The sequence below is a fragment of the Mustela erminea genome, chromosome 4, assembly GCF_009829155.1.
Source record: "Mustela erminea isolate mMusErm1 chromosome 4, mMusErm1.Pri, whole genome shotgun sequence".
Classification (NCBI taxonomy): Eukaryota; Metazoa; Chordata; class Mammalia; order Carnivora; family Mustelidae; genus Mustela; species Mustela erminea.
Window position 1 is genome coordinate 140288778 of NC_045617.1, and position 143625 is coordinate 140432402.

A 143625-nucleotide genomic window follows, 5' to 3' on the forward strand; every position below is an offset into this window, starting at 1 on the left:
CTCCTTGCTTGGCGGGGAGCCTACTTCTCTCTCTGCCTCTGCCTGCCTCTCTGCCTTCTTGTGTGCTAGCTCTCTCTCTCTCTCTCTCTCAAATAAATAAATAAACTCTTTTAGAAAGAAAGAAAGAAAGAAAGAAAGAAAGAAAGAAAGAAAGAAAGAAAGATTTACATGAAGAGAGTAAACGCAGACCAATTGCTCATCTTTCCCCCTCACCTAAAAACAATTCCTGAAGCTCAAAATAGGAAAACTCAGGACAAACAGAAAAGAAATTAAACTTTCTCCAGTAGCTGAGAATCTGAGAGCTAGGGCACTTTGGAGAACCTTGCAATTTGCTCCAGCTTAAAATCAGGGTTTCTGAATGAGAAATTCTTAACCTCTTTGCATCTTCTCTGAAAAACCAGACTGTGGTCACTGATTGCCTACCCCACCATCCCTGAAGGTTATAGTGTGGTGGGAGGTCTCTGAGAAAGTCTCTAGCCAGTTATGAGCAGGGCTCCAAGGGTCTGTGGGGGGGATCCTGCATGCCTTCCCACAGCTGTCCAACAGGGAGGACTCTACAGCATCTCCTATTCAAGATGGTTCTGACCAGGGGGACCCCCATGGAGCACTTCCAGATGGAGTGTCTTTCTTTCTTGACTTCTTTACAATTCTTGCTCCTGTGGACTATATGCGTGACTTACTACATGACTTCTACAGTATGTGAACTTGGGCAAGTTATTGTGCTCTTTGAGCCTCGATTTCTACACCTGTAAATGGGGAATTATATCCTGTGATGTTGTGAGAACTACCTGAATAGCACAGCAAAATATCCAGTCAGGTGCCTGGCAAAGATGTTCAAGAGATGCGATCTCACTTCTCCTTCCCGGAATCCCTCATTGGCTGGTCAGCCAGAAATTATTGGCCACCACTGGGAGTCAGGAAAGAAAGCTAACAGCAAGATCCCCAGGGCCTACCTTGGTAGCTGTGCTGGAGCCGCCTGCTTCTTTTAAGAAACAGGTCTTCGGAAGAAGCCATGAAAACATCCTGAGAGCAGCAGTTGGAAAGCAAACCCAGGAGACATCTCATCGAGTTAGTTCCTTCTGCGTCCTCTTCTTCTTTTCTGATCCTAATGTGCTGAATAACTCTTCCCAAGTCTTCTCCAGAGTGCCTTGCCCCCAGAGGAGATATGGATGAGCCTATTAGATCACCTCTGAAGGGCACCTGTGATTGCCATCCAGGGGTGACCATCCTTCCCAAGACAGGAACAAATGCATAGCACTTGAATGGTGGGAGACCTTGGCTTAGCTTACGTTTGCATAGGAAATACTACAAATATGGTAACAGCTTCATTCAAGAGAGAATGCAGGATAAACTTTGCTTTTAAAAGATTTAGCTGGGGTGGGGGAGGGTGCCTGGGTGGTTCAGTTGATTATGTGTCTGCCTTCCACTGATGTCACGATCCCCGGGTCCTGGGATCCAGCCCCCCTGACGGGCTCCCTGCTCAACAGGGAGATTGCTTCTCCCTCTCCCTCTGCCCCTCCCCACTGCTCCTGCTCTCTCTAGTTCTCGAATAAACAAATAAAATTTTTAAAAAATAACTTTTAAAAAAGATTTAGCTGGGTTAACTGAAGACAAAACTCAATAGGTTACTGAAAGAATGGTTTGAGCAACTTCTTTAACCTTGGAAGTTACAAATACAATAGTAACTTTTTCTCACCATTTCCTCAGCATGTTATCTCTGCGATATTGTCTTAGCTCTGTGATTGTATGACAAAGCTACTGGTTTCCTGTACTATAAGACCGTGGTTAGACTCTCCACCTTCTACAGTGAAGACATAAAGATGGGTCAGAAATGGACACTACTGTGAAGAAGTTTTAAGGCAAATGGTTTTAAAATATTGGGATTCTGTCAGGCATTTTGGAGACATTTCTAATGGGTAAGATATTGGACCAGTAATTGTCTTCTTTAGCTTGCTAGAAGTCTATAAGCCATAGGAATTTCAGTCTTTCTGCATATAAAATGAAAACAAAGTAGAGAGTTATTGACTGGTGGTTCTCAGGGTAAAACTGATGTGATACTACTGAGAAATAAAAAAGCATCTTTGCTGTTATTTCATAACAGAAGTGTGTGTTTCTTGGGCAGGAACATCTTCTTTAGCACCTGTCCTAGATGAGGAAATTCTCTCTCCTGTTTCCTAGAAAAGAAAAAAAAAAAAATCACTGAACCTGGTCCCGAGTCCACAGGTTGGCAAGTCTTTGAGTAAAAATACTGGAAGAATAATAATAAAAATAAATAGATAAAATAATAACAATAAAAATAACAAATAAAAATAATAAAAGTATTGGAAGAAAAATCAACGTAAAAGAAATATGGAAATTACAAAATGTTTTCTATAGTGTGGAGTCCTTCTGTACCGTAGATTTGTGTTTCATTAATGCATTGACAAGACAGGGAAAATATTTATGGAATAGCATTTCTTTTGCAATGAAAATGACAATTTGCAAGAGCAACAGAAAAAAACAAAATCACATTTTAGTTGGAAAAAAATATATATCCAAAGCTACAATTACCCTGTGCTCTGTCATGCTCAGAAATTTCAGATGAGGTAAGAGTAACTCTAGTCACGTCCCGTTCTGGAGTCCTGATAAGAAGGAGAAAATGGATTAGGCTGTCGAGTAGAGGAGATGAAGGGGGCTCACGAGAAACCGAAGTCTGGTGAGCTAGGAGCCGTCTTGAGCAACCTCTGCCCACCTTTCTGTGTTCCATGCTCATGTCTCAATTACCTGCCCATGGATCATAAGGAAATAAACAAGGACACCTGCTGTAAATTTATGCTTAGCTATCAGAGGCCATAAAGGGTGGCATAAGGGTTAATTCTGTCCTCTTCAATCTTTGACATCTTCCCTAACAGATTTTTTAAAAATGCCCAAATGAGATGGCCTTAAAATAGGGGTGATAGAGAATCTGGTCTCCCATGGTCTCACTGAAACTTAAAGGTAACCTCAATGCCCTAGGCCTGCTTGTCTGAAATTTGCAAGGATGAATGTCCTGGGAACAAGCTTCTAAAATAGGGTTAAATGGGGGAGCTCAGGTGGTGTAGTTGGCTGAGCCTTGGACTCTTGGTTTTGGCTCAGGCCATGATCTCAGGGTGGTGGAATCGAGCCCTGCACTCGATCGGGCTCCATGGTCAATGTGGAGTCTGCTTGAAATTCTCTCTCCCTCTTCCTCTACCCCTCCCCCTCACTTTCTCACTCTCTCACTCTCTCTCAAATAAATAAATCTCCCCCAAAATACAATAAAATAAAAATGGAGTACATTCAAGGGGGTGATGATGTGCTTGGGAAATATAAGCATCTGAAGGCACAGTATAAACTTCATGGTGTTTGTCTTGCCAATTTACTCAAACATTTGACTGACAGAATATTTTAATTTTAATACAAACATAGAGGAGAGAGAGAGAGAGTGTCTGATAAAACTCTTGCAACAATTTTGAAGATAAAAGAAGAAACTTCAAAAATTTCTTAGGCTTGTCTATACCTGTTTCAAGCTCTGACCTCAGACCCTAAGATGTGTTCTTTCATTTTTCTTTGCTATTAGATCATTTGGTAGAAATATTTAAAACTCATTTCCCGAAAGCATATAATTTCCTTTTCCCCACCCCACCAGTCCTCTGTTATACCTTCCAACACTTGGCCCACTGCAATATTAATAAGTGGAGAGTTGTTGCTGAGTTGCCTTGAGAGCCACAGGTGAAATTGAGTTTTCTAAGGTGTATGGAGGTGGGGAGGGGAGGCGGGGAAAGAAGGTGAAATAATGGAAAGAAGTGTGCCCTCTTAGCAGTGAGAATCAAAACTGACCTCCTCACATCATTACAGTGAATAAAATTATACCTCCACTTCTCTGGGAAGAACTTTTGAGGTAGAGGATGGCATTTTCCAATTCTAGGGAAATAAATTAGCTCCTCGAGTTTGAAACTTCATAGAAATCACTGCAGCGAGTAGAGAAGATGGAAGGGTACAATGAGGAGACTTTTATTCCCTTGATTTATCTATTCTTTGTTTTGGTTCCTAACTGGGTCATTGTATTGGCAGGGGGCCTTCAGCTTCTTTTCACTGTTCCCAGTCATTTTCATTGAAGGGGAAACCTTCCTCTTTAATGAAGGCTCCCAACAACCTGTTATCTTGAAGAAATCTTAGAAATGGGTCATCCTTAGAAAGAATCTGAAGGAAGGGTGGGTGGGAGGAGGGAAGGACTTCGTGAAAGGAGGTCAGATCACACTAGCAGTGTGTAAGGAGATGAGTGGTCTCAGCGTCTTTCTTTGCTCCCTAGCGCCACTCTCATCACAGGAGTCCCAGGAGATGTCATGTGGAGAGCTGCAAGGCCACCATTTGTTTAATCCATTTATACCAGAAAGATTTATTGGGCGCCTATACATGTTGGCACACATGCTGGAGATAAACAGATGAATGGATAATTTTTTCAAAAAAGCTCTTTATCTAGACGGTAACCAACAGATAAATAGATCATTACAAGGGAATAAAAAGGTGGTGAAAGAGGCAGACTCATGGTTACTGTGGGAGCTCCAGGTCTGGTCACCCAACTGAGCTGGTAGTGATCATGGTGAATGTTTAAGATGGCGGCTTCCAGGAAGTGATGAAGGCTAAGAATGATCTGGCTCCTGTTTACTACTTTGGCTCACTTAATTCCATTCTTTCCCTATTTGCTGCACTGTGGCTGTACTGGCTTCTCTTCTTGTTCTTCGAACATACTATGTTCTTTCTCAGCTCAGAGCCTTTACTTGTGCTGTTCCCTCTGCCAGGAGGGTTCCTGCTCTCAGCTTGGCCATTTCTTCCCCTTCTTTATTCACACCCAGCAACAGATCCTTTGACAGGCATTTCCTGGGCACTGTAGCTAAAGCATTCTGCATTTGCTCAAATGGGTTAGGCTATGGTCACAAATAAATTCCAATGTGTAGACAAAGAATTTTGTCACTTCTGCAATAGTCCTATGTGGGCATTCCTAGTTGCCAAGTGGTTTTCTTGATCCAAGGATTCAAACAAAGATCCATCTTGCGGCCATGCTGTCTCCTTGGATCCCACTGTTGTTTACATTCAGCTGGCAGAATGGAGGGGACAGAGCTGGATCTTAAAAACTTTTACCCTAGGGATGCCTGGGTGGCTCAGTTAAGCAGCTGCCTTTGGCTCAGGTCATGATCTCGGCCTCTTGGCATCGAGTCCCTCATCGGGCTCCTTGCTCAGCGGGGAGCCTGCTTCTCCCTCTGCATCTGCCTGCCTGTGCTCGCTTTCTCGCTCTCGCCTTCTCTGACAAATAAATAAATAAAATCTTTAAAAACAGAACAAAACAAACAACAACAACAAAAAATCTTTGACCCCAAAATGACACATAGCAGTTCCACTCATATTCCATTGATTGGCTAGAATGGCCATACCTGGATGCAAAAAGAGGCTGGGAAAGGTAGTCTGGTTTTGTGCCTAAAAAGAAGAGGAAAAAGACAAGCGAAGACCTGCTAGTGTATCCGTATGAATGGTACCACATGCCCCCATTAGTCTACCTCACATCATCCCCCCATTCCCTTTGTGGCACTTACTACAGACCTGTCATCATCTTGTTTATTGATTTCCTCTCTTTTGACATTGGTTCCCTCTATAAGAATGTGTTTTGGGAAGGTAGGGATCTTATCTTCTTAGTTTAATGTTGTATCACCACTCTTAACAGAGATGTCATGCCCAGTAGACATGAGTGAAAAACTTTTAGCTGAATTAACAATGGGCCAAGACTGGACAGATAAGTAGGAGAGGAAAGTTGGGGAGCTTTGTGTGTGTTTGGGCAGGGGAGGAGGAAAGAAGGGTCTTCCAGAGAGAAGGGTTAGTTTTAGCAAAATCATGGAGTCGAGAAATAGCACGATGTGTGCAGAAAATTACCTGCATTGGATAATCATACCTGAGTTAAGGAGTGGTTGTTGATGGTGCTAGAGACGTAGGGAGGAGCCCATCTTCCGCTCTCCTTTTTCAAGGACCTTTACTACTTGACTTCAGTTCTATAATTTCCATATGTCACAAGCCTCAAGAGGTTCCACTTTTCTGTAATAAGCTCCAGAGTTTGCCTTCTGTTATTGATTTCTTCTTTTCATTCCACTGTGGTCAGAATAGATACTTTGTGCTTTTTGTCAGTCTTTTAAGATGTATTAAGACTAGTTTAATGGCCTCAGATATGGTCTATACTGCAGAATGTTCCCCAGGTGCTTGAGAAAAGTGTGTATTCTGCTTGGGACAGAGTGTTCTATAAATGTCTATTAACTAGAGTTGGTTTATACTGTTATTGATGTCTGTTTTCCCTTTATTGACCTTCTACTTGGTTTTTCTATCCATTATTGAAAGTGGGGTATGGAAGTTTTTAATTATTACTGTAGAATTGTCTATTTCTCCCTTCAAGTCAATCAATGTTGGCTTCATGTATTTGTAGGCTCTCTTGTGATGTACTGATGTGTTTATAATTGTTGTATCTTCTTGATGGATTAAATTTTTTACCAATATATAGTATCTTTTTTGGCTCTTGTAACAGTTTTTCTCAAAAACTTAAAACCTATTTTGTCTGATATTAGTATAGCCATCCCAGGTCTCTTTTGGTTATTATTTTCATGGACTTTTTCTATCCCTCATTTTCAATCTATTCATTTTTTTTAAAAGATTTATTTATTTATTTTAGAGACAGGGAGAGAGAGAGAGAGAGAGAAGGAGAATGCATGAGTTGGGGGAGGGGCAAAAGGAGAGAATCTCCAAGCAGATTCCCTGCTGAGTACAGAGCCCAACTCAGGGCTCAATCTCATGAGCCTGCAATCATGACCTAAGCCAAAACCAGGAGTCAGAACCTAACGGACTGAGCCACCGGCACACCTATTTGTATCTTTGAATTTAAATTGTGTTTCCTATAGATTGTATATAGTTATATCTTGTATTTTCATCCAGACAATCTTTGCCTTGGGATTACCTTTAATTCATTCACATTGAATATTACTATCATCTTCCCTTTTATTCTTTATTTACTATGTTTCTTATATCTCTGTCACTTTTTGTTCCTCTGTTTATCCTTTCCCACTTTCTCTTGTATTAGGTGATTGTCTTCTAATGTACAATTTAATTCCTGTAATGATTTTTTTCACTAAAGTTTTTAAGTTATTTCCTTATGATTGCCCTAGGATAACTTAACTATATGCATCTTAACTTATCACAATCAGTTTCAGATTTATACTAAATTCCAATAAGGTATACAAATCTTACTCCTATATAGCTCTTTCCCCTTCCTCACTTTTGTGGTATTATTTTTATACATATTATATATATCAATGTTATGAACCCCCAAAATATATTATTATAATGACTACTTTTTATAATTTTATATCTTTTTTAATTAAAGATTTTTACTTTATTTGACAGAGAGAGAGAGAGCACACAAACAGGGGGAGCAGCACACAGAGGGAGAAGAAGGCTCTCTGCTGAGCAGGGAACCTCACAAGGGACTCAATCCCAGGATCCTGGGATTATGACCTGAGCTGAAGGCAGATGCCTAACCAATGGAGCCACCCAGGCGCCCCTAATTTTATATCTTTTGAAAAGAAACTAAAGGAAGGCAAATTACATAGTTATAGCTTTTAAAAATATTAGCCTTCTTATTTATTACTTCTGATTCTCTTCATTTGTTCTTGTGAATTCAAATTACCATCTGGACTCACTTCCTTAGTTCAACACAGCTTTGTTTCCACCCACTTCCTTTGTGCTTTTATTGGCAAAGATATTACGTTTCTATGTGTTATAAGACCAACACTACATTATATACGTATTATGTATAAACCAAAAAATTGCTTTTAAAATCAGTACAGAGAATAAAGAAGACATTTGCAGACATTGGAAAGAAGACTGTCTTTTATATTTACATAATGATATTTACTGGTGTTCTTTATTTGTGTGGATTCAAATTACCATCTGGGGTTACTTTCTTTCAGCCTGAAGAATTTGTTTTAATTTTTTTTTTTTTTTAGTATTAACAAAATACTTAATTTCCCTTCATAGTTTTGTCTTCTGGCAAAAATTTCTGTTTTTGTTTATCCGGGAATTTCTTTTATTTCACATTCATTTTTGAAAGATAGCTTTGCTAGATATTGGATTCTTGGTTGACAATTTTTTTCTCTGAGCACTCTGCATATGTTATTTCATTAACTTTTAACCTCTATTGTTTCTGATGAGAGGTTAATTATAAATCTTGTTGAGTTTCCCTTGCAAGTGACAAGACATTTTTCTCTTGCTGCTTTCAAAATTTTGTCCTTGGTCTTTGGTTTTCAGTGTTATTACTGTAATATAATGTGTTTGTGAATCTCTTTCTGTTTGACCTACTTGGAGTTCATTGAATTTCCTATATGTTAATGTTTTCCAATAAATTTGGGAAGCTTGGGATCCTTATTTTTCCAGACATTCTTTCTTTTCCTTTCTTTTCCTTCTATCTTTCTCTAGTACTATTACATGTATGTTGATGCACTTCATGATGTCCCATGTTTCTGAGAGGTTCTGTTTCTTTTTCATTTTTTCCTCTCTGTTCTTTGAATTGCACACTCTACTGATCTATCTTCAAGTTAGCTAATTCTTTCTTCTGCCAGTTCAAATCTACTGTTGAGTCCCTCTAGTGACATTTTCACATCAGTCAATTGTACATTTCAACTTCCATCATTTTTGTTTGGTTCCTTTTTGTAATTTCTGTCTTTTTACTTATATTCTCTATTTGATGTGACATTGTCCTCAGACCTTCCTTTCCTTCTTTAACTTTGGTTTCTTTTAGTTCTTTGAACACATTTATAATGGCTACTTTGAGGCCTTTGTTAAATCCAACATCTGATTGCTCTATCTGGCAGTTTCTGTTGCCTGGCCGTTTTCCCAATGCATAGTTTATACTTTCCTATTTCTCTGCAGGTCTCATAATCTTTTGTTAGAAACGGGACATTTTAGATAATATATTATCAACAACTCTGGATATTGCACTTTTCATCCCCTGGGCTTTTTATTTCTTGTCTATTTGTTTAATAACTGCTGGATTATTTTGGTGAAGTCTGTTTTCCTCTCTCTCCACAAAGTTAAGTCTCTGATGTTGTTCTTCACAGGATGTAGCTTTGGGTAAGCCTACAGTTACTTTGAAATGACAGCGGTTTTGTCAGAGTGGTGAGGCTTTCTGTAACTATCTCTTTGCCTAACCGTGCCCAGGTTTTAAATTCCACAAATTTACAAGATTCTTTCCCAGGTTCTCAGCCGACTAACTGGTCTGGAGTTAACTATATCTAAGGAAACTACCAGTCTCCTCTCAACTACTTTTATCACCAATCCATTGTATTCGAGAGTGTCCGTAGGCTTAAATTTCTACACACTCTGGTGCAAATGAGGTCAGCTCCTTTAGGAAGTGATTTGGAGTTCTTTGCTTTGTGGTCTGCTTCTCCATCTGCTTAAAGCCTCTGAGGCTGGAAATGGGAAGAATGGTGTGCTTCTTTTTGAGTAAGACCTCACTTATTTTTGGAGTTGAGTTCTTGGCACAGGGGGTTGGGGATAGAAGCCTTAGGTCTTTTCAGCTTGTTTTTCTTGGCATAGATCTATCACCTTATGAGTTGTTACAAGAGTAATCAGGAATGCAGTATACTCACTAACACTGTACCCAAGGTGGAGCCTCTGACCCCAAAGTGTAGGCTGGCTGGAAGAGAGCACCCCCACCCCACCACCTCTTGGCTACTTTCACCTCTTAGCCTCAACCACAGGTAGCTGGGGACAGGATAAAAGATGCTGGCATCACCCTCTGACTGGAAGCTGGGAGAGAAGGATCCTTGTGTTCTTGATTGCACCTGTCTACAGCATGGTTTTCATCTCACAGAGCTGGGCAGAAGGAAAGAGGCTCAGATATCAAACTGTCTCTTTTTTTACTGAGTTTAGTAGATTTTCCTGTATAAATGTTTCTTGGTTTGTTGTACACCCTGAGAACCCCTTCCAGAGACGTTAAATGGTTCTTTTGTTTTTGTTTTGTGGTTTAAAATAACTTCGACCAGTTTCATTGGGGAGCAGGTTCGTGGAGCTCTGTGTGCTCTCGTGCCAAAAATGGATCCCCACATTATTTTTTTGTGTGACCCTAGTCTTGAATTTGGCATATAGTATGTGCTTACACTGTATATTGAACAAATGGGTGGGTGGACAGATGGATAAGTGGATGAGTAATGGTAAACAGGAAATATGATGGTTAATTTTATATTTCAACCTGACTGAGCCATGGGGCACCCAGATATTTGGTCAAACATTATTCTTTGTGTGTCTGTGAGTGTGTCTCTGGATGAGATTAACATTTGAGTCAGTCAACTGAGTAAAGCAGATTGCTCCAGCCATTGGGGGTGGGTCTCATCCAATCAGTTGAAGTCCTGAATTGAACAAAATAATGAACTCTCTCTCCAGTAAGAGGGAATTCTTCTTGTCTATTTGTCTTTGAACTGGGACATTGTTCTATCCTTCATTCAAACTTGAACTAAAACTTTGGATCTTCCTGGGTCTTAAGCCTACTGGTCTTTAGACTAGAACTACACCTTTAGCAATCCTGGTCTTCAGGCCTTTAGACTCAAACTGTTAATGGTGGTTGGCTTTTCTGGATCTCCAGCTTGCTGATTTCAAATCTTAGGACTAATAGTCCTTCATAACTGCATGAGTCAATTTTTTCTAATAAACTTATCTATTATCTATCTGTCTATCTATCTATCTCCTATTGATCTGTATCTCTGGAGAACCCTGACTAATTCAGGAAGGAAAGCGCCAAGAACTAACATTTTTGACACATTTGGATATGCCAAGATTAACATTCTTGGCATTTATGGGATTTCATGACACAGTCTTTTCTGGTTATCATAGTACTAAAAGTAGTATCTTCACTGTATACATTATTTCCTTTGGATCATTAAGTTAGGATATTTAATTATATTTCCCTTTAAAAAAAAAGATCCCCTTTCAAATCAATTGTTCCTTGATTACCCAAATGAAATCAGTGATAATCATATCCATATCCACTACTGCTTATTTCAAAGGTTACCTTAAAGGCATGTACAACTTAAAATATAAATAGTGTAGACAAGTATCTGTGGGAAACACATACTAAGTTCTGTTTTTCAACCTGACTTCTTGAGAGTTAAACTGGATTTGCTTTAAAAATAAGCTTCCCCAAAGCTTTTGAGAAATCACAATAAAATGGCAGTTGAGAGAGTGGCATTTTTATATTATGTGCCTCAGTAAATGAAAGTCTCAGCTGAATAATTTCTAATCTGCATTAGCATGCGCCTCTCTCTCTCTCTTTTGTATTACATTCACACAGATCCTATTATCTGATCCTACAGAGATCTTGTTTAGAGTACACAAAACTTCCCTGGAGGGTTTTCCATTTAAAGCAAAAGAACCAGATCAACAGAACTCTAGTGCAATGCCCCAGAAAGATGCAAAGCCTACAATTGATTTCCATTGTGGGGAATTGTATGGCATTTTCCTGCTCACCAGCCTCAGTTCAAACTCGGCACTAAGGCTAAGCCAAGAACTGAGAACTGGCTTCTGAGAACATCAGGGAAACAACAGCCTTTGCTCAACCGTCTATTTTTTGCCCAGTTTTAGCACTGAGGGGCTTAGGAAGAGAACTGACAACATTTTCAATGTGAAGCTTATTCAATGTTTCTGTGTTGCTACAATTAAGCATTTCAGAAGCATATGTGGTGCCTTTCGGTTCAGGCCCAGTCGTCCGCTCTGACAGGTCACAGACAAAAACCAGGATAATGAAAATCTATCTTGATCACAGGATCCAGACACACCAGTCTGGTGTAGATCAGAAAAGAAAACAACCACCCAAATGCTGATTTAATTTCCTCTTCCTCAAATATTGAGTTCGTATTGAAACTGAGCATACCAAGTGTGAATTTTGCTAAGAATAGCCCTCTTCATGTTATATGAAATCTGCAGAAATTTCTCCAGGTAATTGTGAAGTCCTAACACATTCTGGCCTGTGTTCATTTCTTTTTCTATGCATTCAGATCCCAGCTTGTACATTATCCTTGCTATCTAAATAAAATGAAGGGGATAGTTGATGAGATTAGCTAGGTAATGTAGCTACTTAAAGAAAAAAATGACTTTCAAAGATACAGAAAATGGAGGGGGGAGTGATGTAAATTATTCCAAGCCCACAATCTGAATTTAACGTGACCATCTCCTTGTTCTCTGTTTTCTTTTTGTGTTGTTACCATTAAAATTATCATTCAACTAGTTTTCGTAGTTTCATTCAAGATAGAGTGAGCCCAAGTGATTTTCTCTGGAGCTACGGTTTGAAAGAATCTTGGCTTCTGAAAACATGGTGGTATAATCATTTCTTCCCATTGCCCCGATTTGGCAACTTTCCTGAGATAGAACCTTGGAGAAAACTAATAATTGCATGCCCATTTTCAATTTCTGGCCAGCTTTTCTGCCCTGAAGGCTGAACATCAAATGGTCATGTGCAAAATGAAACATTTGAAGCACCCTGTGGTGGGCCAAATAGCAGTCCCCAAAGCTGTCCATTCTCTAAACTGGGGAACCTGGGAATATGTGACCTTCCATGGCAAGAAGGACTTTGCAGATATGATTCAGTTAAAGATTTTGAAATGAGATTATCTTGGATTATCCCAGTAGGTCTACTGCAATCCCAGGGTCTTTATAAGAGGTGGTATGGGGGGTTAGAGTCAGAGGAGATAAAATGATGAAAGATGAGGTAGACATGAAGTGTGGCTGTGAATCAAAGGATTCTAGCAGGCTCTAAAAGCTGGAATAGTCAAGGAAATAGATCCTTCCCTAGAGCCTCCAGAAAGAACATGCCCTACTGAGCCATTTTAGGCTTCAGACCTCCAGATAATTTGTAATGATTTGTTCCAGTGGCAGTAGGGAAGTAGTACCCACTTCTTCCCCATGTTGGCCTGAGAGAAAGAATAGGCCTAATAAATCATTACTCCTTGCTATTTTCCCCTTGATTCTTCAGAGCGCAGCTCTTAAACTGGGTTAGAAGTGGCAATCAGCCTCCTAAAATTGTTTTCACAAATTGTGTCACATGTATGTGTCTGGGAAAGGCATCTATGGATTTCATCAGATTTAGCAAAGCGATATGTGAGCTCAAAATTTCAAATGTTACTCTCGATTGGGCATTCTGAACTTCGCCTTGTAACCCCCAGCAGTCTGTGGGGGGAGTAAAAGAAAACCTGAGACTGAGAACTTGAGAACTTTTTAAATATCTTTCGGTCGTCATTGGTCCTTCCTCCACTTCAGGGGATGAGGCTGAGATGGGGATGGCACTCTTGTGTGTCCTTCATGTGTTGCTCCTCTTTCAGACACACGCCAAACTCTAACCCTCAGAAGGAAAACCCAGATGATATCACTGAACATGGGGCTGGGTGATTCTGCAGTGCTGCTCAGTGACCTGCTCAGCGCCCTGCTCAGCAAGGTGGCAATGGTTGTGATGGTGGTGTGGACAGGGGTATCAATAGGAACATAGCCTAACTCAATGATTCTGTGTGCCCTTTTGATTATGTCTTGGATGTCACATGGAATCTAAGGACATCTCTGTGATGTGTAGCCCTTTTCCATGCCTGTAAGGATGTGGGCAGGGAGCAGAAGAAAATGTTTTTCCTCTCCAGCCTTCAAATAATGTATTACTAATACAGTCTCAGGCACCAAGTGGGAGAAACAAATCATGCTGAAATAGAGACAAAGCGTTATCTGAAAAGGATTCTATTTACTGTCCTTGTAAAGCAGAGCAGCGATGAAGTTTCCATTCTTCCTTGGGTAGCAGTTACTTTGTTACTTTGGCTATACTGAGTGTAACTATTTTATCATTATTCACTGGCTCTGCTCACTGTATATCCGCTACACCTTTAAGTAGTGACACGTGGGGAAATTGCTGCCTTGTTTGTGTTAGACAGCCATTTGCCCCGAAAATACGCACTGTTATTCCAAATTTAATAAGTGCCCACTGGGTACTGGGCTGTGTCCAACATACTGACGGTCCCTGCCCACACACGTGCATGTGCCAAAGCCAGTTGGCAATCGGTGCTGTGATAGGCTTCTCTGACCATTGTGGATGGCATTCTTCTGAAACAAAGAGTGTCAACAGCAACTCAGCTGTAGATTTCTTCCAAGAAAGCTGTAAAAGGGACTGAATGCATTTTGTTTGCTTAGCATCAGATTATGAAAGAACCCATAACAATGACTTGACAGTACATGTGAAAACATTACAGTTGCCAAGGACTTTTACACTGTCTTGTGTCTTGACTCTTGCCATTTTTTTAGAGGTACCCATGGCGGATGTTATTATCTTCCCAAGGATCTGGATCTCCCAGAGGTTCAGGGACTCCTCCAAGGACAATATGTCAGCAAATGCAGAGCCAGGACCCAAACCTGCTCAGCTCTTCTGACTCTAATCTCACCAATTCCCCACTCTCATCCCAGGTATCACCAAGTCTGGTCCCTGAAGGAGCTTCAGAGTAGAAATGACAAGATCTTGTATTTTAATCCTGCTGCCTTTCCTGCAATGGAAGAGCCCAGGGAAGAGTCACTTATATCCTCTCTTTCATCAGTAAAAAGTTGATTCCACACACTCTTTATGTGTACATCAGTAACTGTTGAAGTTTTGGGACACATAAGGCAACTAGATAAATACTCAGTTAAATAGAATTAAAATTCTCTTTGGCTGTGCATATCCTGGAAAATGGCAACATTTTGAAAAATAGAGTTTTGCTGGTAGGCATTAATTTGATTTCAACATTTAGAATCACCTTTAGTTATACAGTGTGTGTGTGTGTGTGTGTGTGTGTGTGTGTAAAAATCACTGAGTTCCCTAGAGCTGCACAGAACATGAATAAACATATGGACTGTTCTCTTACACCTACCCCACAAGTCTGAGTATTGAGGATTTATATAGTTAGAGACTATGTGGTGTAAATATGTATAAATTTATATTGTGTTAATTTATGGCATGCAGTACAGAAGGCTGTTTGCAAGTTGCAGTGTACTTCTTCCCACGTTTTTGCTGAAATATTCATCTCTGGGTCCCTTCCCCATGTTTTCCTTTGTCTCCCCACAGATGTTTAGGCAGCTTGTTTTCAGGGGAGCGAATATGTCTTGGAAGTATGCTTCCTGAATGCAACTCAGGTGAGGAATATACTAGCTCCATCAGGTTTTGGCTGAAGGATGCTCACTTTCCCTTCAGTCCTGCTCACTCCTGTTCTGAAGGCCACTACTCCAAGGGAGCCACACTCTAGATGAATCCTTTTCCCTGGCCTGATGTCCTTCAATGTCCAAAGAGCCCAAAGGAACTGAGTAGTGTAAAGTTGCTCCTGCCGGTGATGGTAAGAAAAGAGGCTACGAGGCAAATGGATCCGAGAGACGAACTTTATTGCAAGCACCCTCAGGCGAGGTTCCACGACTCACAGAAAGAGAGAGAGAGAAAGGGGGATAGTGAGTCGGGGAAGTCGCCCTGGGAGGGATTTGGCACGGTCCTTTTATCGGGTTGAGGTAGGGCATAGCCTTGCGCCCATTGGGTATGTGGTGATTGGAGAGTATGGGGCGGTGATGGCCAGTTTCCAATTTGGAAGCTCCTGGGTGGAGAGTTTCAGTCTCCTGACGGTGACGTGGAGGCCGCAGTGGATAGTCCGCCATTTTGGAGAGGGTTGGCGGGATAGTCCGCCATTTTGGAGAGGGTTGGCGGGATAGTCCGCCATTTTGGAGCCCCAGTTTCTCCTCCGGCCCATCAAGTAGCATTTCATTATGTGTAAAAGGAAAAAGGGAAACAAAAAAGCCATATAGGCAAAACCCCCCAACCATCCCTATGCTTTGTGGCTCTTTGCCAAAGAAGCTGAATTTCTATCAGAAGGGCTCCAGGAGAGCCCACCTCTAGCAATCCGTGGAAAGAATGGTCGAAGATGAATGAAGCTCATAGAGTGCTCACAAACCACATCTTACTTGACCTGCTCCTTCACTAGCTTAACCTGTTAGAAAGTATGCATATGGACTTACTGGAGTTAATCAATAGTTTCTTTCCTGGTTCACCCACGGAGAGGTGTGCTAATGGGTAGGGGATGATTAAGAAGGATGCAGTGGGTAGGAAGAGAGAGAAAAACAAAGCCCCAAACTGAGTGGACACTCCCTCAGTGATCAAAACCTGGCTGTAAATGGAAGGAGGTTTGAATCATCCCTGGGTGCTGGAAGGCAAGGCAGTTCCTTGAGCAGATAATATCTGTTTCTTCAAGTTTAGGAAATATTAGTATTTTTAGGTTGTTGAGCTGCTTTTCCTCTGCCCCTAGAATGACACTGCTTACAGAATTTGAGATGGACCTCTTGAGGGAATAATGGGATTATCTACCCCAGGGATTACAGGAAGATTTGTTGATCAAAAGAATTTCTCTGCAGGTGTCTCTCAAGCATTTAGAATTCTCTAGTCCTCAAAATGACCCATTAATGGCAAACCAACATTTGCATAATCCTTTACCATTTAGAAACCTTTCTTTCTTTCTTTCTCTCTTTCTTTCCCTCTCTCTCTCTCTCCCCCCTCCTCTTTCTTTCTTCTTCTCTAGCCCCCCTTCCTTCCTCTCTTCTTTCCTCCCTCCCTCCCTCCCTCCCTTCCTTCCTTCCTTTCCTTCTTCCTAACATATATTACCTCACTCCTCCCAACAATCTGGTAAGGTTCAAACTTTTTAACAGGGAAAGAAAGGAAATCGAGGGAGTTAAAATAAGCTTCTAAGGCCGTGCACTTGGAAAATATCAGTGCCTAGAAATCAAATGCTGGTCATTTTTGCCAAGTTAAGTACACTGAGTTGCTGCACTCTCCCATTCCGATTTGGGTGAAAAAAAGATCTATGTCTAAAATGTTTATTTAAATCTAAGTTTTGCCAGCTCATCTGGTGTTTCTGTCACATTTCCTCAATGTTCTGAATTTCTTCAGACTTGATTATTCCACATCAGGCACACCGAGTGAGAACTTAGGTACACATGGCTAGCTTGGAAAGAAGATTCATATCTCAGACTAATAGAAAGTAAAAACAATAAGAAGGTGTTTGGGTGGATTTGGGTCTTAGAGTTGTTTAAATGCCAGGGTAGAGTTTGAACTTTAGGTAATGAGAAGCCATATAAAAATTTTGAGAAATAATGAATAGCCACTAAGACCTGATGATTCACAAAGCTCTTCACATACAGTGTCTCAGTAAATGCACCTAACAACCCTTCAGTGAAGGCACAACGTTATTATCCCACTGTTACATCTCAGAAAGGTGAGACTCAGAGAAGAGTTGATGCTACTAGATTGGGTAACCCGTCATTGATGAAATTGGTTCTCTAAGCTAAATAGTAAAGGGGACTTTTCGCAGTTTGTTCAAGGAGTAGCTTATAGAATACAGAATATGCTAAAAGGAGGGAAACATTTAGAAGGCTTTGCAGAGACTCAAGCAATAACCATGTAGGCAAAGGGGTGGTCTCCAGATCTAAAAGCAGGTTCTACTCACCCATGTGTCTTTCTCTTCAACTGACAGATATAGGAGTAATTGACTTCATTTACCAAACAGTCTGAGCAACGTAAAATCATGCTACTCATCTGAGCTGAAAAATATTCTCTATTTTTCCAGAAAAGTCTCTGAGCACCATGTGTGAGGGAACACGACAGAATAGAAACTGATTATGCAAAATGTGCGAGAGTGAAACGCAGGGCTTGGTGACATGTGGCAGCTTCGCTGGGAAGGCAGAGCCGTGGAGCATGGTGCTGTCTCAAACCCACTGTTGTGTGTCAGAAGCTGAACGGCAGGAAAGGGTTAAAATACGAGTTTGTGGGAGCTTGGCTCATAGCCCTCTGAGGCTTTCACATGCTGCACATACATGCAGGAAGATATCCCGAGAGACTACACTCAGCTGCCACATTCACATAGAGATAAAGGGGAAACGTTATTAATTGTGTTTTTTCTTGTTTGTTTGATGCTACATTCCCCGGTCTTTATTCTGGCTTTTCTAGATCTAAAGATACGAATATTCCATTAGAATCCCTCCACTCAATGTAAAAATTGCAAAAGCTCTTTAGAGAATTGCATTAGTTTATGTTCTCCAGAAAAATAGAACCAATAGTCTGTCTGTCTGTCTATCTATCTATCTATCTTCTATCATTTACCTATTTACTTATCTATCTTTGGATTTATTATAAGGAATTGCCTCATGCAGTCATAGAGACAGAGTCCCAAGATCTACAGTCAGCAAGCTGGAGACCCAGGAGAGACAATGACATAAGTTCTAGTCCAAAAGCTGGCAGGCTCATGACCCAAGAGGTGCCAATGTTTCTATCTGAGTCTGTCCCAGCAGAAGGCAGTTCATCAGTCCCTCTTACTCAGTCTTTTTGTTCTTATTCAGGTCTCCAACTGACTGAATGAGGTTCACCCACATTGGAGAGGGCAATCTGGTTTACTCCATATATTGATTCAAATGTTAGTTTCATCCAGAAACATCCTCACAGAAACACTTGGAATAATGCTTGTCTAAGCAGCTTGGGTACTCTGTGGCCTAGTCAAGTTGACACATAAAATCAACCATCATAAGAATGAAAACCATTAAAAGTCTGAGCATATAAGGAGTGGGTACCTGCACGTATAAAAGTTTTTTACGAACTTGAGAATTTCAGAGCAAAGAATCAAAATGGTGTTCTAAAGATAAGCCTCAGTTAGCCCCTGAAGTTGTCCTGCTCTGGGAGCTATCCAGGGTACTGGGTTTTCCCCTCTGCTTCTCCCTGACCTGGAGGCCAGAGTCTTATGCTTTGTACCTTATATCAAGCCTCTACTTCGGACATGGCTTTAGCTCTAATTCCAGCTTTCCCCCTCATCTATGTTTTGCTGGACTTCACTGATCCCAGTAGCAACTATTTGCAAGCATCTAGCCTTTTGATAACCAATGTACACAATGCTACCTTCACTGTGGTTTTAACAACTGACAGCCTGTTCTTAGGATAGTTTGATTTTTTTTTTAAAGATTTTATTTATTTGAGAGAGTGAGATCATAAACAGGCAGAGAGGCAGGCAGAGAGAGTGGGAGAAGCAGGCTCCCGACCAAGCAGAGAGCCCCATGCGGGGCTCGATCCCAGGACCCCGGGACCATGACCCGAGCTGAAGGCAGAGGCTTTAACCCACTGAGCCACCCAGATGCCCCTGGTTTGATGGTTTTTTAACAAAAGTGGACACACACCTACACCATCATCATCATCAGACTATGTAGCCATGAGGTTCATACTTCGAGATGTCTTCTTGCATAAACACATGTGAACTAATGTACAATATGTCAGATCTTGCCTTATGGTGATCTAACAAATAGACGGAGTTGTATCTACATATTTTTTAAAGATTTGTTTATTTATTTTGGAGAGAGAGAGGGCATGAGCAGAGTAGGGGCAAAGGGAAAGAGAGAGAGAGAGAGAGAGAGAATATTGAGCAGACTCCCCACTGAGTGCAGAGCTTGACAGGGAGCTCATGCTCATGACTCTGAGATCAGAGCAGAAGCAAGAGTGGGACGTTTAACCAACGGAGCCACTGAGGTGTAGGTGCACCTTCTTCAGATTTCATATATACAGATATGAACTTGTAGCATCAGTACACCAAAAAAATGTGTCTGATTTGAAGATTTGAAGAAATATAAATTGAACTCATTAGCTTGATGGCTAATGTCTATCCTGGCTATAGAGAACTGTAAAATGAGAAAATAATAGTAGCTTTTAGGACTGTCTTGTGATTTGACCTTAGGAATCTTATTCCCTGTGTCTTAATCTTGTTGGAAATAAGCAGTTGAGAGTCCAGGGATGTGTCTCAAATTGAAGGAGCTCTCAATGGCCCAGTTTGAGAAAATCTAAATATAAAAATAATAGTATATACTGAAATGTAAACCATAGAAAAATAAGAAATCATACATTCATACTGATAATAATAGATAAATAATTTGGAGATAAGAGAGGGTCCTTGCTTAAAGTTGAATGCCGGAGATCAACTAGTAAAATTTCAAAAGTCATTATGCAAGCATCCATGTAAAAATGGAATCAGGCAAGAAGCATTACTAATGATAAATTTCACAAGAAAATTTGAAAAGCAGGATATTTCTGTGGTCTTAAAGTTGTGTGTGTGTGTGTGTGTGTGTGTGAGAGAGAGAGAGAGAGAGAGAGAGAGAGAGGAAGATCCAGATATGTACATTAGAGATCCTCTCAATTTTTTGGTTGAAAAAGTTTGAGAAAGAGCCATTGGAGAGAACGCTGAAAAATTCCCAATATCACATAAAACTGGGAGTAGGTCACTTTCCACCAGTTAGAAGGGAGAAACCTTGTAATAAATGGGCATTGGGTACAGAGTTCAGAGAGTGCTGTTCCTGGGTGTGGAGCTAAATTAGCCCTAGACTAACAACCTCTCTGTCCTTGCTCTTGCAAAGGTTAAAAGCAAGCCTTAAATGGATCAAACTGATCTGAAACTATGTAACTGTATGCCAGAACAAAGTTCCACACTAAGTGAATACAGCATAATCCAGCATCCAATAATGTAAAATTCACAATATCCAGTATCCAGTGAAAAGGTGAACAAGCATTCAAAGTAGTGGGGAAATATGACTTGTAACAAAAAATTAATCAATAGAATCAACCCAGAAATAATAAAGGTGATGGAATTAGCAGATAAGAACACCAAAGCTGCTATTATAAATCTTATAAATATGGTTAAGGATATTAAGGAAAACATGCATATGATGAGGTGAGAAAGGAAAGACCAAAAAAAAAAAAGGTGGGGGGGGGGGGCGGGCGCCTGGGTGGCTCAGCGGGTTAAAGCTTCTGCCTTCAGCTCAGGTCATGATCCCAGGGTCCTGGGATCGAGCCCTGCATCTGGCTCTCTACTTGGCGGGGAGCCTGCTTCCCCCTCTCTCTCTGCCTACTTGTGATCTCTGTCTGTCAAATAAATAAATAAATAAAATCTTTAAAAAAAAAAAAAAGAAAGAAAGAAAAGAAAAGAACAAAATAAATATTTTAGAAATGAAAAACACTATACCTGAAATTAAAACTATGGTGAATAGGATTAACAGCAGATTGGATATTGCAGTGAACTTGGAAACACAGCAATAGAAACTCTTAAAATAAAAGAAAAATTTTTTGAAGCCTAGAAAAAGTGAAAAGAAAATTAGTGCCCTGTGAGAAATAGTGAGACATTTGATAAACACACAAGTAGAATCCCAAAAGAAAGGAAAGAATAGGAAAATACTTGGAAGAAATATTTCCTAAATATTTCTTAAACTTGATGAAAAGTACAAACTTACAGATCCAAGCAGCCTACTGAACCCAAACAGGAAGAAAACTATACAAGAACATTGTAAACAAATTGCTTAAAACCTGTAACAAAAAGAAAACCTTGAAAGCAGCAGGGGTGGGAGGGATGGAAGACCTATTATGTATAGAAAAACAAAATCAGAATGACGTACCAGACTTTCTGTCAGAAATGATGCAAGCAAGGCAACAGTGGAGCAACATCTTTAAAGTACTGAGAAAACCTGTCAATCCAGAATTCTATACTCAGAAAAATAACTTTAAAAAATAAAACCAAAATAAAGACTTTTCAGACAAATAAAAGCTGAGAGACTGTTTTCCCAATAGAACTGCACCACAAGAATTTTAAAGAACACTCTTTAGCTAGAGGACATTAATTAGATGGAAATTTAGATCTATCTACAAAAATGAAGGAATGCAGAGTGAAAGAAATGAAAAATGTATAGGTAATTATAAAAGAAATGTCTTATTCTTTTAAAGTGTCTTTAAGAGATGATTGCTTTTTGGGGGGGTGTGCCTGGATGGCTCAGTGGGTTAAGCCTTGCCTTTGGCTCAGGTCATGATCTCAGGGTCTGGGGATCGAGCCCCGCATCAGGCTCTCTCTGCCTGCTTCCCCCACCCCCACCCCCACCTCCTGCTCTGCCTACTTGTGATCTCTCTCTCTCTGTCAAATAAATAAATAAAATCTTAAATAAAAATAGTTGAAGAAAAAAAAAGAGATGATTGTTTTTTTAAAAAAAAGATTTTATTTATTTATTTATTTATTTGAGAGAGAAAGAGAATGTGCACACATGAGAGTGTAAACAGGAGAGGAGCAGAGGGATTGGGAGAAACAAACTCCCTCTTGAGCAAGGAGTCTGACTCAGGGCTTGATTACAGGACCCTAGGATCATAACCTGGGCCAAAGGTAGAGACTTAACAAGCTGTGTCACCCAGGCACTCTAAGAGATGATTTACTTTTATTTTTTATTTATTTTTTTTTAAAAGATTTTATTTTATTTGACAGAGAGAGAGAGAAATCACAAGTAGGCAGAGAGGCAGGCAGAGAGAGAGAGGGGAGGAAGCAGGCTCCCTGCAGAGCAGAGAGCCCAATGCGGGGCTCGATCCCAGGACCCTGGGATCATGACCTGAGCAGAAGGCAGAGGCTTTAACTCACTGAGCCACCCAGGTGCCCTCAGATGATTTACTTTTAAAGCAAAAGTAATAGAAATACATTTTGGGGTCTATAACATATATCAAAGTCAAATGTTTGACAACAGAGATATAAAAGACAAGAGAGTAGAAGTAGAAGTATACTATTATGAGGCTCTTACATTATACATGAAGTGATAGAATGCCACTTGAAGATGGACTATGGTAGGTTAAAGATGTATATTATAAACCTTGGGGCAAACACTGAAAAATAAAACAAAGGAGGTTAGCACTAGTGGTGATGAAATGGAATCCCCAAAAATATGCAAGTAATCCAAAATAAGGCGGGAAAAGATAAAAGGTAACTGAGAATATATAAAACAAAGACAAAATAACTAAAAAGGTGATAGATTTAATCCCAATAAAATAAAATATATCAAATGCAAATATATCAAATCAAGTGTGTGTAATTACACACTCTAATTAACAAGCAGAGATTGTCAGACTGGATCACAAAAGAAGATCTGCCTATATGTTATGTATAAAATACAATTTTTTATATAAAAACGCATATAGGTTAAGAGTGAAAGCATAGGACGTACAGATCATGCAAATACCAATTAAAGAAAGCTACACTGAAGAGTTATATTAATATCCAGAGTAGACTTTGCAACAAGAAATATTATGAAGAGTGAAGATAAATATTTCATAATGGCAAATGTATAATTTCATGGAGGAAGATGTAAGAATCCTAAATATGTATGCACTTCATAACACAGAAAAATACACAAAGTGAAAACTGATGGAACTGAAAGAGGAAATAAGCAAGTTCACAATTATAGTTGGGGCTTCCAATATCTCTCTATCAATAACTGATAAAACAAGTAAGCAGAAAATCTGTTAGAGTTTAAAAAACTTGAACAATCTTATTAACCATCTTGACCTAACTGACATTTGTAGAACATGCCATCTTACACCAACAGAATCAACCTTCAAGTGCACAGGGAACATTCATGAATATACACCGTAGCTTGCACTATCACACAACTCTTATTAAACCTTAAAAGGATTGGAATCATACAAAATATGTTCTTTGACTACAAAATAGGTTTTTGGAACTCACTGAAATAAAATTTAACTTTTATATACTGACATATTTTCTAATATAACCAGAAGTGCTCATTTAGTTGTCAAAAGAATCAGAAACACAATTCAAACCAACTGAAGCAAAAACGGAATGAATTGGCTTATGCTGCTGAAAAGAAGTTTGGGGTGGCTCACAAAGCTGAAGAGAAATCTCTAGGACAGGAACATAGGGATTAACATTTAAGACTCCATGCCATAGGTCTTTGTCCCTTTCCTCTGCTTATATATACTAGGCTCTGCTTCAAGCCATTCTAAGGACAGTCTCAACCATTGTGGTGGGAAGATACCCCAGATTGGTATTGTCTCTTTTAGCAATTTCAATATCTGTGTATCAGTCCCAGTGAGGACTTGGATTAGCTAAGCTTTGTTCACATGCCTACCCTTGTAGTGGATAGGCAGGCTCTGAGAAGAAGAGAATGAGGGAGGAAATCTTCTTGGGAAGTTAGAAACCAATAACTACCATTGTCTACTGCAAGAGAAATGTCTGAAAAAGAAACTGTAGTTGATCTGAATGTATCCTTCCTTCCTTCCTTCCTTCCTTCCTTCCTTCCTTCCTTCCTTCCTTCCTTCCTTCCTTCCTTCCTTCCTTTATGTCTCAATTTGCAAAGCTTGGATGCTCTGAGGCCAAAAAATTCCTATTGGTCAACCAAAAGTTATGAAAGATAGTAATCCTCTCTTCTCCAAGCATGAGCAACTGCCAACAAATCTGGATCAAGAAGAGGACTTTTTCATTAAAGAGATAAAGATATAAAGAGGCCTAGTAACCTCTATGTGCTCTACAAAAGTGCTCAAGGGGAGAACTTTATTTATTCTAGAAGGTTGATATACCTGGTGAAGAGGTCATGTCTCTAAACCCACTTGTCTGTAAAAAAAGGAATGATCTCTATTAGAACTACTTCTCTTCCTGACTCAGCGTTTTTGGAATTGAAGATAAAGACCTACTCTTATCTTCCTGCATAAGCCACCCCTCCAACCTGTTTTTGAAAGAGCCATTTGGTGAGGGGGCTTCCCCTCCTTCCTCCATAAAATGCCAGGAAAAATAGGGTGCATTCTTTCATACCTTTGTTGAGCTCATTGTGAAATGACATTCAAGGAACTATTTACTACCTGTGTTAGTTTCCTATTGCTGCTACCAAAAAATTACCACAGATTTAGTTGCATAAAACAACACAAATTTAATCTCTTCTATTCCTCAAGATCAGAAGTCTGAAATGGGGGACACCTGGGTGGCTCAGTTGGTTGGACGACTGCCTTCTGCTCATGTCATGATCCGGAGTCTCGGGATCGAGTCCTGCATTGGGCTCCCAGCTCCACGGGGAGTCTGCTTCCCCTTCTGACCTTCTTCTTGCTCGTGCTCTCTCTCACTGTCTCTCTCTCAAATAAAAAATAAAAAATAAAAAAAGTAGTCTGAAACGGGTCTTAAGTCCTATCTCTTTCTTATACTTTGATTTTTTTGTCTTATAAGGCCTTTGGTAATTCTATCAGGCTCACCCAGGTAATCCAGAATAATCTCCTAGTCTAAAGATCCTTAATTTAATCACATCTGCAAAGGCCTTTTTGCCATACAAAGTAGCATTTACAGGTTTGAGGATTAAGATGGATACAACCTTGGGAACCATTTCTTTGTTCGCCACACTAGCAATGCATACATGGTCATGAAAAACATTCTTGGCTTTTTAGTCTCTGGTCTTCAAGTACACTTTTCAGAGAATCCATGATTTCACTTTATCTAGTTTTCCACACCATCCAAAGAAAGCTCACAGGATTTGGTATTTGGCTTGCAACTGGCACTGTGCTTGACTTTGTCTTTTTCTGTACCACCCCTGGAACGTTCTTAATGTTTGGGCATAGAATGGATCCTGTTTCTGGAGTGTGGTAATAAATCCGGTGGATGTGCTTTACTTTACAATTATACTCCATTATTGTCATTAGGGAGATAATGCTCTGCAACCAAGTAGAAAAAAATTTTAGGGACTAATTGACTACAAGGAATTAAACTCATTCATGATAGCTCCAACTCAAAAAGATATCTTTTGGAAAGACATTTTTGGGAGCTGCTAACCTGAGAGAACCAGGAACTGATGTTTGGACTTAGTGTTTCTCCCAGTCTTTCTGTTTCTCTATGCCACCCCAGATCAACTTTCTTATTTTTTTTAAAGATTTTATTTATTTATTTTTGAGAGAGAGAGAGAAAGAGAGAGAGAGAGAGAGAGAGCAAACACATAAGAAGGGGGAGGGGCAGAGGGAGAGGAAGAGGAGCAAGCAGACTCCCTGCTGAGTAGGGAGCCCAATCCCAGGGCTGGATCCCAGGACCCTGGGATCATGGTCTGAGCCAAAGTTCGGTGCTCAAATGACTGAGCCACCCAGGCAACCCCCACCAGATTGACTTTCTGAGCAGCTATAATACAGGCTGAACCAGAGATGGCCAATACCAGTTTTTTCTCACCAGGGAGTTTAACACAGACCAACTAAGTATCTTTGAATCCCAAACCTCAGTTTCTGGGAGATGGTACCTGATTAGCTTGGCTTGACTTGGTGTCTAACCCTGTTCTAGTCAACTGTGACCAAGCATGAAAGGAATAAGACATGGGATCCATTGCTCTCAGTGGGGTTTGTATGGTGAGACCATTAGAATGAAGGGGTGGATTGTTCTCCAAGAAGGAAGCATGGGTGCAGGGAGGAAATGACTTCTAAATTCAATATATGTCTTCCATATCTTGGGAGGTGAGACATCTGGACTTCCCACTCAAAGGAGAGATAACAATAACAATACCAGGCCTTGTGGTGTAGACCAAAAGAACAACGTGCTGAGGATATCTCTCACATTCCCAGTTTCAGATTTAGCTCCTGCCTCTTCCCTCAGTCTATGTGAATTCTGTTGGGGGTCAAATTCTCTGGGCCCACTGCTTCCTGTGGCAGAGTCAGCTTGTGGACCACAGACAAACCTGTGTTCTTTTCTCTCAGTGGGTGTTGTGATTGGGAAGTAGCTGCTCAGCTGGGGCCCAAGTTTTCCAGCTTCTTTGGGTTGAGCTGGAGCCACATGGCCGAGCACTCCATAATGGAACATGAACAAGCTCTCACTGGACATGCTCCATGCTCTTCTCCCATTGGCTTTTGGTCTCCAAGGACTCAGTCCCTACTACATGGAAGAGCTTTGATATGGAAAGAGCCTGGGTCCCTGCATCACTTCTGGAGGAAATCTGCCCACTATCAGGAGCCCTTCATTGGATTGTTCAACGAGTATCAAGTCACTCCTATTGCGGTAAGCCACTGATGCTTTATAACTAACTACTGGCTACTAATACATCAAAGTTCTTCTAATTCAACAAGGAATAGCTTCAGAGAATTGCTAGAGTTCCTTGTGTCTCCACCTAAGACCAAGCAAACATCCATTTCTGCTGAACTCTACAGGCCAAAGGAGTGGCAAGTGACGGAGTATAAATTGTTCCATTTACTGAGGGTTAATTACTGACACTTGTACCCAGGAAAAACATACAAAAATCAGGAAAGAAGTTACCTGCATCTCTCTCTTCAAAAAATGGAGGATATATGTATATATATATATATATATATATATATATATATATATATATATATTTCACACACACACACACAGCAGGAGGAAACCTGCATGGCAAGGAGTAACGAAGACCACTGTGAAAATTTGTTCCGGAATTTAAAATTCTTAGGTTTGGATGTGATGGCGATCTGGTTGCAACATCTGTCACCCTATAGATCGCCAGTGTTGATTTGGCTGATCTGGCTGGCTAGGCGGGTGTCCCCTTCCTCCCTCACTGCTCCATGTGCGTCCCTCCTGAAGCTGCGTGCAAGGTCAAAGAGGATGACCTTCCCTGATAGAGGAGAGGACCCTTCTTCAGTCAAGGGTATAGGAACAGCTGTGCTCCCCAGCTAGGACCTCCAAACAAGCTCTCAAAGTCCATTTGTAGGGGAACGTGGGAGAGTCGAGACTCCAGACACATCCAAATAAGGCGCTGCACGTGGCAGTCTGCCTTTCAAAAATAAATAAATAAATAAAATTCTTAGGTTTACCACTGAGTCACCAAATCACTATATAAAATATCAGCAAAGTGAGAGAGGAACAGAACCAAACAAAAGAAAATTCAGACTTCTCTATGATTACAGAAACTGTTAATTCTCCTGTATCGACATGCACGTTTGAAGAGTAGAAGGGATGTATTGTGATTTGTATGCTTGTAGGTGAGGATTTGAAAACGTCAGACTTTTATTTACATTGGTAAAAGGCAGTCTGCAAGCCACAGGAAGGGAAAGAACAGCTTGCCTTGGAATTTTGGGCAATTTCACAGGTTGCTAATCAATTTCAAAGGATTGCAACATGCAATAGATAAGAAGTAGTCTGGAAAGAAGTGAGGGGCAGGACCATTTACAGGAAGGAGAGAGGAGCCCTTGCTGCCACAGGAGAAATACTGGTTAGTTTCAGTGTTCACAATTTATAAATGAGTTAAATTTCAAGGTGCATTACTATTTATTCATTATTTCCCTTTAATGAATGCGTAGAGTGACTTGTTTTCTAGAACAGTTATAGATAAAATGATAAGGTAAAGGTGTTGCTGTGAGAACAGGTATACTACTCTGGATATATAAACAAACAATTGTGAGACAAGAGAAATCTCATAACAAAAGTATGAAAGTCAGTGTTTGGAACAAAGAACATGTTTCTTTAATAAATAAAATTATTAAAAATGCCTGAAGGATAAAAACCAATGGACCCAAACCTGTTTGATCCATCATGTACCCAAAACACAGTGAAAAGGGATTATTTTATCTATATCTTACTGTCTTTCAACTTACGGTGGTATTTTCACAAAAGATTCAGACAAAGTAGGCAATCCGAAGCATGAGTAACCTGTTATCATTCTATATTTAAATAAAACAAAATCTTTACACATCAGTTGCTTCTCCAACACTCCCATATTGGAGAACTCCCTTGTAATAAATGAGCTCTACAAATTCTTCATTTTCTAGGTGATGCCCAGCCTTCACTTGAATGAGGGAGATTGGCCATTGCTGAGCAAACCTAGTTCCGTGAGTGGGAGTGTTTGGAGGCCGGCAGTTTTGGAAGTGGGTGTTAAGGTACCTCTGAGCTCAGGCATGTGAACTCCAGTGTCATCCCAGCTGGTATAGTAAACAAGAAGATGGTTCTGGGAAACTGCTTCAGGCAGCCTTCTGGTAGGAGACAGATGGCAGCCTCAACTGGGATTTTGAGAAACTTTATAGCAGGGACTATTTACAGAGGTGTGAGCAGGGCTGAAGGAACCAACAAGCAATGTTGAGGCACTCAGAGGCTGACAGTAGTGGGAAGCTGTTACATCTCTGGGTCTGAAAGGGAGTATTAGTTAGTGTTCTCCAAAGGGAAAGAACCAGTAAGATACGTACATATGTATGGATGGATGCACGTATATGTTTATATATACATATACATATATATATATATATATAATATATTCTTTAGTTCATTAACTAATTAGGAATTAGTTCATGCAGTTACAGAGGCCAAGAAGTCCCCAGAAGTGCAGGTGGGCTACTCAAAGACCCAGAAGAGCCCATGGGTTTGAGCTACAGCCTGAAATCGAAGGCTCCAGAAGCAGGAGAGCTGACGGTATGGTTCCAGTTCTTGTCTGAGTCCAACAGCAGGAGAAGGCTGATGTCCCAGCTCAAAGATAGTCAGGTAGAGAGAAAGAATTCTTTTTTACTCAGCCTTTTAGTTTACTCAGGCCTTCAACAGATTAGATGAGACCTACCCTCACTGGGGTGAACAATCTCCTTTACACAGTCCACTGAGTCAAATGCTAATCTCATCCGTAAACAGCCTCACAGACACACTCAGAAATAACATTAACCAAATGTTTGGGCACCCCATGGCCCGGTCAACTTGGCATATGAAATTAACCATCATGGGGGCAAAAGTGAAGAGCGTTCCTGGTGTGAGGTGGAGTAGCAGGTCTTGAGAAGGGATCCATAATCAAGAGAGGTCCAGCTGTTATCAGAACAGCTCCCAGGCAGAGAGGTGAATAAACACTCTGATCTTTCTCTCTGTGCCCCTCATCTCCTGCCACTGCCTCCCAATGGCCCAAAGGAACCAAAAGCCAGTGGATCATGGAGTCTGACTGATGTAGTCAGTGGTGTGGAGAGAGGTCAGCTGCAGACAAAAGAGAATGGCTTGGAGAAAGGGCAAGTGGAGACTACCACACTCAGCAACTTTACAGCTGTTTTTAAAAGGCAGGTTTCTCTGGGCACCCAGGTGGCTCACTTGTTAAGTGTCTGCCTTTGGCTTGGGTCATGATTCCAGGGTCCTGGGATGGAACCCCACATTGGGCTCCCTGCTCGGCAGGAAACCTGTTTCTCCCTTTCTCACTCCCCCTGCCTGTGTTCCCTCTCTCACTGTGTCTTTCTCTGTCAAATAAATAAATAAAATCTTAAAAAAAAATTAATTAACTTGAAAAAAAGTATAGGTTTCTCCCTCACCCCCATTTGAAAGTAGAACGCTCCTTTGAAACCTTTTGTAAGCCAAAATGGCACAACTTGAAAAGGCAATTACCATTCATTTGTATGTAAACACTTTTGAGCTTTTCCAGACCCCCCAAATAATGTCTCTTATCCTTTCCTGATACCTTAGGACACATCTTGCTAATAGATGCACAAAAATAAATAGACGTAAAGCATAAATGTTCCCAGACATGGTTCACAGCTATGGAGGCTCAATGCTAAGAGGCTGAGGGTGGTGGGAGAAGGAGCCTGGGTGGGGAGGGGGTGGGGGGATCAATTCTTGCAGCTCAGGGTACCTGCTGCCTCTATCATGGCTCCCTGCAAAACCTGCTGAATGCTATTTTCACTTTTTGCCTTTTTTCCTATAAACGAAATGGTCTCAAGATATCTTTTGGTTAGTGAAAGCAGATACCAGTGTAGGCCCTTCCTAAAAGCAAAGTGGTGTAATGCAAGCTTTCAAAAACTGGAGAGTACTTGTACCTAGTAAGGAAAACACTGAAAATAAGACCATTACTCATGGCCAGGGATGGCTCAGGGTTATTCGGTCTCAACATTCAACAACTTGAAGCATTCAACAAGCAGGAGACTTATTTTGTAATTCACATGCAATATTTGAGGCATACCAATTTCATATGGCTGCATTTATTATTAGAAATTCTGTAATTCTGTGGGGCGCCTGGGTGGCTCAGTGGATTAAGCCTCTGCCTTCGGTTCGGGTCATGATCTCAGTGTCCAGGGATCGAGCCCCGCATCGGGCTCTCTGCTCAGCAGGAAGCCTGCTTCCCCCTCTGTCTCTGCCTGCCTCTCTGCCTACTTGTGATCTCTCTCTGTCAAATAAAATAAATAAAATCTTTAAAAAAATAAAAAAGAAATTCTGTAATTCTGAGAATGCATTTCCATATATATATCTTACTTCTTCTTTGAGGCTTTAAGCTATTGTAGGGAAAACATTGCCTTAGAGTTTTATTTCCCCAACAGTGCCTTGAACATGGCAGGTGTTCCATAAATATATGCCGAAGTACTATTCAACTTTTTTCTTTGAACCTTTTTTATATGAAATATTAAAAAAAAACAAGAAAGGTCTCCTAAGTGTCATATAGTATCAGCCAAGGAGATTTTTAGCACAGTAGGTAGTGAGAAGAGAACTAAATTGCTTAGTCTAAGACTTCTTAGAGTTCATTTATCCAACAAATATTTATGGAGCACTCATGCTGTGCCAGATACTGTGTTAGGCTCTTGAGATACAAAATGACATTTCCAATGAAGAAATCTACTAAGCACATGAACCATTTGGTTTCTTATGGAATGTAACTAGCCAATGGACACTATTCAAAAGAAAACCAGAGATGCAAAATGGTGTCACTTGGGCCAAGTCACCAAACTGAGGCTTCAAACCTAACCTAACTGCACCTTCAACCTCCCCCAGAAATGTATTCTTAACTGGTCAGTCAAGAATTTTCTGGTCAGTACTAATAATATGATCAGTCATATGGGCCTTCTTCATTCCCCAAAGGAAGAGGAGGTGATCCACCTACAACCCTTTGGTCCCCAAATGAAGGTGACCTCACCTGAAATAATCCCTTCTTTCTGTTTATGACTTCCTGCCTTTAAAAACATTTCCCTTTTGGGAGCACTTTGGATTGCCTCCCTACTTGTAAGATGTGATTCTGCCTGATTCATGAATCATTTTATAAAGCCAATTAGATCTTCAAATTGAATTTAAAAAAAAAAAAACACTACACAGAGGATTGGACAGCCTTATAGAGGTCTGAATTGGTTAAGCCAATGAAATGGGTTGTTATGACCTATTTATTTCAGGCATGCAAGAACACCATTCATTTTGCTGTCCACTGCCCTACTGTGGATTTATTCCTCAACAGAACTTTGTTTGCTATAACAGACATGGTGCTAAAGATCATGACCAAACCATTTAATAAATTTATGTGCTGTATCAATCACTTATAGCTACTCCCAAAACTTGGACCTGGGGATGATGTGCCCTTGAAATTGAAGAGTCCAGGGAGGAATAATAGTCGCAGAACAGTTAGGCTTTCTTTAGCATTGTCAAATGCCAGCATAGCCCTTGGGGAAGCATCATTTATATCTGCAGACAAAACAATGTTCCCATCCACCAGTTTCAGCTGGCTTTTGCTTCTGGACTCTAGGGCATGAAAAGTTGTTATTTAAGGAGCCAAGAATATTCAATGGGGAAAGGATAGTCTCTTTAAAAACGGTGTTGGGAAAACAGGATAGCAGATGCAGAAAAATGAAATTAGACTCTTATCTTACATCATTCATGAAAATTAACCTGAAATGTATTGAAGACTCTGATATTGTGGCTTATAATGAAGAAATTGATCTTTACCTTTTTTTTTTTTTTTTAGCACAGAACTCCAGAACCCTTGGAAATCCCTAAGTTATGAGAGACATAAAAAGGTGTCTACTGTTACGTAAATGGTGACTTTTGGAAAACCCCTTAGCTCGCCTAAGGATATGGACTGATTGCCAAAGGGCCCAACCATGTGGTTAGAGGGTTGGAATTTTCAGTCCCACACTGAGATCTGGGATGGGGTACTGGGGCCATAGACTGAGTTCAGGCTTGAATGGCTGATGATTTAATCAACCATGCTCTATAACAAATCCTCCATGAAAACCTAAAGAGAGAAGATTCAGAGAACTTCCAGGTTGGTGAACCTGTGGAGGGGCTCAAAAAGTGGCATGCCTGGAGACAGCATGGAAGCTCTGAGCCATATCTTGCCCTAAGCATTTCTTCCATATGGCTGTTCCTGAGTTATATCTTTTTATAATAAACCAGTACTCAAATAAGTAACATATTTCTTCGAGTTCTGGGAGCTGCTCTAGCAAATTAATTTAACCCAAGGAGTGGTTTGCTGGAGCCTGATCTATAGCCAGGGGGACAGAAGCTCAGGGAACTACCTGGATTTGGGATTGGTACCTGAAGTGTGTGGCAGGGGGAGGGACAGTGTTGGAGGGCTGAGCCTGTAACCTGTGAGATATCTCCAGGTACTCTGGGTAAATAGTGTCTGAATTAAATTGTAGGACACCCAGCTGGTGTCAGAGATTGGCTTGGTGGTGTGGAACATGAACAGGCAGGTGCGCACACGCACACACACATACACAGAGGAAAAATTACATCAAACTAAAAAGCGTGTGCACAGCAAAAGAAACAATCAATAAAATGAAAAGGTAGCCTTTGGAATGGGAGAAAATGGCTGCAAATCATATCTCCGATAGGGGGTTGATACCCAAAATATAAAAAGAACTCATACAACTTAATAGCAAAAAACCTCAGATAATCTGATTTTAAAAATGGGCCAAAGACCTGAATAGACATTTTTTCCAAAGAAGACATTCAAATGTTCAACAAACATATGAAAAGGTACTCAACATCGTTCATCATCAGAGAAATGCAAATCCAAACCACAGTGAACTATCACCTCACACCTGTTAGAAGGGCTATCATCAAGACGACAAGAGAAGACAAGTGCTGGCAAGGATGTGGATAAAAGGGAATCCTTATGCACTACCAATAAGAAGATAGGAATGTATACTGGTCCAGCCACAGTAGAAAGCACTATGGAGGTTGCTCAAATAGTTAAAAATAGAACTACCATATAATCCAGCAATCCTACTTCTGTGTATATATCCAAAGGAAATGAAAACATGATATTGAAGAGATATCTGCATTTCCATGCTCAATGGAGCACTACTCACAATAGCCAAGATAAGGAAACAACCTAAGTATCCATCATGGGTGATTGCATCAAGAAGTTATGTACATTATTATAATATATACAATGTATGTTATATATTATATATAGTATATATTACATATTCATATACTATACATATATATTACATACATATATATATATTTTAATATTATTTAGCCACAAGAAAGAAGGAAATCTTGCCATTTGTGACAACATGGATGGAATGTGATGTCATTATGCTAAATGAAATAAGTCTGAGAAAGGCAAATAGTGTATAACTTATTATGGCATCTAAGAAGCTGAACTCATAGGACTAGAGAGCAGAATGGTGGTGATCAGGGGCTGGGGAAGGGTGGGGGAAATGGGGATATGCTGGCCAGTGAATATTAACTTCCAGTTTTAAGATGAATAAGTTCTGGGGGTCTAACGTAAAGCATGGTGATTATAGTTAATAATACTGTATTATGTACTTGAAAATTGTTGAGAGAGTAAATCTTAAATGTTCTCACCACAAGAGAAGTGGTAATTATGTGACAGGATGGGGGTGTTAGCCACTCTATGGTGGTAACCATTTTGTAATATTATAAGTGTATTGAATCAACACACTGTACACCTTAAACTTATATAATGTTATATGTCAATCTCAATAAAGCTGGGAGTAGGGTGAAGAAAAGCTACTGTTTATTTGAGTGGGTTCGCTCAAAGCAATACAGCCTTGACTTCTAACTTCCTTCTCTAGAACCCTGTCTTCTTTCATAATTCTGGGCAAGTGGATTGGATTCCCCTGCTGTTTGTGTCAAACAGCAATTCTTTTATGTTGCTCTATTATAAATGCTACTCAGACATTTTGAGTCAAAACTGTGAAATATCCCTTCTTGCCTTCCCATTATCCATTCTATTACTAGATTTAAGACTTGTGAATAATCCCATATGTGACCTTGGTTAGAGGATTCTTTTTTTAACCAGGAAAAAAACCAATTGAGTGATCTCTTCATGTAGGGTGTGCCAGTAGTTGAATATCCTACATACTTTTAAAGAGTTTTATTATTTGATCTCAAAGTATTCTGTAACAGGATGGGATAGATTTTCTTCAGAATTTAACTCTATACTCATTATATCTATCATGGGCTGTGAGACATATATTAGAATTACTGAACTAATGTCAATCAGAGTTTTACCTTGAGTATTATCCATCTGAAAGGAAAATTTGCCAGGTTTCTCAATGTGATCACTAGTAATATATTTTAATTAACTTGCTGATGTGCTCATTAGTTGCAGTTCTGATTTAGAAATGAGAATAATAGTGATGACATTTCTTCCTTCCCTACTTCAGATTTGTTGAATCAAATTAAAGTAGCTTTTATTTTATAAATACTTGTGCACATCTTTATAGATGATAAGATCCTCGAATTGAGATATATTTTTATTTTTGTTTTTTCCCCCACAACCAGCCCCAAATATAGTAACTTATAATAAGAGATACTCCATAAATGTTAGTGGAATTGAATCAACATGAGTTTTTGAAAACTGTTAACATGGAATAAAAAGAAATTAAATATAAGGCTTAGAAGGTAAATTTGAGGAAATCTCTCAGAAAGTATAATAAGGGGATACTGATATGGAAAATAGAAAAGTAAATTAGGGGATTTTAATAGATTAATAAAAGTTCTATAATCAAAAAAAATAGAGAAATGAAAGGAAGATATCAAATAAATTACAAAAGAAAAATTTCAAGAACTGAAAAATGTATTACAGATTTAAAGTTTCCATTGAAGGCTGAAACAAATGAAGAAAAAACTCATCAATTCATATAATAGTGAAATTTTAGAACCTGGAAAAAGAAGTAAGCTCAAAGACTGCTAGAGGAAAGAGAAGATCAAGACCAGTGATTAGTAATCATTTGGAGCTAGATTTTTGAACTGCAAAATCAGTAGCTATCATATAACAAAATGGTACTTTGAAAATTCTGAGGGAAAAGTCAGTTCAACCTAGAATTACACACAAAAAGCTATTATTAATCAAGGATCAGAAGGAAATAGAATGTGTTGTGGCACACAAGATCTCAAAAGTCCACTTTACATATATCCTGTCTCATGAAGTGACAGGAGGATGTGTTCTATCCAAGCAAGAGAGTAAACCAATAAAGAGGAAGACAGTAATAGATCCAAGCAATGGGAGATGAAAACAGGATCAAAAGGACATCCTAGTGCTGTGATGAAAAAAGATCCAGGATGAAAGCTATGTCTGAGGCTCAGGGGTCAAGTTCACATTATATCAGGTGGTTAGAGAATTCCACAAGAGATATTGATGAGAAAAAACAAAATAGTTACAATTCCTTATGGCTCGCCCATGCTAAGATAGTTTATTTTATATCTATGTAGGAATGCTAAGAGGAAAAAGTCATGATATTATAGAAAACCACATGAAAACACTAAGGCAATTATAAACTCTAGAAAAACAAAAATTTGTATGAGACAGTAAATATATCACATTCTCTATCTCAATTTGAATAATTTAAACATAATAATGATTACTGTAAACATGAAGAAAAAGAAAGTATGTATGTGTACATGTATAAGAGAGAAAGTATAAAAGAGTTAAATTTTCATCTCCATAAAAGAAAGACAAGAATTAGTTAAATGTAAAAATCATAAAATAGTAGTGTAAGCCTATTGTTTAAAAAATATTATGGTACATATAAAAAGAAACAGAAGAGTTGAAAGTAATTATCTCCACAAGGAAGCAGAACTCACAGGTAGGAAATAGTGGAGCTGAGGAAAAAAAGAAAATTAAGTTAAAAATTACATCATGATTTCCCCCAAATTCATGCCAATGCATACATACATATACATATATACATGTATATACATATATGTATGTATATACACACATATACATATATACATGTATATACATATATGTATGTATATACACTATATATAGTTGTATATAACTATGAAATATATATAACTAACTATATATTTAGTTTGAAAGAACTGATAAATTATAATACTTGATAACAGAAATAATTGAAAGTAATATCTACACATTGGATTATGTGTGCACACACATATATATATGCTCACCTAGATATGTACTGTTTAATGTTAGTCACGTGTGCTCTTGAGCACTAGAAATGAACTGGTCCAAACTGAGATGTGCTATAAATATAAAATATACACTGGATTTTGAAGGCCTGGTTTAAGAAAAAAAGATGTAAAATATCTCAATACTAGTATTTTCCACTTTAAAAATTTTTGATAAGAATATTTAACATGAGATCTACCCTTTGAAAAATTTTTAAGTATACAACCCTATATTGTTCCCTAAGGCATGATATTGTGTGGCAGATTTCCAGAAGTTTCTCACCTTGCAGAATTGAAACTTTATCTCTGTTGAACAAAATCCCCTTTCCCCTTCCCCTAACTCCTTGCAACCAACATTCTACTCTCTGCTTCTGTAAGTTTGAGTGTTTTAGGTACCTCATATAAGCGGAATCATGCAGTATTTGTCCTGTCACTGGCCCATTTCATTTAGCATAATGTTCTTCAGTTTCATTCATTTTGTCACACATGGTAGGGTTTCCTTCTTTTTTTAAATTTTATTTTATTTTATTATTTTTTTAAGGGTTTCTTTCTTTTTAAAGGCTAAAGAATATCTCCTTGTATGTATATGCAAACTTTCTTTCTTCATTTATTTATTGATATACATTTGGATTGTTTTCCTATTTTGGCTATTGTGAAGAATGCTGCAATGAAGATCATTAGTTCTATTCTTTTATTTTTTGCAAAAACATTATACTATTTCCCATAGTGGCTATACTATTTTACATTCCCACTAACGTGTACAAGGGTGAAAATTTTATTTTACAAACACAAATAAATGAAGGATGACTGGGTGACTCAGTTGTTAAACATCTGCCTTCAGCCCAGGTCATGATCCCAGGGTCCTGGAATTGAGTCCCACATCCAGCTCCTTGCTCATTGGGGATCCCACTTCTCCCTCTGCCTACCACTCCCCCTGCTTGTGTTCTCTCTCTCTGTCTCTCTCTCACAAACAAATAAATAAAATCTTTTAAAAAACCACGCACACACATGCACACACAGGGGTGCCTGGGTGACTGAGTGGGTTAAAGCCTCTGCCTTCAGCTCGTGTCCTGATCCCAGGGTGCTGGGATTGAGCCCCACATTGGGCTCTCTGCTCAGCAGGGAGCCTACTTCCTCCTCTCTCTCTCTACCTGCTTCTCTGCCTACTTGTGATCTCTATCTGTCAAATAAATAAATAAAATCTTAATAAAAAGAAAAGAAAAAGAAAAAACCACAAATAAATGGAAAGATATTCTATGTTCACTAATTGGAAGACTTATTATCTTTAAAATATCTATACTACCCACAGCAATTTATAGAAGCAATATTATCCCCATCAAAATCTCTATGGTATTTTTTATAAAAAATATAAAGGACCACCTTGAAATTCATATGGAAACAAAGAAGATCTTAAATATTCAAAGCTATCTTAAGAAAGAAGAACAAAGTTAGAGGTATCACACTCCTTTATTTCAAAATATATTACAAAGCTACAGTAATTAAACCAGCACGGCACCAGCATTAAGACAGACATATGGACCAATGGAAGAGAAGTCTAAAAGTAAACTCAAACAGAACTAAGCCTCAACCAGGGTATCAAGAACATCCAATGAGGAAAGGATAGTCTCTAACAAATGATGGACTAAAGGCTTAAACATAAGACTGGAAACTGTAAAACTCTTAGAAGAAAACAAAGATGGAAATCTTTGACATTAGTCTTGGCAATGTTTTTTTAGATATGCCATCAAACCATAAGCAACAAAAGCAAAAATAGACAAATGGAACCACAGCATACCAAAAAGCATTTGCATAAGAAAGGAAACCAACAAAATGAAGACAGCATTTCCAATGATTTTCCCATTTCTCAAAACCTCTATCTGCTAATGGGTCAATATCACTTCTCTATTTTTATATTGATTTAGTGGTAATATTTGTGATATATTGGGTTATGGAAAATAAATAATCCAATCTGTTTTACTTGCTACTTTTGCTTATTGTTAAATGTGGCTACCAGAAAATTTTAAATCATACATGTGGTACCCTTTCCACCATCTTGGAGCCTGTGGGGTCTCCCTGGGGACAGAACTAAAACAACAAATGTGTGTGGAAGGCTGTGGTCCAAGGCCATGTTTGCTGGCTATAAGCAAGGGTCTCCAGAACCAGAGGGAGCACACAGCCCTTCTTAAAATTGAAGGTGTTTATGCTCGAGATGACACTGAATTCTTTCTAGGCAAGAGATGCACTTACATGTACAACGCAGAGGACAACATAGTGTCTCCTGGTGGCAAACGGAACAAAATAGTGATGTGGGGAAAGTAACTCACACTCATGGAAACAGTGGCAAGGCTTGTGCTGAATTCCAAAGGAATCTTTCTGCCAAAGCCTTTGGCTGCAGAATCTGTGAGATGCTGTGCCCCTCAAGGACTTAAACTGCCTGTGAAGTAAATAAATAAAGGTGTGTATTTTCAATAAATAAATAAATAAATACAATTACATGCATGGCTTGTGTTATATATTTTTTCTTTGTTCCTTCAGCATAGAGACCATATTTTATCCATTTATAGATACTTAGAATGGTGCCTAGCATATTTGGGGTGATAAAAAAATTTGCCTAATAAAGTAATGAACATCACAATGATTTTTAGGATTGTGACTGTTCACGAGCCTCACTGCATGTAACAGAAAAATCTTGAAATAAGAGTGGTTTGAAAAATTCAGATGTTTATTTTTCACAAAAAAAAGAGGTTCAGAGCTAGGCTCCTGAGAACCATACCAAGACTCCACACATTTGAGAGGGACAGGGGCTCCTCCAGCTTTCTGCAAATCTTGCGTTTTCAAAGATGCTCGATCAGATACAGAGTTGTAAATGATGCCGAAGTAGACTACACGTAAATCTGTGTTTACCTCTGTTATAATCCATTTTAGTGCAAGAGCTTCTATGGGGGTGGGTAGATCACAGAAAGCATCCAGGTACATTGTTTTTGAAATATTTACACTTAACAGGGAAATGTTTTAACTTAGGTATCTAGAGGAATGTGTAGTTAGCATGTCTTCTAGTCTCTCCTTCAAATATCAGATGTTTCCAGCAAGCTATTGCCAAGGGCTGGATCAGAAGCAGGACTGAAATCTCCTAGGAGTGCTTGTAGAGCCTCTGTTTTGTGCTGTTGATTAAAGAGAGAGCCATATGCTTTAGGTAACAGGTGTGCAGGTGGCAAAGACGACATTCTGTTATGCAAATTTAGTATCCTAACTGGTATGCTAGCCCAGAAAAGGGGCTACCAGATTTGTGCACAACAGCTGATAACAGGGTGTCTGTGCAAAGGCAGCATTTACTCAAAAAAAGAGCCTTGAGTCAAGGCAAGCACTTGAACAAGAATTTGGTTGCAAATCCTTGCCCAAGGAACGGATGAGTAAGGTTTGGACTGGTAAAAGGCAGGTGGGACCATCTGGTCGTTTCCACCATAAAATACCCTATGCAGAGTCTGGGTAGGAGAATGAGTTTTAGAAGGATGGACCCTGAAGAGTTACCCCCAAGATATATTTCAAGATTCTGAATAAGTCAGACTGAGGCTAAGGATTTTGTTCTGTTTGAACATTGGATACAGTTCTAATATCTTCGGTGATTATAGTTTTTGTTTCTTTAATGTTCAGGTAGCCTGATAACAATTTTCACTCACAGTATAACCTGAATGTGTGGTATAAGTGCAACTCTTTTTATTTGTTTCTCTTTGTTTGTTTGTTTTTTTCTTTCCCCCAAGTCTTTCCCGGTTGTGTCATTCTACATCAAGCTTCTGGTTGGAAAGGATCCTCTCTCCACTTAGATGAACTGTATGGACTAGGTTCTTCAAGCTTGGCTGGTGCCACACTAAAGGATAAGAATTTGAGAAATCTTCTTTCAAGATAATGGTTTAGGTTGCTTGGCTTATGCTGTGTAACCCCTTGAGATGTCAGAAACTGAATGTTCCCACAGTATTTCTCTTTGAATCCCACTTGTAATATATTCTCTTCTTTCTTTAGGGAGATGGATTCCCAGAGAAGCCAGATGAAGGTCATTTATTTGTTAAGACAAATGAGGAAATTGCATTGAACTTTTAAAAAGCACATCCACCCTTTCAGCTAATCCCTACCTCCTTGATTCTAGAAGTTCATAGTTGGCATGATCTGGGATGCTTAGATCATAAGTCTTCTGAGAGCAGAGATCCTGGTTGTTGTTTCCCACTGTACACCAAGCTCCTCAGACACTACTTTGAGGACTCTGTAATCAACCAGTAAATATTTTTTGAATGAATGAATAAACCATGAAGAAGTTGGAATCTATACCCAGATGGAACAGATTAACCCAAAGATGACTCACATTCATCTAAGTCCAAGAAAATTCATTCCCTGTAATGCTAAAAAGAAAGTAGATGTGGACCATTGAACAGATGAATCATAGACCAATGAGTCTCCAATTTGGGGCAGATGCAGAACATTCCAGATTAATTGTGTGGATTGCAATTTGAAAATATTCTGAATGCACTATGACTGAAGAGAACATTAGGGGAATTAACTTGGCAAAAACTGGAGGCCATCCAAAAAATGGTATAAAACTTGACAAATGGAGAGTCAAGATGGTGGAGGAGTAGCAGACTGAGAAGACATCAGGTCGCAGGAGTTCAGCTAGATAGTTATCAAACCATTCCAAACACATACAAACCCAATAGGAGATCAAAGAGAAGAAGAGCAACAATTCTAGAAACAGAAAATCGACTACTTTCTGAAAGGTAGGACGTGCAGAGAAGTGAATCCAAAGCTACAGGGAGACAGACTGCAGTGGGAGGGACTGGCTCCCGGCAAGTGGTGGAGCAATGGAGCACAAAATCCGAACTTTTAGAAGTCTGCCCCACTGAGGGATGGCAATCCAGAGGCTAAGCGGGGGTGGAGCTCTAGCGGGGACAGTGTGGTCTCAGGTACCACAGGGTCACAGAAGGATCAGAGGTGTCTGAGTGTGGCAGAGTTGCCAGGTATCAGAGCGGGGAAGCCAGCAGCAGAGATGGAGCTGAGGAGTGAGCTCTCAGCTTGGGGTTCCCTTAAACTATGATCTGTGACACAATTGGGTCACTGCTCTTTGAGCAGGAGCCCCACAAGTGGCAGATCTCAGGAGACTTATATTCCTCCTCTAGAAGAAGCAGCTCTGGAACATGTGGCAGGAATCTGCTGGGTTTGGTGACTTCAAGCGGGCCGTGGGCCAGAGATAGAAATGCTGGGTGAGCTCCAAGCGTGGCGGGAGACCAGGGAGACAGGAGGGACTGATAGATTTTCTCTGAGGGCACATGAGGAGCAGGGCCCAAGCTCTCGGCTCCTCTGGGTGGGAGACTGGGCAACCGCCATCTTCATTCCTGTCCTCCAGAGCTCTATGGAATGCGTTCAGTGAACAAAACCTCCAGATAGCGAACACGAGCAGATGGCTTAGCCCAGCCCCTAGCAAGGGTGGTGCAATTCTGCCTCCCGCAGAGACATTTGAGAATCACTACAACAGGCCCCTCCCCAGAAGATCAGCAAGAACATCCAGCCAAGACCAAGCTTACTGATCAAGGAGAGCAGTGGAATTCCAGAGAAGGGGAAAGCAAAGCAGGGAATTCTTGGCTTTCTCTCCATGATTCTTTAGTCTTGCAAAGTTAATTAAATTTTTTAAATTTTACTTTTTTCTTATTCTAATTTTTTTAAACTTTGAGGAAAAATTTAAAAACTTTTAAAGTTTTTAAAAGTTTTAAAACTTTTAATGTTTTTTAACTAGTTTATCATAACAATACCTTTCTAAAAAAATATTTTTGAGCCTTCATTATTATAGTCATATTATATCCTTCATTGTACCTAACTTCATTTTTGTAGCTAACATAAATTATATCTAACTTTATTTTTTGTATATATATATATATAGGTTATACATATAACCTATATGTATATTTTTGGGATATAATTCTTCTAACAGATCAAAATATACCCTAAATCTAGCACAGGGCTTTGTTCTAGTCTCTAGCCTCAGCAAATTCTCTCCACTTTCTTTTTCTTTCTTTTCCAACCAACTTACCTTATCAATTCCTTTTTTAGAACTTTTTAAAAATATTTTTATCTTTATAGTCATATTCTATCCATTCATCATGTTTACCATTATTTTTGTATATATATAATTTTTCTTTCTTTAAAATTTTGGGAGGTAGTTTCTTCTAAGAGACCAAAATACACCCAAAATCAAGTATCAAGTGGGTGGCTCTGTTCTATTCACCAGTCTAATATATATATATATATATATATACATATATATATATATATATACACACACACACATATATATAAATTTTTTAAGTATATATATACATATGTATACTTAAAAATTTAAAAAAAATTTTTTTTTACTCCCTTTCTTCTCCTCCCAATTTGGGGGTCTCTTCTGATTTGGTAAACATACATTTTTCTGGGGTCTTTGGCACCTTTTTAGTATTTTATTCTCTTGTTCATATATTCTTATCTGGATAAAATGACAGGGCAGTAAAAAGTCACCACAAAAAAAAAAGAACAAGAGGCAGTACCAAAGGCTAGGGACCTAATCAATATGGACGTTGGGAATATGTCAGATCTAGAGTTCAGAATGATGATTCTCAAGGTGCTAGCTAGGCTCAAAAAAGACAAAGAAGGTTTTAGAGAAACCCTGTCTGGAGAAATAAAATCCCTTTTCTGGAGAAATAAAAGAACTAAAATCTAACCAAGCTGAAATCAAAAAAGGTTTTAATGAGGTGCAGTAAAAAATGGAGGCTCTTACTGCTGGGATAAATGAGGCAGAAGAGAGAATTAGTGATATAGAAGACCAAATGATGAAGAATAAAGAAGCTGAGCAAAAGAGACAAGAGAGACAAACAACTGCTGGACTACGAAGGGAGATTTCAAGAGATAAGTGATACCATAAGATGAAACAATATTAGAATAATTGGGATTTCAGAAGAAGAAAGAGAGAGGAGGGCAGAAGGTATATTGGAGAGAATTATAGTAGAGAATTTCTTTAATATGGCAAAGGGAACAAGCATCAAAATCCAGGAGACACAGAGAACCCCCCTTGAAATCAATAAAAATGGGTCCACACCCCATCATCTAATAGTAAAACTTACAAGTCTTACCAACAAAGAAAATCCTGAAAGCAGCTCCAGAGAAGTCTGCAACATACAATGGTAAAAATATTAGTTTGGCAGCAGAGTTATCCACAGAGACCTGGCAGGCCAGAAAGAACTGGCATGATATATTCAGAGCACTAGTTGAGAAAAACATGCAGCCAAGAATACTATATCCAGCTAGGCTATCATTGAAAATAGAAGGAGAGATAAAAAGCTTCCAGGACAAACAAAATCTAAAAGAATTTGCAAACACCAAATCAGCCCTACAGGAAATATTGAAAGTGGTCCTCTAAGCAAAGAGAGAGCTTAAAAGTAGTAGAGCAGAAAGAGACAGAGACAATATACAGTAATAGTCACCTTACAGGCAATATGATGGCACTAAATTCATATCTCTCAATAGTTACCTTGAATGTAAATGGGCTCAATGCCCCAATCAAAAGACACAGGCTATCAGAATGGATAAAAAACCAAAACCTATCAATATGCTATGTACAAGAAACTCATTTTAAACACCCAAACACCTCCAAATTTAAAGTGAGGGGGTGAAAAACAATTTACCATGCTAAATGGGCATCAAAAGAAAGCTGGGGTGGCAATCCTTATATCAGATAAATTAGATTTTAAGCCAAAGACTATAATAATATATGAGGAAGGACACTATGTCATACTCAAAGGGCCTTTCCAACAAGAAGATCTAACAATTTTAAATACTTATGCCCCTAACATGGGAGCAGCCAACTATATAAACGAATTAATAACAAAATCAAAGAAACACATTGACAATAATACAATAACAGTAGGGGACTTTAACACCCCCCTCACTGAAATGGACCAATCATCCAAGCAAAAGATCAACGAGGAAATAAAAGCCTTAAGTGACACATTGGACCAGATGGACATCACAGATCTATTCAGAACATTCCATCCCAAAGCAACAGAATAGCGTTGGTGGTATAGTGGTGAGCATAGCTGCCTTCCAAAGCAACAGAATACATATTCTTCTGTGGTGTACATGGAACATTCTCCAGAATATATCACATCCTGGGTTACAAATCATGTCTCAACCAGTACCAAAGATTGGGATCATTTTCTGCATATTTTCAGACCACAATGCTCTGAAGCTAGCGCTCAATCACAAGAGTAAAGTTGGAAAGAACCCAAATAAATGGAGACTAAAGAGCATCCTACTAAAGGATGAATGGTTCAATCAGGAAATTAAAAAAGAATTGAAAAAATTTATGGAAACAAAAGATAATGAAAACACAACTGTTCAAAATCTGTGGGACACAGCAAAGACAGTCCTGAGAAGAAAGTATATAATGATACAAGTCTTTCTCAAGAAACAGGAAAGGTCTCAAATACACAACCTCACCCTATACCTAAAGGAGCTGGAGAAAGAACAGCAAATAAAGCCTAAACCCAGCAAGAGAAGAGAAATAATAAAGATCAGAGCAGAAATTAATTAAATAGAAACAAAAAGAACAGTAGAGCAAATCAAGGAAACTAGGAGCTGGTTTTTGTTTTATTTTGTTTTGTTTTTTAGGAGCTCGTTCTTTGAAAGGATAAGATAGATAAACCCCTAGCCACACTTATCAAAAAGAAAAGAGAAAGGACCCAAATAAATAAAATGATGAATGAAAGAGGAGAAATCATAACCAACACCAAAGAAATACAAACAATTATATGCAACTATATGCCAGTAAATTTGACAATCTGGAAGAAATGGATGCATTCCTAGAGATGTATAAACTACCAAAACTGAACCAGGAAAAAACAGAAAACCTGAACAGACCCATTACCAGTAAGAAGATTGAAGCATTCATCCAAAATCTCCCAACAAACAAGAGCCCAGGGCCAGATGGCTTCCCAGGGGGAATTCTACCAAACATTTAAGGAAAAATTAATACCTATTCTCCTGAAACTGTTCCAAAAAATAGAAATGGAAGGAAACTTCCAAACTCATTTTATGAGACCAGCATTACCTTGGTTCCCAAACCAGACAAAGACCCCATCAAAAAAGAGAATTACCAACTAATATCCTTGATGAACACAGATGCGAAAATTCTCACCAAAATACTAGCCCTTAGGATTCAACAGTACATTAAAAGGATTATTCACCACGGCTAAGTGGAATTTATTCTAGGGCTGCAAGTTTGGTTCAACATCTGCAAATCAATCAATGTGATACAATACATTAATAAAAGAAAGAATAAGAACTATATGATACTCTCAATAGATGCTGAAAAAGCATTTGACAAAGTACAACATCCTTTCCTGATCAAAACTCTTAAAAGTGTCAGGATAGAGGGTACATAGCTCAATATCATCAAAGCCATCTATGAAAACCCACAGTGAATATCATTCTCAATGGAGAAAAACTGAGGGATTTTCTGCTAAGGTCAGGAACATGGCAGGATGTCCATTATCACCACTGCTATTCAACATAGTACTAGAAGTCCTAGCCTCAGCAATCAGACAACAAGAATAAATTAAAGGCATCCAAATCAGCAAAGAAGAAGTCAAACTCTAACTCTTTGCAGATGATATGATACTATATGTGGAAAACCAGAAACTCCACTCCAAATCTGCTAGAACTTGTACAGGAATTCAGTAAATGTTCAGGATATAAAATCAATGCTCAGAAATAAGTTGCATTTCTATACACCAACAACAAGACAGAAGAAAGAGAAATTAAGGAGTCGATCCCATTTACAATTGCACCTAAAACCATAAGATACCTGGGAATAAACCTAACCAAAGAGGCAAAGAATCTGAACTCAGAAACCTATAAAGTATTCATGAAAGAAATTGAGGAAATGGGAAAATGTTCCATGCTCATGGATTGGAAGAACAAACATTGTGAAAATGTCTATGCTACCTAAAGCAATCTACACATTTAATGCAATCCCTATCAAAATACCATCGATGTTTTTCAAGGAAATGGAACAAATAATCCTAAAATTTATATGGAGCCAGAAAAGACCCCAAATAGCCAGAGGAATGTTGAAAAAGAAAACCAAAGTTGGCGGGATCACAATTCCAGACTTCAAGCTCTATTACAAAGCTGCCATCATCAAGACAGTATGGTACTGGCACAAAAACAGACACATAGATCAATAGAAAGGAATAGAGAAATGGACCCAGAAATGGACCCTCAACTCTATGGTCAACTAATCCTCGACAAAACAGAAAAGAAAGTCCAATGGAAAAAAGACAGTCTCTTCAACAAATGGTGTTGGGAAAGTTGGACAGCCATATGCAGAAAAATGAAACTGGATCATTTCCTTACACCACACACAAAAATAGACTCAAAATGGATGAAAGACCTCAATATGAGAGAGGAATCCATCAAAATCCTTGAAGAGAACACAGGCAGCAACCTCTTTGACCTCAGCCACAGCAACTTCTTCCTAGAAACATTGCCAAAGACAAGGGAAGCAAGGGCAAAAATCAACTACTGGGACTTCATCAAGATCAAAAGCTTTTGCACAGCAAAGGAAACAGTCAACAAAACCAAAAGACAACTGACAGAATGGGAGAAGATATTCACAAATGGTGTATCAGATAGATAAAGGGCTAGTATCCAAAATCTATAAAGAACTTATCAAACCCAACACCCAAAGAACAAACAGTCCAATCAAGAAATGGGCAGAGGACACGAACAGACATTTCTGCAAAGAAGACATCCAGGTGGCAAAAGACACATGAAAAAGTGCTCCACATCACTTGGCATCAGGGAAATACAAATCAAAACCACAATGAGATACCACTTCACACCAGTCAGAACGGCTATAATTAACAAGTCAGAAAATGACAGATATTAGTGAGGATGCGGAGAAAGGGGAACCCTCCTACACTGTTGGTGGGAATGCAAGCTGGTGCAACCACTCTGGAAAACAGCATGGAGGTTCCTCAAAAAGTCGAAAATAGAGCTACCCTATGACCCAGCAATTGCACTGCAGGGTATTTACCATAAAGCTACAAAGGTAGTGATCCAAAGGGGCACATGTACCCAAATGTTCATAGCAGGAATGTCCACAATAGCCAAGCTATGGAAAGAACCTAGATGTCCATCAACAGATGAATGGATAAAGAAGATGGGAGATATACACACACACACACACACACACACACACACACACACACACACAAGGGAATACTATGCGGCCATCAAAAGAAATGAAATCTTGCCATTTGCAATGACATAGATGGAATTAGAGGGTATTACGCTGAGTGAAATAAGTCAATCAGAGAAAGACAATTATCATATGATCTCCCTGATATGAGGCATTTGAGAGGCACAGTGGGAAGTATGAGGGATAGGGAAGGAAAAAATGAAACAAGATGGGATTCGGAGGGAGACAAACTGTAAGAGTATCTTAATGTCACAAAACAAACTGAGGGCTGCCAGGGGGAGGATGGTAGGGAGAGGGTGGGGTTGGGTTATGGGCATTGGGGAGGGTATGCGCTCTGGTGAGTGCTGTGAAATGTGTAAGCCTAATGATTCACAGACCTGTACCCCTGGGGCAAATAATACATTATATGTTAATTAAAAAAAAAAACTTGACACACACACACTCACACACACACACACACACGGTTACACACAATCTGAATTATATCAGCGGATTGTCTCAAAGTCAATATCCTAGTTGTGCTGTTACACTATAATTTTATAAAATGTTACCATTGGAGGAAACTGAGCCAATTGTACGAAGACTCTATCATCTCTCAGAATTGCATGTAAACCTATAATTATTTCAGTATAATTCCAATAAAAGCAAAAAATAATAGTACTAAAAAGAGAGAAGAGACCATTGTGAGATGGTCTGCCAAGGATACGGCCATGGACACCAAAAATTGGGGGCCACTAAATTAACATGGGGACACAGCAAGTCTGACTATATTTGTGGGAGTTTTCTCAGCTTTAGATGATGGAGCAGATGCTTAAAATGCATATTTTCTCTAGAGTTAAAATTAGTAGCCATAAAATTTTAAGAGATCATGAGTTTCAAGTCCAGGGATTTAAGGTCAAGAGAAAGAATTCATGAAGGCAAGGAAGTCTGATGCTCCTAGTACCCTTTTAGCAGGGGTAACATCAGAGGGGGCCACTCTTCCTATTTCCTTATTGTTGGCCCTGATAGTTCAACTTAATAGTCACTCTGACGTTTATGTAATCCAGTTTTGGAAAAGGATGTTTTTCTTTTTAACCTTGCCAGTTTTTACCTTTTCCTTCTTAAAAGTCTTTGTTAGGAGTACCTGGGTGGCCCAGTCAGCTGAGTGTCTGACTCTTGGTTTTGGCTCAGGTTATAATTTCAGGGTTGTGAGATCAAACCCTGCCTCTGGCTCTGCACTCAGTGGGAAGTCTGCCTCAGATTCTCTCTCTCTCTCTCTCTCTCTCACTCAGAAATCAAATAAATAAATAAATAAATACGTCTTTATTGAACTGAAATATAGGATTATCCAAAGAGGGCAGTCAAGAAGGGTTTATCTATAGTTTATTTGTCATTTTTGACTAGGTGAACTGAGGTAGATACCTTGAGACCATGCTTCAAATCTTTTAACTCCTGTAATATTATTAGCTTTCTAATTTCATAGTCTCACATACGTAGTTTTGTGTATGATCAGATTCATCCAACTTTAGTGTTGTTTTCTTGTAATTAGTGTTAGATATGACAAGATAGGAAATTCCTTCAATTTGATCCCATAACAAAATCAACATTTTCATTTGTCTGTTGTCTTTTAAAGCTGTCCATATATGTATTCAATTTTTATATATTTGTAGCAATATTATAACCCCAATTTTAAGTTATTTATTTTTACTTAGCATTATACCCCCTGATTCTCCATTTGTGTTCTATGGATTCATTCAATTAACATTTTTAACTATTAATAAGCACCTGCCATTGTGGTTAGGGTAAGTTTAAGGGGGAATGTTCTTTTAATCCAATTTAATGTCTTTTAATCCAATTTAAAATACTTATTTTGAAAATAGAGGGGGGAAATGAAAATAGAGAAAAGCAAAGATGTAAAGATTACTTAATAGTCAGTGATAATCCCTCTTGACTAGAAATATAAGTGAAGTCTAACCCATGTTCACCAAATTTGCCATCAGTGAGTCATGATGCAATTCATTTAGCCCTTGTGAATTCATGCAGACATGTCTGGTGAAATGATCAAGAGGGATGAATCTTCACTCTTCTTGTTTTCTGTAGATGAAATTTTAAAGAACCATTGCCAAACCTGTCATTCAATCTCCCAACAAGTGTTCAGTCAGCTAGTGTATGCTGAAAACTGTCAAAGGGATTCCACACATTAAAGGAATCTGTGTGCCCATTAGGGGCAAGGATTGATATATAATGATAGGCCAGGCTGATCCCATCAGGAAGCTGGACTAAGATGTGGAGTCCATTCTCGCTATCTGAATAAAATGAATTCTGTTCACCTAGATAACCTTCTAATGACAGTAAAAATCAATCCAGCCAGAGGCTTTGCTTCCACTAGACTTCCTTGGCCTTGAAGCTTGAGAATGCAAGGCAGAAATGAAGATTCACATGAGGAAGGATATTCTGAAACATAGTGCATTCTGTAAACGGGTGACATTAAAGTCTAAAAGAAACATTATAAAGTCTATTATATGTTTGCTTTTCTATTTTGCCTCATTTAAGAACAAGATGATTCGTCATCTGAAGGCACTTTCTTAGACCCTGTCACTGTCAGGAAAAAAAAAAAAGACAGTATTTCTCTTTGAGGACTTAACCTTAAATGGCTCTCTAGTTGCTGACCTATAGTTGGCTAAGCCTAGCTTCTCAGAGCCAGACAAAGCAGTAAAGGGAAGAACGTGGACCTATCAGTCTATCTGCAGAAGGAAGGTCTTGCAAAGAAATCATACAGATGCAGGGCAAGAGAGTGTTCTGTGACTGCTGAGAAAAAGATTGGCTGAGGGTTTGGGTTAAGCTTCCCAGGGAGAGAGGAACAGAACAATTTGCCTGAGAGTTTGTACTGATGAAAATGTTATCACACAGGATTCTACCTCATGAGGAGAATATTGGTTAAAACCTTGACACTTTTATTCGGTTTGCTTTCAGTGTGATAGCCTCTTGCTCATCCCCAGGAGGGCCTGTAGAAGACCCTGACCTTTCTTACCTGGACTCCTTGACTCAATTTCCTCTCTTGAGAGGTGAGATTAGTGTTATTTGGATGTGCACAGCATCTGAGTCCTTGAAGGGCTGCACAATTCTGGGCTGGTTCTGGTTGTGAAAGAAAGGAATAGGTCTTTTATAGAGAGGAGTGTCAGGACACCTTAGCTGTTTTATCTTAGAGATACCCCAGGGATGGACTGCATCTTCAGTTCTTTCTTGTTCCTTTTTATGTTGATAAAAGAGGATAGAGAAATTGGTATACAGGACTTTTGAAGTCTAGGTTTTGCAAGAAGAGATTCCATTTACCCAGGTTTTTGTTTGAAAGACTGGAAGTTGTTAAGAGGATTCGAATACCATTATCAACTGTGTTCTTGTCTCTCTGAGGCTGAGGACCATAGATTTGTTTCTAAAATAAAATCTGATGGAATGCTATTATTGATAGGTGCTTTCTGGAAGTGAATGCACATATACTTCTTTCTCAGTCCATGACATGGGCTTACTGAGAGGCGTGGATGATGCTACAAAATATATAGAGAAAATTTTGAGTTTCAGTGTACACTTTCTGGTAAGGTAAAGGCCGATAGTCCTAGGTTATAGACTATTTTCCCAAGGGCTCATCTGAGCGACAGCTGCAGCTGGTCTCTTGTTCTCCTAGCAGAATATTTTGGCCTGTAATTTTTCTTGCCAAGAGCTATGATTTTAGATGTGGAGGTATCAGCCTTCCTCAGGAGACCATCTCTGTGATCCGGGCATCTTTTAGATCTGTTACAGATGACCTGACTCCCTGTAGCCACTACAATAACAAAACAAGCCCCATATTCACTAAAACAGCTAACAGTTCAAAAGAAATGTCCCCGTCACTAATGTGAGCAAGTTCCATTTGATTTAAAACCAACCAACCAACCAACCAACCAACCAACCAACCAACTAATCAACCAATCAACCATCTATTAATACTGTGAAGGACAGGTTGAAGCCATAAACTCAAGTCTTTGGTTGAGATTTCCAGTGGAGGTCTCCAAGGAGCCTGGTGATTCAGTTAGCTGATGGGAGCTGATTTAAAGCTACAATGTAATAAACCTGCAAGGGAAAAGCAATTTACAGCATGGAGTGAGATCTGGGCATGGGCAGATGATTCAGCTAATTTCTCTGTTGGGTCAGCTGCATTGAAAATTTGGACCAAGAAAACAGGTATTTTTTTTCTTCTCACTGAGATCCTCATCCCCCTTTCCCCTCTACTCCATAGGACCATGAAGTTGTTTGACTTGCTTTATAGGCTAAAGGTTAAAAAGTGAGGGTTTATTGATCTTACTTCCAACAAAACATCTTTCATTTTCATTAAATAATGAGCCTAAAATCTGGTATGTTGCAAGTAATACACTTGTACTTTGCATCTTTACAATGTGTTAAACATGCAGTTAAGATGAAGCTAATTTCTCAAGCTCTTTTAGAGACTGCATGAATTATTTGAATCAAACTACAACACAAATTCAGACATCAAAGAAAAAAAATCCTCAGAAAAATACATAGTCTGGATTCTCAAATATTCATGAAGCTGAAACTTTTTTCATATTCTTTCTCCTTATAAGAGTATCAGGTTATCAGTAGAAATAATTTTAAGATTTAGGAAAAGATAAAGAGGAAGGTAAAACTTAACTTGAATCCACTTATAATAATAACATAAAAAAATACCTAGGAATAAATTCAACAAAAGAAGTGTAAGTTTATATACTGAAGACTAAAAGGCATTGTTGAAAGAAATTAAAGGAAATCTAACTAAATGGAAAAAAATCCCATGTTCATGGATCAGAAGACTTAGTATTATTAAGGTGATACTACTCCCCAAACTGATCTACAAATTCATTGTGACCTGTATTAGAATCCTAGCTGCCTTTTGTTGGGCAGAAAGAAATAAACCGAACCCAGAATTCAGATGGAAATTTAAGAAATCCAAACTAGCCAAAAGAGTCTTGAGAAAGAAAAACAAAGTTTAAAGAATCATACTTCCCAATTTCAAAATTTAATACTAAGCTACAATAATCAAGATGGTAAGGTACTTGTGTGAGTCTAGACATACAGATCAATGGAATAGCATTGAGAGTACAGAATTAAACTCTTATATTTGTGAATTTGTGATCAACTGATTTTTAATGGTGGTGCCAAGATCCCCCTTAATAGGGGAAAAACAGTCTTTTCAACAAATGGTGATTGGACAACTGGATATCCATGAAAAAGAAGGAAATTTAACTCTTTGCTCAAACAGTATACAAATATTAACACAAAATGGATTGTAGACCTAAATATAGCAACTAAACTATAAAACTCCTTGAAGAAAACATAGGCATACATTTTATGACCTTAGATTAGTCAATGAACTCTTAGATACAACATCTAAAGCACAAGCAACAAAATAAAATATAATGGAACTTAATCAAAATTTAAAACTTTTGTGCTTCAAACAACACTATCAAGAAAATGAAATGGGAGAAAATATTTGAAAACATGTATCTGAAAGGGATTTTATATAGACTATATAAAGAACTTCTATAACTCATTAATAAAAAGACAAATAACCTAATTGAAAAAAGGTCAAAAGATCTGAATAGACATTTCTCCTAAAAGGACATATATGCCTTCTTAGGATATATGGTGGGTTCAGTTCTGGACCACTGAAATAAAGCAAGAATTACCAAAATGTGACAGAGAAACATGAAATGAGCAAATGATCCAGGAAAAAATGGCACTGACAGGCTTGCTTACTGCAAGATGGCCACAAACCTTCAACTTGTAAAAAATGTGGTATCTGTAAAGTGCAATAAAGCAAAGCCTGTACAAATGGCTAGTAAACACATGAAAAGATGCTCAACATCCTTAGTCATCTGGGAAACATATATCAAAACCATAATGCAATACCATTTCACATCCCCTAGGATGGCCAATATAAAAATGACAGATAAGTAACAGATGTTGGGGAGGTTGTGGAGATATTGGAACCCTCATACACTGCTGGTGGGACTTTTAAATGATGCAGCCACTTTGGAAAGCAGTTTGGTAGTTCCTTAAACTGTTAAACATAGAGTTATTTTGTAGTTCAGCAATTCTACTCCTGGGTATAGACCCACGAAAATTGAAAATACATGTCCATGTAAACGTGCACACAAATGTTCACAGAAGAATTATTTTAATAGCCAAAATGTAGAAATAATAAAAAAAGTGTCTACCAACTAATGAATGGATAAATAACAATGTGAGATATTCAGGCAGTGGAATGCTATTCTACAACAAGAAGAATAGAAGTATTACTACATGGTGCAATATAGATGAACTTGAAATGAAAGAAGCTAGTCACAAAAGTCTATACATTGTCTGATTCTATTTCTATGTTATTTCCAGAAAAGGCAAATCCACAAGTCAGAAAGTAGATTAGTGATTGCCAGGGTCTGGGTATAGGGGACAATGGGAGAGTGGCTGTAATGTGTACAGAGTTTCCTTTTGGGATAATGGAATGTCTTAATACTAGGTTTTGTTGATAGTATATAACTCAGTGGGTATGCAAAAAAAATCAAATTTTATACTTAAAAAGATGAACTTTACAGTACGTAAATTATATCTCAATAAAGTTTAAAAAATGAGTTAGTCATCACTTTTAAATCAAGGTGGCACTTGTGAGAAAACAAAACAAAACAAACAAACAAAGAAAACATAAGTCAATCTGAGACCAATAGAGCTAACCACTATTAACATGGGGAGGATACATATGTACCTTTGTCATACACACATGCACACGCACACAAACACACTCACATTATTTTCACAAATTTTTGACCACGCAGTTTGCTTCTTTCAAGTAACAGCATAGCCTTTGCTCCAGGAACACCATATAGTTTTCTTTTTTTTTTTTTTTTAAAGATTTTATTTATTTATTTGACAGAGAAAGATCACAAGTAGGCCGAGAGGCAGGCAGAGAGAGAGAGAGGATGAAGCAGACTCCCTGCTGAGCAGAGAGCCCGATGCGGGACTCGATCCCAGGACTCTGAGATCATGACCTGAGCCGAAGGCAGCGGCTTAACCCACTGAGCCACCCAGGCGCCCACCATATAGTTTTCTAAAGCAGGGTTTTCCCAAAAGGTAGGAAGAGTAACACTGGGGTTACTCAGGCTGATTTTAGCTAAGACTCAGTTGAACATTTTGTTATTTTAATACTTCCCTGTTTAGGTTACTGGGTGCTGAAAAATATAATCAACGCATCAAACGCATGTCATAGATACCCTCATTTAATATAAGGATGGGTGGGAATATGTGCTTTAAAACTTGAGTCAATTTAAAGAAATGTATTAAGTATAGAATAGTAGAGCCAAACATTGGGGGAAAAGTAGTACTGAAATAGCCAGTTTGAAAAAAACTCTTCCAAAATATTATTTTTCACTGCATCTTAGTATTGTGCTGCACGGATCTAACATCACTCAATCTCTATTGATAGGCCACTGGGTTACTTGCAACTAGGAGTTATTATTCTGGTGAATCTCTCCATGGCCCAGTTGGTGCCCTGTTTGCCATGGCTGGCCAGTGGTGGGTCACTGAGGAGGAAGAAGCCAATGAAGGAGTTTCTAGTGATTCCCGAAAGCAGACTCCTTTGGTAAAGGTGTAGGTGTAGGTTCAGAATGTAAATTTACCCAATGGATGCACTGAGGATATCTGAAAGCTACATATTCTCATGGTAAGGAAGGAGAAAAGAAGGCTGGCCAACAGTCATCATGAATTAAACCACTCCCCTTCCCCTTTGTGCCCCTCACCCCCACACCCTGTCCTCTCCAGGATTTATAACCTAATGGGTCCTGAACCAGTGATCAGGACAACTTGGGGCTGTTCCCACAAGAGACCCTCTCTTTTCCTTTCATTGCAATCTTTTTCCTTCCACACCCTCCCCAAGCAAATGGGCTCAGAACAGCAAGCCCATTTTGTAAAACCAGCTCTTAGAAGGACAAAATGCCTGATCTGTGTTTAAAAGGCAACACCATGTATTTAGAAATAACCTGCTTTCAGGAAATTCAGAACAATCTTCTTAAAGTTATGCTGGAGCTAGCCAATTTCTCTTTTAGGGTCACTTGTTTGTATTAATAGAAATCCATCTGCATAAAGTGACAGTCTACGTTCCTGTTCCCCCGCCTGTCACCAGATGGAGACTTGGTCAATGTGGGATGCTGTCTTTCACACAGATGCCAGCATATATAAAAAGACAAGTTATTGGTGGAAATTATAATAGATGGAGATTAGGACCATTCTAAAACAGACTTGGATCCCTGCTTTTGACACAGGAAATGTTGTTTACACCATTTCAGTAGGATTGCCTAAAATATACCAGTTCCACGCTAAAGATAATTGCTTACACTACTTACTAACAGATAATGCATTCTTCTGAGTAAGTTTAAAAAAAAAAATTAAAAAAAAAAGAAACTCTTCCAGCTAGCATTTATTTATTTATTTATCTTTTTTTTTTACTCACCTTTGCTTGACGATGGAGTTTTGTTTCTCTTTCTTTCTTTCTTTTTTAATTAGTAAAAATAACAGAAGGAAGCAGGAGATGGCATGCCCTTCTTGGAGGCAGATGACTGGAAAGGGCAATTCTTTCCCTCTTGCTCTCTGTACCCAACCCCAGGCTACTTACTGACTCTGCTAAGTCCAACAGCTACTGATACCCATGGGCAGCTGGATGCAAATGGGGCCCGAAGCTCTGGTAGAGTCCTGGCAGAGGAGCGAAGGAAATGGTGTGCAGATTTCATCACAATGGCCTCACCAAGAATCTGGGAAAATGAATCTAGCCCACGTGCTGAGGACCAGAAAGCAGCTGATCCTGGGAAGAGTGACACCTTCTCCCACCCCATTTTGTACCATGCTAGGAGCCTCCCACCTTTTGTTTCCTGGAGGATCCTGCTCTACAAACAGACCCATGATTCCCAGGTACAGCCTCCCTGGCTTCTGGAGGTTCTCAGTCCATTTTTCAGACTTCCCTGCTCTGCCCCATCACAGCCCACCTGTCCAGAGTTCTCATGATCCATCCAGAATCTTGACAGCCCTCTGTTTCCTCAACTCCAGAGTTTTTGTTGGAGGATCCAGAATTGGCCAGGGTTACCTTTGACCATAGAAACAATTACAGCAGATTAGCTTTGTAACCGGAACTCCAGAGGAGACAGCAGCCTCAGACCTCTGAATCTGCCCTACGTCATCACGCATGACCTGCTCTATCATCCTCAATGTTTGGTTTTCGTCTTTGTGGTTACGAGATGGCTTTTTTCCAGCCATGGACGTCATATCTGTTCCCAGGCAGGTTGAGAGATGAATGGCTAAAGGCACAAGTCAGCTGAGTCTGTCCTTCTTATTTTATCAAGAAAAGAATAATTTCAGCAAGTGTCTCCCAGAAGACTCTTTGCTTTCAACCTACTGTCCAATACTGAGTAACAGTGCCACCTCTGTCTTAAGACAGTTTGAGGAAATGAATTTTTTTCAAAGATTTTATTTATTTACTTGATAGAGAGAGAGAAAAAAAAAAAAAACAAGCAGGTGGAGGGGCAGAAGGAGAAGCAGACTCCCTACTGAGCCAGGAGCCGGGAGAAGCAGGCTCTCAGGACTCGATCCCAGGGCCCTGGGTTTATTACCCGAGCCGAAGGCAGATGCTTAACCAACCGAGCCATGCTGGGCATCCTGGAAAGTGAATGTTTTGACCTGAGTACTTTGTAGCCCCTGACAACATTTGGGCTCTATTATGAGGAAGACAAATAGAATAGATATTGAGTTATACGACAACCAGCCAGCCACCTCCACCACAAACCAAGTCCAAGGGAAACACTGGACAACTTGAATAATGATGCTTCCATGTGCTTGACTTCCTGTGTTACTTCTACCTGGAAGTTCCTATACCCACCTCTGATGAGAACTTTCTTGACATTGCTGGTGACTGGAATCCTTAATCCCTCTAGACACAACGTTGGCCTGTTGGTTAAAGCCCTCAGCAGTCAAACCCCTTGCTAGTTCCTATTAAGTTCCCCCCATTAAGTTTAATCCCTTTAAGTTCTGTGACATTTGCTTCCTGTTCTTTTCCAACCATTTCACACCGGTCTCAAGCAAGCTCACATCTTGTGGCCAGGACTACAGGAGTTCATGACAATAGAGTCTCACACATGGTGGGAAGCCATGAGGATTGGAGGAATCCAGGAGAGTTTAATTTGTAGAAGGAGGCATAGAAATACTGGGAGCTAAGATATTGGAATGATAAGAGTTTTCCATTTTTCCTGAACCTTCCATCCCATATCCAGAGGCAATCTTTTGGTTTGTTTCTGGAATGTCCTGCAGAAAATTTCTGTTTACAAACATATATGGCAGAATTGTCCTAAATGTGATGTGGCTGGGTGTATACTAAACACCTGTTCTGTGACCTGCTATTTTTCAATGAACGGTATATCTTGGATATTTTTCCATGCCAGTTCATAAAGCTCTGCCTAAATCTACTTGGCATTAGATGAAGTACCAAAATTTCTTAAACTATTCTCATACTGAAGGACATTTACTTGCTTCCAGTTGTTACCCATAATGCTGCAGTGAACAGTTTTCCACAATGGACTTTAATCACCTCTGTGAGTATGTGTGTTGGACAATTTCCTACAAGCTTAACAGAAATTCACATTTATTGAAAAGAATGAAATTGGGATTGTCCCAGAAAATCTTGGTTGCATAGGCACAATAATTAAAACTATTTTCTGCTCACAAACAGCTCTGTAGATCTAAGTGAGAACTGATTTTCCCATTCACTACAAGCTACAATCGAAAGCCCAGGAAAATTCCTCTCTCTTTTGGTTTCTCCTTAGGGAACATTTCAATGATATTCCTTCCCCAGAAAAATCCACAAGTTAATAAAAAAAAAATAAGATTTCTTAGTATTATACTTTTGTAAAGTGCAGAGCATTAGTGGGCATGGAGATTTTAATAATTCAAAAGGGAAAACAAAACAAAACACTTAGCCTGAAAATAGTCAGAAGACAACCAAAAGTGGTATGGGCTTTCTTTCTCTGTTTACTATACTGAAGGATGCCATTTTACTAGAAAATTTGGGCAGGAAGGTATCATTTTAATAGTAAAAGAGAACTGCACATATCATGCATATAGTTACAAATTTGTATAACTTTTTAAATTAACAGGAGAGTTTGAAGATATTTTATTCGTGCTATAGGTCAGTCTGTGACTCTGGTCTCCTATGCATTAACCCCTGAATTAGGGGTAACTCTGTGTCAAGATTTCACTGGACGAACACACTGACTTTTCTTTCCATTCCTCATTTTGTAAGAATGGGTTCTTGTGTGTGTGCATAAGCAGATTTAAAAGAACACTACAAGGGTAGTAGTAATGGAATCGGCCATGTTAACTACCATGAGAGTAACACCTTACTCTGCGTTAAAGTCGAGAAATATTAAGGTCTAAGGTAGTAAAATGAGATATAAAGTTGCAGATTGGTTGGCTGACTGACTGATTTTAGGTCAAGACAGGGAGAGGACGGGCAGATTTTGAAAAAATATATATATTCTTACTTATTTGAAAGAAGCAGTGAACAAAATTTTCTGTCCATCTCAAAAGGACTTTCATGATATCTCCAAGCATTTGTCGAAAGCAGAAGTGCAGCATTTCATAGACTCTTTCTTAAAGCTTTAAATTTCTCTGTCATGCTCGGAGGCCTACAGAATGATCACCGTTTCTTTCACCTATCCTGATGTTATGTAAAAGTAAATCCTTTACCTTGTTTGTCTTTGTTCACAGTGCCTTTTTATAAAGATGAATGATGACCTTGTGACTTCTGAACACCAGTGATAGGTTATTTCAGGACTTTTTTTCCTCAATAGAGCAGACTCTTTTTTTTTTTTTTAATCTTTTATCTATTTTGGAGTTAAGCATTGGCAGTATTACCCTGGCCCTCTTACTTTGGGAATCGCACACACACACACACACACACACACACACACAGCATCTTAAAGGGATTATCTCTTTAGTTCTTTTTCTTTTTTTTTTTTCTTTTACACCTAAAACTCTTTCTACTTCTCCAGCTTTTTGTTTCTATCTGCCTCTGAAATCTGTTTAATTTGGTGGTGAGCTGATACGCATTCCATTTCCAGGTCCGGGATTACTGGTATTTTCAATGAACCTTCACAAGTAGGGACACTGAGGTACCAAAGACGGTAAGGGGTTCTGCAGCGTCCTCTACCGACCACCCTCCCACTTTAAGTGATGGGGTTATAAATGGTAACTAGAATAACTGGCTAGAGAGACAGGAGTGATGGCTGAATTCAGTCTTAGTCGCTTGGGAAGGGCTAGGCAAACATTGGGTTAACGTTCACAATAGATTCTCAATCTGGTGGGAGGGGGCAGGAGACGACCAGCCCCTCCAATGATGTCATCAACCATCACGGTTCAAGCAACCAATCTCTGGTCTTCTATTATCTCAGTAAATCTGTATCTCCCAGCCCTGAATTAGAGGAAGCATGAATTCAGAGGGAACACTGGAAAGATCTAGATCCTAGTCTGGTTCAATGATTGTGAGTGTTGAAGCAGACGCTTCACCTTTTAGTTTTCTACTTCCTAAAATAAAGATTTGGTCTTTCGCACTTAAGTTCTTTTCCAGCCTTGCGTACATTCTGTGAGTCTTACAAAAGTGGCCAAATGCCAAATGCCAAATAAATGCCAAAGAATTATGAGAGATAATTCTAAGAAATAGCAGTGTTCTTTCGGTCTTCCACATTTTAAAATATCATTTGTTAATTAGAGTAAATAATTATTTTATCAAGTGATTTTTTAAAAATAGAAATGATTCATGCTACTCTTAATGACTGGTAGTTTTTTAATTAGCTTAGGGAGAAAAAAGTTATCCACTAACTTCGTTCACGAAAAGTACTGAACAACGAGTATCTTTCAGTTACCACGATAGACCGTGCTGGTAACACAAAGCTGAGTGACTCCCAGCCTCTAGGCTCAGGTAATACACAGTGTACATGCTAGCTCTAATATGGCTAGTTCGAACACAAAGTATAAAATAAGTATGATGATGGGGCGCCTGGGTGGCTCAGTGAGTTGGGGCTTCTGCCTTCGGTTCAGGTCATGATCCCAGGATCCTGGGATCGAGCCCCGCGTCGGGCTCTCTGCTCCGCAGGGAGCCTGCTTCCTCCTCTCTCTCTGCCTGCCTCTCTGCCTAGGATCTCTGTCTATCAAGTAAATAAATAAAATCTTTTTAAAAAATTAAAAAAATAAAATAAGTATGATGAATCAGAACACAAATTCGGGAGAGGGGGCTATCGCTCTCAGTAGGAAGATCTGGAAAGACTTTATGGAGAGGTTCAGGTCCTAGTACATAGGAAGTATTCAGGGAATTTTTGTTATAGAATGAATGAAGCTGCATGTGAATAGGCCGTTGAGAATGAGTAGATATTAGACACATTGAGATAAGCAACTAAGGGACTGAGGCAGAGGGAATCGTATAGACAAGGGTGAGGCATTTTGGACACGTATAGAAGACAGCTAATGTCTAGACAGATCTGACATCCCTGTGAGCCCTTTCTTGTAGCTCCTGCTCCTAGGTTGTTGAAGAGTTCTTGGATTCTGTGTACACACACACATGCATGTGTGTAGACACACATGCATGTGTGTGTGTGCGCGTGTGTGTGTGTGATCTGACATTCAGGTTGCCAGGCAAATGATTGTCAAGCAGGCATTTTCTTGTCTGACTCTCACCACCACACGAATCTCCAGATTTCTGTCCCATTTCCTGGACCTGAACCCACAGTTAGTAATCAGCCTGCATTACAGCCTCTCTTAGATATAGCCTTGTCTCATTCTTGGTGTTTCAGCACTTTGAAGACATTGATCCACTATTTTCTGGCCTCTCTGGATTCTGAGATGTTCACAGTCTTTTGAATCATTGTTCTCCCGCATGTCATGTATCATTTTTCCCTAGCAGTTTTCAAGATTTTCTTTTTCATCTTTGTCTTTCGGTAGTTTGATAGTGTCTTTCAGTAGTTTGATAGTGATTTGTCAGGTGTGGTTTACTTTGAGTTAATCATGTTTAGGGTATACTGAGCTGTTCTAATCTATAACTTTATGTCTTTCTCCAATTTGGGAAGTTTTCAGCTCGAGTTTCTTTTTCATCTCTTTCTGGAATTCCCATGACATATATATTCCCATGACCTTTTGATATGGTGCTACAGGTCTATTTTCATTTTATTTTTTCCCTCCCTGTTCTTTTTTTTTTTTTTTAAGATTTTATTTATTTTTCAGAGACAGAGGGAGAGAGTGCGAGCGAGCACAGGCAGACAGAGAGGCAGGCAGAGGCAGAGGGAGAAGCAGGCTCCCTGCCGAGCAAGGAGCCCGATGTGGGACTCGATCCCAGGACCCTGGGATCATGACCTGAGCCGAAGGCAGCTGCTTAACCAACTGAGCCACCCAGGCGTCCCATCCCTCCCTGTTCTTTAGATTGGATCATTCTTATTGCTTTATCTTCCAGCTCACAGACTCTTTCTTTTTGATATGATAATCTCCATTCTGCTGTTGAATTTACCCAATGAATCTTTAAATTTTGAGATCTTTTATTTTTCAGTTGTAGTTTCTGATTAATTCCTTTTTATAGTTTCTATTTTTCTGTTGAGGACTTGTTTCTTTCTGTTCACTGTAAGTATTTTTACCTTTATTTTATGGATCATAGTTATAATAGCTGCTTTGAAAGTCTCTACTTGAGAATGTTAACATCTGGGTCATCTCAGTGTTGACATATATTGCCTGTCTTTTCCCTTGAGAATTGGTCGCATTTTCTTAGCTTAATGTATTTTTAAGCAATTTTGGATTTTATCCTGGCCTTCATGAATATTGGTATGTAGATCCTTATTATAATTCTCTGGAAAGTGTTACCTTTTTTTTTTTATTTGTTTGTTTGATTCATCAGACAATCAACTTAGTTATGTTCCAGCTGAAAGTTCTGTTTTGCCTTCTGTGGGTGGTGCTTCTAATCTCAGTTCATCTTTTAAAGCTCTTGTTATGCTACTTTGAGTGTGTTCTGTATGTGCACTACTCAGAGCTTCATGAGAACTGGGCTTCACTTTGGGTGTGTTCAGCTCTCAAAGCCTTGCTGTGTTATTTTAGGTCTGACTGAGCACACCCTTGTGTGGGGTTATCAATAGAATGGTGGGACCCCTTTGGTAACTCTTCCCTCTCCATACTCTGGTCCACAAGGCCCCCTTCTTTCAGCTCTCAGTCCAGAAAATTGAAAATACTATCTCAGTTTTAGCAGGCTTCAGTGCTGACCCCTTCCCCAGTTCTGTGCTTGGGGCTGCCCTCAAGGCAAAGCTATGAGAAAAGAGAAAAAGAGAGAGAGAGAGATTGATCTGATAAATTCATTCCTTTGAAGGTCACTTCTCCAAGCTTCAGTTTCCATCTCCAATCTGCCTGCTTTGGCTTAATTTTTCTCTTCAGATAGTGGCTTCTTTATATTTTGTCCAGAGTTTTTAGAAGCATCTGTAGGAGAGGTAAACCGCGGTTCCCTGCTATGCCAGAGATGGAGCCTATTCATGTGGAAAAGTACATCTTCAAGGAGCTTGAAGAGAACAAAGATGAGATCCGGATGGGACAGGGTAGGCAGCAGGCTGGAGAGAAGGATGTTTTAGAAAGACAGGGCTTGCTTGAAGGCCACGAGCAGAGACCCAGAGGAGAGGTAAAATTATCGGGATGACCTGACTCTGTCTAAGATGAAACGATGCTAAAAGGTCTCTGAAAGTTGGGGACGTGCAGGCAGATGAGGGGGGGAGGAGTTAGAACTCAGAGACGTGGCCTGTAAGGAAATGGATTTCCCAGGTATCTTTTTGTTTTCCTTTTCCATGGCTATGACCTCCAGAATCAAGCACAGAGCTGGGAGGGAGGTTTGGGATGTGGGCAGTTACAACTAAGACAATATTCCCATCTTTCTGAACTGAATAGCTAGGGGGTTCCAGGTCAAGGGGGCCAGAGTGCAGAAAGGAGTGAGCTGAGGAAAGGGATTCCATAGTTGTGTTGAAGAGCCCACACCAGTGCCTGCCTGGGTCAGACCTCAGAGTCCAGAGAGAGGGGATGGGTTCAGGACATACAGGGTGAGTGTGGCTTGGCAGGGAGGAAGGATCCTTCCTTCTCTGAGATGGAGGAAGAAAGGCAAGGATGGGAGATGATCCCCAGAACTTTGGGGGTGAATAAAAAGGAATGAGTTGAGATGAGTTGGCTGACATCTTACGTTCTACGGAGATCACCTGCCAGGAGCAAGGGGTCTGGGTGAATTCAAACCCCATGATGTCTCCAGGAGTTTGAATCCGGTTGCTGGTGCTAGTATTGTTTCATGTCTGACTAAGGCGGGTCGTCTTTCTCACGCCCTCTAAATCACCACTGTTCCCATGGGAGCTAAACGTTGGGGCAGAACTCATGGGGAGGGAATGGATCTAAACTTAGGTAACATGTGCATCGCATACTCTCTCCATTTCTAGAGTTGAAAATGGCCCTGGAAAAAAGAAATCATACAATTATAATATGTGGACCGCAGAAGAGAGAAGAAAAGTTAGCAATGTTCTGGGAATCATGCCCAGCTCTTTTATGATTCTGAGTAGTAAAGTTACAGCATGCCACATGTGAGCTTGGCAGTGCGTTCCCTGAAGCAACACTCCATGAAGACCTCTCGCTCATCTATTTCATTTTCCACCATTATTAAGGAAGAGTGACAGAGCCGCATGGTGGGTTGGAGTGAGTTCTGCTGTGATTGTCCATTATCTCCCTTGTCATCGTTTTTGTGTACTCAGATTCCTCCCTTCTGTAGGCTGAACTCTGACTCCCAGCACCTCGTTCTTTGTGAACCAAAATGCCAAGTCACTTCAGATCAAGTTTCCTCTGCCTTTCTCTCCCAGATACTAAACTCTGCCTCTCCCATTTGCAGTGGGGGGAAAGTCATTTAGAGATTTGACGTCGATTCAATTTCTATTAACCATGGTACAATATCAACATTTTCCTTCAGCCAAAGGTACAAATGACACACTTTTTCCATGCATGGTTTGTGCATGGGTATGTGCCCTAAGACTGTTTTTATTAAAACAAAGCAAGACCTGCTTCCTGTGAGAATCAGTGTTTTATTGTTAAATGATGAGGTTTTTGTGTTTCTATGTCAGAAACCTCCCCTACCCCTGGCTGGGGTAGAATACTGACAGAGGAGTCACCAGAGTGTGTCAAGGTTCAGTTTCCATCATTTAACAGTTAAACTAGCCTCGGATGAAGTTGAGGACAGAGGAGGGAGAAGAACACTTCAAAGGATTAAAAAAAAGAAGAAGAAAGAAAAGAAAAGAAAAAGAAAGAAAACCCAACAACATGAAATAGACCATTAACCACAAACCACCATGTTGATCAGTTTAAAATTAATAATGTGCTGTGTGATGGTCTCCTGACTTTGGTGGGGATTTAATATATGTTTCAATCACCCAGGTAATCCTGACTTTTTAAAAGTGAATTCCAATGTCAAACTAAATAGGACACTGTTCTCATTAATGAGCTTTTGTCTCATAAGTCAGAACCCCACGGATGGGCTTATGAGCTCTAGAAAGAAACTAAGCTGTAGGCACCTAGATATTTCAGGCTCAAAAAATATATATATATTTTAAACCCTCTAGTCCAATTTCTTTACTTTATAACCAGTAATTGAAACAAGAGAGAAGTTAAGCAACTTAAAGGTCACAGAGCTGGTTACAGACACAGCCCACACTCAGACACATGTGTCCACTCCCTAGGGCTTTCCGTTGTACCGAGAAGATTTTGCGCCTCTTGCTGACTTGCTTTGTCTCTTTCAACTCAGCACTTGAAGGTGGTGGAGTGGGGGGCAGAAAGGAAGAGTTTCCAGAGAGAAAGTCCCTGAAAAGGACTCAGTTTCTCAGAAGGGGATGCTTAAATAGGTTCATACTCATTTATTCCAAGATTTTCATTCACTCAGGGGTAAGCTAGTGACTGTCACTGCTACAAGGATTCCAGGGATTCGGAAAGTTCTAAACCTTCCAGCGTTGAACAGTGACACCTGACCAGGATCTTCCTTGGGCTCAAAAGCCCAAATTGTTACTGGTGTTTCCTGCCTGTGCATCCCCTCCCGCATTGAGCCGAAACGTAACCCATCTGATGACAACACACGCGTCGCAAACAGAATTAAGATTTTGTAGGTGTCCCGAGATTTGGTTAGCATGAAAATCTCCCCTTGAAAACAATTTCCCACGGAAGGCCTTATGAAGAATGCTGGTTATCTCCGGGCAACTTGGAAAATGTGGGTTTTATTTACGTTCTCAGTGGGCACCCTCTGCAGTCTGATGAAGACAAAAACAGGTAAAAATAGTGCTTCAGGTTTATTTAGGAGTAACATTCCCCAGTGTTGTAAAATCCGAATGGGCAGTCAGACATTTTCCAAGGTGGGGCTAGGGAACCACACTGTTGAGATGACCCTAGAAATTCAGTCTGGGGGCTAAGCAGCAGGGACTTGAACTAGTCTGCCCCGAAACAGAACTACCAGCCAGGCTGCAGAAAATATTTTCTGGTGTGCTCTGAGCATGGGGCCTCATCTCAACCAGACACAGGCCACCAAGCCAGTGATCTGGGGAAAGAAGTCACTTGGGTTATGCTAAACAAGGCTTGGCTTCAAGCCTAGAACACAACTTTTATCTCCACTGAGATGCCCTTCCTCCATCCAGAAGACCATGGTGGCAGATTTCTTTTTTTTTTAATTTAATTTATTTATTTGACAGACAGAGAGCACAAGTAGGCAGAGAGGCAGGCAGAGAGAGAGGAGGAAGCAGGCTCCCTGCTGAGCAGAGAGCCCGATGCGGGGCTCGATCCCAGGACCCTGGGATCATGACCTGAGCCGAAGGCAGAGGCTTTAACCCACGGAGCCACCCAGGCGCCGCCACGGTGGCCGATTTTAAACTTCTTTTTTAACCAGTGACTCACAGCAGCTTGTGGAAAGAACAGGTTTAAAATCTGGAGTCCCAAAGCCCAGCCTCAGTGGGAACAAAACCGTAGCAGGCTGTAGGGCATTAGGAAGACCACTTTTAACCTTCTTATGCCTAAGGGTTTGTGCTTCCAAAATAAGCACTATGGTCATTTTCCAGTTTAAAATTCTGTGTTCATTACCCCATCAAGGCTGCACATGGTAACCATGATAACTTTCTCCACATGGACCTGAACACCATTTCTATTTGGCAATGCCGGCATTGTCTTGTTACGAAAGGTGTCGTCCACAGACCATAGCCAATGGAAGTTTGCAAGAAATGCAGATCTCAGGTCCTGTCCCAGATCCACTGAATCAGAATCTGCATTTTAACAAGATCCCCAGGTGACTGGTTTTAGAAGCTCTTGGACAGTCAGAAAACCAGTAGAGAAACTGAAAATTTTCATCAGTCTTGTTACTTTCGGGAGTCGGGGTCAGGGGGTGTCTAGAGGTAAAAACAAATAGCAAAATCTGTTTATTGTGTGTTACCTATGTACATACAACAAATCAGTCATGGTATGTGAGTATTTTATGCCTAAAGGTATATACATATAATCCACTTTTGCATGAAGAGGCATCCTTCTGGTAAGGAGCTAGCTGAGATTAACTCTGTGGTCAGTTTCCTCTACTGTTGTCTAACTAGTACTGAGAACATCCTCTCTGCCGCACTGTCCCAGGAACTGGTTACACAGTGATATGCAAAACAACCACACTCTCTGCCCTCCTGAAATTTAAGAGCCCAGTGAGGAGTCCTCACAATAACTAGAAAATCGTAGAGACCGTATCTTCTACATGCCTACGTCTTCTGAAGGCTCTAAAACTAGAGCAATACTATAAATATTCAATAAACTTCGCTCATATACCCATGGTCATAGCAGAATGTCTGGAAATCACCTGAACAATATTTTGCAATTGTTCAAGCTGTTTGGACAAAACCCATCAGGAAGCTGAGAAGAATGTGGTTTACCTTTTAATTTATTCCATTTCTTCTCATATTATCAAACTTGGAACAGTTGTCAGGTTTTGTTTGTAACTTATAACTTTCCAAGTGCCGTATAACCATGTTTCTCATTACGCGTAAGTAATATTTGGTTAAATATTGCCTAAGCTTGTCTCCATGACAGGGGGAAAAGAGATTTCAGCAGAAAATAAAGCAATATGTTTGGTTGGAACTTGTTATACTTTTTTCTTTTTTTCCATATTGGTTTCTACCTTTGTTTTGAAATGTTTTTGTCTGAGGGGAGATTTCCAGACCACAGCCTTTGGTTGAATGACAGTGACTCAGGTCCCCACCCTGTCTTATCTTTAATACTTTCTTTGCAAATTAAACAATAGGAAGATGAAAAGATATTTTGGCTCCATGAGTACAGAATGATTTGGAAACACCAGCCTAAGGAAAAATTTGCCGGAAAATAAAAGCAGAGGAAAAATCACAGAGCTAGAAGGGACCTTAGATAAAATCTAATCATGTGGGAGGGAGGGTGGGGTGAGTGGGGGCAACCCCCACCCCCTCATTTTGCCCGTGAGGAAAAAGAAGTTGAGAAGGGAGAAATGACTTGCCTCAGGTCAATCATATTTTAGGGAAACAAACTGAAATGCTTTCAGAGGGATGCCTCTGGTTTCTAGAAAATGTTCTCTAGTGAAAGTACTATATGGATTTTCATTTTTATAACTGAGGTATATAAAGCCAACTGTGAGGTAGGTGATATTTGCCTGCAATATTTCAAACGTCTTTCTTCCTTTATCGCTCATTTTAATGTTACTCTGTTGCCTTTTCTCTAACTTCCCCTTGCTAATTTTTTCTGTTTTGCCTATATATTCTGTCAATGACTGATAGAGACATTGAAGTCTCCAACAATGACTATGGGTAGGTCTGTTTCTCCTTTCAATTCTTCCAGTGTTTGCTTTATGTATTTTGAAAATTGTTGTAAGGTGCATACAAATTTAGGATTATTACATCTTCTTGGTGAATTGATCTTTTTATCACTATGTAATGTCTCTTTTTATCCCCAGCAATTTTCCTTTTTAGGAAGCTTACTTTGCCTGACAATTAATATAGCTACTGAGACTTCTTCTGATTCAGGCTTTTGTGACTTATCTTTTCTCTCATCCTTTTATGTTTAACCTATCTTTATCATTATATTTAAAGTGCGTTTCTTGTAGACAGCATATACATGGGCAATATATAATTGATGTGCTTAGACTATTTATATTTAAGGCAACTATCACTGTGTTTGGACTTAGGACTACAATTTTCTCTTTGTTTTGTTTTATATCTTTGTTTTTATTCCCCATCCCTGTCTTCTTTGGGGTTATTTGATTTTTTTTTTTTTTACTTTTATTTATTTAATTTTTTTTAGTATTCTCTTTTAATTTTTCTGTTGTGCATTTGGCTATAATTCTTTGAATAGTTTTGTTTTTAGGGTTTTTTTTTAAGTAGTTTCTCTAGAGATTACAATAACTGTACTTAACTTTTTACAGTCTGCTTGGGGTCAATATTTTCCACTTCAAGTGGAATGCAGAATACTTACCGCTATATAGATTCTTTTGCCTTCTTCCATTAATGTTTTAGGCATCTTATGTATTACATCTCTATATTTCTAAAAACCAACCAGGCACTGTTATAATTTTTTCATCTTACATGTTTTAAAGAACTAAAGAGTAGTCTACTATATTTACCTACACATATAACATTTTTTTGTGGCTTTTCCTTTATTCTTGACATTACAAATTTCCATCTGATATCATTTCCCTTCTGTCTGAACTTCCTTTTAGAAAGTGTTTGTGTTTTGATATTGGTAGGTCTGTTGCTTAAGTATTCTTAGGTTTTCGGGGTACCTGGGTGGCTCGGTGGGTTAAGGCCTCTGCCTTCGGCTCAGGTCATGATCCCAGGGTCCTGGGATCGAGTCCCGCATCGGGCTCTCTGCTCAGCAGGGAGCCTGCTTCCTCCTCTCTCTCTGCCTGCCTCTCTGTCTACCTGTGATTTCTGTCTGTCAAATAAATAAATAAAAATCTTTGAAAAAAAAAAAAAGAATTCTTAGGTTTTCTTCTTCTGAGAATATCTTTAATTTCTCTTCATTGTTTAAAATTATTTTTGCCGAATACGGAATTCTGGATTCATAGTCCTTTCTAAAGCACTTCTGCTTTCATGATTTGTTATGAAAGATTCGTAGTTATTGAAACACTGTTCCTTATAAGAAAGAAATGCGTCATTTTTGCTTTGACTGCTCTAATACTTTTTCTTTGTCTTGAGTTTTTAGCAGTTTGATTATAATGTGTCTTGGCACGGATTTCTCTGCAGGGTTCCCTCCTCCCCCACCCCCCATTTGGAGTCACCTGTGCTTCGTGAATCTGTAGGTTTATGTCTTTCACAAAATTCAGATTTTCAGCAATTTTCTTTTTAAGTAATTTTTTTTTTTTGCATTTCATTTTCTCCTCTCCACCTAGGCCTCCAATAACATGAATATTAGATATTTTGATATTGTCATGTAGGTCCATAAGGCTCTGTTTATGTTTATTTTTCAGTGTTTTGTTCACTCAGTTGTTGAGATTTGATCATTTGTATTGACAGATCTTCAATTTGCTGACTCTTTGTCTTTTCCATTCTGCTCTTGACCTCATCTACTGAGTTTTAATTTTGGTTATTCTATTTTTTATTTAGTTCTTCTTCATAGCTTTAATTTCTTCTTTTAAGAAAGATTTTATTTATTTGAGAGATAGAGCATGAATGGGGGGTGGGGCAGAGGGAGAGGGAGAAGCAGATTATCTGCTGAGTGGAGAGCCCAACTTGGGGCTCAGTCCCAGGGTCCTGAGATCATGACCTGAGCTGAAGACAGACACTTAACCAACTGATCCACCCAGGCACCTGGAAGCTTCCTTCCTTTGATAAGAGATCTACATTCCATCTTTCCAGCCAATTCAAGAGGGTTTGCTCTTCTTGGAGCATATGTATAATAGTTGCTTTAAAGTCTTTGTCAAAAAACTCCAACATCTCTATCACCTCAGTGTTGACATTTGTTGATTGCCTTTTTCCATTCAAGTTGAAATATAACTGCTTCTTCTTTGGGTTTTATGCTGAGTTATTTGTGGTCTTATCTTGGGTATTTTAAATTATTTTATGAGACTCTGTGTCTCACTTAACTCTATGGAGACTTTTGAAGTATTTGTTTTATCAGCCAAACAACCTAGTTGGATTCAGGTCACAAGTTCCAGACAGCCTCCTATAGTTTTGCTGTCTGTCCCATTTCCAAAGTCTTGCATTGCTTTTTGGCTCAGTCCTACATTTGCACCATCCAGTGGTCATTCTGGCACCTGAACAGCAATTTATCCCACAGTTCAGCTCTCAAAGCCTATGAGATGCTGGTTAGCATCAAATCTATATTTGCATAGCTAATGGGACCAGAAGTGCATAAACACTTTCATAGGGTCACTTTCTCAAGCTTCGCATTCTCTGCTATCTCCATGATGCATTCCAGTTCTTTGAGGCGCCCCTCTTTGGTCTTCTGGCAGAGAACGGGAGCTTTATTTGTCCACTCTGGCAAGTACTTTCTACAATGTGTCCATTTGTAGGGCCAACAAGTGGGTAGACATACAAGAAAAATAAGTAGCAGAGTTCCCTTTGCCCTCCTGAGACCACAGTTGCTCCCAACTGAGAGGAAGGGCCCCTCCCTCAGAGTTTTAAATATCTATTGGCCACTAATACTGGGGTGGAGTGGAGGGGTGGGCAGGAGGACAAGAACATAGAAATAAAGGAAAAAATTATAAAATCATGGATATTCCCCACTCTCCTTGTATATTGGGATATGCTTTCTTTTCTTTTTTTTTTTTTTTTAAAGATTTTATTTATCTACCTGACAGAGAGAAATCACAAGTAGTTGGAGAGGCAGGCAGAGAGACAGAGAGGGAAGCAGGCTCCCTGCTGAGCAGAGAGCCTGATGCGGGACTCGATCCCAGGACCCCGAAATCATGACCTGAGCCGAAGGCAGCGGCTTAACCCACTGAGCCACCCAGGCATCCCTGGGATATGCTTTCTTATCCTGAGGATCTTTTTATCTGTGCCAACGGTCACTTCTGAGTTTTAGGATGCCTTAGCCCAAATCCCCACCACCAAAGAAAAAGGTAAACTCATTAATAAGTGGGACTGAGAATTTTGGTGTTCTTCTCCAATCCACCTGCTTTTTTTTACTTACTACTTTTTACTTTTCAGAGCCTTCAAATAGTTGCTTGATGCAATCTGTTCAATTTTGTAACTGCATTCGGTGAGAGAAATGGGGTGGTATGTGCTTCTGTCTTACTGGGAATCAGAACTCCAGAAGCTTTAAAAATAAAAAATAAAACTGACACCTAAGTCTCCATCCCAAGATTCTGATTTGATTTTTATGAGATGGGGTTATGAGCAAAATTTTTATTATTTTTTAAGATAGCCCTTGTGATTTGAATATACTCCAAAGTTGAGAACCTCTGTGATAAACAAAGATACCTAAGGGCAGATTTTATTTTCAAATTCACAGCATTGTTTTATTACTATCTTTGCCAGACACTGTCCTCGAAATTTTAAGGGTTATTTAACTTTATAGAATATGGTTAAGCGTTCATATTGAGCTGTACCTTGTCTTGAATTCCTACTAGGACATTCACTGGTTGTATGATCGTCTTCAATTTGCTTAACCCCTAAGCCTCAGTTTTGCATCTGGGAAATGGGAACAATAATGAAACCTGCATTAAGAGGTTATTGGAAGGATTAAATGAAATAAGCAATATAAAGTGCCCAGCATATGCCTGGAATATAGCAAATAGTCAATAAACATTAGCTATTAGTACCACTCACATTTTACAGGTAACAGATTTGAAACTCAGTGACTTACCTAAAGTTTATTTCTAGTGCTTGTAAAGTTAAATCAACCAGACCCTGAAACATGTAACAGGGCCCTCCGTTTTGCCTTTTTGAAGAAGTTTGTCCAATTCACCTAAAACATTCATGGGCATTCAGGAGGTCACTTGATGGAATGAGCACTAGGTGTCTTACGCGACTGATGAACCACTAAATTCTACCCCTGAACTAATAATATGTTAATAATATAATAATAACATAATAGTATGGTTTTTTTTTTAAGATTTTATCTACTTATTTGACAGAGATCACAAATAGGCAGAGAGGCAGAAAGAGAGAGAAGAGGAAGCAGGCTCCTTGCCGAGCAGAGAGCCCGATGCGGGGCTCTATCCCAGGACTACCAGGATCATGTCCTGAGCTGAAGGCAGAGGCTTTAACCCACTGAGCCATCCAGGCTCCCCTAACATAATAATATGTTACCCAAATTGCATTTAAACTTTAAAGAAAAAGCTTTATAAATAAATAAGTAAATAAATAAATTAAATTAAAAAATTAAATGCTCATGGGTGACAGTTAAGGAGGATGTAGCTTCTTCTAGGAAGTCCAAGTTATGAGAGCATGTAGGCAGTGTCATGAATGGAAATCATTTTTTTCCCTAGAAGCTTTCAGTGACGATATTTTCCACATTTGCAAATGCTTAAGATTTTACACGGTGATAGAGGACAAGGAAGTCCCAGACCTGTAATTTCTTCTTCTGCCACTCTGAGCCCAGGAAATAATGATTTTTACTTTTGTAATCTCTTGGATAGGATGCATATGGATTTAGGATTGTGTTCCGAAGCATCAAGTAAATGATTGCTAGATGTATAATTCATGTGTGTGTGTATAGAATATGGTATGATATAGTATTTGCAATTAATGTAGAGCTTTTTATTATCAAGTGAATTTTAAATTAACAAGGAATGTCTCCCAGGTTTTCGAATTAAAAGCTTCAAGTGGTATTTTAATGTATTTGTTTCTCAAAATACAAGTTTCATTTTTATTTTTCTTCCTATTTCCTTCTTTCCTATAACTCTTAAAACAGAAAAAAAATATGTTTTGTGTTTGTTTGTTAGTTTGTTTTTTTCCTAGGCAGAAGAGATCCTGGTACTCTCCTAGGAGAAGTTCTATCATGCTAATATGATTCCCTTTTTGAGAATCAAGAGTGGAGGCTCACTCTTAACATTTTATCTGCCAATTTATTAATAGGAATAGTTCTTTGGAGATCTTTATTCCATCATGTAACATTACCCACAACATCTAGAATAAATTTAATGTACCTTTTAAAACCACACTGCTGAAATATTCACAAGCTGTAAATGTTTTCTTGGTCTGCATGTGTAGGTGGAGGGAGCTGGAGTGGTGATGATCAAGGGAGAGGGCCAAGGAAGAGCTGCTAAGTGTATAGGGGAAATGAGTCTGTTGATTCTCTGATGGTAAAGGTCAATATTCTCCCAAACCCAAATTTGATGTTCAGAACAAATCTAACTTCTGTCACATCTTTGCTTTGTGATTTCTATTCCTCAACCTTCTCATGTCGTCTTTGTTTATTGGCCAACCATCCCTGCTGACTCGCAATCTTGAGGACGCAGCTCTGGCAGAGAAGGGTCTCACATTATCAACTGCATTTTGCTGAAGTCACATTATGTGGGAGCAAGGTCTTGTTGGTAGTACAGCCCAGTGTATCTCTCTCTTTTGTGCAGAAACTGGCATAAGCACAGAAGACAATGCCTTGAGGGAGGAACCTTAGAAATGGTCCATTACATAGTTGTAGAGAGCTAAAGGTTTTCTTGGAAAGGGTGGGGGGTTTTGAAGGAGGTTAGGAAATCCTTGGTCTGAATTGCCCCTACTAAAGCTCAGATGACTTTTAGATCAACATTTGATCAACAAGACCAACATTTCTGCTAATGAAGCCTCTTTGAGCAGAAATTGGAATGGGGTGCACACACTTTTAGAAAACTAGCTCATTTTAGAAAAAGCACAAATGTGTCCCATTGGGTTTTTAATTCTCATTTTCTAGCAGGATAACATAGGGGGGTCTAGGAGTAGTTGCATCTGGGAAGGAAAAGACGGATGTCCGTAGATATCCCAACCATACCTCCATGGATATCCCACTCTGTGGCATTTGTCCAGCCAGTTCTTCTCATTTTAGCAGACAATATGGGGGAGATAGGACAAGTTGCATTTAATAGTTGAATCTTGGACCTACTATTTATCAACAGGATACATCTCTTCTGTGAGTGTTACTTTCCCCATCTATAAAACAGGAGCCAAAACAAGATCCCACTAAGTTATTTAGACAATTAAGAGAGAACACAGTTAAAAATAACTCTGGAGTGCCTGGGTGGCTGAGCTGGGTAGGCATCTGCCTTCAGCTCAGGTCATGATCCCAGGGTCCTGGAATGGGGTTCTGTATCAGGTTCCCTGATCATCAGGGAGCCTGGTTCTCCCTCTCCTCCCCACTCATGCCCTCTCTCTCAGTATCTCTGTCTTTCTCTCTCTCAAATGAATAAGTGAAATTTTTAAAACAAATAACTCTGAAACCTATGAAGCTTTAAATAAATGCCAATAATAGCAAAGGCCATGATAAATAATAATAATAAATAATAAATCACATGTCTTCTCACATGATCTTCACGGTGACTAAAGAAACAGTTACCATGAACGCCACTCGGCACCAACCAAGGGCGCAATAAAGATTTTTTGAAGGATTTTCAGAAGAAGAAACAGGCTTACCGGGTTTAACAACGTATCCTTTCCTTCATTCATTGAATGTTCAAATTCATGCATTTAATTTTGCAAATAAAGATTTTGCACTCCCTGAAGGAAGAAAATGAATCTCTCCAGTTCTTGGGGATGCCTGGTAGATTTAAATCCATTTAGATGAGTAGTTCTCAACGAGGGGCAATTTTGCCACCTAGAAGACATTTGGCCATGCCCAGAGATGTTTTCACTTGTCACAACTGGAGGAAGCTCCTGGTATCCAGCAGGTAGGGGGCAAGGATACTGCTAAACATCCTACAGTGCACAGGACATTTCCCCTACAATAAAGAATTATCCAGCCCAGGGGTGCCTGAGTGGCTCAGTGGGTTAAAGCCTCTGCCTTTGGCTCAGGTCATGATCCCAGGGTCCTGGGATCAAGCCCCACATCAGGCTCTCTGCTCAGCAGGGAGCCTGCTTCCCCCTCTCTCTCTGCCTGCCTCTCTGCCTACTTGTGATCTCTGCTGTCAAATAAATAAATAAAAATCCTAAAAAAAAAATTATCTGGCCCAAAATGTCAGTAGTGTTGAGGTTGAAAAATCCTAATTTAGATAAAATGAAATCTAGGATGTAATACATCAGGCAAATTCTAGACATCAGAAGAGTTCAAGTTCTTTATCGTTTTCTGATTCTAGCCCTCGACATCATTCCTTCATGCCCCTGATTCCTCCCTTCGTGCTGGAGAAACCTGCTTTCAGCAGAGATGACTGTCCTTCCTTCACTTCGATTGTAGAACAATGAAGCAGGCAACCAGTGAGAAATATTTTCTCCAAAGATGATCTTTCCCCTGCTCCCTCAGCCAAAGTCTCGTTAGAGACTTTAGAGATGTTAGATCTTGTTAGCCAAAATGAGAAGAGGAACCAATTTCGGCAAGTTTAAAACATGACACGTTCCTGGTACTTTTGAAATCTCTGTCTATATTATTCCTTTGACTCAATTTCTGATCTGCTTTTCGTTTGCTCTATCTTTCCAAATTATTCAGATTTTAAGAGCAATCCTTAATAATTTCTGCCACTAGGCAAGAAATGAGCAAATAAATAGTGAAGAGATGTATTCCAATGTAACAGTTCTCAAGCATTTTCATAGGTCCACCAACATTTCTTAGGCAGAGTTAGGAAATTTGTTTTTTTTGTTGTTGTTGTTAAGAATAACTAAACTAGTGTATAAAGCAACCAACAACCAGCCTATGGAACTAGAGGGGCTGAGAGACTGGGGAGAGAGACCAGGGTGGATGGTGCAGAAGATATTTGAGGCACTATAAATTTTTGAGGAAGAAAGGGGCGACTGGGTGGCTCAGTTGGTTAAGCGTCTGCCTTCAGCTCAGGACATGATCTCAAAGTCTTGGGATGAGCCCGTGTCAGGCTCTCTGCTCAGCAGGGAGTCGGCTTCTCCCTCTCCCTCTTCCTCTGCTCATGCTCTCTCTCTCTCTCTCTCTCAGAAAAATAAATAAAAAGTCTTTAAAAAAATAAATTTTTGAAGAAAAAAACTACAATTTCCATTAACAAATACAAAAATATAAATGTGCTTCAAGTACACATTATCCAAGGAAATGAGAAGATCCAAGGAAAAGAAAAAGAGGCTAGGAGAAAGAGGGAGAGAAGGAAACTGCAAAGCAAGTGCACAGGCATGAAGAGAGAAGGCCCAATGCATAGTCAAGGGCCAACCTCCCCTAGTTCCCCAGAGGCCAGTCTCAGCAACGTCATTCCCTTGTCCTGATGCTCAAAGTTTCTCTCCCCCACCAGGCGACACTTGCAGAGACTATGTGTCCAGACAGATTTATGGTGGGACTTAGGACATAGAAAATGAAAATAATCCTTTGTCACCTTTTCAGTATTTTCTTAACCTTTTATGGCCTACGGGAAGCAGGGGGGCTTTACTCCCTAATTATTTGCTGACCAGTTCCCTCACCCCACCCTCCCTCCAGAGCTACCAACAATCATCTTTCCTTTCAGAGCATGAACTGGGATGACACCAGGCCTGGCCTCCTACCATTTACAGCCTGTGAAACAAATCAACAAAACATACACACACAGAGAGAAGTCAACTGAAGGGAAGTTGGAAAAAATTATTCAAGTTTAAGCAAAAAATTTTTAAAATTCTTTTTTGTTTTTTTGCAATATAATTACTGCTTTTTGGCAACGTTCAGTTCTTTGGGTAAAAACAGTTGGCAATTTTATGCATACCTCCCTTCACACACACACACACACACACACACACACACACACACACACACATAAATAATTAGCTTGTTGACTGAACCGCCAAATATTTGAATTAAAATAAATAAATAAATACATATATACACACACACATACATACACACATATATGTATGTCTGTGTGTGTGTGTGTGTGTGTGTGTGTGTATCTAGATATATAGAGATCTAGATATATAGAAATCTAGATATCCAGTGTAGAAATTCCCGGCAAATAAATTGCTCTTCTGTGTGACTCTTGAACATTAAATATTTGATCTCCCATATTTTAACGTAGAAGACCTTTTGCAATGTGTTGTGTTTGTATCACCAAAGCAAAATGTTTTTGCCTAACCAAAGACAGGTTTAGCTCTTTCAAGTGGCTGATAATAAGCAACTCTAAAGTAAAACATAAATTCACCCTAGTACTGAGTATACAATTGACAAAATAATTTCATGAAAAGATGCCACAGAAATCAAGCAATTCTTTGAGGGAAAAGAATGGTATGTGTATCTTATAATCCTGGGGTAGGAAATCTTGAAGGGCTTTGAATGAATTATTCCTACAAAGAAACATTTTCCTATGAAGGTAAGGGTGGTTCTTTGTTCCCTTGTTCCTAATCTTCAATGATAACCTCAGGATGAATAAACCACATTACAAGACATCAGATAGAAATCTTATAAGCTACAATTATTATCTGATGTGTACCTGTGGTTACTATCTGTGACCCAGCCTCTAAAAGTGTCTCTGTGTCTTAGACAAGTAGATGGTCCAAGCCTTTGTTGGAAAAGGGTTGCCCAGGCCCTCCATGATGATTCCAGACTCTTTCTGATGCATTATATTCCCATTAGGTGTTCATTATAAATTGATGCTTCAGAGAGGGTCGTACTTGCCAAAGATGTTGCATGTCAGCGATTGCTGAGATATGGAAACGTCACGACTAGTCATTCTTTCACACATTCCATAAATATTGACCGAGTGCCTCCTGGACACATGTGAAGACAAATCACAATCCCCTTAAAGGGTTTGTGGATCCAGTGTTGGAAGAAAGGCAAAAACGGACTTTAAAAATTCCTAGTAGGCTATGTACTGGATGACTCCAACTACATGACTTCCTAGAAAAGGCAGTAAAAAAAAAAAAAAAAAAAAAAAATCAGTGGTTTCCAGGGATCAGGGGGAGGAAGGAACACATAGGTAGAACATGGAGGAATTTTAGGGCGATGAAACTGCTCTGCAGTGGTGGGTACTTGTCATTATATATTTGTCCAAACCCATAGAGTCTACAAGGAGCTAATTCTTATTCAATATTCTTATTCTTTTGTGTTGAAGTAGGCTCATCAATTTATCAACTGGCCCACTCTGATGGGGGATGTTGATAACAGGGGAGGCTGTGCATGTGTGGGGGTGGGACTATATGGGAAATCTCTGTGCCTTCCTCTCCATTTTGCTGGGACCCTAAAAGTGCTCATAAAAATAAAGTCTATTTTCTAAAAAGTCTACTGGTAAAATGGAATAGATCTTAGAGAGGGCAAACCTTCCACTGGTCAGCTGTTCTGAATTCCAAGTACCCGCCAGTTTATTCCGTGTTTTCCCACTGCCACTGGCAAATAGTTGGATATCTGAAGGGGCCTTGGTGAAAGAAGATTGGTGGGGGGACTTTTAGGAAGATATCTCTTGGGAGTGGAGAGCCATCCAGAGAAAGAAGACCTAAATAGACCATCGTAGGTAGGCAGTGAGCAGGGAACATTTGTTGGAGGAGGTTGGGTTATGGGGGTGGAGGGCAACATCTGAATTTGAGTTCCACAAAAGGCAAGGTGGTTCAAAAGACAATGTGACTCAAAATGGATCAAAGACCTAAATATAAGAGCTGAAACTATAAAGCTCTTGGAAGAAAACAGAGGGGTAAATTTTCATGACCTCAGGTTTGGCCGTGGTTTCTTAAATATGACACCAAAAGCACAAGCAACAAAAGAAAAAAAAAATAGATAAATTGGATTTTGTTAAAACGAAAAACTTTCGGGCATGAAAAGATACCACAAAAAGAGTGAAAAGGCAACCCACAGAACAAGAGGAAACACTTGCAAATCCTACACAAGAGTCTAGTATTCAGCATAGATGAAGAACTCTTACAATACAACCATAAACAAACAACTCAAACAATGGGCATTGTTGGGGCACCTGGGTGGCTCTGTTGGTTAAGCATTCGACTCTTGAGATGACGTCATGATCTCAGGGTCCTGGGATCGAGCCCTCCATCGGGCTCCATGCTCAGCATGGAGCCTGCTTGAGATTCTCTTTCCCTCCGCCTTTCCCTCCACCACTCCCCTTCATACCATGTGCATGCCCTCGCTCGTGCTCTCTCTCAAAAAAAAAGGGCATTGCATGAATAGAAATATTAATAGCTTACTGTTGATCAGAAGTCTTATCAATGACACATATAGTTGATTAACATACATTTTGCATGTTGTATATATTATATGTTTACAATAATGTTATTAAGAAAGTCATAAGGAGGGGCGCCTGGGTGGCTCAGTGGGTTACGCCGCTGCCGTCGGCTCAGGTCATGATCTCAGGGTCCTGGGATTGAGTCCCGCATCAGGCTCTCTGCTCGGCGGGGAGCCTGGTTCCTCCTCTCTCTCTCTGCCTGCCTCTCTGTCTACTTGTGGTCTCTCTCTGTCAAATAAATAAATAAAATCTTTAAAAAAAAAAAAAAGAAAGTCATAAGGAAGAGAAAATATATGTATGGTACTTACTATATTTATGGAGAAAATATCTATATAAAGGTGGACCTCTGTGGTTCAAATCCATGTTGTTCAAGGTCACCTGTAATTATCTTGTTAATCTATCACTTTGCACATGTAGAGTCTAGAATCCAGCTTAATACTTGAAGATATATAGTCTCACTAGGGTGTAATACTTGTATGACTCCACATATGCAGATGATTTTAAGTAGTGTTGAATAAATTAATAGAAGTAGTCCATGAAGTGTAATAAAAAATTACAATATGATCATTTATTCTTTTGCCTGGCTTTTGAGAAGAAGGCTAGACAACCCAGTACTGGGGTTGCATTGAAGGAATGGCTTGCAGGTTGGAGAATTGTCTGGTTCCTTCCTGAATGGATGAATGCCTCAATCTCCAAAAGACCCCTCTTGTCAAAAAGGCAAAGAAGAATGAGGCCATGTACCATTCTGATCTCACCTAAACCAGAAAGCCTGTCCCAGTACCTCTCCAAGAGGAAACTACATCCTGGAAAAGCTAAGAAAGGTTTCCAGGGTCTCACTATAGAGTATGGAAGAATCAGGTTCAAGTCTGTGTTTGCCCTGATCTTAAAACTTTCTGCTTCACCATGCCACTGTCCAAGCTTTTCAGGCAGATGTCCAAAGCTCTTGACAATCTAACGCCACCTATTTCGGGGACCCATTGTGATCAGACTGATCATGCCTTCATCTTATAAACCTTTTTTTAAAGATTTTATTTTCTTGACAGAGAGAGAAAGAAAGAGCATAAGCGGGGTGGGGGGGGGGAGGGAGAGGGAGAAGCAGACTCACGGCTAAACAGGAAGCCCGATGCGGGGCTCAATCCCAGGACTCTGGGATCATGACCTGAGTAGAAGGCAGATGCTTAATGACTGAGCCACCCAGTCATCCCCAAACCAGGCCCCTTATCCCTGACTGAAAGCCTTATGCTATTTCCCTTCCTTACTCCTACCTCACATGTTTCAGAATGTGATTCCAGTCCCACATCATTCGTGAAACTCTCTCTCAGCACTCCAGCTCCTGTCTAATTGACCTTCTTTAAAAAAATAACAATGAAAAAATAGAACATAAAAAACAAAACAAAAACAAGAAAGCACTTTGACACTAATTATTTCTGTAACTAATCTGGCTCCTTCACTATGGTCCAACACAACGTTTTGGTTTTGTCCATCTCTGTTTTACTTCTTTCTGTCACAGGCTTGCTCAACCTCAGCAGTATCGATATTTGGGGCCAGGTCATTGTTTGTTGTGGTAGTTGTCTTGTGTTTTAGAGGAGGGTTAGCAACGTCCCTGTCCTCCACCCACTACATGCCTCTAGCACTCAGCCACCTCCAGTCATGACAAGCAACAATGTCTCCAGACATGGCCGGATATCTCTGGGGCTGGGGAGGGGGAGCAAAATCACCCCCAGTTGAGAACCAATCCTAGGGTGCCTCCCTGAACCTCAGCAGCAATACAACTGGAAGTTACATTTCTCAGACTCTGTTGTCACTGGGACCCAGGACAGGAAACTTGTTCTGACAAGTACGTGAACTTGTGCTAGATTTCAAAGGTTACAGTGAGCGGGGAGACCATCTTCCTTTGCTTCTGGCTATTTTCAAATGGCAAAAAAAGGGGGTGTGTGGAGAGGAACAATATTTTTGTAGCTCCATTCCTTGTCCATTCTCCGGGGTGTTGAGAAGAGTCATGTATGCGTGCAGGGGGAGAGTGGTGGTAGGAATGAGAGCTCCATGTACCATTCTCTGGCTTTATCAATGTCAAGAGGTATTATGCTTCCATAATAGCACAGTGCTGGTAGCTTCTGGATTCCAGCTTCCTGATTCCTGAATGGCCATTACTCAAATGTGTTCTTGAGTTTAACAGATTTGGTGCTGCCTTCAGATTTACTAGCTCCCGGGTGATTGGCTGTGCTGTTACCACAGTCAGTCCCAAGAGCCAGTAGAGTCAACTCTTGAAAGCTTCTGCCATTTTTAGACATCTGGTTCACTTCCTTGATCTTTTTCTGAATGAAATCAGTTGTTTCTCTTTCCTGGGCTGAACCCACATTAACACCGTACCTGTGGATGATCTCTTTGGTGAATTTCCTTTCTTTCTGAACATTTAAGTTTCCTATGGGGAGGAGTCACATTTATTTCTCTCATCTGCTTCCCATAATTTCTATCCATTGCTATCCCAATTCCCAAAGCGGGAGCTACAAAGGCCATTCAATTAATTTGTGTTTGGCATTCATTAGAAAACTTGCTTGATGAATAAAGACTTGGAAAAAAATAAAGATGAAAGAAAGAAACCTGCCCACCCTTCCAGTTTTTTGTCTTCTTCAGTGTGTTACAGATCTTGAACCTGCATATCTGATCCAGCAGAGAGAAACTACTTCTGGTGGGAAACTGATGTGAGATGTTCTTCCTGATGGGCTCAATCGTGCTCTCCAACCCAGACTAATGGCCATAGAAAATACCCAAAACACACTCTCTCCCTAGAATAATACCAATCAGACTTATGGTTGTAGATGTCTATTCACTGAGAGCTCCCGAGTTTACACCCCCATGCCTGGCCTCTTGTCCAAGCTCCAAACTTGTATGTACCAATGCCTACTTGGTGTCACCATTTGGATAACTAATACTCATATTAAATGCCACGTATGTAAAAGCAAATTCCTCTTCTCCTAGTCTGGTCTGCCCCTCTCCCTGTCTTCTGCTTCTTAGCAAATGACGCCATCATCCACTCATGTCAAAAACCTAGAAATAATGACCAATCTCTCTTCTCCCGTCCACCTCCACTGTGAGACTATCAGCCATCCTCCATCACCTCTCATTCCCTCACTGCTTCCACTGCTTTCACTCTTTCTCCAGAATCAGATCAAGTCTTTACTCTGCTAAGATCTAGTCTATAGTTTTTCAACAGAATAAAATCTATCATTTTAATACAGGGAGCAGAGCCTTCTAAGATATATCCACTGTCTGGCCCCCAAAGTCATCCTCTCCCATTCTCCCCTTAACCTTATGCCCCAGCTCAGGTCTTTCTTCTGTTCCCTGAACTCCCAAGTTCTTTACTGCCTCAGGGCCTTTGCAACGATTTATCTCATCCATACTCTGGCTCCTTGCATATCTACTACTTCACATCTTTCAGATCTTAGTTCACATGTCACCTCTCAGACATGTTTTGTTTGATCATCCCATCTTCAGGAAACCCCACCTTCCAGTCATCTGCTGTCATATCACCCTGTTAATTTCCCTGAGTGCTCATCAGTATCTAAATGACCTTGTCTACCTCTGTTTTCTGGTTGAGTTCTTATTTAGTATGCCCTGACAAGATGCAGCCCTCATTAAGGCAAGGCCATCTATCTGTCTCACTGCTCCCTCCCAGCACCTGAAGCAGCAGTTGGCACACTCGAGGTCCTCAGGAAATGGTTTTTGAATGAAGGAGTAGTTCTTATCTATAGTATTTTATTGTGGAAAATAGGAAATCGTTTTTGAATGAAGGAGTAGTTCTTATCCATAGTATTTTATTGTGGAAAATACATATAATCATATAAATATATATATTTATAAAAATATATAATATATAGTATATAATACATATGATATGTATATAATACATAATATATATAAATACATATACATCTTAACTATTTTCAAGTATTCATTTTAGTGGTATTACATTCAGTCACATGGTTATGTACTCATCACCACCACCGATCTGTAGAGCACGTTTCATTTTGAAAAATGGAAAATCTCTACCCATTACACACTAACTCCCTGTTCTTCCCTCCCACAACTTCTGGTAACAACCATCATTCTACTTTCTTCATAAATTTGACTACTCAAGGGACCTCACCTAAGTAGAATCATGCAGTATCTGTCCTTTTGTGACTTGTTCATTTCACTTAACACAGTGTTCTGAGGGCTCACTCATGTTGTAGCCAATGTCAGAATTTCCTTCTTTTTTAAGGCTGAATAATATTTCATTGTATGTATCTACCACATTTTGTTTATTCACTCTTGTGCATATGGATTCTTGGTTTTTTTCCCACCATTTGGCTATTGTGAATAAAGCTGCTAGGAACTGTAGGGGCAGATATTCCTTGAGATCCTGCTTTCAATTCTTTTGCATATATGTATATCCAGAAATGTCATTGCTGGATTACATGGTAATTCTAGTTTTAATTTTTGGGGAACCACTCTCCTGCTTTCTGGAACACTGTATCATTTTATATTCCCATCAACAGCGCACGAGGATTAAAGTTTCTTCACATCATCACCAACATTGGTTATTTTCTGTTTTGTTTGATTTTGTTTATAGAAGTCATTCTAATGGGTTTGAAGTGATAGTTTATTGTGGTCTTGATTTACAGGTCCCTAATGATTAGTAATGTGAAACATCTTTTCATGTGCTTATTGTTCTTGTGTATATCTTCCTAGAAGAAATATCTATTCAAGTCTTCTGCCTATTTTTATTTTATTTTTTTTAAGATTTTTATTTATTTATTTGACAGACAGAGATCACAAGTAGGCAGAGAGGCTAGCAGAGAGAGAAAGGAGGAAGCAGGCTCCCCGCTGAGCAGAGAGCCCGATGTGGGCCTCGATCCCAGGACCCTGAGGTCATGACCTGAGCCGAAGGCAGAGGCTTAACCCTCTGAGCCACCCAAGCGCCCCTTGCCTATTTTTAAATCAGGATTGTTGCTGTTGTTGATTTGTTGGAATTCTTTATATATTCCAGATACTAGAGCTTTATCAAATATACAATATGCAAATATTTTGTCCCATTCCATGGGTTGCCTTTCCATTCTATGGGTTATATCCTTTGATGCAGAGTTTCAGTTTTGATGTATCCAAATTATCTATTTTTGCTTTTGTTGCCTGACCTTCTTGTGTCATATCCAAGAAATCATTGCTAAATCCAATGTCATGAGGTTTTTCCCCTATGTTTTCTTCTAAGAGCTTTATACTTAAAGCTCTTGCACTTAGATCTTTGATGTACTTTGAATGGTTGTAAGGTAAGGTCCTATTCATTCTTAACATGTGCATATCATCCAGTTATCCCAGCACCATTTTTTGAAAAGACTGTCCTTTCCCATTGAATGATCTTGACATTAAAAAAAAACTGACCATATATATATGAGGGTTTATTCTGGGCTTAGGATCTCTCTTTTATTTCATTGGTCTGTATGTCTTTATGCCAGCACAACGCTTTTTTGATCATCATGGCTTTGTAGCAAGTAATAGAATCAGAAAGTGTGAACGCTCCAACTTTGTTATTTCTCAAGATTGGTTCAGCTATTCATGGTCCCTTAAGATGCCACATGACTATCAGAACAGATTTTTCTATTTCTGAAAAAAATGTCATTGGGATTTTGACAGGGATTATACTGAACCTGTAGACCATTTGGGGTAGTACTGACATTTTAACAATATTAAGTCTGCCATTGAATTCCGTTACATAGTATTTTGTTAAGCATTTTTTCATCAGTATTCATCAGAGATAGTGGTCTGTACTTTTCTTGTAGTGTCTTTGTCTGACTCTAGTGTTAGGGTAATGCTAGCCTCTGAAAATGAGTTTTGGAGTGTTCCCTCCTCTTCAATTTTTGGAACAGTTTGAGGAGGATTGGTATAATTCTTTAAACGCCTAGTAGAATTTGCCAATAAAGCCATCTGGTTCTGGGCTTTTCTTTATCGTGAGGTCTTTGATTACTGATTTAATCTTCTTACTAGTTATAGGTCTGCTCAGATTTTCTATTTCTTCATGATTGAGTCTTGGTAGATTGTTGAATTTCTAGGAATGTGTCCATTTTATCTGGGTTATTCAATTTTTTGGCATACAAATAGCCACAATACTCTCTTATGATTCTTTTTTACTTCTACACAATCAGTAGTCATGACCTCTTCCATTTCTGATTTTAGTGAGTTTAGTTTTTCTCTTGTTTTTCTTAGTCAGTCTAGCTAAAGGTTTGTTTATTTTGTTTATCTTTTCAAAGAACCAATTAATTCTTGGTTTGTTCTTCTCCATGTGTTTTAGATCTATTGCTTCAAGAGAAGGGAAGGAACAGAAAACAAATAGCTCGAATCCTTGTAAGATAATTCTAAACTTGGCTGTGTAGGGAAGGAAAAACTTGTTGAACTGAAAGTGACGTCACTGCTTAGGTAGGAACTGGCACTATTTCTGGAAAAGTTCTTTGTCATTCTTCATTGTAGCCACAGTTAAGCCTAGAAAAGAGAAACCTTGTTGTGCATTTTGTATAAAATAGATAATAAAAAAACAACTAGCTTATATTTACATATGTGCTTACTATGTGCCAGGCATTATTCTAAGCACTTTACATATATTAACTCATTTCATCTTCATAGTAATCCTAGTAATCCATAGTAATCTTCATAGTGAGGTAGGTACTATTATTAATCCCACTTCACAGATGAATAAACTGAGGCAGAGAGTTTAAATCATAGCTAGTAAATGTCAGAACTGTGATTCCCACTCAGGTGCTCTGGCTTGAGAGATGCTACACTGCCTCTACTAATTAGTGCATCATTTTGATAGGTGTATTGGTAATGGATGAAAGAGACATGCAAATTGGTCTATCCTTTAAAGTTTGTGAGTGGGTCTATGGGCACCTGGGTGGCTCAGTCGGTTAAGCCTCTGACTCTTGATTTCCGCTCAGGTCTTGATCTTGGGGTCATGGGATCAAGCTCTGGAAGTCTGCTAAAGATTCTCTGTCTCTGCCCCTCCCCTTACACTCGCTCTAAAAAATAAAGACATAAATCTTAAAAAAAAAAAAAAGAGTTTGTCAGCGGGTCTGAATGCTACTTAGAATCTGCCAGTGGCTTGAAACAAGCTAGCCCTGCTTACAAACCTTGCCCTTAGGGCTTTGATTCCAAGGTCTTCACTATTCCAAGCCGAGCTACATGCTAGCTTTCTTCCCTGGGTCTGGGCTTCCATTTAAATCTCTGCGATGAACATATTCCCTTGCCAAGCCTTTACAATGGCTGTGACTCAGCTAATGTCAGCATCATGGTCTGCGATGCCAACATGACACCCTGCCGGGCACTTGGCTTACCTTAGGTACCTACACTTCTGCCCTCCCCTCCTCTGTGGCATCTGTCCCATTTTCAGACCCACTGTGCTCCCTTTCTATTGTTGCTCTGGGCTCACTAAATTTTTCAAATAAAACCTGACTGCCACTACGTTAAGGCTGGCCATTTGATAAGGGCAGTGTCTTAAAAGGTTAATCTCTTATTCTAGAGACCAGCGGAAGCCAAAGCAGAACAGAATCAGAGCATCCGTGCCCTGGTCAGAAACTTCGCAGGGATTGGAGGAGAAAAGGGTGGATGGAAACCTTTCCTGACACGTCGCCTGGCCACGGATCTGATGCAATAATCTGTAAACACACACACACACACACACACACACACACACGCACGCACCTTAGTCACAGCGTGCTTCTCCCTCCTGCCAGAATATTGAGCGGGGGGAAAAACATTCAGACCCTGAGCTGGGATGTTGCTAAGTGAAGGGGAGATTTCAGGTGAGAAGTAAATGTGTAGAGAGGATGCAGTGACCTTTCTTATTTGCAGTGTTTTCATTCCGCAGCTTGCACGGCGGGGACCCTGACATCAGAAGCTCTGATGGCCCGAGGCTGTGTTGGAGAGGAAATAAATGAGCCTGCCCTACTTCCAGAAGCTCTGGTAATGTGTGTGCTGCACGGAACCTGGGCAGGGCACGATGTGTGTAGACAGGCGACCTCTAGTGGGCCTGAGTGGGAGTTGCATCGCCTGCTTGGCCACGGAGAGAACCCTGAGTCAAAGCACGCAGGGTCTATTAAGATCTGTTTGCCCAGCACCCACCTGGACATCAGGGAAGATTCAAAGGAATGACAGGCTGGCAAACTTAAGGCGCTTATCCCCTGGCCTGGGAAAATCAAAACAGCACCTTGTTTCTTCTATTGACTTGATGCCGTGGGAGCTTCCAATCACATGGGTCAGGTTAATCATCCAGGAAGCTGAGCCCGGAAGGACAATTGGACACGAGATGAAAAGAGGAAGGGCGTTCCGGGACGGAAGAACAGCACGAACCAAGCAGGCAGGAAGAAAAGTCTTGATGACAAGGAGCAGAGTTTTCTAGCGAGAAAATCGGACACTGTGTGTGTGTGTGTGTGTGTGTGTGTGTGTGTGTGTGTGTTGGGATGACTGAAGGCTAGCCAGGGGGCTCGAAGGCCAAGAACAGAAGATCCAGCCCTCCCGAGCTCTTCGTAAAGGACCCTCCTCAGGTCTCCACTGAGAGATGCTGGGCCTCTGAGGACATGATCAGGGATCGCAAACTCAAAGGCTCCCCCGGCCAGATCGTGCATGGAAATGCATGAAACCGGCTGGATGGAAGATTCTGGCATTTCAGAGATGTCAACTTTCGTTTTAAAATTTTGCAGTGATATTTAGCCAGCCTGGAGTCATGAATGCAGCTGGAAGGAGCGGCGGCTGTGACAGAAAGGGGAGGGTTTGGACCTTCTTACCGCGGGCAGCCGTGACTCAACACCGGCCAGTTGTTACTGTGAGGAAGGTGGACCCACTTGCCAAATATTCCAAGCCCGCATGAGAAGCCCATGATCTACCATTTTACGTGAAATCTCTCAGTGTGGAAATGTTGGATTAACTTTATAAAACACGGTACAGATGAAACAAAACATTTGGCCTTTGGGTGATCACTTGGTGATTTGGAGCTCCATTCATCAAGTTTATTCTGAAGATGTTTTAAGACGTGGAATGAAACAGACAAATTTTACTATAATTCTCGGGATTTGGCGGAAGGCCAATGACTGCTTTAATTTTTTTTTTTTTTTTTTTTTTTTGGTGGGAGATAGAAGTGTTTTTTCTCTGACGAGGGACTTGAAAGGAGCTTACTAGGATGAGCCCTTTGCTCCTGTCTCTCTGTCCCTCATTCACAAGTCAGAGTCACCTTCCTGAGCCTCTGTCTTTTTCCCTGGAGATAACTGACATGTAACATTACGTTAGTTTCGGGGGTACAACATAATGATTTGATATTCGCCCATATTGCAAAAGGATCACCACGGTAAGTTCAGTTAACGCCCATCACCACACAGTAACAAATTATTTTTCTGATGATGAGAACTTGAAAGGTTTACTCCCTTAGCCCCTTTCGAATATATAATACAGTATTATTAACAGTAGTTGCCCTGCTGTCCATTATATGCCCAGGACATACTTATTTTATAACTGGAAGCTTGTACCTTTTGACCACCTTCCCCTCGTCCCCCCGACTTTGGGGACCACCAGTGTGTTCTCTGTATCTGCTTCTTCGGTTGTTTATCTCCATGGTCTTTAGATTATATACATAAGTGAGATCACACGGTATCTGAGGCTCTGTTTTCTCCTCAGTCAAACTGGCAATCTAATTAGAGGTCCTTTTGGCTCAACAATGTAAGATTCCGGGGCGCCTGGGTGGCTCAGTGGGTTAAGCCTCTGCTTTCGGCTCAGGTCATGGTCTCACGGCCCTGGGATCGAGCCCCGCATTGGGCTCTCTGCTTAGCAGAGAGCCTGCTTCCCCCTCTCTCTCTGCCTGCCTCTCTGCCTACCTGTGATTTCAGTCAAATAAATAAATAAATACTTAAAAAAAAAACTTTATAACCTTTGCCTTAATATTTAAAAAAAAAAAAAAAAGATTCCTAAGGTGCCTTTATAGCTAAAATTTTCTGACTCTTCTTCCAGTATGGAAGACGATGTGTTTTCCAGCTGACCTCACCTTACAGAAAGCTCAGAGAGAGTTTCATTTGTGTACTAGGCTCCTGTCATCCTTCAGGAGAGGCAGTGAGGGGGAGCAAAGTCGTGGTTAACCTTGACCACGCATTAGAATGAACTGGAAAGTTCCACAATAAACCCAATGTCAAGCCTCATTCTGAGCCACCGAGAGAAACTGAAGGGGACTCTGGAGATGGGTCCCAGGCATGGGGATGTTTCGAGGGCTCCCCGGGGCGATTCTAATGTGCAGCCTGGAATTGAGAACCACTGGTATCAGCAGACGTGGTCTTTCAACGCAGGCTCTGGAATCCGACAAACGGGGGGCAGGGAGCAAACCACTTCGGAGCCTGAGACCAGAGGAAAAATGTGGGTCCTTTATATGCTCATCAAAATGTCCTACCCTAGTTAGACAAAGTAGGAAAAGTTGCTAGAATCTCTACAATCAGAAATTAACATTGTATATAAAGTCTGCATCTCTCTATCTGTTCACTATCGTCAACCTTCCTCATCGGATCGGGGGCTCCGTGGACCCGCAATTCGGGGATTAGTGGGCTGTCCTGGTCCCCGCTAATGCAGGCTTCTAAAACAGACCAACAACCCCGGTCTGCTTTTATGGAAAGTCATGATAGTTCATTGATCATGGATATTTTGCATTCCTTTAGGTGTTTAAAAAAACCTGGAATTCAAACGTTCTTTATCTTGCTAAATTACTTGCCTTGAGCTGCTCACCACCACTCAGAGGAGCTCGCCATTCATTCCACCCAAACCCAGTTCTGAACCTGGGTTTAAATCCTGCTTCTGCTTGGCTAAGTTACTGATCCGATCTAAGCTTCTCTTACTCATGTGTAAGATGAGGTTAAAGCCGGCGTGTCCTCTGCGGCGCAATGAGGTTCAAACAAGGTCATGTGCCAAAGTGCCTAGCACAATCTGGGAGCTCTTTTATGTGCGCTAATGTGGGTTGGATCATATCACATACAAAGATTGGGCAATACCACGGTTACCATGGCTTGCATTTGTCTGCTGCTCCCAAGAAAGCTGGCTTACCTCGGGTTTGTCACTTCTTAGGTATGGGATGGGGGTTGAATTAACATCACCCAGTGTCTCCAGTCAGGGATGTTCTTCCAAGAAACCCTGGGGATCAAAAAACAATCAGATACTATTTATAGCAGAACAAGGACATGATACATTGCCTGATGGATGTCATTATTTTAATCTATTTTATACGTTTGGCTCTGTGCAAAGTTTACCTTAACCAATTAAAAAACGTGTTCCATAGACTTTACATATTAGGGGGACTCCTCTTGTAGATGCTGTTTCTTGGGATTTCATGTCCATGAGATTCAGGGAGTCTTGTTGAAATTCAGATTTTGATTCAGCAGGTGTGGGGTGGGGCCTGAGATTCTGTATTTGTTGCAAGTTCCCAAGCAGGATTGGCTATATAATTTGTGGGGTTTGGTGCCAATGAAAATATAAGCCCATCGTTCAAAGGTGATGAATGATTTCAAGATGGCAGTGACAAAACATTAAACCAGGCACAGAGCCCTTCCAAGTGTGGGGCCCTGTGCCCCTGCACAGGCCACCCACCCAGGAAGCCTGCCTAGGTCCCGGGGATACCTGTGCTGCGGCTTACCGCTTGCTACTTTGAGTAGCAATCGGGTTCCAGCAGAACTTCCTGTGACAAAGGAGATGTTCTAAGTACGTGTTGTTCAATACAATATCCGCTTAGCTGGTGGAGCTGTTGAGCCCTTGAAAAGTGGCTTGTGTGACCCCAACTAACATTTTGTTGAATTTTCATTAGATGTAAGAAGGCCCATGAGCCTAATGGCCGCCCCATTGCACAACATAATTTGGTTGTCAACTTTCTCTAGTAGGATAGTTTCCTACTCAAGCACATTGTCAGCCTCCAAGCTAACTACACAACATGAGTCAAGGGAAGTCAGACCAGATCTTTTTCTTTATGCTTTAATACATCTATTTTATCTTTTAAAAAAAAATCTGACAGGTAATGCTATTCCAAATAGTCTCATGACAAAACCTGGCCTAATCTGGGAAATAATAATTTTTTACATTAAAAAATTCTATTTAATTTACGGTGGAAAATATTGGCAATTCATATGTTAAAAGTTTTTCAGCTCCTTTCATAGGAAATGACTGACAGCCTTTAAGTGCCGTCTGCGTCTTTTAAAACTTAAGTGACTGACACTCTGCAGGCAGAATACATCTTCCCACAGCCTGGAATTATGACTTGATTTCCCTGATGCAAAGCCGGTTTTTAACCCTCTGTGGTCAGACCTCTTCTTTCTGGTAATCAGACCCAGCCTGCCCAGGAAGGAAGAATGAGCAAAAAGTCCACCAGTGCCACCAGGCTTGCGGTTAGGAATGAAGGGGCACTTCATTCTGAAGGGTATTTTTTTTTTTTTAATTTGGGCTGAGTGAAATCTCCAAATTGCTAAATTGCTAATCTCCAGAGAGGTTTTCTGATTTCCCCACTCCATTCAAGACTTGGAACTTTCTTTTTGAAACAGGATTAATTGGGCATTCAATGAAAGAGAGAGAGACGGAGAAAGAGAAAGAGGTGGGGGTGGGTGGGAAGAAAGGTTAGAAATCGAACTTCTTGGGTCAAAGAAATGGAAGTAAGAAGATGCTAGCTGATCGGGACACATTTAAGAATAACCACCCCCAAACCGAAGCTCCATCCATCAGGAATTTCTAAGTACCAGGAAAGAACTGCCAATGGTTTCTGTGACTGGTTTTTCTTTGGATCTGCCGTGAGTTCATGGCTCTTGACATCAAAGCATAAAGCACAGGAGGGATTAAACATTATTCAAATGGGTCAGTTCTTGGCAGCCCCGAGATCCACTGTTCGGAAACCCAACACCTGGAATCAGACCCAGGAATCTATAAGAAGTCGGTGAGTGAGAAAGTGCCCGTGGCCTAAAAGGGAGGCATTATTCAAAAGTGTAAAGTCAACAGGCCAAACATTTGGGGAAAATAAATATTGCTCAAGACTTACACTCTACAACAAAATAAATCCCAGATGGATTAAGCATGTGCTAAAAATAAACCCAAACCCAAACGATAAAAGTGAGGGTAGAGGAGTGGAATTTTGGGGTCAGGAGTGTGTGTGTACTTAAATCTGAGTACAATTTACTCACCCACTGACCATGCACGAACGGTTGCGTGTCTGCAAATCCACATCGATACTTGTTTTTGTCTGGTTTCTGGTTTCGCCATGCTAGTAGGCATGAGGTTGATTTGCAACACATTTCTCAGAGTGCTTGGGTGGCTCAGTCAGTTAAGCATCTGCTTTTGGGTCAGGTCATGATCTCAGGGTCCTGGGATCGAGCCCGCATCAGGCTCTTTTCTCAGCCGGGAGTCTGCTTCTTCCTCTGCCCCTCCCCCTGCTCATTCTCTCTCTATACATACAAATAAAATAATTCATTTTATTAAATTAAAATATAAATTATAAAAATATGAAAATACAAAATATAAAAAATATAAAAATATAGAGAGATATATAATATAAAAATTATATAAAATATAAAAATATAAATTAAAATATAAATAAGTAAATTTTATTAAATTAAAATATAAATTAAAAATAAAAATCTTAAAAACATAAAAATAAAGCAAAATGCATTTCTCCGATCACTAATGAATTTGAACACCTCTTCAAATACTTGTTAATTTCTCTGGGTTTCCATTTTCCTCGAGTGCTTACGTGTATTCTTTGCCCAATTTCTATTGGCGTTTCTGTATTTTTCTTCTCGATTTGAGTAGGTTTCTTGTGTGTTCTAGATATTACTCTCTTGTTAATTTAGACACTGCAAGTTCCATTTTCTCCGCGGTCATCTACTAAGTTCATTTATGTCAGTGTTTGTTGAACACAACAAGTCCTTTCAGTGCAGCAGGGACATCCAGGGCTGATTGTGCCCCGAAGCGGGAGGCAGTTGGAGCGCCCCCTGCCGGGAGAGTGGACTGGTAAGATGTGCCCATGCCAAGAGGACTGAGCAGAAACCATTAGAAGCAATGGACCAAAGGCACACTGAACATCAAGGGAACATATCATTTACGTCCATTAAAATGGGTGAACATAATACAATCCCTATTGAGCAAAACCATACGAGAATTAAAAGATACATAGTTAACCCGTTGGAATGAGGATAAGGGGGGACTGGGAAGGGAAATGGGGGTAAAAGAGGATAAATAAATAAGAGAGGAGCCTAGGAAGGCTCACCCACTGAGAATGTCTTAGGAAGTGAGGGACAAAACCAGATCTGCCGCACCACAGTATCCCGCGCTCCAACATGGAAGGAAAAAAGGCGAGACATTACCCCAAATTTATCATACTGGGGTAAGAAGGCTTTCTAATCATGAGACTAAGGTCAATATTTTATTGACATAAAATATTTTAATGCTGTGGGGAAACAGACATAAAATCTGTCATCTGAATCACTTTTACAGGATGTATTTATTTATTTATTTATTTGAGAGCGTGCGAGAGCACAACCAAGGTGAGGGGTAGAGGGAGAAGCAGGTTCCTTGCTGAGCAGGAAGCCCGAGAGGGGACTCCATCCCGAGGACTTGGGGATCATGACCTGAGCCAAAGGTAGACATTTAACCAACTGAACCACCCAGGCATCCCCATCATAACCATGTTTAAGTGTACGGTTGGCAGTGTTGAGTACATTCATGTTGCTGTGCAACTCATCTCCAAACCTCTTTTCATCCTACAAAACTAAAACTCTGTCCTCATTAAGCAGCTCCCTCTTCCCAGCCCCTGGCAATCCCCAACCTACTTCCTGTTCGCATGAATTTGACTCTTCTAGGTACCTCAAATAAGTAGAATCACAGAGTTTGCTTTATCTACTGATGAAAAGAAGGCCTGGGTGTGTGAGGAGGAGGCTTTTAGGACACACGCCTGGCAGCGTGTGGAGAGTTCAGTTTCCTTAAAATGTCCTGCCTTCCAGTTGACCATCAGCTCCAGCCAGCCTGCTCAACCCACTGTCTCCAGGTCTAAACTAACTGCCTTCCTCTGCCCACTCAATCCTAACCATTTTCCCACACCTCTCTTCCTCCAGAACCTTCTCTTAACCCTTCATTTTGCAATTCTCCCTGAGTCCCTTAATGCACGTCTGCTCTGACATCGCTGATAGAGACCCCAAGGCTCCCCACACCCGCCACTCACGGTATAGCAGTAAGACATTCAAGTTAAGAGAATGGTCTTGGGAGTCAGACCGGAGTTAGAATTCAGGTCCTGCCAGTAACTACTTATTACTGCAACTCAGCTTGGGTTTCTTTATCTGTCCACTGAGGAGGAGGATGCAAGTGGTAGCTGATGTTTGCCCCAGACACTGAGCACCTAAGACAGATCATCTCTCCTAAGAGGTGGGTACCCTGTATTCTCTTCCCTTACCCACTCGTAGGACTGCCGTGAGGCGCATGAGATGCTTCCCCCCGGGCCGGGCCCACCATAAGCATTATATAAATGCTACCTGTTGTTCCTAGACGGTGGGTGATGGGATCGCCGGCCATTCTGGCCATGGAAGCCCCAGCTCCATTCCTGTCTCCCTACTGACCATGGCGTCCTTCTGGGATGTGAGACCGAAGTTGAGAAGAACCCGTCCTTACACTGATCTGGTACTCATTCATATTCCTCATGGACTATTCCTAGGTCACTCCTGTATTTCTGAGTGTCTGGAGGCTGAGAACCCTTGGTGACCCTTCTGGGCACCTCCCGCAGAGAGTGATAAGCCTCCCAAGTCCGCGGGGTCGCCATGAATGGAGAAGGTGTGTTGGGAGACGCTGAATCCTAGCGGGGCATTTCCTCCCCATCAGGGTGGGAAGAGAGCCTTTCCCAGGTGCCAAGCCGTGCCTCGGAGAGAAATGACAGGCTGTGGGTGGGACCTCAGATACAGCAAAGAACTCGGGGGCCTCACAGCCTCCAAGCTCGCCTTGGCAACAGCTCTTCTCCCTGTTTCCTTTTGAAAGGGAATTATGTGACTGCTGGCACTAGGCAATTATCATGTGTGAACATTTTTTTTTCTTGTGTCATGTCAGAGAAAGACACACACACACACCTTGCCTATGAACAGTACATTCAGGAATTACAGGCAGAAGCCCATCTGGTTTTAAAAATGATGTTGCCATCTAAATTCTATGAACCCTACAATGCAATCTCCCCTAGACCCAAATATTGCAATTTCCTTCTCTTTTCCCTTTCTTTTCCCCAATTTAATTTGATTTTTGCTCCTTTAGAGGATACACAGTAATCAGCTTAGGCCATCGTCATGTCAGTGCTGCCCTTCGAGCTCCTGCCCGCTCTATTTCAGCCTGTTCTTTATTTCTTCCTTAATCCACTTTCTGCCCAGTGAATCTCCCAAGAAGAACTGGACAGAGATAAATCATTTTGCCTTGGAAACTTATCAGGTTGAAAAAAAAAAATAAACAAGCGGCTGCCCTCCAAAACTCAGAAAATCACGTTAGCCCAGGGTACCCAGTCTGTTTATTTTCCTTTATCTGAGGGATAGATTTCATTATGAAAGGTGGACCCGCCTGAATGGCCAAAGGGGTCCCCGGCACTAAGGAAGTGCCAGCCGTTATAAATGAATGTGCTTGCTATTGCAATAGTCCAATCTGGATTTCAGAAAGGGTGATATTTGTGGGGTGGTTTTTTTTTTTTTTTTGAGGGGCAGTGAATAATATAAGTTTTCTGCAACTTCAGCTCTTTTTTGAGGGCACGGAGAATTGCTTGCCAACTCCTGAAAGCCCAGAGAGTAATTGATTTAACAAGACTGAAGCAATATTGCTTTTTATGCAGCTAAAGGTGTAAACAAATATTTCCTCTTAACACATTTCTAATGTTTGGTATAATAACAGTCATCAAATTAAATGAAACAGACACAACTTTTTAAAAAAAATCCTGTCTCCCTTTGTCCCGTCTCTTTTTATATCCAGGAAAATGAACAACAGAATAATAAACTGGTATTAGCGAGGGCCAGTGATGAAGGCCAGGTGTTTATTCCTTTCTGATAAATTTTAGTTCCATGTTGCCTTGAAAAGAAGGAAAGGGTCTCTCTGCCCACACGGTCTCATCCAAACGTGCCTTTTTATTGTTGGGGAAAGGAAAAGGAAGAAGTCATAGCACTAGGATAGCATTCCCATCTCAGCAAGGGCCCCCCGTGGATGGTCCGTTTGTGTAGCTGCGGAAAATGCTGGGGTGTGGAACCATAAGAGAAGAATCTTTGACAATCGGGACGGCCCTCAAAGGAAAACTCAGGCACCCTTGAAACTAATGTAACCTTGCATGGCAGCTGTACTGCAAAAGCAAGCAATCAAGAAAACCCCTCGGGCATCCTCACTTCCTTGCTGGCTCCCATGCTGTGGTGAGCCCCGCTGCCCCGCTCGGACTAGCCTCACACCCTGGCATGCTAGCACATGAAGATTCTGCCATCCTGAGACAAGACATGGTTGATGTTGGGATGATCTTCAAAGGTTTCTTGCCGGTAACAAGCTCACCAGGTTATAGACTTCCTTGGTGGCAGCTCAGAGATGTGGCCTAGAAAATTCTTCAGTCAGGAAGACTGAACGTAGGGGTGCCCGGGTGGCTCAGTGGGGTAAGTCTCCGCTTTCTGCTCAGGTCATGATCTCAGGGTCCTGGGATCGAGCCCCGCATCCCTGCTCAGCGGGGAGCCTGCTTCCCCCTCTCACTCTGCCTGCTTCTCTCTACTTGTGATCTCTCTCTGTGTCAAATAAATAAATAAAATCTTAAAAAGAAGACTGAACTTGAAGGAGTGGGAGGTTTCTACAGTGTGAAGGGAGCGTCCATGCTCCTCCAAAGGAGAAGACAAGTCATGTCCTCCACAGGGGCAAGGAAATGACATGGAAAGACCCCTTAGCAAAATCTTGGTCTTTTTGTCAAACTTAGAATTGAACCAGTCACTGAGGAAGAGATGAATGGATCTGTCTAGATATAAAAAACATAAATGGACATGACTATGTCTTTCTGTCTACCTGTCTGTCTTCCTCTCTATCATGACATATAGTCTCATTTATCATGTTTTGCTAATATTAATTGTCTTAGACAATGGTCTTAGATGACTTATCTTGGCCCAGGTAATGTCATGCTGTTTACTCTCCCTTTTTGAAATGAACAAATTTGGGACACCTGGGCGGCTCAGTCGGTTGGGCGTCTGCCTTCGGCTGGGGCCGTGATCCCAGGTCCTGGGATCGAGTCCTGGCTTGGTGGGGAGCCTGCTTCTCCCTCTCCCTCTGCCTCTGCCTGCCTTTCCCCCGATTGTGTGTGTACTCTCTTTCTCCCTGACAAATGAATAAATAGAATCATTAAAAAAAAAAAATAGGAGATAAATGGAAAGAAGCTTTTCCTTAGGTAATGCAGCAGGAAAAAGTCTGTTATCAGATCATCTTCAGTGACTCGGAGCAGGCTGGAGAGAAGACCCTTGAAAGGGAAATTGAGGGGCTTCTGGGTGGCTCAGTCGATTAAGCATCTGACTCTTGATTTCACCTCAGGTCATGATCCTGGGGTCCTGGAATCAAGCCCCCTTTGGGCTCCCTACTCAGTATGGAGTTTGCTTCTCCCTCTCACTCTGCCCCTCCCCCCACCAGGCTCTCTCTCTCTCTCTCTCTCTCTCAAAAAAAATAAATAAATCTTTAAAAAAATGAAAATTGATGGGAAAAGTAGGCTCATATCCTTCGCGAAGCAGACACGAACACAATTACAATTTGCTTCAAACTGCAGGCAATGTACCTTTGGATTGATGTCAAACAGGGAAAATTTTAGCCTGAGGACACTTTAAAAAAAAAAAAAGAAAGAAAAACGAACTGATCAGTTTTGGAGAACAGAAGAAACAGAGAGAATGGGGATGGGCTCGTTAATGGAAATGCCATCTGAGTCCTGCCTGAGCTCTGCTGTGAGCGCGGCAGGGGAATGAGTATCGTTGAAGCACATAAACCTTCCGGAGCCTTCACCCCACCATGCAGCCTGCCAACCTGTCATGATTCTAAAGTAGGAATTTTCTTCCTTCTTTCTGTTTTTAGTTGGCAATTATAAACGAGCACTGAGGGCCTACCATAATGTACCAGGAAAATGTCCTGGAAGGGAGGCGTAACCCACCAAGGCCCATAACCACGAAGAATACTGGAGGATTTTTTGGTATTATGAGAAGCACAGCAGAAAACATACCTCAAAGCAACTTTATCACGACTGGCTTTATTTGTCAAGTGTCAGGCTTATCATGATTGGTTACCTTTCTGTAATAACTGTCCACCTAGTCACTTACTCAAATGGAAATGATGTGTCATTAAAGTTACCTGAAACTGGGGGCCTCTGGGCGGCTCAGTCAGTTAAGCATGGGACGCTTGATTTCGGCTCAGCTCGTGATCTCAGGGTCGGGGGATCGAGCCCCGCGCTGGGCTCTGCGCTCAGCACAGAGTCTGCTTGTCCCTCTCCCTCTGCTCCTGCCCCTGATGGCTTACTTTCTCCCTCTCTCTCTCTCAAAAATAAATACATCAATAAAATTTAAAAAAAAAATCCCTCTCTCTCCATCTCTCTCTGATCTTCCTTCTGTGTTCACATACTCTGTATAAAATAAAAATTTTACCTGAAACTGATGTAATTCATTCAAGGGTCCCTGCTGAATCTTCTTACCATTATCCATCTCTGTTGTCCAGGAAAGGCCTAGATCACGATGCCACCATTCCAACAAACGAGCCAAAGGAAGGGCCTTGGGTTAGGTGCTATGACAGGGTACTGTAGGAGACACGTCTTGGACCAGAGCTGAGCCTCCCTTTTCAGCTCCTGGGTTGAGTAGAAGCACACACATTGACATCAGCTCATCCCTCCTCCCTTTTTTAAGGAGGAAGTCCTATAGTGTGGAAAGTCCAGCTGGGAAAAGAAAACGAAAAAGCGATAAGGTCATGGGATTCTACCTGGGGTTCTTCTGAATCCAATCTCCTTCCTCGGAGGCTGTTTCTGTTGTCGTGGGTGGATGGCTCTTCTCTTGGCGTCCAGTTCATTTCAGTCCATTCCACTCCAATTTAATTTCTCAATCCCCTACACACACCCACTTGCCTTTCATTTCCACACAGGGATAAAAAGGAAGAGTAACTGGGGTGAGCTAGGCAAACAGAGGACAAGGACCGAGGCCAAGGAAGCAGATGGGGTTTGGAACCATGACTTCGAGAAGTGCTGGGGAGGGTGAAATCATGTCACAGCCATTTTCTCTGCCCGACGCGGGATCTCACTCCATACCTCAGCGGGACTCTCGCGTAGGTACTGGGGTGAGGAGGAGGGGAAGCTGGGTTTGGAGTGGCAGGAAAAGGGATATATGAGAAGAGGCAAGAACTGAGGTGGGGGAAGGGGAGGACAGAGAACAGTTCCCTTGAGTCTCCACTTTCTTGACTTTGCCTCTAGGTTTACCCTGCATAGTGTGTGCTTACAAAAGCAAAGACTGCAGATTCAGCAGCTGAGGCATGAAAATTAAAATTACTCACCTTTGAAGAAGGACACATTTGTGATTGGGTAAATGGAATGACTGTGTTCATTCATCAGAGGCTGCTATGCAATGAATTTCCAGCTGGTTAACTTCTAAATAACGGGACTTAACTCTCATGAAGGCTGAAAGGTACTTGAGTCTGGTTCTTTACACTGTAAAAAGCATCAGGATTTGCACTTATTTCAAACTTGGTAGGAAGCTCTTGATAGAAAGAAATAGCAATTCCTGACCAGTGGCTCTTTATCTGTGTGGGCAAATATCTGAGAAATCAGTGGCTGAACATGAAAAGATTATGGCACAAAGCAAAAAAAAAAGTCATAGAGACAAACTTTAGTAAGGTGTATCTAAGCGCCACTTAGAGGAGAAGGTGCTCTGAGGCCGGTGGGAGCTGGGTCCCCATCTCAGGGAGGGATATATCCACTGATCAGAATTTGATGCCATTAAACATTCTAGCCCAACTCTGATGCCGCACCCACCAATCCTCCTATGATGATCTAGTTTCCAAGAGAGCTTGCCAAAAAGGGGCAGAGGACATTGATCAGATCAGTGCAGATTTCTGAGCTACCCAGAGTTATATATCCTATTGTCAATTAATATGCTTACATGTTATGCATTTATTTTAATAATCTGATTGCAATTCAAAGTGAGTATTCAAACTTGTATTCACACTGAGTCTAAAATGACAATTTGCAAACCTCCTTCAGAGCCATAGGGAGGGGTCATTATCAAGATCAGCAATTGTTTCTAAATGTGCAGCTCCCAAAATCAATGGAGCTGGCATCTGCAAGGAAATCAAATTGTAAAAGGTTACTCTGTTTCGAAGGCACCTAAAGTGAGTCATTTCGCAGGGCTGACTCAATTGGTTATATATTGGCTTTGAATTTACATACTTTACTTCCCATTACTAATTTCATTGTGCTTTTTAGCCGCATTTATGCCAATGGCACAAAACGTATGAGCTTTTCATCCCTTCTAGCTGAAAGACATCTCCTTGGGCTTATTATCCAGTCTTTCAGTATTTTTCCCCGTGTTTTGTTGATGGGGCCATCCTTTCGGTCTTTTCAGAATTTATAGTGGTGTTTCTTGGCTCACCTGTTCTTTTGGGCATCACCTTTATGGCTCTGAGTCTGGTCATTGCCTTTGGAGTTGAGGTCCCCGTCCTCTGTGGTCTCCTCATCCCAACCCCAGTCTTCTTACAGTCAACCAAATCTCTAAGACTATCTGGAGCTCCTGAGGAGTGTCTGATTCTTGGACGAACACCATCCCCTCAGTTGTTGGTCTTGTATCCTTCCCCACCATTGTAGTGCCATGCCTCTCAGATCAGCTTTGATTCCAATTCAAGATGAGAATGATCTTTTACGAGACCGGTGCTCTAACCCCTGAGCTACGGAACCGAGAATGATCTTTTAAAAACTCAGATTTTTTTATCTCATCACTCCTTCTCACAAAGTGTTTAAGGGCTCATCATTGCTTTTGAGACAAAATTTCCTAACAAAGCCGGTGGAGTTCTGCATGGGTTGCTTCTTCCCTATTCTGCCCTCATCAGTCTCCATATCCTCTCTGACCCTGACCGCTGCTCCAGCCTCACCGGCTCTCCTTGGGGCTGCACTTCCGTTCACCCTTCAAATCTCAGTTCAACCATTAAATATTCAATGGATGAATGTGTGGCAAGTTAATAGCCATATCCTTTTCATGCTAAGAATTTTAAACCTATTGTTAGCAGCTATCATCTTCTTTCCTGGTGAAACACGAGCTGAGGATTCAAACTCTGCCCCTGGCCCCCACTTTGGTTTTAAGCATCACCTTAGATCCCACAACTCTGACAACCGTAGTGTGAAAACCACTGATTCAAATAATAGTGTTTTAAAGAAGAGGGGGGTGTGATGACATCCATGCTTTAGGAGGATCGCTCTTGCAAATGTGTGAGTTTTATCAGAGTTTGTCTTGGACCACATCAGATCTTTCCAGTCTCTTCTTTCTCATTCCAGCTGTAGCCATGGCAAACAACTCAACATGGGTTCTGACTCAGCCGAAAAAGGAATATCCTGAGAGTTGCTTCTCTCCAAGACCACCTGCCCCTGGCCTCCCCCCATGGGGTCTCCTTGGTGACAACAAGGTGGAGGACTTCATAAGATCCTGCATGACACTCACAAATGCTCACCTTGTCCATCCAGGACCTTCCCACTCTGTAGGGATGAGTTCTCTCTCTTTCTTCCTAAAAGGATGATCCCCAGGATGGAACGTACATGGCTTTTTAAAGGATGGTTTTCCAGGGTCACATAATCGTCGGCATGGACTTGGGGGGTGAGGTGGGGTGAATAAAGAATAACTATGGAAAAGGAAGGTGGAGTCTGAGACCTAGGAACACGAATCAGGTGGCACCTAGTTTATCATGTGAGAAAATAACTTCCAACACATTTTTATACAAGGAAATGGAGGATTTCAGAAACAAGGGTGAAGAACTTGGTCGACGCAAAATGGACATAGTAACTCCCAGCTTGTCTTGAGATGCGTAGGTACTAGTCCACATCATATGGCCACTACACTGTAAATCACTTTCAAACTCTGAAACTGGGAAGATTAAACAGTATGACCTCTGCAGAAACCATAGTATTTAGGGGAACAAAATGACTGCTTAAGGCGAGGGGGGGGGATTAAGCTGCTGACATCGATGAAAGTTTGATTTTAAGAAACTAATGCAGGGATTCCTTGGCTCCATCTGTGCTCCAACGTCCACTTGGAGAACAGGAGGCATAATTCCTCAATTCCTCGGTCTCTTTCTTATCTTTATATCTGCATTCAGAAACATAAAATACACATTTAAAGACAAACAACCAGCGTACTTGTAGAGTTTTTAATGGTCATTTCCAAAAGTGGTGATTATAGACTTCTGGGGAAAAAAAAATCTATTTTAATCATGTATTCTGGAACAAACTCAAAATATAAAAGCAAAGTGACCACTTATTAATCCATTTAGATAAGTTTAATAAAAGACAAACTGAAATTAATCTATTGTTATATGTCATTCAGATACATTTATATCTCAATTTTAAAAGAGTAGGAAAGGAATATAGTTTAATAAACAAATTTAGCTTTCTTTGTCTCTGACATTGGCCATGGCAACATTTTTCTACCTATGTCTCCCGAGGCAAGGGAAAGAAAACAAAAATGAACTACTGGGCTGAATCAAAATGAAAAGCTTCTGCACAGCAAAGGAAACGATCCACAAAACTAAAAAACAATCTTCAAGGAGAAGATATTTGCAAATAACATTTTGATAAAGGGTTAGTATCCAAAATATATAAAGAACAGATATAACTCAACATCCAAAAAGCAAACAATCCAATTAAAAAATAGGCTGAAGATATGAACAGACATTTCTAGAGAAGACACAGAGATGACCAACAGACACATGAAAAGATGCTCAACATCATTCATCATCAGGGAAATGCAAATCAAAACCACAATGAGATATCACCTCCCATCTGTCAGAATTGCTAAAATTAAAAACACAAAAAACAAGTGTTCACGAGGATGTGGAGAAAACCACTCACCCACTGTTAGTGAGCATGTAAACTGTTGCAGACACTATGGAAAAGACTACAAAGGTCCCTCAAAAAGTTAAAAATAGAACTACCTTGTTTTTTGTAGCAACTGCACTACTAGGTATTTAACCAAAAGATACAAAAGGTCTGATTTGAAGGGGCACGTGCACCCCGGTATCTATAGTTGCATTATCAATAATAGACAAATTATAGACATAGCCCAAGTGGCCATCAGCAGATGGATGGAAAAACAAGTGGTTTATAGACACAGTGGATTATTACTCAGCCATCAAAAAGAAGGAGAGCTCGCCATTTGTAACAATGGATGGATCTAGAGGGTGTAATTCTAATGAAATAAGTCAGTCAGAGAAAGATAAATATCCCATGATTTCACCCATACAGGGAATTTAGGAGACAAAAGAAACAAACAAAGAAAAAAAGAGACAAAAAAACAGACTCCTAAATATGACTCTTAACTAGAGAACAAGCTGAGGGTTACCAGAGGGGAGGTTGGGGGTTGGAGGAGAAATCAGATGGGGATTAAAGAGTACACTGATCATGGTGAGTGCTGAGGAATATACAGAATTGAAACTAATATAACACTGTGTATCCATGACACTCGGCTTAAAATTTTTAAAAAAGAAATTTAGCTTTAAAATACATGAATGCAAATTTCTGTGTACCATTTATATTACTTATTATTTTAATTTTCTTTAAAAATTCATAATTTAAAAAATAAACTTGAAGTTCTTTCGCTTTTCAGTATATGTTTCTACCAGCACAATTGGTATAGATGTATGTGTGTGTGTGTGTCTATGCATGTATGTATATATATGAAATAAAAGTCTACTTTTTACAGAATACGGGTAGTTTCAGCTTCTGGCATACTCCAAATCATTCCGTTTTCTGAAGTAGTGAATCATACTATTAAGGTCTAAAACCTCGTTGCTCTAATTAAGTGATAAACATTTCCATATTTGTCCACTAATTTAAGACCAATGAGCTTATTTCTGAGTAGAGCCATTGTAAAGATGGTGACAAATAGATCTTGGCCTGTTATCAATAGACCATAGACCAAACCATTAGTAGTGGGCAAGTGGATGCAAAGACACAACCAGATTTCTCAGTTAAGCTTAACCAATGGGGTAACTACTTCGAGGTACCCATGTCACATCAGATTTTTGACAAATGTGTAGTTTTTTAAAATGACATTTCAGGATGACTTTGGTGGAATAAGATATATGTGGCCACATTTTTCTCCCTGGCTCACATTAGGGTCGCAATATCACAGTGACTACAAGGGAGTTGGGACAATGACAAACAGTATACAGCTTTTGTTTTTCTTTTTTTTTAATCTTTTTTTTTTTAAGATTTTATTTATTTATCAGAGAGAGAGGGGGGAGAGAGTGAGCACAGGCAGACGGAGTGGCAGGCAGAGGCAGAGGGAGAAGCAGGCTCCCTGCTGAGCAAGGAGCCCGACGTGGGACTCGATCCCAGGACACTGGGATCATGACCTGAGCCGAAGGCAGCTGCTTAACCAACTGAGCCACCCAGGCGTCCCGAGCTTTTGTTTTCCTAAGAAGGTTGGGTTACAAGAACTTTACATACCTGGGCGGAGGGCTTTTGATATAGATCCAACTGGAGGGGAAAAAAGTAACTTTTAACAAACCCTAAAGAAGGTTCCATTGAGCATGGTGAGCTCACCTAGGACAAACTCCCTTCTGGCCCATAACTCTGCTTAGGTCACAGCTGTTGATTGGGTAAGCAGGTTGGCTTGTTGGTTGGAAAAATGCTGTAAAAGCAGATGTGAAACCACAGTATGCATGCATGCACGCACACACACACACACACACACACACACACACAGACACGTGCTATGCACACATACAGATACAAGGTTACGATTACTGAGCCACGAAGAAGAGACACAGATTTCCTTGCCAATTGAAAATGAATAAAGCTACATGCCTTGGTATCTATTACTGTCACCCAAATGGTATGCAGGCATCAAATGGGGGCATTTGTTAGCGATGTAGATTTCAAGGTCAACTCAACATTAACAACCAGGAGTAGAAATGTTAGCAAACGACAGAGTACCCCAAAGGAAAATGCAACATCAAGACCTGGGTCCCTTCGAGAACTTCCACCCTCCAACACCCTTGCTTGACTTTTAGTTTTAGAGACATTGTGCCACCCTGGGCTGTCTCTGCAAATCTAACCAGTGGGCAAGCACTGTTCCTTTGAGAGCCAATGCTCCAGCAATTTCTAGCAGCCATTCTGACTAAACAGCATCACTGCCAACAGGCCAACAAAATAGTTCTAGTTTCTTGGTGTCGTTAGATGCATGTTTGGGTGTGCGTGTTCGATCAATCCTGATTTTTTTCTCTTTTCTCTTCTCTTTGAAATGTAAGCTTTCATATCTTAGTAGGAAAGCTTTTCTTCGAAAAAGATTTAGAACACCTGGAGCGGAGTCTGCACAAGGGGAAAGGACATTGATGTGAATTCAGTAATGCGGGAGATACCCTTGCAATAGCTTCCCCTAGGAACCCCCTTGCATCTATTCCACAACAGTACGAATGCATTGCTGCAGGTCAGAGATGTTACTGCTGAGTTTTTCAATTAGTAGTAGATGCTTCTGCTTGGTTGCTCTGACATCAAGACATAAGTGATTTTAGGGCCTTGGAAATTAATTATTGGGCCTATTGAGCCCCAGGATGGCAGTGTTTAGGGGTCACAACTCTTTCATCTATAAAATCACTCACCCTCCCTTTACTCCATTTGTAAGACTCATTATGCTAGTTTCTTCTACACACTATTTCCAGATTGGGTTTCCTAATGATAGCTCTGTTCTTGGCCTTGTCCGGTACACAGGCAGCTCTCCACCCTTAAACTGAGGTAGACATTTGCATCTGCTCTCGGGACCTACAAAATTCCAACGAATGATTGAGTCATTTTTTTTCCCACTGATCTCCCTACTTCTGCTCTTCTTTTGAGCCAATGTGGGCTACTTTCTGTTCTCTGTCAATCTTCATTGTTCTCTCCGCAGTCTCAATCTTTTAAATGTGGTTTTTATCCCCTAAAAGCCATGTCGATTCCCGTCTCTTTAAAGAAAATGTTTCCTGGGTCCCCGAACTGTATGCAGCATTACCTTACGGTAGTAGCTGCCCTTGGAACATGTGCATTTGCTCACCCGCATGCTTCAGCTAGACTGTGAGCTCCTCCAACGGAGTCCACACATTCTCATCTAATCTTTGTGCCGCAGTCCAATCCCTACCACATGGCTTCTTGCTCCAGATGGGTACCAATGGGAAGGACCCGAATCAACATAATTTCTATTTGTTTATAAATAAGCAAAGGCATGTCAGATACCAAATGGGGCTATGGAGGGGGACTGTTAGATGAGAAGCGTCCATGGAAGCCTTGTTGTATTTCTTCCCTTTAGAAAAGAAAGGCCATCTTGTCACCCAGTCCTCGTACTAACCCATTAGGATCCCACGTGGTGACTATTCCAATGTGGTCAGGAAAGAGCAAAAGAGAAGAATGGGACTTCTGATGTCATGGTGCCTTGGGAATGGAAGGACCCTCCCTTGCCCCCAGCACCATCTGAGAGAGTCTGAACGGTGCGGGGAGCGGGAGGGTGGCAGAGCGAAAGGGCGAGATCTGGGAAGCTCCTGACGGCTAACAAAAAGCAGGGATGGGGCGAGTGTGGAACAGGGCGACAGAAAGAAAAATGAGCTTCTCAGCTGGAGATAAAAGACCGTCCCAGTGGTTGAGACCCGGGGCTGCTGAGGGCCCGCCACACAACTCTTCTGTTCTATCGTCATCTCCCTCCTTGCCTCCTCTTGGGTGGCATTCCACAGAGGTGATGAGCGCCCAAAGCCCTAGAAGATCCTTGAATTAAAAGGCACTAGGTAAAGACAAAACATTAGCATTATTATAAGGAACCTGTCATAGACAGAAACAGACACCACAATGCATAATTTTTTAAAAATAAATACCATGCTGTCAGATTGGAGAGTGGCTGGTAGATAATTTGGCAACCGCAGCGGAGCAAATGTTCAGGAGAGGTGAGTATTTTTCCGCTATTCCAGAAGGCTGAGAGCATAAACAGCAACCATTTCTGCATCAATCTTTCTGCCGTGTCCATCAAATTAGGCTTTCAAGTTTAATGCTGAATAAAATACCCTAAAAACAGCGGCGAGCAAGCCCAGACTGAACATCTTGACAGTGGTAAGCTGAGAGGGAACGCGTGCCCATGCCACGTGAGCGTTTCGCAGCGTCAGAAAATGCAGCACGTTACAAAAAGCACTCTGTGGTTTTCTTGCGCGCGGTCCCTTTTACCGGTCCCCCAGGGAATTCGTGCTGTAAGGGCACGGGCGTGCTGTCATGGAAGCCTAGGCGGTGTGGATGGCATCAGAATGGGGGCGCCGCTCGCTGGACACCCTGTCCTCTGCAACAAAGTAGGACACGCCAGGAAGCAGAGAGAACATTCGCGAGAGGTGCCCCCCCGGCCCCACGCAGGCCAGCTCTTTCGTGCCAACCATGGCACAAGGGGCACTGAGATCAGACCTGTGTGTCTGGATCTAGGACCAAGGGCATGGTGGAGGGGGTGGGACGGCGGAGAGACAGCCTTGCCCAGGAGCAAAGGGATTGGCTAATAATAGTCGTGTTGATACCAGGGAGAATTGAAGCCACAGCAGAAGGGGAAACTAAAGACATTAAATTTTAGTAGAGCTAATTTTGGAAGAGAGGGGAAAGTGCTGGGGGAAATGAAAACAGGATAAAGCTGTTGAAGAGAAAGCCACGAAGGAAATGGAAAGTATTCAAAGATAAATTAATGCATGACCAAAATCACTATGAGCTACCCAGTCATAAATATTCCAACCGGGGGAAGGAAAAAAAAAAAAAAAAAGCCAAGGTGGATTAAAAGTGAGCATCAATGGTAAGAGGAACAGACACGCTGCATAATAAGAATTTGTGGAAGTATGGGAAACCAAGGACGGGCCAAGAGGCAACTCCTGAATGGAGAGGAAACAGGGACAGGTAATTCTTCCACTGGACAAGTACCTCTGTTTACTCCTCTGTCCATTTCCTCCCCGTCCCGTTCCTGCCATCCTACAAATACTGCCATGTGTGCTTTTCTGTGTGGCAGCCACTGCAAGTCCCCTGACTCAGCTCAGGGTTACACCCGTGTGTCCGTGGCTGAAGGTGGGGAGGCAGTCTATCTGCAGATGGGGGAAACCCAGCTCCGAGAAAATGCTGAGGACTGGGACAACAGCTGTCCAGCATGTTGCGTAAGGAGACTTCCCTCCACGTCAGAACCACAGGTGGGAGAAAGCTTCTGAGGAAAGCAGTGAATGGGTGAAGGTGTTGGCAGTAGATATATGGACCCCCAGCTTGTGATCAAGAACAGAGGGTCACCAAAGAAAGGGCCAGCACAGTTCCCTGATGGACGTTCCTCTGGTGTCAGGGGGGAGAAGGCGCACCTGTCTCCGTGTAGCTCAGCACGAGGGTAAAGAAGACACAGGGGACCTACAGATTGTAAGAATTCCCTCGTAAGTAGGTCAAGTGGAAGTCTGTAAATTAAAAATGGAAATCAGGAAAGGGCAAAAATCATACCTCATGGCTAAATTGCCAGCAAATGACTATAACTGAGTCTGGCAAAAAGAGGAAAATAATAATAATAATAATAATAATAATAATAACAACAACAGTAGTAGTAGTAGTAATAGTAGTAATAATAAGTAATAGTAATAATAATAAGTCCTGGAATCTCTGGAAAAAAATACACTTATCAGCAAACACACATACTCTGCAATCCAAAATAACATGAGTTCTAATATTTCAGTTTAAGAGAATTTGGGGGGTCTCAGGTGGGTGGGTAGCTTGCATTTGGTACAAAGACTCTGAAAAAAATCTTCTAGATACTAGTAGTTACTGCTTAGAGGAAAGCACCTCTGACCCTTTTCTAGAGCCTTGCCTCTCCACCCCACTGGGGGCTGGCTACATGTCAGGTTTCTCCAAGCTACGTCTTTGTGGGAGCTACACTTGGAGGAGAGCAGACATGGCCTAGACCTTTTACAGTAGAGAGAGTAACATTTCCTCACTAGGAAATCTGGTGGGAAAGAGTCCCAGAAAATGGAATGGGGGGCTGGAGGCAGCTTAAAGACTAGAGAGAGTGGGCTGGCTCCGGACACTGGGGAGTGAGGTCATGCTTGGCTACACTAATGTCCTAGTACACACAGAGTACATTTATAACAGGAAATACAGAGAGGGCTGTCCTGGGCTGACTAGAGTCCCCCCAAATGAATGGTCTTCCCAAACCTCAGAATGCGTCCTTATTTGGAAATAGGAGTGTTGCAGGTGTAATTGGTTAAGATGAGTCATACTGGAGTTGGGTGGGCCCTGAATTCAATGGCTGTTCTCCTCCTAAGACAGATCTAGACACACACATGCACGAGGAAGATGGCCATATGCACACGGAGTCAAGATTTGAGTAACTCAACTGCAGACCAAGGGAGGCCAAGGATTGCAGGCAACCACCAGAAGCCAGGAAGAGACGAAGACCTCTTCCCTGGCACCTGACACCTTGATCTTGGACTTCTAACCTCTAGATGTGAGAGAATAAATTTCTATTGTTTAAACCATTCAATTTGTCGTACTTTTTTATGAAAGGTTGAAGACCCCGGCCCAAAAGCTATCCAAGGAGTAAATGACAAAAGGAGGGAAGAAACAGAATAACTACCAAAAACTCACCCACGGACATAAAAGCACAGCTCCTGAGGATCCTTTACCATGAAAGAAACAACTCAGTGCAGCCCACACGCAGGGTGGAGGGTAGCAGGGAAAGGCAGAGGAAATTCTTAAGATCAACTCTCAGGACAGTTTCTATGTGCAGAAGAGTAACACTTGAACCCCCTCCAGCCAAATACTTCAAAGGGGACAGTGGCCTGCCCAGGGACAGAAAAGAAAGCATCTTTTGTTTGCAAGGGGCAGTGTTTTAGCTGCTTCCTCCTGGAAGCTCTTCCTTCCGACCTCAACGCATAGGGGAAGGATAAATGATTGGGCATTTATAATTTATTTTATTATAAATGATATGACTCATGGGCTGGCTGCAAGGAAACACCAGGGGGGGTTCTGGAATCTGGATAGTAGGCAATTCAGGCACGAGAGGTCATACTTGGCTACACTAATGTCCTAGTACACACAGAGTACATTTATAACAAGACAGAGAGGGCTGTCCTAGGCTGACTAGAGTGCCCCCAAATGAATGGTCTTCCCAAACCTCAGAATCAACCGTGGAAGTCAGGCTGGGCAGATGCATGGGGCACTAGTTTCTCTGGTATTCTTCTACACGCCCATGGTCGGTTTCTTCTTCCCATCCTCAAGGTGTGGTTCCAAGTCTTCAAGACTTTTCCTGAGGCCCCCAGCCCCCTCCTTCCATTCTCTTTTTCTTGGCTTTGCACATCCAAGCGCTGCCCTTCACAGAGGACATTCAGCCATCCACCATGCATTCCCTCGAGCACCTCCCCACTTTGCTCCAAGTGCCGTCCCTCCTGTCCTAGAAGAATCAGATACCTCCCTCAAGCCCAAAGTCAACTCCTCCATCTGTTCTCTGTCTCTTCTATGCTTCTCAGGGGGCTTGATCCACCAGGAATCTCCTCCTTTGTGTCCCCAGCCTCTTCTTGTCACTTCAGTAGAAAATATATTCAGTCTTTCTCAATGCAGGAACCTCTCTCTGGCTTCTGTGATAGCTCCCATCCCCCTCAGGAATGACGCTCTCCTACTCCTTCCCTTCTTGAAGCTTCTTGGAAGAACACACTGCATTCAACAGGTGTATTGCTTTGCACCATCTTGTTACAAGCCTGGCTTTGGTCCCACCATTACACCATGATGCTGAACCCTAGCCAGAGCAGTTGCGGGATTAGTGAACATCCTTATCTAGTTGATATCTCTGTGCTATTTGACATTGGCCTCCTTGAAATTCTACTCTTCTTCATCTCTAATGACATTACTCCCTTGTCTGCCTCCTACCTCTCTGGAAACTCTGCTTCTATCCCCCTGTCTTGCTCTCTTTTCATTTCTAGGTTACCTTAGAATTGTCTTCCAATACCCCCCTCCTTTATTCTGAGCCCTCTCTGTGCTACTCCAAGAGGAAAATGCTTAGAAACACGTTGCCCACAGAACATCATCCACACCTATACCTTAATACATTCCAATGAATCCCACATCTATATCCAAGGCTCTGTTCTTTCTCTTTGTATTCATGTCCCACAGGTCCTCCCACTTCAACATGTTCAAAGTTAAACAAATCATCCTGCTTGGTTACTCCTTTGCTCACCACACCCGCCAGTCAAAACCCCTTGTTCTTCCCCTCAGCTTCTTCCATTCGCTACTGATATTTCCACTTAGGTTTCTCGAAGTACCAAGTATCTAGGCGCTTGGTCCTGAGCTTGCAGAGATAAATGAGATCTCAGAGAATGGTAGGAGAGAAAGTCAAGCAAACACATAAGTTGTAATCTAACAATAGAAGCAAGGCTAGAAGTCATGTACAAGATTTAGAGGTAGCATGGAAGACAGAATGATTATCTGGATCAGACTAGAGGGGGACTAGATCCACAATGCCAGAGAATGTTTTTAAAAGGAGATGAGATAGTCTCTTCCCTCAAGAGCTGCTGATCTGTCCCAGTAAACCCGCACCACCAACAGTCCACCACCTGACCCTGAATCCTAGGAATGTTCTTGGAATGGCCTTCTACATCTGATCAATTACACATGCAAAGATCTCTCAAAACGTAGGCAAATTCAATTTATCTCCTAATTGCCTCAATTGACATTTCACCCTCCATCTACCTTTATGAGAGCAAGAAATTTGTCCCGCTTTGGTCAGTTCTCTGCCACACATGATTAGATAAATCTCTGTATGTAGTGGGTACTTAATAATGCCAGAATGCTCCAGAAGGATGTTCCTAAAAGCTAGATCTTATTGCACCACTTTACAAATCTTCAGCGCTCCCCATTGTAATCAAAGTAAAGTTGACAATGGTCTGGACAAACAAATATACTCTTATATTCCAGTCTCTGCAAATTTCATCAGCAGACAAATCACTCTATCAGGCTTCTGTGTCTTTAAGTATACTCTTGCCTCCGTTCAAATAAATTTGAGTTGCTGCTCCTTAAGATGGATTTCTCTCTTGGGGCACTTGGGTTAAAGCCTCTGCCTTTGGCTCAGGTCATGATCCCAGGGTCCTGGGATCGAGCCCCGCATCGGGCTCTCTGCTCAGTGGGGAGCCTGCTTCCTCCTCTCTCTCTGCCTGCCTCTCTGCCTACTTTTCATCTGTCTGTCAAATAAATAAATAAATAAATCTTTAAAAAAAAAAAAAAAGATGGATTTCTCTCTCTCTCTCTCTCTTTTTAAAAAAAAGTTTATTTACTTATTTATTTGTTTCGTAATCTCTAGACCCAACACAGGGCTCAAACTCATGGTCCTAAGATCAAGAGTCCCATGCTTTTCCAACTGAGCCAGCCAGGCACCCCAAGAAGGACTTCTCAACTTTAAAAATTCAAGCATCTTCTTTTTATTTCTCTGATTCTTTTGTCCTGACCAAGTAAGACCATGATTCGCCCTTGACCCTCTCTGTTCTTAGATGCTCACAGCATTTATCTCTAATTATCTCTTTGATGCATTTCCATAGCCACTTCCCCCAGTAAAATCGTGAGCTCCATGAAGACGACCTGGGACTCAGAACAACAACAACAGCAACGACAAATCACCTAATTAACATGCGATGGTGTCACTCTTGGGTCAAAGAGAAAACCACAAGAACAAACAAATACGAGCTGATTTGGATGCTCCTTCTATTATCCACACTTTGCCATCTCCCTGGGTGAAATTAGACTGCCTTTATATAAGAAGGCAATCAAGTGTGTAATATATTTAGAAAGAATTCTATCAAAACGGCTCAGATTTTTAAAAATATTTGGGAGCTTACGGAGGATAAGCTTTAATTATCTGAAGACTCATTGATATGGAACACTTCACTGCCTCCCAAACCTAGCTAAACAGATCTACGTGAAGGTCACAAAACATGCAGCCACATCTTCAGAGCCGATGGTACGATCCGCACCGTGGAGCCCCAAAGGAAAAACTAGAAAGACTGTGGATAAAAGCCACAAAACTGGAGAGACCATGACACATTCAGCAGGAGAAAAGAGGGAAATGATGCTGCAGGAGGCGTAGTGTTCTATGGGCCTGAAAGAGAACTTTCTTCTTTGAGACAAGCAGGGAGACTACAGCTTAGCATGTGTTTTCCAAATCATGATATTCGACACACCTTTGACTCTTTTGATTTGCAGAGCATGATTATGAATATTAACTAATTGATCAACCTGCAAACCACTCTTTGGAAATCAGTAATACTGGATCCCAGGGAAGGCAGGAAACAGGCCTGCAGGAGTCCCGTAACATTTTATGGTCGGCTCAGAATCCTCAGTAACAGCGAGGTCAACCATGGCAGTTGGAACCTGGTCAGGGCTTAGCCCTGGGCTGATGCTTCCCAAGTTCTGGAAATTTCATCGATGACTTTAATTGGTAAAGGACACTTTTTCCTCCAGCTTTATTGAGAAGGAGGACACACATTTTTAATTTTTATTGTTGATTATTTTAACGTGTCTTAGGAAACGAGGTAAGTATAACATCTTGGGGCCCCTGGTGATGCAGTTGGCTAAACGTCTGACTCTTGGTTTCAGCTCAGGTCGTGATGTCAGGGTGGTGAGATCAAGCCCCGAGTTGGGCTCCACACTCAGCATGGAGTCTGCTTGAGATTTTCTCTCCCTCTCCTTCTGCCCCTCCAACTCGTGCTTTCTTTCTAAAATAGGCATATAAATCTCTAAGAAAATAAATACAGCCTCTTATTGATGATTTCATAATGCTGAAGATGAGTAAAAAATGAAACAAAAAGTCTACTCAAAGAAAAATAATAATAGTATGACACCACGTGCCTACAAGAAAAGCCATCAAGGTGACCTGTGGATGACTGGCGTTTGGGGAAATGCTGAGTCAGGAACATATTCACTTCCATTGTTTCAAATTCATGCCTGCTTCATCTTTATGTTTATAACTAAGTGATTCTAAATTCGTGGAGTTTTATTTCTGATGGGGAGTCAAAGGGAAGGGCAAGATATGGGACGCTGTTCGAAGATAAAGGAAGCAAGAGGAAGAGACTTGCCTGCAAGTTCTCAACACCAGCTGAAGACAACAAGCAGAAAGAAGTCCTTGGAATACAGTGTACAAAAGAGTTTTCATGAAGAGGTGGCTCTATTTTATTTAGAACTTGGCTCTCTTGAGTGCCCTGGGAAGACAGGCTTCTAATGTTCTAGAGGGGTCCAGAGCAACAGCACTCATGTGGCATTCTCCTTGCCAGCATCTTGCACAAACAGCACTCAGCAGAGACTCAATCTAACAACAGAAAACGCTCAGAGCCCAGCTTCCTTAGTAGAGACAAGGCTCCTGCAGGTGTCGACCAAAAAGAGAAAATGGAGTGGAGGGGTTTGGGTGTTTTTCTTTTTTTTCAAACTTTCCTTTTCCTTTTTTTTTTTCCTTTTCAAATTACCCCTTTTAATTTTATGCTTGTAATTGATACGAATTTAGCAGAAGAAACCAGACTGAGAAGTGTAAGGGAAGACGTATCATAGAGGCATATCCCTTCCGTAGAGAAGGCTGAAGCAGAGTCAGGGACCAGATCGGCCAGCACGAAGGCCTGCGGCATCACTCGTCAATAACCAAGGGATGCTCTGTGGGGTCCTGAGCAAGGGTCTAGCTTCCTCTAGGACATTTCTCTGCCCTATCTCTGATCGCTTCTGCTCAAATAGCCCATTCTCTCAGCCTGGTTGGTGCTTCTTTGTTTTTCAAGACTCAGCCCAACCTCACTTCTTTATGAAAACCTCCTTGGTTCTTGTGTTCTGAATCAGATCCAAATGCTCTGGGCTCCCATGGTGCCCATGCCTCCCTCCTTGCCTCCCCCCCCCCCCCCCCCCCCCCCGCCAACTACCTTATCAGATCCTTTAGCAGATGTTTACCTAGCACCTAGTATGCTCCAATGACACTTCTAAACACTAGAGCTATGAGGGCAGTGGCCCTATTTTTGTGGCATGTATGTGGGGAGAGGTGGGTGTGGGGAAAAATGAGCACCCCCACCTACAAACACCCCAAATCATAAACAACATAATTTTTTATTACAAAAGTTCTGTGACGCCATCAAAGAAGTTATGTTGCAGTGACCTGAGAAGGGCTATTTTCTCTAGATTGGGTAGACAGAGAAAGTCTCTCTGAAAAGATCACTTTAAGCTAAGGCCTTAATGACCTACACAGAAGTCATAAATGGAAAGATCTGGAAGGTCTGGGGCAACAGCATAGGAAGAAGTTCTAAGAAGACGAAGAGCTTTTGAGGAGTTCCAGGCATAGAAACAAGGCCCGTGGGGTTTCACTGGAATGAGTGAAGCAGGATCAAGATGAGGCCTTGAGGTAGGTAGAGGCCAGGACCACAGGGCTTTTTAGGCCATGGGAAGGCATGTAGATTTTATTCCAAGGGGAATGTAAGCAGTTGTCAACCAGCCTGCAGTAGGAGAATCTTATTAAAATCCCTGGAGGAGCGATTTTGGGGGGGACTCACCTCTTGGCCAGACATTCTGATTCCTCAGGTCTGGGGTAGACCGGGCATCACGTCTGGTGAACCATTGACCAAGATGCTCTGTAGACACTCCCCAGACTTGACATGTTGCAGACAAGTTCATCTTCCCTTCTCTCGCCCTTCACTTCCGTCAGCCCGACCAGAATGCTCCCCTGGGGTCCCATCCGTGACAACGGCCATCCTGCATCACTGAAGTTGGGAATCAGAACCTTCCTTAATCCCTCCTTCGCCTTCTCGGAATCCTATTCATTTCTCAGCAAAAGGAAACGATGGGATTCCCATGGCCAAGTGCATTAGTTTAGACTTTCCTCCTCGTCTCTCATCTGACACTCGGGCATGCCTTCCTACTTCCCATGGTCCACGCAGACAGAGCATCCTTCATTCCACCATCAGCCTTCTCCTTCCAAAACAAGGAACACGATCGCGGTGCGTAAGTCTGTCTGAGAGGAAGTCTACCAACCTCTGCTCTCCAGGCATTGCTGACCTCCTTGCTTGTGAGACATCACTGACGACTCTGTGTGCTTACAGAATAAATCTGAAGTCCTTACTATGATGTATCAGACTGTGAGGACTCCACCTCACCTTATGTCCCTCATGCCCCCCGACATTCTATCTCCTGCCATCACTTCTTGCTTCTAGAACATTCCCTGCCTCTTCATTCCTGCCTTCTCACAAGCTCTTCCCTCTGTCAAGAGTGCTCTTCTCCTCATGCAAACTTCACTTATTTTTAAGTTCCGGCTCACAGGAATCCTCCTCCCTAAGTGTAGGTGTCCCACATACACCACTTAACACTTTGTATTTTCAGGACTTCTCATTTCGGTTATAAATATTTGAATCCCCACGAGCTTCTCGAGAGCAGAGATTGGGTCTTATTTATTGCTTTATTTCTGGCACCAAGTATGGTATCTATCTGGCACAAAGTACTCAAAAAGATGTTCATTGACTGGATAAACCTTTGGTCCCTCAACCCCATTTACTGCATGCTTTGACATCTGACCCTCCTTTGCAAGCAAGCAAGACCAAACCCACAAGGTCCCGAATTCCAAGCCAGTTCCTTTCAATGGCCCCTATGAATACATCCTCACTCACAGCTTTAAATAATATAAGGTGATGCTAAATTGGAATTATCTTGGCAAAGTGATTGCATCTGAGATTTAACTGAGTTTAGGCCAAAAGATTTCATTTTTCAAGTGGTTTGCCAAAATGGCTAAAACAGAAACAAGCAGGCACTGCTTTAAATAGAGTTTGCTTCCTCTTCTGTTCGGGGAGTTACTGGCCCACTTTGAAACTGGTGAAAGCTCTCCAGGGAAGAAAAGCAGCGATCATTCCTTTTAGTTTAACTACAGGTAGGACAGCCACTCAGAGACACTGGAGTGTTTGAACTATTTGTCCTGGCACTTTTATTTGGGTTTACCTGATATAGTGCTCTGCTAAGAACTTGCTAATGAAAAAGTGGTGTTATTAACGTTTGGCTATGCTCAGAAGTCTAGGCAAGAAGGTCAGCAAGATCTAGAAAGAAGATGTCAGTATATCTCCCTTAGAGGCATCCCCACCGCAGTCACAAAGAGCACAGAAAGCACAGGCAGCTCAAACGCTGAGCTAGAAGACTTTTGATGCACAATCGCATTGAAACACAACCAGAGCCTAGGGACTAGAGGTCTGCCATTGTAACAGAGAAGACCTCTTCTTTGACTCCTTTGGATTGTTCAGCCATATTCATCCTTGTCTGGACAATGGCAAGGAGCTTCCCAGAGCTTTGCTCCCATTCTATACAATGAACCTGCCCAACTTGAGGCCGAAGTCAGGTTTCCATTCCCTCATCGATCAAATATTGGAATTCAGGTCTAGGAGCTAGAGATCACTGACAAGGAGGTATGTCCCATGTTAGAGAAAGCTGCATAAAAAACACCGAACGGGACCTGGAAAAATGCACAAGATGTAGAGGTCAAGAGCAGAGGAGAGCACTGTGCTGAAGGCAGAGACAGGAAAGGGGGAAGCATGTCGGGGGACTGCTAGTTCATTACCTTGGTAGGACAGTGAACTCCACGCCCCACCCTCATATCTGTCATTTAAATCTTTTATCTGCTAACAGCAATCAAGGGCCCACTCTGTGCTGAGCCCTATACTCAGGACCAGGGAAGGAAGAAATTGAGGTATGTCCTCAAATAACTCATAATCTAACGAAGTAAACACACTTGTAAACAAGTTCAGAACGATGTGGTGAATGCTGTGGTAAGAGGCATAAACAAATGTGTTGGAACAACACAGCGAGGACGGTCTGATCATCCGGAGGAGTCGCGGAAGCCTTCCTGGAGGTGATGCCATTTGGATTGGGTCTTAAACATAAGTAGGAGCTTGCTAAGCTAAGAAAGGCAGAAGAGAGCCCAGGCAAAGAGAAGGAGATCTTTCTGAGCCTTGCCTCCTGTTACGCCTCAGCATGAACCCTCAAGCACTTCCAATTTCCTTAATGTTCCTCACGTATGCCAGACTCATTTTCAGCCCACTCTTTCTGCTCATTATCTGTTGCATGTGCCAAGCCTGGGATGCCCGTTCCTAAATGCCAGGGCCCAGCAAACCCCCCCGGAAGCTTTCCACATGGTCTCCCCAGCTATAGTTAGCTGGAGAGATGGTACTAATGCAGAGACATCTCAGATATCCAGAGATGCAACAAGACAGTAGATAGCAGTGTAAGAGCTGGCATAAACTACCAAAGCATTGCTCATTGGGGTCCTTCTACTCCTGTTCCCAAAAACATCTCAGGAAAATGTAATGCCAAGTCGACAAATGGCTGCCACTATTCCAGCCTACAATGTTCTCTCCCTGCTTTGAAATTCTAAAACACTCTTAGTTTGTACTGCCAACTTAGAATATATAAATGTATCATTTCAAAAATAAATTCATCATTTTAATTGTTTCTCATGTGTCACTAACTAGACAATAGTTAGTGGTATCTCACTAAGCTCTTTCATGACAGGAACAAACTCTCAAATTCTTCTCTAAGGAAGTAGCGTGACCCTATGCCCTGGGGCACCAGGAACAGTCCCAGCTACACCAGTTATGAGCGTGTCTCATTAGAAGCCTTCCGATAGCCAGCTTTGCAGAGGAGACACCCATCCGCTCAACTGGAGACACACGGAAAATATCTAATGAAGTGATTTTCCCCAAATTTTCACCAACCACCTGGTCCTAAAGACAAAATGTCTCAGAGCACTTCCCAGCCTGTTCGAGCTGCTCTAAAGTCTCTGCTGGATCCAAGACCATCACCATTTTGTGCAAATGATTCTGTGAGATACAGCTCTAGCCCCGAGATGCAGGGCTCTTTTCAAGATTCCCATGGCCTTCTCACCCCGGACACTTAACCTGACTTTGTCCAGAACTCAGTCTCACCACCTGGTCCTGAAACCTGCTTTCTCTTTCGTTCCCTCTCTTGGGGAAGGGCATCCACTCTGTTGCTCAAACCAAAACCCTGGGAGACGTCTTTTACTTCAAATTAGAATAACCATAAATTTGCCGTAAGAACTGTTGGACTCAAGAGAGGGAAAAGATGCTCACAGCAATTGCTCTGATACAACGAGGACTGTTGTGGACGAAACAGGATGTACAGCCACTCTTCTTCCTCATTTCACCACTTCCTGACTTTGATGATCAATCAATTAATCAACAGACAAGCCCTATCAATTCCACCTCCTCAGTATCTCTCAGGCCCTCGTGCCTGCATTTCTGTCGCCATAATTTCTTGCTTAGATTACTGTGACAACTCCTAAACACATTTCCCTGCTCACAGTCTTGCAAGTTTCCAGTCTACTTTCCACTGAACAGAGCGATCTTTCTAAAACATACATTTAATCATCTCACTCCATGCTTAAAAGCTCTTCAGTGGTTACATTTATTTTAAGAAAAAAATTCAGGTTCCTCAATATGGTCCCCACTGACAAGTTTCAATATCTTCTCTCATTACCCTCATCTCTTAATTACCCTTAAAATTCACGTTATAGGCAGATTGATGTACTCTAGGTTCCCTGAAAATGCTGTCTCATCATGCAGTCTTTACTCATACTCTGCCCAGTGCCCCCAAGCCCTTCTCTTCTCTTACAGCTTTCAGGTGGTGAACTCTTCTTTATACTGCAGTACCCATTCAACCATACACAGAAGGCTTACCACTACCCACCACCCAGCGACTGAAATGACTCCGCTGAAACACCACTCGAACCAGTACACTTCACTGATGAAACAATTCAGTGACTTCTAATCTACAGCAGAAAATCCAAGCTCCTTGGTAGATCTCTGCAAACATTCATTTCTCACTGCTCCATCTTTGTTTTTACCATTCCTTGTGCCTAGAATGGTCCTCCATAGTTTTTAGAGAGTGCTGGATTTGAATTTCGGTTCTAACACTGTTTTGGGTGGATTGGGCAAATTTTTAACTTATCCCTGTGTTAATTTTGTCTTTGGTACAACAGAGATAATAGTAGTAGTTTTCTCAATGTTTTTGTGAAGATGACATGAATGAGTATTTTAAACAGTGCACATAACGAAACTTGCAACAAATCTTAGCTCTCTTCATTAGTATCCTTATTATTACTGATGTTCTACACCTCATCTCCTTCAAGAAATTTTTGTTCAACTTCCAGGTTTCATGCATTCACTCAAAACCTACATTTGAAGCCCCTACGGTCTACCAGAGACTTCCTAGACACTAAGAAATAAAGACGGCCGACATATTCACTACTTTCAAGAATATCATAGTCTACTCCTCCTCCTACATCACTAGTGGGAATTGCACCACTTTACAAGAATGTACCAATAACATCTATTCATGTATCACCTTTTCCATGAAACTGTATGATCTTCAGAGGCAAAAAGGGATGTATTCGCTCTTGGTCCCATAGTGTCGTGTACCCTTCCTGGCACAGAGTAGTAGTAGGTTCTCAGTGAATGTTTGTTGGGCTGAACCAATACCACATTTCATCAGGCAGGTCTTACACAACTCTTGAAAAACATTCTGCAATGCAAGTCTCAAATTCATAAAAACCAGTTTGTACCTGTTCTAAAATTTCCTTTCTTGATTTTGCTGTGCTGGGGGGGGGGGGGGGAAGTGTTACTGTATTATTTTTCTGTTAATGTCTGATAATTTCAGAAGTCTGCAGACTTTAGATGCAAAATGTGCTATAAGTTATGGATAGAAATAAAACAATACGTATTTTGTCTAATTTTTCTCAGTAAGCTCCATAAAAATAATCATTGGGTACATTTCCAAAGCATCAGTAACAGTCCTGTACTGTGGACAAATCTCAGGAATGACTATACAAACTTCAGGCTGTCTGTTCATTCCTCTTTCCTTCCTTCCTTCCATCCATCCATCCATCCATCCATCCATCCACTCACAGATTCACTCACCAGTCAGTATCAATTAAGCTTAAACTCTATGACCAGAATAGTGTTAAGGTACTAAAGTCTTTCACATTTCAGCATTTCTTATATCACTTTCAAGAGTAATCCAGAGTAAAAGTAGGAGTAATGAAGAAGACAATAAGACGTCTAATTTCTCCTTAACATACTTATCATTGATGGTTTTGTTTAATAATATGCACTTTTATCAGAGTTTATGATAAACATGCCATGTTTTGTGAAAAGTTACCTTTCTAAGAAAGCAAATGATTTTTTAAGTTTTTTTGAGAAAACAAGTATGAGTGAACAGGTAAAAGTTCTGAGAATTTATTTAATAGAGCTAGAACCTCAAGGCCTAATGAATAAATGGAAAGAGAGAGTCACATGGTTCTAAGTTAAACAGTGAATTCCCTGGTGCTCACTTGGCAAATTGTAATCATTACCAATGCCAAGTGTGCTAATAACATTAATAAATCCAATCTCCCAAACCAAACTTAATTGACCTGGAGTAATTGCAAAGAACACCAGTCAGAGTAAAAGGGAAAATGCTTCCCATGAACTTTCTGTGGCTGCACACTTACAAGCAATGCATCAAGCAACAGGTTCTTCTAAGAAAATCCTACAAGAGCTCTTCTATCACCCCTAGTCCATGAGATCTCACACTTTCCAAAGATTCTGGTCTCTTTTGAGTCAAAAGAGAAAGATCTCCAGGCTCAGATATGCCATTTTCTGCAGAGTTACAGAGCAAGGCATGAATAGCGCCCCAAAGTCAGGAAATCTCAAGGATGGTAAAAAGATTGGACCAGATCAGTGACCAGGAAGAATTCACACACTTAGTCTTGTGAGAAGAGCTCCTTTTCAGGAGCCCTGAAACCAAGCTCCGTTAACTTCATTAAACATCAACAAGCAGAGATTGTATATTACCTTGCACAATCTATTCCCTGTGGGGATAATTAGGAAGTTGGAAGAATTCAGGGCAATTCCCAAGCTTACCTGTCTTCCTTCTGCTGTACATGGGGACCTTCAGTTTTTAATCCTATATCAAACCAAGACAAACGTAACTATGATTAACTGATGATGACATTCCAGAAAAGCCTGGTTTTTCTCTCTGTTTCAAAATCACTGCTGTATTTTCCAGGTGTTTCCCTTGAGTGAACCAGAGTATGTTGCTCTTCTGCAACAAACCACCAGCTCAACAGCAATACTTGAAGTCGTTTTCTTCCTTGAGGTCATTTTGTAGCATGTGTCTCATCTTGAAATCTGAAGATTCTGGCAAGTAGGAGTTCCTCCATAGAGGAGCATAGAGAGACATTCTGCCAAAGAACAGCAGACCCTCTGATCTCATTGTCTGAAAGATCCTCATTCCTTATTAGAAACTAGTCATTGTTTCCTATGATTTCTTAAGGCTTTCTAGTTATTTTTTAAAAAATGTGAATACTGTCTTTTATATATTATCTATGGACTTCATTCCTTGAACTTGAATTGGATTTCGCTGGTTACTTATTCTAGAATCATCTAATGAAATCATCAGCTCAATAGTTGGATGCGCCTCCTCTCCAGTCACCAAGAAGCATCCCTCTGCCTGGAGGCAATCAACTACAAGGGACAGACTCATGGGCAAGGACCATGGAAAGCCTCTGAAAGACCATGCAAATCAGGGGCCCTTTCCAAGTACTGAAGTGAACCTGCAGGAGCCTATCAGACAAAGGTATATTTTGGGACATCAGCGTTGCATGTTTAAAGTTAAATCTTCTGTTATGCACTGCATTTCTCATTCTCCCTTCCCTTCCCCTCCCTTCCCTTTTGTCCACCCTCTCTTTCTTCCTTCCTCTCTTCCTTTCCCCTTCTTCATCCCTCCCTTCTTCCTTCCTTCCTTCCTTCCTTCCTCTTTCTCCGTCTCTCTTTCTTTTCCTCTCTCTTTCTCTCTCTCTCTCTCTCTCCCCATACCCCCACAGAGACACATAGATGACACAATGACACACGGAGACACAATCTGTTTGTTTCTCACTGCGTCTGATTGCCTCTTCCTGTATCTTTATCTGTAACTTTCCACTTTGTTTTTTTCCTCTGTGACTATCTCTTTATGTCTCTCTCTACCCACTGACTTCTCCAATATGACTTTACCCAATGTATGCCTTTCATTAAAACAAGAAAGTCCTTTTGTTCCATGGCTGCCACTAATCGGTCACATGAGCCAGTGTGACTGACCCCATTTTTAGGTTACTCTTATACTATAAGACCTGGGAGGTAATGTTTTTCCAGAGAAGAAGAAATTGATGCTTTTGTATTCCCACTATTGGGATGCTTAATAATGGTCTAGCAGTTTGTCAAAAGATATATAAAGTGCCCATATGGGGTGCCCATCTTCTAATGGTGCCCAGCCAATTCAGGAACTTGATAACTTCATAAGAAGTGATAAGGAGCTGAAGACCAAGTCGCATGTTGTCAAGATTCACATTAAGGCTCTTCTGATGACTTTAGGAAACTGATGGTTTTCAATCCTTACTATAGATATACTATACATCTATATCTGTATCTTTATCTATAGAGAAATACTATATATTTCAAACCAGGACAAGTTTCTGATAGAATTAAAAGCAATCTCTTATATCCATCCCTTCTCCACAATTCTATCGAGCAGCCACATTAATGTCTGGTGGATATTCTGAAAGGAACCTTAACCAATCTTCACAAATAGGAGAAGGAAATTAGAGTGTTAGTAAGAAAGAGTAAGAAAGATCATCAGAGTAGACAACACCATTGTAGGAAAGTACCTTTTAAAACCTGGAATAAATATATTCCAAATTAGGAAATAGGCAACTAAAATAAATAAAACTTAACTAAGTTTACTCATTTCTAAAGAGTAGATCCAATAGGAGTGTTTTCCACATACTAAATTAGCATAGATTCTAAACTGAGAATACCCACTCAGAGAATATGGTGGAAAAAGGCACTTAGGGTACTCATTACAGGATATAAAGGTTCTGGAAATCAGTCTGATAGAATGTCAAAATCCTTAAAACTTCTCATATCCATTGACACAGTAATATAGAATTCTGGGTAGAATTCTAAGAATATATTCTGAAATAGATTTTAAAAAATGATGCACAGAAATGTTTGTTACAGCATTATTCATCATTGCATAAAGAAAGGAAAACTGTAAGCAATTTAAATACCCACAATTAGGGAAATAGTTGAGGAAAAATAGTTCTCAGATCATTTTAAATATAGAGATATGCTTATGATAAAATGTTAGGAGAAAAAGAGCAAGATATAAAATAATCTAAACTATGATGATATGAGTAAGAAAAACAGAATGTGGAATTTTAAGTATTTTTATCCTTCTGATTTTTTAAGGCCTTACAAAACCTCTACAATATGCAAATATTGCTTTAACAATCATTCTCAGAAAACTGTAGACTCAAAGGCAGAAATTCAAACACTCATATAAACCTCTGACTGGACTCAACAAACTATTCCTTGAAGCATGACTCCCTGAGAAAAGAAACTGTATAAATGTTTCCTTCTGAGATTCTTAGGCTCTTTGATAGCTTTCTAAATTTATCCTTTATTGAATTAAAATAACCACAGCCCTGATTACCCACCCACATGCAAGATTTTCAGAAATCTTTTGGAGCAGCTTCTCAAATTCTCCAGGGTTTTCTGTAGTTGCAAAATTCAGAGGGTTTAGCTAAACTGGATATTGCATGAAAATATAGTGTTGCAAGTTGGCTTACAAAAGTTTCTGGTAAGATTTTAGTAACCATATTTGGGTGAATAAATGAAATCACAAGACTGATTGGATCATGTTCTGAGATTTCTTTGTCTGAGAAAGGCTACTCTTGTTTAGAAAACTTACCCCTGGGCTAGCTCCAGGGTACGATAAGACTGTCAACAGTACCTACTTCATCTAAATCTAGTAGGCTCTCACAGAAACTGTTGGTCTAATAATTCAATCTTGTTTTTGATTTGTGTATTCTAGATACATATATTTGTCAGATACATATGCTGGGAATATTTCTTAACAATGACTTTTTAAATTTTTAATGTGATCTGATTTGTTATTTTTTCTTTCTGTTTGAATGTTCTTTCTAAGAAATATTTTGCCCCAAGGTCAGGAAGATACTCTTCTATGTTTTCTCCTAGAATCTTTATAGTGCTAGCTTTTAAGTATAGATCTATCATCCATCCTGAATTAAATTTTATGAAGTGTGTAGGTTTCATAGTTGGTTTTCCTCTAGCATTTGTTAAATTTTCCCAGAACTATTTTATTAGTAAACATTTCTTTCCTCATTGAATTCTTTTTACATATTTGTTGAAAATCAATTGACCATATGCATGTGGTCTTATGGCTAGACCCTATTGAATTCCTCTGCTCTATGTGCATATCTTAAAATCAATAATACACGGTTTTGATTACTGAAATTTATATTGAGTCTTTAAATCATACATTGTAGACCTACCAACTTGATTCTTTCTTTATTTCTTTGTTTCTTTCTTTCTTTCTTTTCTGGATAAATTCTAGGATGAGCTCTTCACTTTTGACAAGTTTCCTGTTGTGATTTTGACTAAGAGTGTATTAAATCTACAGATAAATGTGAGGACCATCAACATATCAAAAATATTGGATTATCTTATCCATGAACATGGTATGTCTTTCCATTTATTTGGATCTTCTTTAATTTCTTACAGGAATATTTTATAGTCATCAACAGAGAGTTCTTGCATGTCTTTAATTAAATTCATTCCTTAGAGTTTTGTGATTTTTGAATTCTGTTTTAAAAGAATTTAAACAATTTTTATTCTCCTGTTATTTACTATTAGTTTATAGAAATGCAAATACTTGGGCATATTGATCATGTATCCTGTGATCTTGCTTAATTTACTTACTTGAGTAGTTGTTTTGTAGAATATTTAGCATTTTCTATATAAATCATCATGTTAGGTAACATAACAAGTAAGGACCATTTTACTTCTTCATTTCCAATCTGTATGTCTTTTTTTCTTACACTTTGACATAAAATCATCATACAAGAAATAGAACATGCTTAATGTATACAATTTGATATGTTTTGACATATATAGACCCATAAAACCATTGCCATAATAAAGACAGTGAATACATCCGTTAAACCAAAGTTTCCTCATGACATTACATACTCACTCCTTTCTATCTTTCCCCATCTAAATGCTTTTATTTCTTTTACTCACCTTATTGCCTTGGCTAGAGCCCCAAATTACAAATATCAGGAATAAAAGAGAGAACATTACCATGGACCCTACAGCTATTAAAAGGATAATAAAAGAATATTATGAATACCAATATTCAACGACTTAGATAAACTAGACCAAATTTTTTATAATATAACCAAAATTAAACTGAAACTAAAAGAAATAAAAGATCTGAATTATCCTATACCTATTAAGGAAGTTGAATTCATTTTGTTTCCTTATTTTCAAAAAATCCTTCCACATTCCCAGCTATTCCATTTGCTTTAATGAGCACCCTTACCCTGCTACATTTCAAATTTCTATTTTTAACCCAGACCTCATCCTTGAGCCCCAGATATTCTATTCATTTGCCTATTTTACTTCTCCACTTGAGTGTTCAAGTTTGACATGCCTCAAGCTGAGCTCATTATACTGGCTTCCCACCTCCTCCCTGCCTCATTCTTCCTGTTCCGTATTACATGGCAATGGGAAGTTGGGTTGTTCACAACAGAATCCTGGGAGATATCCTTGACTCCTCTTCTTCAATCCCCCCACATTCAATCAGCCACCATTTTACCAGCTGAATTTCATAAATAGCTCATGAAACCACCCAAGCCCTCCCAAACACATTATATTAGTGCAACACACCACCAATTCTCACTTTGATTCCACATTCATTGTCTTTACTCTCAGTCTTTTCTTTCTCCAATCCATTCCGCACACTCCAGCAAAATTGGTATTGTCAAACCGGAATCTTATGATAACCTCCTCCTGCTTAAAACCCGGGGACAGTCCAATTGTCTTAATGTTCCTGTGGACCCTGCATAATCTTATTGGTTATCAGCCGTTCAGCATCCTGAACTTCCTCTGCCATAACACTAATTGCATGATAATATCTTGAAATATCAATGTTTGTGTCTTTCTTTCCCCAGCATTCTAGTGCTTGCGTGACTTACATTTGTCGAAGGTATTTACTTTGCCTGGAGGAAAAGTAGGATTGTTAAAGCAGGAATTTAAAAAGCAGGAAACAGTCAATGTTCAGTATTTCTTTCTTTCTTTCCTTTTTTTTTTTTTTTTAAACTCTAAACAGGCTTTTGAATATTTGAAAAGACGTCCTGAGGGAATCAGAGAACAGAGTTTAGACCATAAAAATAGAAATAGAAAGAAGATAAAAGAAAAATGAAGCATTGCCTCTCCACCAGATACATATGAATGGAGTGTACCTTGGGGTGAGGAGCAGGAGTGTGATGGGGTGGAGAATGGGCATGGCCCTAGAAGAGGTGGGAGCTGGGAATGAGAGGTCTGATCAGGCAGGACAAAGACAGAGAAGTGGGATCAGCAACAGGAGAATTGCTAATGATAGAGAACAGCCCCAGAGATTCTTGTTGAAGCTGAACCAATGAACGTACTTCTTGGGCATACCACAGTATCCCCAAATGGGAAAGCCATGTCAGCTGTTCATCTTGTCCTTGACAGCTTCCACGATAATAGTTCCATAGTTCATTGTTTTCTGCCTGAAGTATATGGGTAGTCACTGCTCCCCTCCATTTATTAAGAGGCTGGGATACTCATAAATTCTTTCCAACAGGTGATGGGGTCCTTACATCCAGAAATGAGATGGTAATATGAAAGGTACAGTCCTTGTTCTAAGAGGCGGGTAAAACTGGATAATAGTGAAAAACATTCCTTTCATGCACTTACTACACAGTATTATAATGACTTCCATACTTTTCCTACCTCCACCAGACTGTAAGCTTCTGAGGTCAAAGACCATGTCAGTCTTGCTCAGCATTAGGTTCCAGTGCCCAGTGTAGTACCTGGCATGTTTCAGGGGCTTAGTGAGCACTGGCTGGTTAAATCAGTGATGTAATAAAGAATAACTGATTTTAAATATACTGATTTTAGTGGTTTCTTTAAACAAGGAGAATATAAATATGACAATACCCATTCATCCTAAGCTTGGAAGGCTTAACACTTTAAAAAACTATGTTAAGGAACTAAAATACTAATAACTTTTAAGTAATTTTAAACTTTCATGTTTTGTTGTTAAGACTTTTCAACCTTGGAGGCCTGTTTACAGTCTCCTGTACTCATCCTCTGGGGTCTGATATAGATTTGGTTTCAGGAGGTAATGTCATTGAAAGCATGGCACCCAGAAAATTAGGACAAGCATGCATGTTACTGTGAACAAACTCCATTCATTCCATTTGCAAGGCATAGTTTGATGTACAGAAAATTATTACATTATAATCTTTTCTTTTGTACTTGTGGGCCCCCAAAATGTCCATGTGCTAACTCTTGGAACCTGTCACCTTATATGGCAAAAGGGACTTTGCAAATGTGATTATGTTTGGGATTTTGAGAAGTAGAGATTATCCTGGATTCTCCAAACGGGCCCAATATAATCACAAGTGTAAGGGAGAGGCAAGAAGGTCAAAGTCAGAGGAGATGTGATGATGGAAACAAAGTCGGAGGGAGCTTTTTAAAAAGATTTTATTTATTTATTTGTTTGTTTGTTTATTTATTTATTTATTTATTTATTTATTTATTTGAGAGCAATACTGAGAGAGAGCATGAGAGGGAAAAAGGTCAGAGGGAGAAGCAGACTCCCCGTGGAGCTGGGACCCTGATGCGGGACTCGATCCTGGGAGTCCTGGGTCAAGACCTGAGTTAAAGAAGTTGCTCAGGCAACTGAGCCACCCAGGCGTCCTCAGAGGGAGATTTGAAGATGCTCAGTTGCTGGTTCTGAGGAATGCAAGCAGCTGCTGGAGGCTGCAGAAATCAAGGAAGTGGACTCTCCCACTAAAGATTCCAGAGGGAACACAGCCCTGTGACACTTTGGTCTTAAGATTCCTGACCTCTGGAATTACAGGATAATAAAATTTGCTTCATTTAAGCCATTAAGTTTCTGGTCAATTGTTACACAACAGTAAGAAACAAAGCAGTTCTATAAACTTTATCGGTTACATTAGGCATATTTGGAACGCTAGCTGAGAGAAGGTGTTTGAGAAGAACTTTGAGGTGATGCTCAATTGGGACAGAAAGGGAATTCTATAAACAGATCGGGTGATGCTAAGGAACTTAAATTATTCATTTATGTATGAATTGCCTTATGAATATTTATAAGCATATGTCTGAATATTATAAACCTATCCAGATTATATATATACACACACACACACACATACACACACACACATATATACACACACACACACACACACATCACACACAAATACACACATATACACCATCTTGGGAGAGGTGTAAACAGAAGAGTGTGATATAAGACTACCTAATCCACTTTTAAATTATACATACCTTACCCAGATTTTTCACATATAATACTATACATTCCTGGAAAAATAGTATTGTAAGAGTTAGTTTGAGAGATGAAAGACAGAGTTCTTGGGGAGGGGGCGTGGTAAATGAATTGATAATTAGAATGAGTTGTATCAAATTATACAATGACATGTTGGTGTTTCATGGTAAAACAGCTATTAACGTCACAGGTTTTCTCTGAGAACTTGAAAAATCCGGATCTTTGGGCAAAGGTGAAAAATAGTTTGTCTGTTTATATTATAAAGCACTGGGGTTAAGGTTAAGTGTATAAACAGAGGCCATGAGTTGTGCCAACTTCTCAACCTGAATTCTACCTCAATTACCCCAATGTTTTAAGAGGTACCAATGAGACTCTCGTGGCCAAAATACTCTCCACCTTCACATAATCCCTGGAATCCAATGAGTAGCAATTTGCTCAGTTGTGTCAGGAAGACCTTTAGTCTCAGTCTTCTCTTGAAACGTCAACATTCACAGGATAGGGAAGCTCTCCAGGTGGTTACCACCACTTACCTCAGCAGAAATAATTAGCGTAGATTCCTTTTTTTAGGGGAGTAGGAGGTGGAAAGGGAAGGGAATACTAAAAACAGGAGGAAAGAAGATACCAGAATCTGCCTAAGGCTGGTCACCGCCAGTCTAAAAACTCTGTACTTAAAATGTTACCAAGCTTAGCTGGAAGCAAAACTGAAATATAAGAATTGCTCCCTGCGTTCACCGCTGTTCCGCTTTGTCCCTCCAGCAGCCCTGTTCCTTAGGTGGGTAACAGGACTCGAAATGCTCAGGTGTAGAAAGTGAGGTCCAGAGCTGGAAGTGAAGGAGTCGGGACTAAGGGCCAAGTCTGAGGGACCCATTACCAGGCCTCCATTCCTCCCGGAAGCTTCTCGTGGGCTCCAGCCTCTTCCTCTGCTGCCCCTGACTTTCTATCTCAGACGCTCTGGGCCCTGCCGTCATTCAAGCCCTCCCACTCCAGAGCCCCCGTTCTGATGGGCTTCAGACTCCTAGCCAGGCCTCCCCACCAGGGTAGAGCTGGAGTTGTTCAACTCGGGGAGGGCTGCAGAGGGAAATGAGACACTTTGACAGGCCTATCATGGGCTTAAGAAGAAGTCCTGGGAAATAGAAAGTTAGCACCATGCTGACTCCGTGGTAAGCAGCTGCCCATAACCATACCTGCGTTTATTCAATGGCCAATGATGGCCTCCTCTTTGTAGGCTGCCATGGTTGGCTCCCTGATGACTGAAGTCAGAGTCAGGGAAGTCCACAAACATGCACGGGCACAACCACCCGGCTGGAAGTTCAGAAGCAAGACTTCAGCGGAGGAGAGATAAAACACAAAAGAGGGTTTTGCACTGGGGCCTCAGATCACGATCCATTATTAGAACTGGAGTGTAAGAGACAAAACAAGAGCCTGATGGCTACACTGGACTCAAGGTGAAACTCAGCAGAGAAGCAAGTGTGCCTTGACCTTCAACTTCTCGCCTGAGAAGCTGGGTTTCTGCTGGCTTACTAGGGCTCAGGCTGCCATGGATGGTCACGGAGGCTAAGCCACTGTTTCTTAAGCGGCAGGTCAGGACCCGTCAGCGGTCGCAAAATGGGTTTAGTGGGTGGCAGGGGGCCCTCTTTACAATAAATAAAATTGATTAGAATAGATTAGGGAAAAGAAGATAATGAAGTGCCCTACGCTTAGTAATGACTTCAGGTTTAGGTATCTGTGTGGTGTTGTGACATGTGGCTCAACGCTGCAGTCAAGAGAAATCTAAAAATGTCTTGTCTGAAACCGGAGGATATCGAGCAGGAAGCCAGGTTCCTCGTTATGCTTAAAATATTTTCTGTTTTGTCTGAATGCCCGTGAAATACCATAATAAGCCAATCCAGGCTGTGGTGTGGCTGGGTATGAGTGAATTAAATATCACCGCCCCTTTCGTGCAGATTTTCCACAGGGAGACTTGCTTGAGAAAAAAAAAATCGGGAAATACGGATGGAGAGCTTCAAAAACTAAATGAACTATTAGTTAGTTGTTCGTCGTTTCCATACATGCTGGATTCCTTTACGTATTAACAAAGGTATCACACGGATCACGGGCTTAGTAGCCACTGGACTACTCTGTGTCCCCAGAGCGAGACCAGGAATGGGGACCCGCTCTGAGGAACTCCTTCCAGCCAGCATGGAGATGGCCTTCTGTGGTTTAGTCATGAGTTTTGGACTCTCAGTTCAGCTCCACAACTAACACCAATGAATCTGAAATCTGGATCCCAGCGCTTACTTTTGTCAACAGTTTCACTTCAGATCTCCTTCCCACATCCAGTCTTACCCCAAAATCCTGTGTCCTGTAGCCAACCAAGCCACATCTGTTCTTTCTTCTGTCTTTGCCAATGGTACCAACACCCTTTCAATCACTCACATTTTAAACTTTGGAGTCACGTGGAATTCATCTCCACCAATTTATTTAACAAACACTTAAATTGTATGGGTTCTTCCCAAGAGCTGTTCTAAATGCTTTAAAAAATATTAAGTCTTTAACCCATATGAAAGCCCTGGGAAGCAGATAATATTATTATCTCTCATTTTATACATGAGAAAACTTGGGCCCAGAGAGGCGCATTAACCTTAAAAAAATGCCGAAATTCATGCAGCTCATCTGTTTCCCAGGACGGTCGTGTTGGTTCCACACACAGGGTTTCCCTCATGTGGGATGCCCTCCACATATGTGGTAATTATAAAGATCGTACTTAGCCCTCAAAGCCCACCTTCCAACACTCGCCCTTTTCCATGACAACTTATCTTTCTCGAGAACTCCAGGGCTCTTAACAGTTATCTCTTTTGATTTCTGAAATACTCACAGTATTCCACTTGTAAGCTGGCTGTTGATAGTTTGGTCATGATATAGCTGTCTTGTCCCTAGTGTTCCATGTACGGTAGTCCTATCTTGGAGGCAAGGACCACGGTATAGAGCCATTCCGCCTCCCTCCCGCTTACTGCTTTCATTCTTTGCCATTTTTATTCCTCCTCCCTTCTCCCTCCTCATGTAAGCCTTGAAAACATGGAGTCCATGAAAGATATTCTTACAGGTTACGAATTGACATCAGAACTCATCATGTCATAAAGGGAGTGGGGACGCCTGGCATGTTCGTTTAGGACCTCTGAGGAGTAGCTCACAAGACAAAATGAGACATGCAAGAGGTTTATTGGGCTTAATGTCTGTGTGGGAAAAAGAAGCAAGAGCTAAGGGAGGCAGGGAAAGTCTGCAAAACACGATACAGGGCTGAAATCTCTGAAGGAGAGGGGAAAGGTAGACAAGCTGGCTGAGGAGAAGCTCAGGCTGTGTGCAATACCGTTCTAAGAAAATCTTGATCAGGCAGCTCTGGAGTCTGCAAGCTAAAGTAGCCTGGAGGATCACCCCCACCCCACCCCACCCCATCTCGCAGCACTAGGCTGCTTCAGGACTCTGGTGAGCTGGGTCATTGTCTGGAGTGACCCAGGGGAAGTATGTGTGGGCATGAACGCAAGGTCAACATGCAGCCAGGGCTTGCGGCCATCAGTCCGGTATGCTTCCTCCAGCAGGAGCTCTGAGTGGCACATTTTCATGGACATTACTCCCAGGATATCAGCCAAAACACTGGATTCTGAATCAGAAATCCTACATTCACATCTAAGATATATCTCTCCCTGACTCTGCGTCCTCACTGAACCTCACCATTGTCCCTTCATTTGTAAAATGGAAGTAGCCAATAATTCAAGAGGGCTACTGTGAGGGCCGCACAGTCTGGCCGGGTATCCTGTGAGAAAGGCAAGACAACCATTCCTGGCCACCTCCCCTGCCCCATAGGCTCTCTGAGTGATAGAATGACTGGAGAGAACGCCAATATGCTGAATTAAAATGGGGACAGGGGCACCTGGGTGGCTCCCTCAGTTGAGTGTCCAACTTTGATCTCAGCTCAGATCTTGATCTCAGGTTCATGAGTTCAAGGCCTGCATTGGGCTTCATACTGAGTGTGGGGTCTACTTAAAAAAAAAATGGGTACAGGACACAGAGCCCACTTGTAGGTAGGACCTGGTTAAACCCATGCAGGAAAAGAATCAATTCCAGAAGAAAAAAATATGTGTGAAAGGATCTAGTAGGCCCTTGTGACCCAGAGAGAAATGACAGCTGGCCTAGAGCATCCACTCAGCTTTGAGGCAAGCTGGCTGGGTCCGGAGTCCAGAACGTCGCAGGGAGGAGTTCCACCTGCAAACCTGAGACACAGGAACTGAGCTCTGATCCCAGGACAGACATTGATTGACTGACTGACTCACGCATCCCCCTCAAATACAGGCTGAAAGGGTGTGTATAGGTATGTGTGGCAGATCTGGGTGTGAGGGAGGCTTCTGTCGCTGAAGACAAGGGAACTACCGTGGGAAACTCAAAACCAGCATCAGCTGAATATCTCCCTCCTTCCCTTATGGGTTCTGGCTCTCAAGACTGGTGTCAAGTAAATAGTCACTTCTCTTTAGTGAGCAGCCTGCAGAGGTCAAAGCTGGGAGCAAGGAAAGCTTTGCACTTTCCAGGGTCATCCCCGATTCAGAGAATGTCAAGAACATCCCTAATCGCACTCCAGGGACACCAGCAGCAACAGCAGATTTGGAAAAAGCATGACCAGTAACGGGCTAGAGGTTGTGCATGCGCGGATACTGGAATCAGAAAAGAAATTAAACCCTGGCTCTGTTCTGGGTTGAGCTATGCTCCCCACCAACAAAAGATTTGTTGGAGTCCTAACCCCCAATACCTCATAAAATGTGACCTGACTCGGAAAAAGTCGTTACAGAGATAATCGAGTTAAAATGAGGTCACTGGGGTGGGTCCTCATGGAATACAGCTAGTGTTCTCATAAAAAGGGAGAAATCTGGACCCGGTCACGCACACACAGGGAGAACCCCACCTGAAGATGAAGGCAGATTTTGGCTGATGTGTCTATGAGCCAGGGACGACCAAAGAGAGCCAGCAAACCACCAAAAGCCAGGACAGGGGTTTGGGCAGATTCTCCTTCACCGCCCTCAGACCCAGCCTTACTGACACCTCCTGGCGGACTTCCAGCTTCCAACACAATAAGACAATCCATTTCTGCTGTGTAAGCCCCCCACTGGGTGCTCCTTTGTCATGGCAGCCGTAGTCAACCGATGTAGGTTATACAAGAGCACGACCAAAATAGTGTTCATGCCGGAGGAGGAATGGAACTCGACCGGATGCCACTTCTTTACTTCCGGACAAGGACAAGGAGGGACCTTCTCTGCCCCCTTCTCTTCCTCCTCCCTGCCGCCCACCCCGCCAGCCTGCCAGCCCCCAAGATTTAGCCTGCATGGATCTGGGTCTACAGTGGGGTTGAGGAGTGGTCAGCATGGGTGGCTGGAGGGGGCAGGGGGTGTAGGTTTTTGCTGTTCCCTTTTGCCTACTTCCCTTCCTGCCTGGAAACTGAAACACAACAAAATAAGCCAAATGCCATTGATCAAGCCTAACGCCAGCTTCTAAGGTGAGGGGGAGCAGCAGCACTCAGGAGTCCCGAGTCTTTGAGAACAAAGAGGCCTTCCCTCACCCCCACTGATCTTCATTAGCACAAAGGGCCTCCTTTCAGTAATCAGGGGAGGAAAAAGCAGATCTGTGGAAGGCAAGGCAAGAAAATCCGTGATCGCTGCTTAAAAACAGACCCGAGGCCTAACCACCTAGGAGACTAAGGCACCAGCCTCTGCTGCAAGCCTTTGCCTCATGCATTTGCTGGGAGCGGGGGATCTGCAGTGCAGACCCAACTTGCTCCAGCCTCCAACGCTGCGGCGACCAGTCTTAAATGGGATTGCTGTCTGTGTTAACTTTTGATGAGAGCTGGCAAGCTGAGCTTTTCTTTGAAATGTAGACGGGGGCGTAGCATTTGCTCTCACAGGAGGGGCATGGCTTTCCAGCATGTGTGAGCTACAGGGTTTGCCCATCATCGGAAGGGAAAATTGCCTGGAGGTAAATTACCAAGTGGGGGAGATGGGCGTCCAAAGCTCCATTGCAGAACTGCATTGGGAAGCTCCAAGATTCTGAGAGAAGAAACCATTTTGACATGTCATGTTGTGCAAGCTACAGCATGTCTGTTACACCAAAAAAGTTCCAATTTTAAATGATGAGAAAGCCGTGAAACACAATTTGAGAATTATGTCATGCTCCGCTTTGCCTTCCCCTCAAGGCAAATAAAAGTCTTGAAATTTAAAAAAAAAAAAAAATTCCACTTATTTTCAAATCTTTGCATGGGTTGCACCTTTAGTCATACATTCTCTCGACTATTACTCACCAGCCGCTGAAATGAAAATTATTAGCATGAATGAACACTCGTTCTTAATGGGTGGATCCCGGATAAAGTCGGCAACGCAGCCCAAACTGTCCAACAAAGACAAGCGACAAATGGGACTTGCCTCCATCGAAAAGAACCTCGGATTGTTTGCACCGTGGCATGTCGAGGGAAATGAACACGATGGTTTATTATGGGGAGGGAAATAGCCTGAATCCTGCCCAGGGTAAGTTCACAAATGCACTTGAAGTAGAAAGCCCACGTCCGTCACCTCGAGGATGCACAGACGGATCACAGATCACGAGACAAGATGTGGCTCAGTGCCTGGAAGCTGATGAGGTCACAAATCTCATTACTCAGAAAAATAAGCCTGGGGCTCCACTGGCCTTTGATTCCATTTCACTGAAGAGCGGAGATCCCCTCATCTGCCCTCCTGCCGTCACCTCCCATCCCGGCAAGCAAAATGGGACTCCCGGGTGCTTCAGTTCGGGAATCTTCCCGAGATGCAACACGTGCTTTCCTCCCGCAGCCTGATCTGAGCCGGGGCTCTTCTTGCTCTGTCTGGAGGCATCTCAGCAGTTAATGGGAGTGATTCAAATGATCCTACTCCAGTTCCTGCTATTTTAAGATACGTAGCTTTTCTTAGCTATGGATTTCTTCTGTCTAAATCTGCCCGACTGACTTGGAAGCTGCCCAGAATCATCTTCTTTGGAAATTACATTTGTGCATTGAGGGTATATTTGTCGTCCCGCCCACGCTCCAGCCACTTTTTGAGAAGTGCAGAGCAAGTCATGTGACAGTCATCAGTGTATTTGCACCCTTTTTTGTTTAAAAACATAATCTGCATTACAAATTGCACCAATTCCTGTATGTAGTAAGTCATCATTCAATAAAAAGCACAAATGTATGCCTGTCACATTCAACATAATAAACTGCAAGTAAATACATCTTTTCTTAGTCCAAATCAGTCAGTAAATGATGTCTTTATTTTCTCTGTTAGGCACCAAGTTTGCAATCAGCTTTATTCTTGATTCTCTCAGGCCAAGCCCGCACAGCCTCCGAGCAGAGGAAGCGCGTCCTTTTGTCAGGCGCGTTTGGACACACGAGGACGGGAGCGCAGCTGAAGGCGTCCGTCTGTTCTACATCATCGTCCTCGCTTCAAAGCCATCATCGTCTTCATCAGAGCACCCAGCGAAAGATTTATTGCACCGCGTCCGCGTCTGTAGGCGATACTCTAATAGGGACCAGACACCCTTTCCTGCCGGCTTCGGATGCATTTGCAACTGACAAAGGAGGGTAGAAGCAACGCCTTGTGCTTTGACGTCAGGCAGGACTGGGTTAGAACCACAGCTGAGGTCGGTGGTATGACCCTCTGAGAGCTTGAGTTTCTCATCCACAAAATGGGGGTGGCAGGTCCCTTCCAGGCCAGATGTGATGACTGGGCTGGTGTGTGCGCTGTGCGTGGTAGACAGTAGCTGCTCAGTTCAAAATTAACTCGTAACACGGACGTGTTTTTATGGGAAAAGGCAAGAGAGCCAGGCTCTGTTTACTGTGGATGTGGTATTTATAGCCGTGATTGTGACAATGCTACTGCTTTCGTTCTATAACAAGTGGGTAAGGTTGGGGGTGTCATTTCCTTTTTATAGACCAAGAAACTGATACTGATAGTAAACCAGAGTTTTCTGCTTTACATTGGGATTCCTTGTTCATGACCATCGTGACCACCCCACTGTTCTCTTCCTGTCACTCAAACAACTCAAGCTCATTTCTGCCTTTGGATCCTTGTACTAGCTGATTTCTGGGCCTGGAAAATTCTACCCTCAGTTTCTACATATCTGATGATGAGACTTGACTTCTCAGTACTTGGGGTTTTTTTAAATTAAGTATTTTATTTATTTAATTGAGAGACAGAGAGGAAGAGCATGAGAGGGGAGAAGGTCAGAGGGAGAAGCAGACTCCCCATGGAGCTGGGAGCCCGATGCAGGACTTGATCCCGGGATTCTGGGGTCATGACCTGAGCCGAAAGCAGTCGATTAACCAACTGAGCCACCCAGGTGCCCTACTTAGGTTTTAACGGAAGGCATTTCAGAACTCTGAGAGGTCTTCCTTGACCTCTCTACTCAACACAGGCTCTTCATCCCAGCCTTAGTCCACCCAGCACCTGACACCCTTATATGGACCTCTGGTGCACATAGCCCTGCAGAAATCTGTGTTACGAAATGCATAGGATGTGGCTTCACAATTAGATGGTCTGTATTTAAATTTTAGTTTTACCACTTACTGGCACGTGGCCCTGGACAGTGACCTCACTTTCCTTTCTGTGCCTTGGTCTTCTCACCTGTAAAATGGGATGATAATATTGTCACTAAAACAGCATCTCAGTGCTGAGGGGATTAGCTCTACTAATACCCATAGAGCATGTAAATCAACGTCAGACACAGAGGAAACCCTCAATAAACGTGGATTAAACTTTTCAGTTGCATGGCACACATCAGGCACCTTCTGACTTTATCTCGACTATTTGTGTTTGTTTATAGTTGTTCTCGCCTCCGTGAAGGCGTGGAGCCTGCCTATCCTGCTCCCCACTCTACACCTAGCATCTGGAATGACACATAGTGGGGATCCATAAATATGTGTTGTTGATGAATGAAAGAACATTAGGTAGGTGTATATTATCCATGTTACTGGTGGCAGTGGTTACAGTAATGCTATCATGTAAGACCAGTGGGCAAAGATGTGATAAGGAAAGGGTGAGGCCATCATTGCTACATATTTAGGTAAGTGGGTTCCTGAGACCTTTCTGCTTCTATCTCACTGTATACGATCCATTTCTTCTCCTACCACCTTCTGGGGCCTCTGTTCCCTCCATTTCCCCCTTTGTGAACCTCATCTCACCAGCAGATATGTGTTCATGACCCCTGGGTATAACTTTATACACATTTACGACTCAGGAAAGACAAGCCATGTTGAGCCCTCTAGAAATAATAGCAGATTCTATGCCTACTCAAGAAAGGCAAGCAGTAAGCACACTCTATAAAAAATCAGCATCCCCATGCAAAAATACAGCAGTATCCAGAAAGCGTGCAAAGAAGGAGCGGCGTTGACCAAATCCACTTCTGCCACGGTCCCTCACACCGTCACACAGTCTCTCACCATGAAGCAGAGACTCTCGCATACCACCCACAATCAAAACCTTGATGGGGCAGCGCTTTTCCATCAGTGATAGGAATCAGGCTCATGGAGGTCGTCCAGCTCGGTTGTTCATCCAGTGCATGAAGCCCTGCCGCACGGTCATTGCACCTCAGCCCCCATGTCTCCGGCCACATGGGCACGGCCTCTGTCTGCATTCCTCATGCACCACAATTTCAGTTCCCTGCGTTCTTCTGGTGACTCTCCTCTGTCCATTGCAGTGTGGTTATGACTAGGATGACGTATGTCCCTGTTTGTCCAGGACAGACCCCATTTGCACACATTATTGTCAAGTAATTACCAGTGACGCTCCTTTTTGAAAGTGTCCCAGCTTGGATGCTCCATGCTATGGCCCCCTAATTAAGCCAGCTTCAACCAAGAGGTTCAGGAAGCGCAGAAATCCCCATGGGGGTCATCACTAGTGCTCCCCAAAAGGGTCCTGCAAAAAATCCACCAATTCTTCTAAATCGAGATTAAGCTAATCATCTTTGGCTGCTCCATTTCTAAACGAACAGCAAAGGAATAGAAGAATGTTAAGGTATCAGGATTATGGGAAATAGTCAGAAGGCAGATGAACTGGGTAATAAAATGTAATGAATTATAACAGAATAGAGAAATTGGAGTCTTCCTTCCCTTAGCTTCTTTATGCTAAATAAGTAAGTAGGTGTGCTCTACCATTTGAAAGAGGTACAACCCTAAAAAGCTGCCTGTGAAATAAATTTCTGTTTCCGATAGCTTGTGGTTCCTGTAGAATTGCAATTTAAAATGTGTTGCTCGGTGCTGATATGTTCTCCTGGAATGAATGGGCTGAAAAGTCTTATGAACTTTCCCTTACGTGTGGCTGGGGTGAATGTCCACGTAGTCTGGGTTACAACGAATGTGTATCAGTTCTCCCCCAAAGGGCCCCTCCTTGCCTCATGGCATACTTATTTACACACTCATTGTCCAGATCAGTCTAGCACTCTCCGAGGCCTTTCCATTTGCGTTCTTATCTCCTAAATTAAGATTCTAATTGTCTGAAGCAGGAAACAAGCTTTATAGTTTTCTGACTTTTAATTCAACTTATCTTTTTACATGAATAATACATGAATGCATTCTCAATGTAAAATAGCCAAGTAATACTTTGTCCTTCTCTTGTGTGCCTCCAAATGTCCTGCACATACTGGGTATAACATAGGTGTTTAAGAAAATGTTACTTTAGGGCATCTGGGTGGCTCAGTGGGTTAAGCCTCTGCCTTCGGCTCAGTTCATGATCTCAGGGTCCTGGGATCAAGGCCCGAATCAGGCTCTCTGCTCAGCAGGGAGCCTGCTTCGCCCTCTCTCTCTGCCTGCCTCTCTGCCTACTTGTGATTTTTCTCTCTGTCAAATAAATAAATAAAATCTTTTAAAAATAGAAGTAGAAATGTTAGTTTTATAAGTAATACACAGGTGTTCAGTATATTTGAAAATGGCCTGGATAATGTGTAATTTAAAGGGTTCCCCCCACCCCCCTGGGACCTAGATCATACATACAAAAGAGAACATATGTGTTGAGTATAAACTATACTGATAATGTATATAGAGTTTAAGCTATATTAACACTATGAATACTTAAATACTTACCATCCAGCTTAAGAAACGGACATTACCAGTCCTTAGAACTCACTTTCTCGACAAATTTTACATAAAATCCTATTGAAATTTTTTTGGCTCAATATCTACATACATTTTTATTGTTAACATATATATCCAGAAAACCATATCAGTAAATAGCCTAGTGAATGATTATAAGGTAAAGAAATAAAAAGGTAAAGAAATAAAAAGAAATAAAATAAAAAAAAAATAAAAGTCACCTTAAAATCTCCTCCACAAAGTGGAGATGCAACATGGGGGGTTAAGGGGGTAGGAGAAGAATGAATGAAACAAGATGGGATTGGGAGGGAGACGAACCATAAGTGACTTTTAATCTCACAAAACAAACTGAGGGTTGCTGGGGGGAGGGGGTTTGGGAGAGGGGGGTGGGGTTATGGACATTGGGGAGGGTATGTGCTATGGTGAGTGCTGTGAAGTGTGTAAACCTGGTGATTCACAGACCTGTACCCCTGGGGATAAAAATACATTATATGTTTATAAAAAATAAATAAAAATAAATAAAAATTAAAATTAAAAAAAAAATCTCTTCCACATACTACATCCCCAATACAACTTCCCTCCACTCAGAAAGCAGCCACCGTCTTCTGTTTTATATTCATGATTTCCTTGAGGTTCTTTCTAATCCAAGGTTAGTCTTCTCTATTTTTTTAAATTTGCATACTGTACAATTAACTTTCTGAGCCTACAGTCCATTGAGTTTCAGCACGTACATCAATTCAGCTATGACCACCATTAGCATCCAGACCAGTCCCCTCGCTTCCGAAGTCCTCTCCTGCTACTCCTTTGTAGTCAAACCCTCCCCCTGTCGTGAGCCAGTTCAGCCACTGATCTCCATCCTTGTAGCTCTGTCCTTTCCAGAATGTAATAGAAAGGGAGCAATATAGCATGCAGCCCTGAGCCCGACTTCTTTTACTCAGCACGATGCGTTTGTGATTCATCTGCGTAGCTGGTACCTTTTTATGGTGAATAGTAATCCGCTGTTTGGATCACCTGTTTTATGAATCCATTCACCACCGAAGGACACTGAGGTTGTTGCCTGCCTGGAGTGATTACGAAGAAAGCTTCTGTAAACATTCATTGACAGGCTTTTGTGAGAACGTGTGTTTTCATGTATCTAGGTTAAGTACTTTGGAGGGGGATTGCTGGGTCAGACCGTAAGGGTAG

General features: G+C 41.0%; 3 long non-coding RNA genes across 3 annotated transcripts; all 3 read right to left on the minus strand.

Annotated features, from left to right (window-relative positions):
- Positions 1-1602: 1602 nt before the first annotated feature.
- On the minus strand, positions 1603-57997 carry LOC116589187. The gene is made up of 5 exons (XR_004285232.1): positions 57939-57997; positions 56951-57027; positions 36999-37073; positions 2551-2621; positions 1603-2174 (listed from the first exon to the last, which is right to left on the minus strand). It is a non-coding gene; the product is annotated as an uncharacterized LOC116589187 (long non-coding RNA).
- On the minus strand, positions 37080-56819 carry LOC116589188. The gene is made up of 3 exons (XR_004285233.1): positions 56789-56819; positions 51290-51393; positions 37080-37108 (listed from the first exon to the last, which is right to left on the minus strand). It is a non-coding gene; the product is annotated as an uncharacterized LOC116589188 (long non-coding RNA).
- Positions 57998-103161: 45164 nt separating the features above from the next.
- On the minus strand, positions 103162-109232 carry LOC116587856. Its single transcript, XR_004284682.1, has 3 exons — positions 108716-109232; positions 108394-108624; positions 103162-103965 (listed from the first exon to the last, which is right to left on the minus strand). It is a non-coding gene; the product is annotated as an uncharacterized LOC116587856 (long non-coding RNA).
- Positions 109233-143625: the final 34393 nt, after the last annotated feature.